The sequence below is a fragment of the Populus alba genome, chromosome 16 (assembly GCF_005239225.2).
Source record: "Populus alba chromosome 16, ASM523922v2, whole genome shotgun sequence".
NCBI lineage: Eukaryota > Viridiplantae > Streptophyta > Magnoliopsida > Malpighiales > Salicaceae > Populus > Populus alba.
The window spans coordinates 7,648,352-7,792,530 of NC_133299.1; the positions used below are offsets into that span (position 1 = coordinate 7,648,352).

General features: G+C 31.3%; 10 protein-coding genes and 1 pseudogene across 14 annotated transcripts; 6 read left to right on the forward strand and 5 right to left on the reverse strand.

The window, feature by feature from the left end:
- Window positions 1-15,183: 15,183 nt before the first annotated feature.
- LOC118062631 (uncharacterized) lies at window positions 15,184-16,654 on the forward strand. Its single transcript, XM_035076470.2, has one exon. The coding sequence runs from the start codon at window positions 15,342-15,344 to the stop codon at window positions 16,305-16,307; it is 966 nt and encodes a 321-aa protein (XP_034932361.1). The 5' UTR covers window positions 15,184-15,341; the 3' UTR covers window positions 16,308-16,654.
- Window positions 16,655-17,949: 1,295 nt separating this feature from the next.
- LOC118062964 (alpha carbonic anhydrase 1, chloroplastic) lies at window positions 17,950-20,203 on the reverse strand. Its single transcript, XM_035076865.2, has 6 exons — window positions 19,799-20,203; window positions 19,413-19,624; window positions 19,066-19,172; window positions 18,725-18,827; window positions 18,303-18,485; window positions 17,950-18,194 (listed from the first exon to the last, which is right to left on the reverse strand). The coding sequence occupies exons 1-6, from the start codon at window positions 19,902-19,904 to the stop codon at window positions 18,063-18,065; spliced, it is 843 nt and encodes a 280-aa protein (XP_034932756.1). The 5' UTR covers window positions 19,905-20,203; the 3' UTR covers window positions 17,950-18,062.
- Window positions 20,204-54,016: 33,813 nt separating this feature from the next.
- On the reverse strand, window positions 54,017-55,897 carry LOC118062640 (large ribosomal subunit protein uL23). Its single transcript, XM_035076479.2, has 3 exons — window positions 55,740-55,897; window positions 54,921-55,278; window positions 54,017-54,336 (listed from the first exon to the last, which is right to left on the reverse strand). The coding sequence occupies exons 1-3, from the start codon at window positions 55,750-55,752 to the stop codon at window positions 54,252-54,254; spliced, it is 456 nt and encodes a 151-aa protein (XP_034932370.1). The 5' UTR covers window positions 55,753-55,897; the 3' UTR covers window positions 54,017-54,251.
- Window positions 55,898-56,064: 167 nt separating this feature from the next.
- LOC118062650 (serine/threonine-protein kinase AFC1) lies at window positions 56,065-60,364 on the forward strand. 2 transcript variants are annotated; one of them, XM_035076494.2, is made up of 12 exons: window positions 56,065-56,384; window positions 56,470-56,629; window positions 56,935-56,961; window positions 57,188-57,341; window positions 57,424-57,472; window positions 57,590-57,704; window positions 57,925-58,016; window positions 58,444-58,600; window positions 58,680-58,744; window positions 59,112-59,209; window positions 59,302-59,404; window positions 59,867-60,364. In XM_035076494.2, exons 1-12 carry the CDS (start codon window positions 56,265-56,267, stop codon window positions 60,023-60,025), a joined length of 1,299 nt encoding a protein of 432 aa, XP_034932385.1. In that variant the 5' UTR covers window positions 56,065-56,264; the 3' UTR covers window positions 60,026-60,364. The 2 variants fall into 2 exon arrangements, with proteins under 2 accessions (XP_034932385.1, XP_034932378.1); XM_035076487.2 differs by having other exon boundaries at window positions 56,067-56,384; window positions 59,299-59,404.
- A 10,937-nt stretch (window positions 60,365-71,301) lies between these two features.
- Window positions 71,302-72,695, forward strand: LOC118062672 (protein SLOW GREEN 1, chloroplastic). The gene has a single exon (XM_035076511.2). The coding sequence runs from the start codon at window positions 71,454-71,456 to the stop codon at window positions 72,483-72,485; it is 1,032 nt and encodes a 343-aa protein (XP_034932402.1). The 5' UTR covers window positions 71,302-71,453; the 3' UTR covers window positions 72,486-72,695.
- Window positions 72,696-81,316: 8,621 nt separating this feature from the next.
- LOC118062682 (uncharacterized) lies at window positions 81,317-86,817 on the forward strand. Of its 4 annotated transcripts, none has more exons than XM_035076522.2 (5): window positions 81,317-81,716; window positions 82,338-82,462; window positions 82,624-84,609; window positions 85,415-85,601; window positions 86,062-86,817. In XM_035076522.2, exons 3-5 carry the CDS (start codon window positions 82,699-82,701, stop codon window positions 86,670-86,672), a joined length of 2,709 nt encoding a protein of 902 aa, XP_034932413.1. In that variant the 5' UTR covers window positions 81,317-81,716; window positions 82,338-82,462; window positions 82,624-82,698; the 3' UTR covers window positions 86,673-86,817. The 4 variants fall into 4 exon arrangements, with proteins under 4 accessions (XP_034932413.1, XP_034932420.1, XP_034932408.1 ...); XM_035076529.2 differs by having other exon boundaries at window positions 82,372-82,462; XM_035076517.2 differs by having other exon boundaries at window positions 81,317-82,462.
- Window positions 86,818-107,650: 20,833 nt separating this feature from the next.
- Window positions 107,651-110,173, reverse strand: LOC118062713 (protein SODIUM POTASSIUM ROOT DEFECTIVE 2). Its single transcript, XM_035076548.2, has 3 exons — window positions 108,793-110,173; window positions 108,589-108,664; window positions 107,651-108,130 (listed from the first exon to the last, which is right to left on the reverse strand). The coding sequence occupies exons 1-3, from the start codon at window positions 109,414-109,416 to the stop codon at window positions 107,973-107,975; spliced, it is 858 nt and encodes a 285-aa protein (XP_034932439.1). The 5' UTR covers window positions 109,417-110,173; the 3' UTR covers window positions 107,651-107,972.
- A 5,088-nt stretch (window positions 110,174-115,261) lies between these two features.
- On the reverse strand, window positions 115,262-119,703 carry LOC118062721 (UDP-glucuronic acid decarboxylase 1). Its single transcript, XM_073405454.1, has 7 exons — window positions 118,927-119,703; window positions 118,660-118,806; window positions 118,493-118,572; window positions 116,765-116,848; window positions 116,570-116,644; window positions 116,149-116,241; window positions 115,262-115,930 (listed from the first exon to the last, which is right to left on the reverse strand). Exons 1-7 carry the CDS (start codon window positions 119,546-119,548, stop codon window positions 115,724-115,726), a joined length of 1,308 nt encoding a protein of 435 aa, XP_073261555.1. The 5' UTR covers window positions 119,549-119,703; the 3' UTR covers window positions 115,262-115,723.
- A 2,498-nt stretch (window positions 119,704-122,201) lies between these two features.
- Window positions 122,202-123,286, forward strand: LOC118063014 (L10-interacting MYB domain-containing protein-like). Its single transcript, XM_035076930.1, has 2 exons — window positions 122,202-122,522; window positions 122,630-123,286. The coding sequence occupies exons 1-2, from the start codon at window positions 122,202-122,204 to the stop codon at window positions 123,284-123,286; spliced, it is 978 nt and encodes a 325-aa protein (XP_034932821.1).
- Window positions 123,287-125,019: 1,733 nt separating this feature from the next.
- On the forward strand, window positions 125,020-126,594 carry LOC118063023 (uncharacterized). Its single transcript, XM_035076937.1, has 3 exons — window positions 125,020-125,709; window positions 125,812-126,043; window positions 126,143-126,594. Exons 1-3 carry the CDS (start codon window positions 125,020-125,022, stop codon window positions 126,592-126,594), a joined length of 1,374 nt encoding a protein of 457 aa, XP_034932828.1.
- Window positions 126,595-129,452: 2,858 nt separating this feature from the next.
- Window positions 129,453-133,707, reverse strand: LOC118062729 (probable pectate lyase 4; annotated as a pseudogene).
- Window positions 133,708-144,179: the final 10,472 nt, after the last annotated feature.

Sequence of the window (144,179 nt, forward strand, 5' to 3'; positions counted from 1 at the left end):
CTAATGTCAAAAATAATTTCTAAAATATATTATTTTGATGCATTTCCAAGCGAGAAGCATTTTAAAAAGCAACTACAAGCACACTCTCAAGCACCCCTATATGGATTCCCCAACAAATACTTTGATGAATTAGTGAAACAAGTTTATGGAAGAAAAAAAAAAAGTTTGATCTTTACCGCCAGATTAAGGTTAGCACCTTAAAACAATGATAATGAAATATCTGACTGTTAGATGAGGTTTAATTTTTTTTCCAGGTGATTCTATAGCCAATCATAATAATAGTAAGTGTTTTTGTTTATCGGACCATTAGATCTCTCAGAATTAGGCCTAGAAGTTGTTGTTTGGGCCAATTTTATTATTTTTTCTAAGTTTTTTTGGATTTATTATTTTAATTCAGATTTTATTTTAATTTCTTTTTATGTTTTTTTTTTTACTTTTAGTTGTTACTTTATTTTTTTAATAAATTTAAAGGTTTTGTAAACCTCTAGAAGATACATCTATTATATAACAATTTCTCAATTCCAACTAACAAGTTCCAAAATCATTTGCATACATTATCTCTTTCCTTTACATATGAACACATTCAATTCATGCAATTATCCAAGCAATTAACTAAACCTCCCTTGAATTCTTAGTCCAAGAACATTGGAAACTCAACTTCAATTAAACACAGTAATTAGATTCATATCAAAGCATCACTAACACCACATCACCAACCAAACACACAGTCAATAAAACATTTATTTGGTTTTCCATCCTTTTCTATTTTTCCTTAATGTTATCAGCTATTAATGTTCACAAAACACCAAATTTTCTTTGTCAAGTATATATAATTTAAACTCATCTACTTTCTATTACATCCTAAAAACATCACAATATCACAATTTTTTATTCCCCTAATTTTCTCATCTAAAACACTAATTTAAAAATTAAAAATTTTACATAAACTTCAGCAATCTTCACTTAAACTTGTACAAATGAGCTTATAACATCTTATCCGAGAATAATATAAACTTTATCTCTTTATTAATAACATTAAAGTTTTTAGGTTCTCTTTTCTTAAATCTTGTATTGATTGTCTTTAAACCCCCATTCTCTTACTATCTTACCTAAAAAATTTATTTCTCTCAAGGTGCTTTAATGGTGGATGCTCTCACAAATTCTTTTTTCTTTTCTTCCTTACCTTCCTAGTGATGGCTAACAATTATAAGGAGAAGAAGAAGCTGACTTTCCTATTTTTCCAGTTTATTTACAAGATTACTATTATTGAACCTATAAGTTATTTTCTGTCCAAATGTTTCCATTTTCATATGACATTCCCAAACTCCAATTGACCTAATATTTTAATCTAAGATATATAATATTTCAAAAGGTTCCTTGAAAAATCTTGATTCAATAATTGAAACTAAGAATTATGTTTGATAGCTAAAATTAATTGATAGAATGATCTTTCACCAAATACTTAATTTTTCTTGTTTCATCCTTTCATGGATTATATTAATGGCTCCACTAAATCCTCAATATCATTTTATTATTCCAAATATATTTATTTTATTTTATCACCATTTAGTTCATTTACAGGCTTATTACTGTTACACAACAACGTTATCGATTTTCAACCAAAGTTCACACCAACACTTTTTCATGTTAATTTTTTCCTTACCTACTAACCATGCATGTAAAATCATTTTAAATTTTATTCACTTACTTTCTATTTATTTTATTTTCGAAATTTACAGGGGTTTATAATTCTGGTCACATTAATACCCGTTTAGACTCGTTAAAACATCCTCAACTTTTTCTTAAAATTTTACCCGGGGTTTCACACAAAGTATTAAAAGATTTCATTTTCAATCATGGGAATTTCCCCTTCGAATTTATTATTCTTCGGTGAAAATATTTTATTTAACCTGGGTTGACAACATCTCAATCCGAGATTCGCAGATACAATCAATGGATGGAATTCAATCAATATCGAGGCAATGACATGCCATTATTAATGGAAGACAGCTGGTTCCAAGTCTTGAAGAAGAAACAATGTCAAGGATCATGGATAGGGATGCTTATCTAATTCAAAATTCAAAGCCCTGAATTTTTAGGTTTCCTGTAGGTGATTTAAGAATCATTAAAATATACGGCAACTATGATAATTTTTATGCAGGACTTTATTTATCACAAGAGTGGTACCAATATATATATATATATATATATATATATATATATTCTCTTGGTAATTGAGTATATGCTAGGACATGTCATACGAATAATAATAAATAATAAATAATAATAATAATAATATAAAAAAAAAAATAACGTTATTTTTGCACGACAATACTCATGACTTGGCTGGTATCCCTGAGACCACGTTATAATTGAATGGATACATGGGGGCACATCACATGGTTGTTGTAGAGTCAATTGCCAGAGCATGTGAGACACTAGTTAAATCCGCAATAATCATGTAGTAAAAGAAAAGATATTCATGTATTACTTGTATTTTTCTTAACTTATATATAATATATAATCGTTTGAAAATCTATGGCTCTCACCGTGATTTGACTATTGAAAATGCCCACCCATTTATGAGTCGTGTGCCATGAATATATATATATATATATATATATATATATATATATATATATATATATATGATACAGGGAAAAAAAGAAAAAAAGAAGTCAATTGCCAGAAAGTGAAGATAAGTTGCCCTTGGTTGCAGGAGGCATCCTCCAAGAAACGTATAGATATTGTTTATTGATGGCCACTGTTAATTAATTTTTAGTTGATTTGTTTATTGGATTTTTAAATTTTTAACAATGGCAACTTTAATTTTTTTTCATATGAATTGTTTTAGTTGAATTTATTTTTCATGTTATTTATTTATTGCAAATTTATTTGAGTGGATTTTCTTCTTCTCCTTTACAAATATTTTGAGTATTATAGAGTGTTGATTTATATTAATATAATTGTTTTATAGTTTTGTAAAATGGATTTTTTAAAAAATATTTTTAAATAATTACTGACAAAATTATGTATGATATTTTTCTGAGGGAAATATTATCAACAGAATGAAGCGGGTTTTTTTTTTGTGCGTTTTATCCGTCAGTAAATCCATCAATAATAATATTTTTTTATTACTAATAGTTTACCGACATACAAAAATTATCGATAAAAAATTTATTAACAGAGCATTTTCATTGGTGATTTCATTAGTAAATTAATTACCAATTGAATGATAGTATAAATACTGACAGAAAATTCAGTCGGTAAATATAAAGATTGTGGTAGGGACATGTTTACTTATTAAATATTTTTTAATAGTAATATTTTTTATTTCATTTTGATGTGGAAAAAATAAATTATTAATTCAGTAATTATTTTAATTTTAATTTTAATGTTTTATGTTCATTCTATTTCTCTCTATATTATTAATATAGAAATTATTTCATATTTTTTCTTCTTTCTTCTTCCCATTCTATTTCTCTCTATTATTTTCTGATTTTTATTTTTATTTTATTTTTTCACATGTCAGATTTATTAATGATTCAAATTAATAAAACAAAAAAATGAAGGGTCTGGATCTAAATGTGAGAACATAATTGGAAGATATGAAAATATTAAGAGTTCAATTTTTAAAAAAAGAAAATTTGTAATCCATGCCCTACCCCTCGTTTATGGAGTGGTAGAAATCACCTCAAAAAATTGTTTAGAGACAGGTAAGAAATGTCTTCTTTAAAAAATATTTTTTGGTTCATAAAATTGACAGAACTAAACATAACTGAAAATATAAAAAGAGAGTATAAATTAGAGGTGAATAAAAAAATAAAAAATTAATTCAAACAGAGAAACTAGAAAGGAATAACCGAAAAAATCGAATTAAACCGATTAGAATTTTGAAAAAACTAACCGGTTCGATTCGGTTCGGTTCGGTTTCAGTTTTATAAGTTTAAAGCCAAAAAAATCAAACCGAACCAAACCCAAACCGAAAAAACCAACCCAAACCAAAAAAGCCAAGTCAAACTAGAAAAACCGAGTCAAACCGGTTTGAACCGGTTTCAATTGTTTTTTTTTTAAAAAAAAAAAAATTTAGTTTGATTACTTTTTTTTTTAATAAAAACTAAATCAAATAAAAAATAATCACCCTAATACAAATTGAAGTCACTTCCATACTACACTTCAATAAAATTGACTCTTAATAGTATTTGTATAAAAAACTTACTAAAATAAATGTTATGATAGATATTTATTATAATAGTATTTATTAATTGTCATTATTATATATCTTTAACAATATTTTTCTGAATTATAATGGTTATGATACATCTTATATTTATTTCAAGTTTCAATAAATTTTAATATCAATAAAAAAAATATTATGATTGAAGATAAAATTGATAATAAAAAAATTATATCATCAAACATGTATAACAAAGATAATTGTTTGAAATATCATTATAAAATATTTTTACAATATAAGTATCAAACAATCACTACTAAAATCTTATTTTGCAATACCAGTTCCTTCCAGGGAAGGTGTGTCTTATAGAACAATGCCAGTAACTTATTACGATCATCATAAATGATGTTAAAATGAATTTATGTATTTATAAAGTAGAAGGTATTAAGAAAACATGTTTTTAAAGATAATATTTATTTATTTTATCTTTAAAATATCATTGTAAACTCAATTATAAAATTATGTAATTAAAATATAAAAAAAATAAAAAAAATTATTATTATATAATTTTAAAACTCGATTTGAGATAGATCTGAAGTAAGGTCCAAGTCACTATTTAAAAAAGTTGAATCTAATTATTTTGCAAAAAATAATTAAAACAACATCATTTTATAAAAAAAAATAAAAAAAAATTATAGAAAAAAATCAATGGCTTTTGACACTGGTTTTACCTCAAGTCAATTAAGTTAAGAATCAATTAGGGTTTTTGATGGGTTAGGATGGGTCAATCCTTCCTGTATTTTTTTTTTTTTTAAAATAAAACAATCTAGGCTCTAGGTTGGGTAGATTCATTGTTGACATGTTGAGTATATCTAAATTTTATAACTAAGCTTATTATACTATTATTAATTTCAACTTTCAATATAAACTAAAGTGAAAAAATAATTGCCAATTATTTTTTAAAATATGTAAATTTGACAATAATTCTTATTAAAAATAAAAAAATATATATTTTTTTTTATTTTATTTTTTGTTCATCATTAAACAAATATGATATAAAAAACATTTATATCATTACCATATATAATTTTATTTTCATTTTATCTTCCTGCTTGTCTCCTTTTTCTGTATTGTAGCCATCTCTTTTGAAATCAAACAATAACAATATATATATATATATATGATTAGTCATGTCCATAAAATTTAAAAAAGAAAAAAGAAAAAATTGGAGAGAAGATTGGTCATTTTAATTAGTTATTTATTATTTTGTTACAAAGAAGATCTTCAAATTCGGAATTTTTTAAAGAAAGAAATATATTAATGCTAGATAAACTACTACCCCCGAAAATTATTTAATTTGCTAATGATCATCTTTTGCAAAAAGAAAACTACAAATCCTTGAAAATTATTTAATTTGTAAATGAACTATCAACGATTAAATTTCCATCACTCGTCAATGATCAGCTCTCAGTGCAAGAGAATTCTAAAGTATCATTGATAAATCGGAAATTTAAAAAGGTACGAAATCATCAACGGCAATAACATTACAATTATTATTATACATAGATTAAAAATAAATAAATTTCATGCCACCTGGACTCCAAGTCAAGCTATAAAATGATACTTGCAATAGGAACAAAACCGTCGCTTACAATTATATATAGCTGTCTCAACATTTTGATCTAAGTGCTTTAGTTTAATATATATATATATATATATATATATATATATATATATATATATATATATATATATATATGCTTGGCAAATACAAAAGAATTAAAATATATTTCATGCATTTACAAGATTTTAATGAAAGAATTAATCATTTGATTAAAAGCAATTGAAGGTTTCTTGTTAGGTTTAGGTGGTCCACAAAGAAGTACCTAGGTTCATTATGAACCTAATATTCGCCCATTAAATATTGCTTAATTGAATACAAATTAAGACCCTTTTTAAAAATTAATTTTTTTAAAATATTTTTAAATCATTTTAATGTGTTGTTTTATAAATAATTTTTTAAAAATAAAAAAAATATCATTTTAATGTATTTCTAAGCGAAAAACACTTTAAACCGCAATCACAATCATACTCTCAAACAGATCTAGAAAAAGAACAAAACCCTTTTGATAACTTAGATGAAATACTAGATTGGTGTTCTATGATACGCAACGAGCTGCATCAATGTTTTTTCAATGTAAAAAAATAATAATCAGGCAATGATAGCATTTTTAAAGTGAAAAATATTCAAAACTTGGATCATTGACTTGATTAGGTTCAATAAACTAAGTTAAATCAATAATATAATTAAAAAAACATAAGTGACAACAAATAAACTGAAAAAATAAAATGATTAATTTTTTTAAAAAATGACACTTACCAATGTTATAGATATATATTCCCCCAAAAATCTTCAAAGATCTTTGTGATCTTATTCAATAACAAAAATAAATAAATTAAATAAGAACATGATAACCTTATAAAAAGAAAAAATCAAACCCTAATTTCTAACAAATTAAATGTTGAAAGATAATTTTTTTTTTTAAAAAAAAAAGACGTAAAAAGCTGACTCAAGCCCACCTGAGCCAACCAAGCAAATATGTAACCTTTCATGAGATTAAGATAACCATATAGAAATAAAATTAAATAAACCCACAAAGCTCAATTCTAAAACCAACCCAATAGGAAGAAATTGAAAAGAAAAAAAAAACTTGCGAGAAAGAAAAAAAAGACTCAAGTCAACTTAAGTTAACTCACAAAACCTGTGCTTTAAGATATTAGATCGAGATAACTCCACAAAGAGAAAAGAGAAAAAAAAAATAACAAATTCCAATCTCCAACTAACCTAATGTTGAAAAATGATATTAAAAAAAATTAATTTTTAAAAAGAACTTAAAAAAATTAAAATCAACTTGGGCTAATCTTTCAAATATGTGATCTATGTTAGGAGGCTGGGATCATCTCAAGGAAGGCAAATCTAAAAAGAAACATGAAGTCAAATTCCCAATCAATCAAATGTTGTGGGATAAAATTGAAAAAATTAATCAATTTAAAAAGGATCCAAAATAAGTAATAAAAAAAAATGAGGATCAAATTTGATATAAAAATAAAATGAGACAAAAATATGAGGGTTGGAATATACAAGAAAATTCAATAAAAAAAATTGATCCAGATCAAAACTTATAACAATAAAAAAAAATAATAACCAAATTTGATATAAAAATGAAATGAAATAATATTGAAAAAAAAAATCAATTAAAAACAGAACGAAAATTGTTTTTGATAATAAAACAAAATAACACGACTTTTTTAAACTTTGGTAGCTCAATATATTTTCCAAGGACATGAGAGAAAAAAAAGGTAAGAAAAGAAAGAAAAGTTAGTCGAAACTTCATCGTAGCATTGCCATGGACACACATCCCACTATTAGAAAGGTCTCTCCATAGCGGTAGTAATGTATTGTGGACAACATTTTTTTGGGTGTCGAAAAAGATTGCACATACTGTTAAAGCAGGATGTATTTGATATTTTTTGTATTTACTATAATATTTGTTTTTCAAATTAGATTCCTCAAGCCTTAACTATTTTAAATCAATAAAATTGTAAGCATCAAACACATGTTATAGCTTTTCCCTATATCTAAGGAAACAAATAAAAATCAAGTCAAATCTAAACAAAATTAGTCTCTAATATTGAAAAAAAAAGGGTTCAATACTTGCTATTGTTAAAATTAAGTCTCCACTGCTTTAATTGTTTTAATTCAATTCAATTTCATTTATTTTCTTCAAATGAAGCCTTAACTAAGAGTCAATTTTCTTTTCCAATACTGTAAGTAGCCAAAATTAAGCCAAGCACAGCAAATAATAAAGTACAACCCCAAATTAGTTTGATATAAAAGGATTAGATTGAAAATAAAATAAAGTGAAAAAAGACCAACAAAAAAAAAAAAAAAACAATGTTTGAAACAATATTAGATTCCCTCACAATCCAGGTAAAAGTCCAATGCCTTTTATTTTTTAAAAAATTTAATATGTAACTTGAGGTAAGTCAGCTATCCCCAACTACATACTACTAGCATAGTTATTGAGAGTTGCCATATTATAATACAAATATTCATCACAAAAAAGATAACAGATAAAATTATGGAGAAAATTTTTTTTCCCCATAAAAATTGTTTTTATTTATTTATTTATGTAATCATTTTTCTTATTTTGATGAATTTTTTTTTTATTAACAAGGTATTTCATTGAATAAAAATTAACAAAAATAAAAAAAAATATTTGTGAAAACTACAATTATTTGAACTAAAAAGAAAAAAAAACATATTTTTAATCAATGAATTTCATGCATTTCTTTCTTATTTTGACAGAAAGCATCCCCCTTCTCCTTCTTCTCCTTTATTTTTATTTTTATTTTTATTTTTATTTTATTTTTATGTGAAGCATTGCTTTTTAAGTGAAAACTTATTATAATTGTGAAAGTAAGTTTTAATTTAAAAAAAGGTAAAAAATCATGAATCTATTATTTTCACACACTAACATGAAAAATATCTTAGAATAAAAGGTTGAAAAAAAATATAAACAATTAAAAATAAAAAATAAAATTTTATTCTTACTCAATATTAATGAAAAATTTATTTTAGAAATCCTATATATTAGGCTAATATTAATGAACATTTTACAAGGCAGTCGATAATATCATCATAAAAAGACTTAAACTTATTTTAAAAAAATAACATAATTGGACATTCGCTTAAATATTATTTTAATAAACTGATTTAAAGAGTATTTTTTTGTTAAAAATTAAAAAAATAAATTAACAAAATAAAGGGATATTTAAGAAAATAGCTCATACGCGTATGAGTATGAAAGACCACTCCGATATGTCTGGATTGTTTTTCAACAGACGAACTACTATATATATATATATATATATATATAAGACAATGAATCACTTTTTTAAGAAGATGACTTTCCGATCATCTCTGGTGGTCGCAAAAGATATATATATACAAAAACTTTTTCATTTTGTTACTTGAAAACACTAAAAAAAAAAAAGCATTATAGAAATATCAATAAACCTAATTAAAAGCCTAAAAAAAAGCCTATAATCACTAAAAAAAAAATCAAAATCCAAACGAATAAAAAAAATATATTACCTCTATTGAACCCTTTTCTTCAAAACTAACCGATTGATATCAAAATCGACCTTTTAGTAATTAGAATATAGTTGACCAACCACTTTTTATCTCCTCTTCTATTTTCTAGCAACTCTCTTACTCTTTCAAATTTCAAGGACTAAAATACAAAACAAATAAAGTTTAGGACTGAAATATAAAATCCTCAAAACACAGGGACCAAAAATGAAAACAATTATATGGTTGTTTTTTTTTTATTTAATTTATGTGTTAAATTTGATGCCTATTGTTTGAAGTTTTTGAAAATGATAAAAATAAATCATATTTTGTAAAATTGAGCATCAGTTTAATGTTGAGATATTTCTTGACATTACAATTATGATGCAACACTCAAATCAAAATAAGTTATTTGGCTTAAAATCAGGTAAACATATCATATGTCTCACTCAACAAAAAAAAGATCACTAAAATTAAAGAGAATATAAGGAAAGTGGAGTCATCACCTAGTTGTTTAACTAAGAATCTTTACACTAGTTCTAGAGATTTAAAGGGTGGACTATGCTTAAGAGAAGATAAAAAAATAATCATTTTCGCATCTTTTCTAAATAAATGCTACCTTTGGTATGTTTTGTCTTCTAAATTTATTCTACACATGCCATTAACTATCCAGATTATTTTATGAGCTTCTTCACAAGTTATTTATTGTTGGTAGTTGTTAATCAAATAACGTTAGGCCTTGAATCAAGAGTTTCACAAACTCGATGATTTTTTTTTAGTTTTCATTATTTATTTACATTTCTTTACCTTTATTATTATTATTATTATTATTATTATTATTATTATTCTTTAAAAATAGAAGTTGAAAAAAAATACTACACCTATCTAATATACTCTGAAGAGACATGTTGACTTATTATTTACCTCATTTTTTGTTTGGAAATATCACGTTCAACCTTTGTTTGTCCTTAACACTAGAAGATGAGTCAAACTAATAATTGAAATCCAAATTTAAACTTAATTAAAATGTGATGCTAACTTGATGAAAACTCAGTGACTCATTATTAAAGTTGTTTTTGTTGACCTATAGGTTATGTGTGTGTGTGTGTGTGTGTGTCTATATATATATATATATATCTTGTATTTTGATGATAACAATTAAATGAAAAATGGATTAATGGTATACTTGGATGAGATTAAATTTAAACATATTTTTATGAAGATCACATCAATAAGCATATGGAATTGAATGAATAAATCCATCAACAAGTCTAAGATGCAATGCATGTGAAGACTTAGCTATTAAAGATTCATTTTAGAACTTATTGTTAAATCTTTATATTGTACTCAATATCAAACTAAAATGAACTCACATATTTTACATTACATGCAAAAATATAATTGATATACATTTAATCGATTCAAGTTTCACAAGGTTTGAAATTGTCAATACTGGTTTTTAAGCTGAACCGGTCCACTGCTTGGGCATACCAAGTGAACGAGTCGACCGATGTTCATCCGTGATGAACAGATGAGAATTTTGCATGAATCGATCAAACAAATGATATGGTCATTTGAACTGGTCGTTCGCTTTAGCTGCTAGAGGTATTCCAACAACTTAAATGGCTAGTTTCTTTTGGAAATATATATATATATATAAATATAGCTCTTTTTTATGCAAAATTATGAATATATATGATATAGAAGCTATTCTAAAAGAAAAACCAATAAATCATCAATCCTAACATACTCTAAGTTATGCTAAATTAAATCTTTATATTTTAACACAAGAGTATAAAATCTCACACTCATTACGCTTGCACACCTTCAATCATCCCAAGTGCTATTGAGTGAGCTATAAAAATTATAATTTTTAATTGTATAATATACTCTTTAAAAGAATGAATCATGTTGTATACAAATCATAATTATAAAAACTTGAGTTTGGATAAAATTTTGGCATTGATGAGGTATTGTCACTAAGGGAAGAATCTTGAAAAGGTCTCCAAAAACTAGGAGACACATCGACCTAGTTGTTAAATCCCAAGATTTATAAAAAAACATGACACTAACTTGACAAAAACTCATCAATGTTGTTTTTGTTCTTTTAAAAAATTAAAGATTTTAATACACACATGCATACATACATAAAAAGGTTTTAATAAATGAAAATAACATTACAAGGCAATTAAAAATAAAACAAAATAAAATAAAAAATGCATGGGTAAATAGTAACCTACTTTCAAAAATGAATTTTTACACTCACTTGCATGAATAGTGTATTGTGCTTTTATTTTCATTTATAAATAGTAAAAATAATGTAAAAACCCTGCTAAAAAAAATAAAAAAATAAGGATTTGGTTTACCTTGGGGTAGGTCTAGATGAGGGAGGAGATACTGTGGCGATAGAGACTATGTTATACCGAAGGTGAAAGGTTTTTCAGGTGGTTTTTCTCGAGTTCATTTAGTTTCTTTCTTTCCTTTTCTTTTTTGCTTCATTCTCTCTCTCTCTCTCTTTCTTTTTATTCTTTACCCTCTCTAACTTCCTGGTTTAAAACAACCCCATTTCTAACCTAAAAAATACCTTTTTTTACCCCCCTCTATATTCAGGTCTTTCTCTCTTTTACTTGGGTTTTTCTTTTTTGTTTTCTCATCAACTACCTTTTGGATTAGACTAGCTTTACTTCTTTAAGCTCAAACTCTTCTCTACTTCTCTCTCTATACTTCAACATTTTCTCACTCTAACTTGACTCTTTGTTTCTTTCTTGCATTTTCTCCTTATTTATAATCAATGATAAAGCTCTCAAAACCTATATTAGTGAAATGATCATGATCATTAGTTCCTTTAAGTTAATCTAAACCCTCCACCATGGTTATACACTATGACAAAACGTGTTTGTGTTGGTTTTTTTACATCAATTTTGCAATGGTTTCAAAGGGTTAGAGTGTTATTTTTTTGGTTGAGCATATGGTACATATATAGATGAAGAGATTTGTTTTTTTTTTTTTTTTTTTGTATTTATAGGAGGCGTGATAGAGAGAAAGAAATTGCCAAATTACATCTAAAAGTCATGAAAAGCAAAAGAATTGCAAGACTATCATAAAGAAGAACTATTGTTTTGGCCATGCACCAAAAACAACTTCAATTTGGTTTCTGGCCTTTTTTTTATATGTTTTAATTGAAATGGTGTCATTTCACTTGAAAACACACCAATTTCCTTAACTTTTTTTTTTTTTTTTTATGTTTTGAAAATGAAAAACAAAATCCTTCTTCTTCTAATATTTTTTATACTTATACTTATAAAACATAGGGTTGGAAGAGAAATAAGGACTAAAAAGAACATAAAGTTAGATAGAGAGTTGTTGTAATACATGTGTATACACATGCACAAAATTGGACAAAACTTTCAAGAGGTGTATGATGGTACATCCTTTGGTATAGAGGTAGGGTTGGTGGTATTGGGATAGTCTTAGCAAGCCACTTTAGATGGTTAAATGATGGCAGTTAATGGTGACTAGAGGGAGATGACTAAGCTTTGATAGTCTTTCTTTCTCCCCCCATCTCTCTCTGTGCTAGGGTTTTTATGCTCTTAGTGTGCCATCTAGTGAGAGTAGGTGTGTATTTATAAAGATACCACTAGGTTGGTTAATGGTTGTCTTATTTGGATTTTTAAAGAGAGAAAGACTTGGGTAGTACAACCTAAACCAGACATATCTAAGTCTGATATGTAGCTCAACACATGTTTTGGTAGCTTAAGCCTTGCTCCTCTCTATCTTTCTATTTTTTTTTTCACTAGAGAAAACAAATAATTGATGACAATATGAAATTAACATATGCTAAAAGTGTCTTATCATTTCATTATAACAATGAATAGTGAAATATCTTGTCATTTCACACTTTAGTTTTTAAAAATTAAAACTTTTTTAAAACTTTTTTTTATATATTTTTTAATTTTCTTCCTCTAACATTAAGTTTACTAGGTAATGAATCTCATAATTTATTTTGATTTACTTTTATGGATTTATCTCGGTCTTATGACTCATGTCATGAGTTTTGTGAGTTAGCTGTTTTGACATGAGTAATTTTTTTTTCTTTTTTAATTTTTTTTTCTCAAATTCATCTTTCAACATTGGATTTCATAATCATAATCATAATCATAATCATAATCATAATAATTATTATTTTTTTATTTTTTATGGGATTATTATGGTTTCATGATCTAGGTCACAAGTTTTGCAAGTTAGTTTTGTTGACCCGGGTCATTTTTTTTTGTTTTTTTAATTATATTTTTTTTCTCAAATTCATATTTCAATATTTGGCTGATTAGGAATTAATTTTCATAATCATAATCATAATTATTTTTTGATTTTATTTCTATAAGGTTATCATGGTCTCATAACTCGGGTTGCGAATTTTTAGGTTAGCTAGGTTGACAACTTGAGTTTTTTTTTTTTTTTTTTTTTTCATTTTTCATTTTTTTTAAATTTCAATATACAATATTAGGTTGATTTAGAATATATTTTTTTTGTTTTATTTTTTCTTTATGGAGTTATCCTTGTCTTCTCACTTGCGTTCGATAAGTTAACCTAGTTTGACTCTAATCATTGTTTTTTTTTTTTTTTTTTTTTTTTAAATTTAACTTAAACATTATATTGATAAGAAATTGAGCTTTAATTTTTTATTTATTTTCTTTCTATGAGGTCTTATTACCTAGGTCACGTGTTAAGCCAATTAACTTGATTTTTCCCCTTAGTTTTTAGTTGTTTTTTTTTTTCAATTTTATCATTTAATATTGAGTTAATTGTGAATTAGGCTTCATAATTTATTAAGGTATTAATATTTATTTGGAAGTGTGATTGTAGTGGCTTTTCAAAATATTTTTTAGTATTGAAATACATCAAAATGATATTTTTTTAAATTATTTTTAAGATTAATATATTAAAATGATATAAAATATATAAAAAAATTTAATTTTAATAAATTGTTTTTTTATAAAATATGTTTTGCATGTTCCAAAAAGTTCCTTAATCTCATTGGTCTCTAAGGCTCCGTTTGTTTGCAGGAAAGTGAATTCCGGAAAGTGAATTCCGGAGAAAGTGAATTCCGGGAAAGTATTTTCCGATGTTTGGTAGTGTTATGGAAAATGAACTGGAAAACACTTTCCAGTGTTTGGTTATGTCATGGAAAATGAGCTGGAAAATAACTTATTAATATTTTATTTTTTCTCAAGTTTATTAAAATAATGAGGAACAAATCTTACAAATTAAAAAATTGAATGAGAATGAAATTGAAAAAAAATATATAATTTCATAAATTATCTTAAATAAAACAAATAATAATCAAAATAATAGGGATCAAATCTAAAAAATAAAAAAAAAATAAAAAATGAAGAAATTAAAATAATAATAATAAACATTTCATAAATTATTTCAAATAAAATAAGTAACAATCAAAAGAATGAGGATCAAATTCACAATAAAAAGTTAAAAATAAAATAATTAAAAATAAATATTCTATATATAGTCCAGCAAATAATGACATTTCTAATTTTTAAAAATGTTTTCCCCTCATTTTTTAGGAAAACACTTCCTTTTCTCACTGGAAAATGTTTTTCCATTTACAATTCTCCACTTTCCGGAAAACAAACACAGCTTTTTTTTTTTTTTTTTGACTAAAATACTTTTTTCGCGTTGACCGGAAAATAAAAGAGAAGTTTGGAAAGAAAATACTTTCCGGGAAATTTTGCGGCATTAAAAAGAGGGTTTTTTTTTAAATAAAATAATTATTATAAAAATCAGAGTGATTATTTTATAATAAATTTATTTCTCTGTTAAAGTCTACGGTTTTACCTTTCCGAAAACCAGCAAGCACTAGTCAACAAGTTGAAACTCTCCCTCCAAAAAAGACCTCTTCCCTTTTTTCTTATATCTCCTTCATCATCACATATTACTAATCTCCTACCTTCCAAATTCTCTCTCTCGCTCTCAAAAATCACCGGGACATAATTTTTCTTAGTTGAACGGGCGACGATGCCACAAGTGGATCTTGAAACTCTAGTCTCAGCCTGCGCCGGAGGCACCTGCGACAGCAAAATTGCCTGTGAGACTCTCGCCGCCGCCACCACCACCACCACTAACACAAACAACTACCGCTCCCTACCGCCACCACCACCACCACCAGACTCGCCTGATGTTGCCGAAGTACCACCAGATTTCCCGCCAGAATCCTTCTGGTTGTCCAAAGACGCTGAACTCGACTGGTTCAACACCAACGCTTACTATGAACGCAAAGATTCCACAAAAGGAAACTCAAACTCCGCAAACTTAAACCCGAACCTCATCCCCAATCCCAACCATAACTCCTCCAATTCACAGCGTTTCTTTTCCTTTCACTCTAAGGCATCAATGATTGGCTTACCAAAGATACAGAAATCAACCTTCGTTGTTGACACAAAGAAACGCCGCATCTGTAAACATGGAAACACACGATTGTTTCCTAAACGGTCCGGTTCGACCGGTAAGTCGGATCCGACGGGTATGATTGAACCGTCTTCACCCAAAGTATCTTGTATGGGAAGAGTAAGATCGAAGAAAGATCGCCGTAGATTGCGGAAAAAACAGTTACAGCAAAAAGAACAGCTATCTTTTCAATCAACCGGAAAGAAGGAAAGTACTAGAAAGGACAAGAAGAAAGAAGCAGGTTTCTTTGCTAGTCTTAAAGCTATTTTCAGTTGTAAGAGTAACATCAAAGATATATCACATAGGACCACCGGCAATGACACGTCGTATGGTGGATCGGTTAGCGAGAGTTACACGTTTAAGAAATCGAGTGATATCAGGGATCGGTTGCCGGCGAGTGATATAGACGCGCCGCATAGGAGGAGCTTTGGAATGGAACCGTTGGCAGCGGAGCCGGTTGTTGGTTTGGGAGGGATGACGAGGTTCGCGTCAGGGAGGAGATCGGAGTCGTGGAGCGTTGAAATTGGCGTCGCATGATCCGATTGGTCAAGTAAACAATTTGGTCCAGGGTGAAGTAAAAGGGGGGAGGAGCGCTTTTGGTTGCGGTCGTGATTGGTGGGCATCTTTTGCGCTGTGGGTTCGAATTACGGTTAGGATGACGTGGCATGGTGGATTAACCGTTTCAAGCGCGGTAACTACAGTAATTACCTTTCCACGTTTTTTTTTTTTTTGTCTTTTTTGTTTTCATGGTTTGTGAATTGTTCCTTTTTGTCTTTTTTCAAAAGTTATACAAATAGGGCTTGTAGATATATAATGAGTGTAAATTTTGTTAAATAATGTAGTTAATGAAGGCTATTATATCATTGGATAGTGATTTGTCTCAAGAGGATGCAAAGCTATTATTTTGTTCCTCCCTCCTTGCTTGGAATTTTATAATTTCTTGGGTTAAATGCATGGAAGATTATTTTTGATGTTCTATGTTAAAATTCACCACTGTTTTGCCTTGGAAATTTTGGTTATCCCTCTCACATCCATGCTAAGGAATTTGGGTAGATTGATCAGCTAGATTAAGACTTTAGAAAACATGGAATCTTGAAGATACATGTTTCAATTATAATTCAAGGGATTTGCAGTTGCTATGAAAGGTCATTCAAATTCAAGGAACCTCTATATTACTTCTGATGACTATATAAAAATATCAAAACAAAATGAAAATATTAAAAAAAGTATTAATTTAAAATAAAAAACCTATATGCTTAGTGATAATGCTCTGTGGTCTAATCACTTTGTTGGGTTTTGTTCAAATTATCATCTAATTTATTGTGGTTAGGTGGGTCATTCATTAACTTACAAGAGAGGGAATCCCCTTGGAAGGCCCATCGTCATTATTGACTTATGTGGTCTTTGTGTGATCGATGGTTTAAAATCTTGACCGAGTTTGAATTTCTCCCACCCATTTGTTTAACAACTTGACTGCTTCACCTATCAACATACATCATATTCATTTTATAGCCATAACACAGAGAAAGAAAAATCAAGAGTCAACTTTAATTTAGGGTAGTCCAACCGGTTAGGTCTTGAATTTATATTTTAATGGTCATGAATTTGAGTTATTTTATAACTATTAAATATTTATATAATCATTAACTTCAGGACTCATAAAATTAATAAAATATATGCAAGCTGAACTCGTAAAAAAACCAAGAGTTATGCCCAGAAATCTGTTCCTCAACTTGACTGCTCGATCATAATCGAGACTCATCATCATGGGTGTTTGTCTGCGGGCTGATCAAAACTCTTAACAACGATTGTTGTTAGAAGGAAGGGGGGGTTTAGAATGGTTATTTCTGGTTCTGAAGTCAAGATCAGAACACCAACTCATGATTTTAAACCAAGGGTGTAGCAATAATCAAGTCCACCACGATTGTTCTATTTCAGATGAAAATGACACCAATTGTTTCAATCTTGTTGCTCTCGAAACTTCTTCATCACTTCCATGAAGTTATCAGCTTGGATTTAGAGTGAAGTTCAAAATGCTTGTTATGAGCTTTATACATGTACTGTCCAATCTGCCATTTCAGGCCAGAAACGGTCAAATTGAAGAGGAATTGATTGCAATCAACTTATCGTGTCCCTTAAAATGTTTCAAGCAAAAAAGAATTAAGGGTGAAGTTGCATCTGCAGACAGGAAAAGATCATTTCCATGATCTACGATTGTAAATTTGTCCATAATACTACATAATTAAGTTCGTAATACAGGAAAGGAACATTTTGTTCCCTGTGGGAATAATTTTAATCGGAGAATTCATTATATAGTTCAACCTTTCTTCCATTCAGTGACTGCAAAGGCCTCGAGTTCTGCTTGTAATCAGCACCCAACGGAGCTTTCAGGGCTTCTACCTGCTCCTTGGATATTGTTCTCACCTACATATTTGCGTGTCATTATCAAAAAGTCTCCTTGGATATTGTTCTCACCTATCTATATGTTTATATATATATATATATATATATATATATATATATATATCTTACCTTGCCAAGAACGTTCCAGATCACATTTTCAGTGCATGGTGGGCTGGTGATAGAGCCGATGTATCTGTAATACTTGCGGGTATTTTTTCTTAATAGCTTATTGTCTAATGGCCCAATAGGAATTTGGGCTTCTTCATTGCCTGCACACGCGTCCTTCGCTAGATCACCCAGCTTCTTTGTAATCTGCAAACATGAATGGCTCTTATTGGTTAAAACTTTCCTCGAGAGAGGCCATACCTTCAATCTATTCATGCAGAACAGCATCAGAAGTAGGAACCCTAAGCGATTGCCTCAAGGAACAGGATCGTTTACTTCAACCTAAGACTTACAGTGAAGTGATTGCTTGTTTGCATCACGCAACACATGCCCTTTAGGAATAACTAAAATCAGTATAGATGAAAAAGCTGCGATGTAACGTCTACCTTACTGATAAACGGATCAGCATCACCAAGTTCGTAGAGCATTGACACAACAGCGATGGCGCCGGAATCTGACAGGTGGACCAGATGAAGCTCGGCAGCGTATCTGCAGATCGAACCATAACGCGGTTAAAATCATGTTTCTAGATGATTTTTAAAAACATTAACATGCATTCCGACATGAAAAGTTATTTGAAAAACAATTGTTACCGCACTACCAAACATACTCATAAATAATGTTTATCAAACAAGTTCAATTTGTTGTCCACTTCTATTTATCAAACATTTTTGCAATCTATACTGATTGCAAAAATGCGTAGTTTTTGTGAGTTGAGAGAGCATACTGGACTCCATCAATCTGATGTTCGGAGGGAGAATGCCAGTGCATTTGCTTAAATGTGTAGTTTTTACCATCTACAATCAAGGCTCCACAGTTCGCCTCATAGTGCACCTGCATATAGAAAATTCAGAATTCAGAATAATTATTACTATAAATTTATGAAAAACAAATGATATCTTGGATAAGCATGCATAAAGCTGTCCAGGAGATCTCTTGAAACTATTTTTCTCCATTAGCTCATATGAATCTAACCTACCACAACATGTATGTCAGCCCATTCAAAGAGTTGATTGCAGTATATTAATTTCTTATGATAAAATTAACAAAATTGTGTCAAGTTAAGGAATAAACCCCAATATTAAAGCCATTGTTAACAAGAATAGCATTTCCACGCTTGTAAACCCTGGTCAAGGGTGTCAAACTTTTGTTTCCGACTGCCTCGTTCTTGATGATGTTGATAGGAGACTGAAGTTTCCCAGATGAGCATGTTGAGAATTTGGGGTTCAAGCTTCCCCAGTTGGCAGGGCCATGTAAACCAGCATAACTGAATTCAAATACAGAACCTGCCAGGAAAATTTCAAGAATCAAAGTCAGCTAGTTTGTGACATAACAATAACAAAAGATCATATAACTTGTCAAAGAAACATAAATATGTGTTTCAGAAAAGAAAAGAAAAAAACTCTGTTCGTGTGCGTGTGTGGGGGAGAAAGAGTAGCGCGTGCGAAAGAGAGTCATACCATGAGCTTGCTGTCCAAAATTTGCGAAAGCAACAGCAAACAACAATGCAATAGAAATGAAAGAGGAGGAGAGTTGAGGAGCCATATTTTGCAGGCGTGCTCTCATCGCAGACTAATGAAGACCTTCTCCTCGAAGATGTTTGTTAGAGAGAGGCTGGCTCTCTTGCTTTAACTTGTTCAATTATAGGCTCAACTTGTAGCTGCACTTGTGCTAAATTTGGAGAGAGCTGGTAAATTTAGCTGTAGTTTTCTCAAAACCTCCGGGACACCTTCTTCTGTATGTCTATGTCTATTTATATACGTGGTGAGCTTGCCCTATCCTGCTTCATTTTTTGTTTGATGTTCTAAAAGAAACCTTTATCCTAAGCTAGGGGGCTAATCAAAATGCTTTAAATTAACGCAGATTATTGGATTTGCACTTTTGTCACAAAGTAGCAGCTTGGCTCTGTTATTATTACAAGTAGAAAACGCAGAAAGCTGGCTTGGGAGAAAATGGAGACCACGGCTAGCTTTTTCTGATAACTGATTCAGAGATTAATCAAACTTATTGAATGACTATATTTAGACTAATATAATCTGCATCTCTGAATTCTTGCACTGGTCACATTGTTGTTCAAGATGGATTGACACCAGCTGACTGGTTTTCTACCTTTTGTAGGTAAACTCTTTCTGTCCATTGAATAAAATTTGCAAAACTTTTTATCATTAAAATAGCCAGAAGCTTCGCAATTTAATGCATGGTATGAAGGTAGTGGCCACAATCGTAAAAGAAACATGATCCCACTGCCATTAAGTTAGGTGCAGGATGGCTGGTCTACTTTGCTTAGCACAAATTAAAGCATCTCCTAACTTCAAATTAATGGAGGGAGGAAGACTATTTTAATCAACAGTGGAAGTTCTTACGAATCCAATAACCATGGTTTCTATTTTCTAGAAATGTATCTGTGCCAGATATGTATAAGCAATACCGCTATTACCTAGGGACCACGACTCCCTAGGTAGCACATTGTTCAAGGTAAGACAATGAGAGAACTATTTACTTCACAATGCCAAGTTGTCGAGCCTGACTACCTCAAGTTTCATGTAAATTATAACCAGATAAAAAAGCAGAAAAACATAACAGTTAAGGAGAAAGGGAACAAGAAAGAAGGATGCTAAAACTAAGGCAAATGCAGATTTTGCTATTAATTAAAAGGGTTAATTACACATGATGAAGTCCAAAAAAATCCAACTAGCCTAGGAGCAGGACTTTCAGGTTGGGTAATCGGTTAATCAATTAGTTATAGCAATCTCATCCATTCTTCCTAGTTATAATTGGACATGCTTAAGAAGAATGATCGTTACTTTGAACTTGACTAACTCCCAATACCAAGTATCTTAGGTATACATGTTTGCTATTGTCTTGGACTTGACTCATTGCTAAGACCAAGTACCTTAGGTCTACATGTTTTCCATACCCAACGTTATCTTGAACTTGGTTGACTACCAAGTCCAAATGTCTTGGGTCTGACATATTTGCCAGACCAGTATTACCTCATTCCTTTGGGTGAGCCTAAGGGAGGATGGTCATTACCTTGAATTTGGCTAACTGCCAAGTCCAAGTACCTTGAGTCTGGCATGTTTTCCAGACACACGTTACCTTAGACTTGGCGGACTACCAAGTCCAAGTGCCTTGGTTTGGCATGTTTGTTAGATCTACACTGTCTTGGACTTAGCTGACTACTAAGTCAAAGTGCATTGGGCTGACATGTTTGCTAGACCCGCATTACATCATTCCTTTGGGCATGCCAAGGGAGGATGGTCTTTCCATTGGGCGAGCCCAATAAAGGATGGTCATTACCTTGGACTTAGCTAATTGTCTAGTCCAAGTATTTTGGGTCTGACATGTTTGCTAGACCTATATTATTTTGAGTTTAGCTGACTGCTAAGTCCAAGTGTCTTAGATCTGACATACTTTTTGGATCCACGTTACTTTGAACTTGGTTAAATGCCAAATCCAAGTATCTTGGATCTGACATGTTTGCCAAACCTATATTATCTTGGACTTGGTCAACTATTAAATTCAAGTACATTGGACTTGGCAGAATGCCAAGTTCAAGTGCCTTGGGTCTGACATGTTTGTTAGACCCACATTACGTCATTCCCTTAAGCTTGTCAATGAAGGATGGTCATTTCGTTGGGCCTTCCAAGGAAGGATGCACATTCCCATTGGTGTGCTAGAGGCTTGACATACTATTGAACTTAGCATGCCCGGGGCTTGGCACACTATTATTTTCAATAGTGTATAGGTCTGGTTGGCGCCAAACCTAGCGTGTTGGGGCTTGGCACACTTCTAAGCCCCCACTCCAGACACACTTATTCCCTTTGACATGCCCAAAAGAGGATGGGTTCGTTCTTTGACCATGCTTAGGGGAGAAGGGTCATAAGAGTTTTTTATTAGACTCGTTAAAAATAAGTTAATCAACACATATCCTCTTATATTTTGCATATTTTTTTCACTCTTTGCATATGTTATTTCAAAATTTACATTTTATATTCTTGATCAACCTAAACTTTTAAATTTGGATGAAAAGATCAAAATACCCTCGTATATAGCATATAAAAAATACCAATAAATGACATAAACATTTCTTTTATTGTAACCTTTAACACCTTTTCAATTCATAATCACACTCACAATCATATGACATTCAGATCCAAGTAGTCTTAGCTATAAACTTGTATGCAAAACTTGAGATTTTGCACCTATTTTTCATTATTTCATTAATGAAACCGTAGTCTAGCAAGGAAGCAAGACAAGCATGAAAATCTTTAATTGTTGAAGTGTTGTTATTTTAACAGCATATCCACAAAGTCACAAACCTAACAGACCAAAATAAAAGTCTCTAGCCAATCATGAAGGTTTTGATTCGACATATATTCATAAACATGAAAACTTTCTAGTCCTATAATGCTTAATTGCAATCATTACCCTGATAAGCATAACTAATAATTATAACGGTATAAGGTTATCATGACTGTGAGTCCATAGTAAGAGAAGAAACTATGAGGTTTTAAAAGTTGAATCTTGAGAGGAAAATTTATTGTTTTGATGTGGGTCACGATGATAGAAGAAATTCATATGGATATATGGTTTTTGCTGATGAGATCACACTTATTAATCATCCAATATTTGATGATATATTACCCTTTACATTCTTAATGGATTGGTTTTTGATTTCAGGTAAATTGTTGCCCTGATTTGGGCACGAGAAATATCTTTGACCTTCAAAGAGCTTTATAACCTTTTTATGGGGCATGACAATTACCTATGACGATTGGAATCTTTAACCCAACAGCTTGTGGCCTCAGCAAATTATTCTTACCATCACAAACAGCACACTAGTTCATATGATGGGTCTTACCTAAAGGGTTCTTATAAGACAAATGGGCACTCACATTCTCAAGGCCACAATAAAATCTTTTAAAGCCCATTCAAAGACAACCGCAAGCCTTCAACAACTTGGTACACTTAAAGACGTTATCAACCAAATGCCAATTTTGTGATCAAATAAGCCATACAACCAAGTCTTGCCCATAACTTCATCGATTAGAGGTCATAACTAATTACACAACTACATCTTGTCCATAAGATCATAAATGGTTTCTTGATTTTGTTTCTTCTCATAATATTACTGGTGATTTGAAGAATTTATCTATTCATTCTGAGTATGATGGCACTGATAAAGTTGTTATTGATGATGGGTCAGGTTTGGCAGTCTCATATATTGGTTCTTTGACTTTAAAATCACCTCAACAAAATGGTGTCTTTGAACGTTGTCATCGCCATCTAATTGAAATTGGTCTCACTCTACTTCACTATGCCAATCTTTCTCTCTCATATTGGCCACATGCTTTTCATACTACCACGTATCTAATTAATCATCATCTTACTCCTCTCCTTCAAAACAAATCACCATTTAAGAGTCTTTTTTTGGAAAGAAAGCCCAACTATATAAAATTAAAATCTTTTGGGTGTATTAGTTATCCACTATCCAAACCTTACACCATACACAAAATTCAGCCAAAGTCCATTCCGTGTGTTTTCATTGGGTATTCTTTAACCCAAAATGCTCACCGTTGTCTTGAAAAAAATAAAAAAATAAAATAGAGTCTATCTTTCCAGGCATGTACTTTTTGATGAGAAATAAACCTTAGCCTTCATAGGCTTTTCTTCCTCTTCGTCCGTGTCATCCCTTTTACGTGCTGCCCAAATCGTATCCATTCCAGTGACTTCACCTTCTACTCTACTAATGTTTTTAGAATCTACTATTGTCATGGATCCATCTGCTTCAGGTAACTCCTTTTCCTCTCATTCTCTGATTCCTTTAAATTCTTCAAATCATTTCACTATTTCATCTTTGTTGACCCATGTGTGATTGAGAAAAACTTTGAATCTGTCCATTGCCCTTCCCCTGTTTCACCATTAGGTCAAATAGATATACAATTGTCTCTTTCATCTCACCATGTGTCTCCTTTAGGTACCATAACCATACCAAAACCCCCACCTGGTCGGACACACTCCATGACTACTAGATACATAAATAACATCTTTAAATGCAAACAAATTAATTTTACACTAAACATCTTCTTCCTCAAATTCTAGAACCAACATATGTGACCTATGCCTTGTCCATGCCAAATTAGCGTGAAGCCATGTCTGATGAACTTATTGCTCTTATGATACATGACACTTGGGACTTAGTTCCACCCCTGGCAGGTTACAATCCTGTCAGTTGTAAGTAGGTTTTTCATGTTAAGCGAAAAGCCAATGGCTCAATCGATCACTTCAAAGCTCGACTTGTTGCCAAATGGTATCTTTAAAGACCTGTGATTGATTATAAAGAAACTTTTAGTCCCATTGTAAAACCTGTAACCATTCGGTCTGTGTTTACTGTTGTTGTCATGCAAGGTTATACCTTAAGGTAAATGGATGTTAACAATGCCTTTTTGCATGATCAGTTTACTAAGATGTTTATATGAGTTAACCTCTAGGGTTCAAGGATCAAATGAAACCTCATCATGTATGTAGGTTGCGTAAATCTATCTATGGGCTTAAATAAGCCCCTTGAGCATGATATTCAACACTTAAGCATGCTCTTATTCAACTTGGCTTTCATAACTCTAAGTCTGACTCCTCTTTGTTCATTTATCGAAGTGGCTCAATTATATGTTATTTGTTGGTATATGTGGATGATCTTGTGCTTATTTGAAATGATTCCCGATTTATGCAATCTATTATTCAGCAGCTTGGTGCTCAATTTTCATTAAAAGATATGGGAACTCTTAACTATGTTTTAGGAGTGGAAGTTATATCAACTCGTGTAGGTTTATTCTTGTCACAACATAAATATATCCGTGATTTGTTGTCCAAAATCAACATGGTTGGTGCTACGGATCTTTCCACCCCTTATCTATTGGTACATCCTTAAAACTTATTGATGGTATTGCCTTTGTTGATAGTATTGAATTTCATCGAGTACTTGAGAGTCTTCAATATCTCTCCCTCACTCATCTTGATATTTCATTTGCCGTCAACAAGTTATCCTAATTTATGCACAAGCCCACTAATACACATTGGACAACAGTTAAAAGACTACTTTGGTATATGAAACATATTATATTCCATGGCATCTAACTCCAAAAGGATACCACTTGGCATCTCACAATATATTCTGATGCTGACTAGGCTGAGAATGTTGATGATCACATTTCTACTTTAGCTTATATTAGTTTTCTAGGCCATAATCCCTTATCTTGGAGTTCCAAGAAATAATGGGTTGTTGCACGTTCATCTATAGAGGATGAATACAGATCATTAACTAATCAACATCTAAAACAATATGGTTAATCAGTCTTCTTAGTGTGTGTTTGGCATTACGGTTGTGGATGCGGCTGCGTTTACATAAAAACACCATTATCATGTGTTTTGTAACAGTATAAATGCACATTACTATTTATGGGACCCATGAATATCTACGGTTTAACCGCAAGATAAGTAGAAACAACTTTAAGTTGCCTTTTGTGCTAAGTTGCAAATTGTGTTTATAAACACATAAAACAGGGGTGCCGAATAAGAAGAACAAAAACATAGCACAACAGAGCACAATGGAGAGCAGCTCCCTTAGCTCACCATTAGCATCTGCCGTGATATAAAAACCATTGCTCTTTCTCTTTTCCTTCTCCTTCTCTTTCATTTTCTGCATTCTCCACTATTCTCGTAAACAGTGGAAAATAGCTCACCACCGACCTCCACCATTTCCACTGCCAGCCACTGCTCTTCCTCTTCCTCTTCTCCTTTCCCTTCATCTTTTGTATTCTCTACTGTTTATGTGAACAATGGAGAGTGAATTAATTCACTCTCCACTATTCACGTCATGTGAACATTGAAGAGCAGCTCACCACCGACCTCCGCCATTTCCACTACCAGCCATTGCTCTTCTCCTTCTCCTTCATCTTCTCCATTCTTCATTGTCCAAAGAAGAAGAACATAAGCATAGTGTAATAGAGAGTAATTCCCTCAGCTCACCACCAGCCTCTGCTGTTTCCACTGCTAACCACTACTCTTCCCCTTCCCCTTCTCCTTTGCCTTCTCATTCATCTTTTACATTCTCCACTGTTCGAAGAAGAAAAATAGAAACATAGCACAACATAGCACAGTGGAGAGCAACTCCCTCAGCTCACCACTGCTAGCCACTACTCTTGCTTTTCCTCTTTCGCTTCTCCTTCTCCTTCGTCTGTTGTTTGCTTTATTGGTCACGTGAACAGTGGAGAGCGTCTCTACTGTTCATGGCTAGATCGAGTTTGACCTAAACCTAAATACTCGGTGTCTGGTTTCGACCTAATAAAATAAAAAAAATCCAATTTTTTTTTTAATTTTATGTTTTATTTGAAAACTAGTGTTTAACATTATTCAGTGATATTACATAATTATATTAGAAGGAGATTGCATGATAACGTAGCATTTGTAGAATTTGATCACAATCCTAATTTTGTTTCTGATGATATTTTACCTGATGTTGTTGCATACTCAAGAAGCCATAAAAATTGTAGTCTTTATTGGTGGATTTTGTAAGTGATGGAATTGCAAATAGTTTAATGAAACAACTAAAAATACTTTATATAAAGTATTGTTTATTTCATGATGTAATAACAGTAGTTAAATGTACAATATTTCAATTAAAAACCATCAATATTATTATGTCTTTTTTAGTTATTTTAGAAACTCAATTTTAAAAGCATTCTTAACTAAACACATTAAACTACTTTTTGTTCAACTTTAATTTCAACCACAGTTTTAACCAAACATATATTTTCCAAACTAATCTCAACTAAAAATACTTTTTATAAAACAACTTTTTTAAAACACAACTATAACAGTTACTATAATACCAAACACACTCTGAGAATGAACTTAGATTCCCATTCAAAGCTCCACCTTCCTTGCTATGTGACAACCTTGACGCTACTCATCTCAGTTTTAATTTGGTTTTTCACTTTAGAATGAAGCATATTTAGATTGATTTTTATTTTATACACGACTTAGTTCAAAAAGGAACTATTAGTGTCAAACATGTTCACACCCATAACCAACTTGCAGATGTGCTGACAAAACCTTTATCCAGGCAGCATATTGCATTCCTCAAATCCAAGATTGGCCTTACTAATGGAAGTCTTATCTTGCAGGGGCGTATTAAGGAAGTCTGCATAAACTTTACCTAAATCAAGCAATATATTCCTACATAAGTTTAGCATTCCAACTATTACAAATCTTTTCATTTGCAGCAAGTAATATTCTTGCAATATTATAGAAAATATCCATATGTATCAATTACCTAAAATAGGCTATGCTCTTGTATACATTTCACTTAATAATAAAATGAAAGTGTGTGTGTTCTTCAATTGAAAGTGTGACTGGCTGTTTGATATTTTACCTATTTTTTTATTGCTATCTTTTATATATATATATATTATATATATATATATATATATATATATATTTTTTTAATGATTTCATCATTCAAAATTTAATTAGTTGGGAATTAAGCTTTTTTATTGAACCCAACTCCAGGATTTCATGAGTTATGAGTTTTAAAGATTAGATTGGGTGTAGGAGGTTTGCCCGAGTTTGCTTGTTTTTTATTTTTCTTTTTTAAAGCTGATGTTTTTTTTACTTATTACTTTTTGTAGAGTTTAGCTAATTATTTTTTACAGTTTGCTTTCTATAGGATTAGTCTTGGGTTCATGACTAAAATCACTAGTTTTAAAGGTTAATACGAGTTGACTTTTTTTTTTTTTCAAGTCTTTTGTTTAAATTAATATATTTCAATTTTATCATTCAATATTTAATTCATTGAAAATTGTTATTCCTACTTTTTTTTCCCTTTCCTTTCCATTAAGTTATCCAGATACTATGCCCATGGTCACAAGGTTTGCTGCTTAACCCGACTTAACTTATATTGTTTTCTCATTGCTAAGGGGTCAGTTTTAGGTTCATGACCAGATTCACCGATTTTAAAAGTTAACATGAGTTGAATTTTGTTTTTTCAGGTCTTTTTTTTAAATTGATTTATTTAAATTTCATCATTCAATATTTGATTTATTGAAAATTGATCTTGGTGCTTTTTTTATTCTATTGGGTTATCATGATACTATACTTATGGTCACGAGGTTTGCTAATTAACTTGGGATGATTCATAGTTTTTTCATTGATTTTTCAAATTAAATTTATTTTTTAATTTTTATCCTTCAATGTTGAGTTATTCGATAATTAAGTTATATGATTTTATTGAATTTTCTTTTGAACGCGATCATCCTAGTATCACTATTGGGTCAAATTAAGATTTGCATCTTGACCTGGGTAGGCTTAAATCGACTTTTTTTTTTACCTTTTTTTTAATTATGTTTTTTCTTAATTTTTATCCTTCAACATTTTATTTGATAGAGATTGTGCTTCAACTTTGTTCTTTTTATTTTTTTTCTATAAAGTTATTATGTTCTCATTTGATTAATTAGGCATTGATCTCTAAACTTTTTTTTTTCTTACATTTCTTTCTATAAGATTATCCAAATCTTATGTTCATAGTCGTGAAGTTGTGAGTTAACCTGATTTAATTAAGATTTTTTTGTTGTTTTTTTTTTTAAATTTTTTTCAGTTTCACCCTTCAACAATATATTATTTAATAATTCGAGTGAGCTCATGTTGGGCTCTTTTTATTTTTTATTTTTTTAAAAAATTTTGTCAGTTTATTTATTATTGTTGTATATTTTTAATCTCATATATATATATATATATATATATATATATATTTTTTAAAAAATTATCAATCGAACCAACAATTCAAGTCTCGCATTTTCTTTTCTTAGCATTCTTTTTTACATTGAAAAAACAATTGGCCGGCTGGTGCGAATCGCAATCCACAAATCTAGTTCCGCTACTATTTAATAAAGAGTAATTAATTTGGGAATGTAATGAAGGCATAAACTAATAGATATTGATGGAAATACTAAATGTATATATATTTGGTCATATGGTACACTTGTTTTTGAAATTTAATGTTTTTCAATTGTTTTTTTCTCTATCATTTCATATAAATATACCAACATCATCTAAAAATCTACACACATATTGAAAACTTCTTTCAAATACATTATAAAATACATCACAAATTTATAAAGCATTTCTCGAATCTAATGGAAAGAGTGCTTAAAGAGTAGAAGGATAGTGAAGAAAAGAATAAATACAATTCATTAATATTTCTTGAATTTAAAAAATGCTTCCGTCGATTTAGTGGTCCTTACAGATTTCATCACCTAATTTACAAAAACAAAGTCCACTATCATCCTACATCCACACCAGCAAACCAATAAAGGTGCAAAAATAGAGGAAGGCTCTAGGCTGAAAAGCTAAATTCAGTGCGGAGAAGTTGTGTGCGAAAATTAAAGAGAAATGTCAGTCAGCTAGCGAGCCTCACCGAGCCCCCACATCCATAACTTTATTTATTCTCCACAGACAAATAACACCTTCCTCAGGCAACCTATAATGCAGTTCTTAGTGGATGCTCCATTACCCACGAAAGGTCAACCTAAGCTCCACGTGCTAATTTGTTACTGGGTGTTCGATCACATATTGCATGCAGATTTTTTTTTTTATCGCAGAAACACTAAATCTGGTGTTGCTTGTACCTCCTTCATGGAGTGCTTATATCCCAAATTTAAACAAATTCAAGATCCATTATAGGCACTGTAGAAAGCATTTGTGTTTCCAGAACAAACACCTGATCTTTGATGTTTGAGAAATCAGGTTGACAAACAGTAAACCGCCATGAATTTTAATCTTCGGAAACCATCTAAAAGAAATTTATTTAAGCCGCTTCAAAGGTGGAATTTATTTATGATCAATGCCTCTGGATGTAGATTTTCCTCAATTAAACATCTTAATTTAGAATGAGTGGTGAATCAGAAAGAGTCATGACAAGAAACAGTGACATATTACAGCCAAGAGGTGTGGCTCACGTCCAACATGGATCTGCGTGATTGAACTCGACGAACAAAAGCAGACAGAAAGGAGACAGGATGCAAAAATGGATAGAGAAGCGTGGCTAGCTGGGAGAGGTAAATTGCACCCCAAAAGTGCCAGAATCAGATACCTTATCCCAGCATATGCAATGCACTATGAGAAGCTCTTAGTGAATACACATCGCTTGAATTTTGAAACCCTAACTACCACATAATTGGCTGGTGTAGAAGCAACCTGATGACAACTCTTTTCTTCTGAACTTCAAACCATTCAAAAGAATCTTCATAAAAGACATAGGTCAACTTGGATATTCATCAGCCCCCCTCATGAAAAGATCATATGCCACAGTCATGCTTTACAAGTTCTAGTATCAAGCTTTATGTAGACGGGATAACCTTCCAGGCCACTTTTTCTTTAACAGTAAGCATGCTTCCTCATAATCATGGCCTAGGTTTTGCCAACACAAATCTCATCTCTCCTAAAGGGCTCTGCGGGTCTATCAATCAAAATCATCAATGTAAACATTGAGGGTTGGCTAAGTTTGGCGAGTGGATCCACTCCCACCATGTCAGGCAAGGTTCAGCTCGTAGACAAAGCGCCGTAGAAACATATTTTTTTTTCATGTATCCTCTAATTCCCCCATGGATGATTCCATGGTAATTATTTTGAATTTGATTGGATTTTTTTTTCTGCTACCACTGAATGTGATATAGTTATGAAAAAAAAAAGTTATGACTTATGACCTAGAATAATGTTCAGACATCAAATATGATATTGTGCTACTCACTGTAACTAATCAATGTCCTGTTTTGAGTGGATGATTCGTGTTTTTATTGTTTTAGAAAATCATACTTTCTTAAAATATAACAAATGATAATCCTTTCTAAAATAACATAATTTTCTTAAAAAGTAATGCAATAACATTTGCTGAAAATATGATAATATATAGTTTATTGCGTATTGATCGTATAAACACACAATCTTTTGGCTATGAATGTTTTTATTTCCTTTTCTGGATCTGTTGAATTTAAATTTATTATTTTATGCTTTTATGTGATTTTTCCTTATGGTATTTTCATTTTTTATAATATTTTATTATGTTAATCATATACATCCTATCCTTACTCATTATTAAGTGCACTGCTTTCTAAAAAACACAATTTACAGCAATATATATATATATATATATATATATATATATATATATATATATATATATATATATATATATATATCCTCTAATTATCAAATCTCTTAGAAACCACAAAAGAATGAACAACAATTAAGTAAATATATGTTTAAGCCTCTAAAAGATTAAGACATATATGATATCACCTAATTCTTCCTGATCCAAAATGGTTGAACACATCATTTACTTATGATTATTTTCACCATATCTTCTTTCCCATTTTGGTGCCAATCAAGCATATATGGGTGGTCATTTTCAACATATTTTCAGCCTTTTTTTCTAGCTTAATTGAAGGATGAAAACGTGCAATTTGTCTTCAAACTCAATATTCTACTTGGAGACAAATGACACCAGATTCATCTTTATACTTGATCACCTTCCTGAAATCTTCTATCCTTTCTTAATTTTTTATTTGGAGACAAATGATGCTTATGTTTCTATAGGTCATAAGAGAATCTACACCATAAATACTTATTAATATTGACTGATTTAATTAAAAAATTTGCTAGGTTTTTTTAGTGTCAATCTTCTTTAAATCCACACTCCCATCTTCTATCTTCCATCACTCACTCAAGCCAGCAGAATTATCAAAACAGTGAAAGAGAAAACTCAAATAATAGGTTTAATTTTACCTTTGGACAAAAAGAGATATAGCAAGGCACTTGACCAAAAGAAAGACCACCTACGGGCTTTACCTTTGAATTTTTATGAGGTAATTTTAATTTTACCACTACTAGAAAATTTATCAAGTACCAACAAAAATATCGATGTAAAAAATATAATGACATTTACCAATAGAACATGACATCACTGTTTTTATCGGTGAATATAGTGGGATTTACCAGTGGAATTAAAAGATTGAAAAACAATTTGGGTAGATATTCTCTTTGTTTATTCCATCAGCAATATTGACACATCAATATTATTAACAAAATTAACGATGAAAAAAAAAAGTGGCTAATTTCGATCTAGGAACTCGTCAATAATATTTAAGTTATAATTTGCCACATGATCCCTCCTCTCCCTCCCCCCTCCCCAATTTCTTCTTTTTTATTTTTTTTTGCAGAAAATAGCACCCTTCCCCTATTATTTTATCACTAATCAAGCTCCCATCACCACAAATCCAACCACCCTAACACTCAATTTATCTGTATCCTTGTTCTATTTTTTTTTTTTTGTAAGATTCACCACATCAAATAAGAAAATCTACCTATTGTTTTTGTTGCAACCCATTTTTATGTTAACTTTTTGGTATTTTTGTATAGTATATGTAGTTTGTTTATGTATTTATTTGGTTTAAGTTTTTTTCTATAGAAATTTATTGTATAAATGTATGATTTATACAATGTTAGAGTTTTTTTAAAGTTTAAAAAATATATATTTGTTTGTCATTTGATGAATATGAGTTTGATTTTGTAACTTAAGTGTTATATAATGAAAGAAATAATAAGTTATTTAATGGGTACATTTTATATTTTATCAATTTTGTTATTAAGTTGATAATTTTGGTAAATTTGGAGGAATTTTTATTTTTTGGAGAAAACTAATAATTATTAAAGGGTAATATTTAAATAGATTGAATAGGTTTGAAGTTTACCAATGATACCTAATTAGTTGGGTATCGGTAAATTTTTTAATTCATTGGTTTTTATAGCAGGTAACCAAATATAAAACATAAACTTTTAAAAAATATATATAGTAGTGTGAGTAAGGATTGTTCCCATAAAAAGTATCTAACCTATTTTTATGCTAGTGAACAAGGATAAGGAGGGGTCCGAGTATACAGAAAATAATTATAAGAAAAAAAAAACTAGAGATCAATTGTAATTGAATGATCGAAATTAACCAAAATAATACATTGGTCCAAGTCAACATCTACCATTGAAATTTTATAACTGATCATAAATGCAAGTAAATATCAATTCACACTTTTAATTTTAACTGTTAGAGTTATTTCCTTATCTCTCCTTAATTACAGTTAATTAGAAACAAGAAATTTGATTAATCTTAACTACTAAATAACCCCAAGACAAGTGTTGAATGTTTAGTTTGATAGCAACCTTAAGAATTAGAGAGGTCAGTAAAAGTAAACAACACAAACAAAAGTAGTTATATTTAATTTAATCAACTATTCTTCCTTATATTTAATAATTTTTGACGCAGCAAGTTATTAAACCTTAGTTGCTTCATAAATTAGAGAAATCAAACCATTACGAATTTGATATCTAATCTAGCATCAAATTGCAATAAATAAAACACTAAGAGGCCTCCTTGTAATTAATTGAGACAATTATGAAATTATATCTAGAAGAAAATCCATTACTCAAAGTGTAAATTGAATAATAAAAATAAATTAGATCTCACAATCTTATTAGTTCCAAGGCTTCTATCTCGTTTAACCAATTACAAAAATTCAGCCATACAAGGCCATGATGAAAACCTGAAGTAGTTGTTAAGGAAGAGAGAATAAAGAGATGTCATAGTCTGATGGTTTTTTCTTCCCTTTTTAAAGTTCATATGTTTTTAAAGACCTACCAAATGTCATAAAAATAATCTAAATATTATCCTCCAACAGTAACCATCAAATCGGACTAATTAATAAAATTATTAAATAATAAAGTAGAGTTCCTAATATAACTAGAAAAATGTTATTTTCAGCTGGAATCCATTCACCAAATTTGGAAGCTTCTAAAAATAAATCACATCACATCAAGTCTATGTATTAGATTTGCAAACCAAAGAACATTCTAGCACATTGGCAGTACAAGTGTAGCGACTTTAAACCCAATTTCGACCTCGATGTAGTCAATATCTCGCAAAACTCACGCATGAAATTTGTATTGCTTTTTCTTAAAGCGTCATAGCATTTTAAATCATCTTAATCTAAGATCGGATGAGAGAGTTAGGCAAAGCATTTTATAAAAAATTACCCAATTAGCTTTAAAAATAAGTAAAAAATAATGAGTACATTTAGACATTAAATAAGTATAAAAAACTAAACATTAAAGGATATAAAAAAGAAAGTTTTTATTCTTATCAAATTCCCCTACACTTAACTTTTTCTCATTCTTAAGCAAAACTCAAATTTACTTTCCAAAAAAATGAAAAGAAAAACAAGGTTACAATGCCATCAACAAAGAAAAACCAAACTCTTCAAAACTTATAAAATATTATGAGAAAATATTCCTAAACAACTTACAATTATTAATAAACATTTTCACTTGAAGATGGAGTAAACTAAATACATAGACCCTCATAAAAAAAAACATTGGACTCTCATGTGTTTGAAGGGTATGTGTTTCACTCAAATTCATTCCAATTGATATGATCTACCATAAGCTTCATATCTTTTCATTCTCCACTATTGGGATCACATGCATAATACAAATCATAAGGACTTTTCAAGAGTTTTAACGGGGCTTAGAAGTAAGGTGGGAAACTTGTAATATTATAGCTCAAAATCCATCTAAACTACTGGATACAAAATAAATCAACTCAAGCTCGAATATATAAGACGTGTAGAACCAATCACTCCATTTAAAAGCTTCTTTAATTTAACTTTAAAGCATTTAAACCATGTATAACTCCTATATTAAAAAAGATCGTTAAAAAAGAACTCTTTTTTTTTTTCCTTCCACCTTTGTGTATATCACATATGAACCAACCCTTTTCTAGGACTTTTAGGTGAAGTTATGAACATGGACAATTTATAACATTAAAAGCAATTTTCTCCTCCATCATTTTTTTTTCTTCAAATACCAACAATATAACTCACAAATTGAGAATGAAAACATGTGCCATGACATAGTTATACCACAAATCTAGACCCATACTTATTTCTTGCATACCCATACATATCATAATAATGAACAATGCTCTACTAGCTTTACGACTTGGGTAAAGGTATTGTTTTTCAGGTTTAAATATTGTAACATGGGTTTACAATAAACAAAATAAAGCTTAAAGAGGTTCAACAAAGGGAAAAATTAAATGCAAGGTAAGTTATTTGACTTATATAGCTTATAACAAAGAGGGTCTTAATAATGTTCATACTTGCATATATTAATGTGATCTCAAAGAGAATTAAAACAAGTTATAGAGAAATAAATCCAAAGAAGAATATCTCACATGAAAAAAAAATAATGAGATTGATACAGATATGTCAGTTTAAAGGCTAAAAAATCTTACTAGCTTTTGGTCTACCAAATTTAGTCACTACCATCCTCAAGGAAAATAACTAGACTAATTAATTCTAAGTTGGAAAGCTACTTATTCAATCATGTTATGAATTTTCAAGTTTAAATGAATCTTACTCATATCATACACAACCAAAAATGGTTGAAAACCATAAGAACAAAAAGGCAAAATTATATATATATATATATATATTGTAACATTCAAAATATAATTAAAACACAACCTAAATGTGATATCCCATATCAAAAGCGAGATTCCAGAGCCATGTCCTCTCTCCCTCCATCGTCCTCTCTTCCTTGTGTCTATACTCAACCAATGAGGAGAGATTAAAAAGTCTTAATCCTCTACGCCAGGTAAATCTTCCCCCTCTCATCCTCTATTCCTTTTTCTTTATTGATAAATCCTCTACGTCTAATCATCTTGATCTTTGAAAATTAAAGCAAATTGTTGTTTATTTTGTTAGTTTCCTCCCTTTTTTACTTTTATATATGATTTTTTTTTAGGTTATGATCTCTTGGTTTTTCTATGCATGTAATTAAGAATTAAAATGCTAATATTTAGGTTGAAGTAAATCTCTTGTGATCTTTTTTTAGTGATATCATTTTTTTTTAATTTATTGTTACATTCCATTTTGATTCTAAGTTTTAATATTTTTTTTTACCAATTTCTTTGATTGAGTTTAATTTTTTAGGTACCCGATGATTCACTTGTGCCAACACTGTTTTAGTTGCCTCCAAAAGGATCTTGGCAATTCCAAAAATTTCTAGCCACCCCCAACCACACTAAAGGTTGATTTTTAAACCAACATAATCTTTTGGATGTTCTTACAACTTTATGATTAATTGATAATTGTGATGGATTGATAATTGTGTTCCAAAAGTGATAATTATGATGGTTTGTGTCAATTAGTGATTGGTGATGAAAATTAGATTTAGGTTTAGGTTAAAGATAGAAAATCGGTGTTTTTTAAGTTTGATAATTTAGTTATGAAATTGATTAAGTTATTGTTGTTAATATAAGAGTATGAATTGAATTTTAATGAGTTTTTATGTGACTTGAAAAGTATTTATTCTTATTTTAAAATTAATTATAGCAATTTGAGAGGGGGGTTGATGTATTAATTAGCTGTGAAATTAGTGAGGTTATTATTGTTAATAAGAAGTTGTGAAATTGATTTGAGAAATCTATATGTTTAGGTCAAATGAGAGTATATTTCAAGGTTCATATTGTTTTGATGATTTAATTGTAAGCACCTTAGACATAAGCATCCTTGCTTCTCAATGCAGGCTCATCAAATGCAGGACGACTTGTAGATGGGGGTGTCCCTTTTGAGAAGTATATTGTTAAGTGGAAGCTCGACCACTTGTAAGTTTTTTTTCCTATCCTGCACGATAAAACAATAAAGAACAATGAATAAAGTTTGAATAATTAATTTAAATGAATGAATAAAAATTCAGGTTTATAAATATTGAGGTTGCTTGCATGATAATATAGGTGATAAAATTATCGATGAAAATGTCTTTGTTTCAATGGAGTTAGGTTTTTAAAAATCCTGAATGAGAGCCAATGATTAATACTTGTTCAGAAAGTTCAAGGTTAATACATACATAAATATTTTTTAAATATTTAATTCAATTAATTTTTTAATTTTATAAACTAATTATTTAATAAAATTGACATGTAAGGAAAAAAATTATTAGAAAAGGCTAATAATGGCGTGGCTAGGAGAGTGTAAGAAAATCACAATACTATTAAATAAGATTGAATTCAAATGATGATATTTTTTAAAAAATTAAAATTTATTTTTTTATAATCTTAATTGATTTTTTCTCGATGAATCAAGTTGTATGATTTCTAGAACGAGGTCTAAAAAAAATTAAGAAGCGTTTTTATAATAATCTCTAATAATTCTAATCAGGTTAATTTCATGAAACACGGAATTAAGATCTAAGTAATTCTGATTAGGAAACGAGCTAAATATTGTATTCTTTCAGTAGGGGTAGTAAGTACATGGTAAATCTATTCCTATGTTAGAACTAAAAAGGAGTCGTTACACTTAGAGTTCTATTGGCTTCTTTCATGTATGCTTTCTAACACAGGCTTGCAGGTGTTCCCTCCATCAGGGATATCAACCTTTTGCACTCTCTGCTGTCCATGAAGCTGAGAAACCATATCATCAACTGAAACTCCTCCCTTTCTTAGCATCTCCTCCAGTTCTTGCTTACTGATCACCAACTTGATTCTCACTACACTGGTTTTTTCTTGAACATCTTTGACCTCCTGATCCTCTGGAATTGAAAATCTTACTTTCTTCTTCTTAGCCGGGGATGGAAGCTGAAGAGGCACAAGATAGTACAAGTGGCCACCATGTAGGTTGGTGTCTGGCAAAAGATGCTGGAAAGCCTGAAGTGAATCAGCTATTGCATGATCACAGAAATCTGACAGAACTTGCTGGACTTTTATGTGTCCTTGGTATTCAAGGATCTTCCCATCTGATTTCATGATCTTGATAACATTTCCTTGCGGAACCAGACAATTCCCCATGGTTTATATATCCAGATATTGACTTCTTAGTGAAAAAGAAGCTGTTAGAGGTACTGCTTTAATTTCTTCGCCTGGATGATGCTGGGGTTATGGTTGGTGTTGTATTTATAGAATATATGGTTACAAAAATGCCCTTATGATGTCCCAAATATTGCGAAAAAGACCATCCCTTTTACTTTGGACCCCACTGTGTTGATTTTTGCTGGTGTTTACACAGAAGTTGCAACATGACCTACTTATTGAGATCCTCACCACCCAACTTGAAAATCAAAGCCGACTGATGTGCATTGGTGCATTTGAGTAGATTTTGATGGGTGTTAATAGGAAATAAAGCATGATTTAGCAGTTTAAAAATACAAGATTACAGTATGAAAAGAAAATTATTAAGCATGATTAGCTTCAGCTTTCTTTTGTTGTTACGTTAGTGTTTAAACTCTACAGCACAAACTAGCTGTTGCTTGATAGCTATCTCTACCTGCTCTTACGAGTGGGCTCAGGCTTGTCTATGGGAAAATAAGCAAATACTTAACCTTGTTCCTTGCATTTGGAATGGTAGTGGGTGATCACCAGGTTCCATCTTTTTACTGTAGTGGAAGATCAGCTAGGATCTAGCAGGACCGCTCAAACTCTATACACGTTAATGGTTGACCACTGGGGCTCCATGGGTCGATCTGGTTAACTAGTTGACCGCCATCTTTGTGCAACATTCTCCTTACTTCAAACCCTAACATCAGCATAATAAGATTTGGCAGAGGGGGTCACGAGTAATTAAGGCACTGTTTCTTGTCATGGTGTGATTTGATGCAAAATTATATGCCTCTCCTGAAGCGAATACGTACATCTATATAATTAATGGGACTCGTTTAATATCTTAGCATAAAATGCAAAAGATTTAGTAAGGGGCAGGAAAGTATCCAGGGATGGGAGAGAACTGCTGTTATTGTATAATCAAGAAGTAAAAAGCAATATTTCACTAAACTGTTCCAGAAATTTACATGCAAAAGATGTGCACAACATGAATGGATTTGTTGTCAAATTGGGAGATTACAGATGTGAACTTCTCCAGATTGATTCCTCTTGGAGTCATAACTAGAATCGTGGCGTCATGATATGCTACAGGACTTGTTAAATTTTTCTTAACATGAAAAAAGATGTTCAATTGATATTGATATTTTTAAATTAAGAAGCAAGAAAGATATGAAATCCAATCATTGATTTGATTGCTTCAATAAACTTAGTTAATTTAATAAAATAATTTAAAAAACATTAATAGTAGATAAAATGAATAAAAAATAACAATAATTAACTATAAAAAATGACATATCATTAACATACACTGCCCCATCTCTAAAAAAAAAAGCTCATGAAGATGGTTCTAACACCACTAGAAAAGGCTGCATGACAACATTGAAAGATGTCGCACGAGTTATCAACGAAACTACCAGGAAAAGAAAATCAAACAAAATATCATGAAATGAGTTTCTCATACTTATATTCAATCAATTAATTTACTTTAATTCAAAAATAATTTTTTTGAAAAACAACTAAATTTAACAAAGAAATAAAAATTAAAATATCCGAGATGATCCAAGTTATTTTCAAAATTAGTGAAAAATCCTATAGAAAGCGAATAAAAATAATAATAGAGTTCAATCTCTAATTAAATAAATATTGAATGATGAAACTAAAAAAAAAACATTGAACTTGAAAAAGGGAGAAAAAAACAAGCAAACCCGAGTGAATTTTTTAAACCTAAGTTAATCTTTCAAACTCACAACGCATGAAATCCTAGACCCAAACTTTATTAAGAAGCTCAATTCTCAATCAATTTAATGTACATAAAATTAAAAAATAAAATATTAATTTTCAAAATTTGTCAAAGAAAAAAATAGCAATTAAAAAATGATGATTAAATCTGATAAAAAAAAATAAAGGATGAATTTGTTAAAAAATAATTCAATTTTAAATATTATCTCAAATCAAACAAATAGCAATCAAAAGAATATAGACAAAATTTGACAAATAAAAGCATTGAAAAGGGATGAAATTGAAAAGAATATTCTGATTTTATAATTAATTTCAAATAAAATAAATCGTAATTAATAGAGACTAAATCCAAAAAAAAAAAAAACAAATTTGAAGGGCTGCTATGAAATTTAAAAGGTGAAGCATAGAAATTGAGATGGAGAGAGAAAAGATAAAAAAAAAAAAAAAAAAAAACAATAAAAGGTTATCACTGCTAAAATAGAGATTTGTTAGTCACATGTGAGGCCTAGGGTTGGAGGGTCTATCAAGACTATTTCAACCCCACCTGAAAGCCATCATTTGGTAAACAAACAACCCCTCATAAGCTACTCAAAATAGCACAAAAGCTCATTATATATTGGTGATTGTATTGCACGCATCAATTATTTTTTAAAAAAAATAATATTTTATATTTATTAAATTTAAATATCAAATTGTTTATCATCTAATTTAATTATATAAAAAATAAAAAACAAGATGAAAACATGATTAAAAACCCTGGACGTTAGTTAAAATAATTATTGCTAAAGTGTTTTTTCTATAATTTTTAGTTTCTTTTATCGGTCCTTAATTATCGGTTTTGCCTGTCATGTACGTTATTGTGACAATGTGGAGCACGGAAGTGTGGTCCTGCACGGTTTTCTACTCTGTAAAATACATATATATAATCGATGCAATCAGTAAAGCAACAATTAAGGATTTGTTAATCTAGAAGATGGGTGTTGTCGATGGCTCTTATTTAAATAAATAAATAAATAAAGGAAAAAGGCCACGACATGAATCACGGATACAGGGCAGTAGTTTGGTGAAAAGGGTTACTTAGTGGAAGGTGATAATGTTCTCCACACGCATCCTCCATTGTGGGTGTTTCTGGGTAGTGGGTAGTTAGAAAATCAGCATTCCTTTTAATAGTATAATAGATTAATTACAAGTTGGGGGGTTTGAATGAACATATATATTGGATCAATAATTACGGATGGTAATATTTAAGTTTCGAGTGTCTATGTCTATTATTTAATTTCAATAAATATATATATATATATATATATATATATTTAATTCAAATATATATCAAGTTAGGTTTAGCTAGGTTATGTCAGATTTAATAATATATTTAGGGTTACTTATGCTCGATTAATTTCTTATCGAACTACCAAAAAAATAAAAAATAAAACTCATTCATTAGGGTCTAATAGGATCTATATTTATCGAGTTTAAATTAAATTGTTTTTTTTATCAATACTCCATATAAAGAAAAAGGAAAATCATATGATGACATGACATTTTTACCAACAAAATAACTGATGGAGTGACTGAAAAAATAATTTCTTCGATAATATTGTCAATAATATTTAATTTATGACCTGATAATCGACCTTTCTCTCCCCCTCCCCTATTTTTCCTTCTTCCTTATGCATTTTTTTCTATAACAAACAGTCACCCCTCCAATCGCAACACAATTCAACCTCCTACAACGAATTCAGTCACCTAACACTCAGTCTATCAACATTTATGTTTTGATTTAGATTTCATTGAGGATTCTCCACTTTAAATAAGCAAATCTACCATTTTTTATTTAAAATCAATTTTAAAATGTTAATTTTTTTTTGCATATTTTTATGGTATATATTTTTTTGGATGTTTACTTCTTTTATAGTTTTTTCTCATACAAATTTGTTTTATGGATTTATGATTTATACATGTTAGGGTTTGTTTTAGATTTTGCAAAATTATATTTGTTTGAAAATTGATAAAATTTATTTCAAATTTTTTACTAAGGTGTTTTGTGATGAAATAAATAATGACTTATTTAACGGGTCCATTTTATATTTTGTCAATTTTATTATTGAGTTGAATTTTTTAGTAAGTGTGTAGAAAATTGAATTTATGTAGATAATTGATAATGAATTAAGAGTACTATTAAAATAAAATGAATAAGTTTGAGCTAAATCAATATTTTTGCAAATTCTTTTAGTTAACATAGTTAATTAATACATGTTGTCATCATTATTTTATATAGGTTTGATATAAGTAATGCATGATTATTCATAGATCTATAGAGATTCACCCCAAGGGATGCGAATGATGAATTATTATAATGAGATTCAAGGTTTTATTAATTACTCACTATGTAATCCAAGAAATATTAATGGAGGGGGTATTAGATGTCCATGAAAGAGGTGTAAAAATAAAATTTTCTCGATCTAGATGTTGTAATAATGTATCTTCTACAAAAAAGGTTCATGGAGAAATATTTATATTGGTATGCACATGAAGAACCATATGTTCCTCACAATACTATGGTATAAAGGATGGTGCATAGAGTTATAGATGACAATAGTGATCTTTATAGGAATATGGTTATAGATGCGATGGGAATTAATCAGGGTCATGCTAGTCAATGTCTAATAGTAGATAAAAAAAAACCTAATATGCATACATGGCCAGGTTTTTTGATCTTTTGAAAGATTTTGAAAAACCATTATAAGATGGTTGCATAAATCACAGTAAATTATTTGTCGTTGCACAGGTGTTCAACAACAAGTCAGATCAAAGTTTGAGTAAAGCTGGTTATGATAAAATTGTCAAACAGGCAAGAAGCATTTTATTTGAAGGGAACAGACTGAAAGAAAACTTCTACACTGTGAAGTCCATGATGAAACCTCTCGATCTAGAATACCAGAAATTAACATGTGTCCAAACTTCTGCATGTTATACTACCTTGAAAATGCAAAGTTGACCGAGTGCAGAAACTGTGAGCATTCTCATTATAAACCTGAACTGACAGAGGTAAAAATCTTGTCACACATAAAAAAACTTAAATACTTCTCAATCACACCTAGACTATAAAAGTTATTCATGCCACCAAAGATTGTTGAGCACATGACATAATATCAATCACATGATACAGTAGATGGAGTGATGGTGCATCCTTTCGATGGTAAAGCCTGGAAACACTTTAACAGTGTACATCTTTAATTTTCAGTGTAGACAACAAACATGCATCTTGGGTTATGTATAGATGGATTCAATCCATTCAAGTCATTTGCTGCTCTTTATTCTTGTTAGCTAGCAATACTCATAATTTATAACTTGCCACCAGGGATGTGTATAAGATCGAAGTTCATACTTTTATCTATGATCATACCCGGTCCTAATAGTCCAAGTCAGAATATAGATGTTTGTCTTCAACCGTATTGATGAGTTGAAGTAGTTGTGGTCGTCTACGGCTTTGAATTATAATGTATCGAGGAAACAGAATTTTATGATAAAGTCAAATTAAATATAGACTATCATTGATTTTCCAGCTTATGAAATGGTTTCTAGTTAGAGCACACATGAAAAACTAACATATTCATACTGTATGGAAAATAGCAAGGTATTCACACTAACAAATGATGGTAAAACGTCTTTTTTACTGCTACTGGTGGTTATCATAAGTTCAAAAAGAACAAAAAAGACTTCTTTGTTGGAAGATTTGAAAGGGATGTTACACTACTACTTCTTTTAGGTGAAGAATTGTATGACATTGTGTCAAAGTATGGTGATATTGTGTTTGGTTTTCAATCCGGTAAGAAGAAGCTTTCTGGTTTTTGTTTGACTCATAATTGGGTAAAGTGAAGTATTTTCTAGGAGCTTCCTTATTAGAAAACCAATCTCTTCCATTATAACCTTAATGTGATCCATATAGAAAATAACATATTTAAGAATATTTTCAACACGGTTATGGACGTGAAGGGGAGGACGTCAGACAACATCAAGGTTAGAATGAATATAGCTTTGTTTTATATGGAGACGGTTTATATTAGGCTACGGGTCGTAAAGTCCAAAGCCAACTTCGCCTTATATAATAATACGCAGTTACTTGATTACCAATAGCTTAAAATTTTACGTTTTTCTTATAGACATACCTCGAATATATCAAGGTTGGTGAATTTGAAGGATTGTAGATTGTATGGAATAAAGAGCCATGACTTTCATGTGTTTATATAAACACTCATTCCATTAACTTACCAGGATTTGTTATCAAAGGGGATATAAGATGCACTCACAGAGATCAATCACTTCTTCAGATATATATGCTCCGACAAGTTGTAGACACAACACATGGAAATTGTTGAAATGAATATCGTCAAGGCAATATGCAAACTTAAGATGATATTCCCTCTATCATTTTTCAACTCGATAGAGCATCTACCCATACATTTACTGTTTGAGGTAAAAGTTGGAGGTCTAGTTCACTATAGATGGATGTATCCATTCAAGAGGTTAGGGATTACACATGCATCGTAATTAAAATTTTATTGTTTTTCTTTACATTTTTCAAAAATTCATTTAATTCCATGCAATTACATGTTCAACCTTAAGAGAAAAGTAAAAAACAAGGCGCATGTTGATACTTCGATATGTGAGGCCTATATTATTAAAGAGATCTTGATATTTATCTTGTACTATTTCGAGCCTTAATTGAGAATAAAAATCAACCGCATTCCAAGGTATGACAATGGTGGGAAGTACATTTATGTGGGAACTTGTCAATATTCTTTTGTTCTGGATGGCCCGTACTAAAAAATGATGTGAGAGGAAGATATTTGTCAAAAATAGAATTCAGACAAGCACATTTTTATGTGTTATTTAAGTGTGATGAATTGAGACCTTTTATTCAGTAAGTATACTACTTAATATATCATTATTACAAAAAAATTTATATCTTATAATATCATAAACTAATACAATGTTAAATTTCTCATAAGCAACATCGTCAATATTTACTATCCCAAAACTCACAGCTAACTAAATCCTAAATTTTTGAATTACAAGGTGAACAATTTTCTGCATAGTTCAGAACACATGTACGTACTTTTTAATTATTCTTATCTCCCAGGATACTTAATTTCATTACACATTTCTTATTAACTATTTATGGTTTTACTTCATATACTAGGTTTATCAATCGAGAGGGAATGCTAATGTTACTTTATCTTTACTAAGTCTAGGTCCTGAAAGAAAGGTGAAATGTTAAAACAAGTATTTTATCAATATACATATGTTTCATAATGAAGAGTATGGGTAGGGTATTAAGACATATAACAATAGGTTTTGTGTTAAGGAATTGACTTCTAATGAGTTTTAATTTGATTGTCGATTGATAATGGAGATGAGATCACATATGGATGGTGCATGTGCACCTCTTAATTGGCCCTACGGTCACAACGATGACCAGCCTCCTCCTCCTTTAGCGCTGCCTCTATTTTAAATTTATTATAATTGAATGTTTAAATTTAAAATAAATATAAATTATTTTAATTATTGTCTATTTTTGTTCAATAATTTTTTTAAATATATATTTTTAAAATACTACTAACGGGGTTACCAATGGAACAACTTCGTTGGTATATTCCAAAGAGAGTTGAAAAAGAATTACTGTAAATGTCACTACTACTGTTAATTCACCGATGAAATTACAGATGGTATTCTGTCAACGATATATTATATTCACCAATGGATATATCAATGGGAAAAAAAAAAAAAAATCTATGGCATTATGTATGGTTTTTTTGTCAGGGATATATTAAATTTACAAATAGAGATACCAACAAAATGAAGTAGGTAAATTTTTTTTGGCGTACTTTATTTATCAACAAATCCATTGGTATATTTCTTATCGATAGACTCACTAACATACTATAAATTATTAACAAGAGTTTTTTCGATTAATTGTTTGTGTCCGTGAGCCATTGATAATATAAAGGTCTAAACTTGAGTTTAGAATATAGGTTTGCGTAAAATTTTCATGAACTCTTTAATACTAACCTAGCTAATATAATTTCTTAAAGTAGAAAGAATGGGAAACGTGCTAACCCAAGGCCACCTCCATGGTCTCCAAAGAGTTCATTTTATCCCTTGTTGTTAATTAAAAAAACAAGATAAAAATGATGCACAACCCATTAGATGGGTGCTTTTTCTTTGAAGCTGGATTGATTAATTTCTCACTCCTTTGAGAGAGTCGTTATCATCAAGTGGAGATTTAGGTGTTGAACCAAAGACTATTGTTGCATGCTTCTTCTTTATGGATCCGAATTAGAATTCAGTCCCTTTCACATAGAAGCATAGGAAATCTTTTCTAAGCAAAGAATTCAATTATTTACACATAATTTGTCGTCTTATAAAACCCAAAGTGGAAAAGTAAACTCCAAACACACCCTCAAGATTTGATGCACAAACATTCCTTTCCCATTCTCGAAAGTAGGAAAATCTGCTTTTTCCCATCTTTGATTTCATGAAAAAACGTGTTCTATCTTTTTCTCCTCCATTCCCTTTCTTTTTTGTTGCTTTTTGTGCCTTAGGATTTGATCAAGAGGAGAGAGTTTTCGTTGTCGGCTGACATGGCACGCCCGATCATGACATTTGTCCCTCAATGGTTGCCCGGCACCGCCAAGTGGACTTTGCATACTTGGCTAAACTTGGAAGTGGGAGATAGGTACGTTGATTGCCTCGGTTGCTCCATTGAGATTATGCCACCTGTAAATAACTGTCATCTAGGTAGTCTTAATTTTTAATAATGATGTTGGTAGACTTAATTTTTAATAATGAATAGAAAAAAAAAAAAAAAAAAACCGTGACTTCACGTGTAATGATTTCTTTCCGGATCAGATGTGGGGTTCCTCAAGTACTAATCGTGAATCATGCATGTGAGTTTTTCTTTTTTTTCTTTTTCGTTTTTTATATTGTTTGTTTGAATAGATATGCTACCATATCACATCGTGTGTTTATTCAATACACTATATATCTAGAAAACTTTGAAAATAATCTCTGTTTTTTTTTTTTTTTTTTTAAATAATTCCTTTAATCTTTTCACGGGGGGAATGGAAAGTCCCGATATATATAATACTAACCAAGTTAATTTAGAAAACTAATTGTATAGAAAACTAACCATGAATCTAATAATTAGAAAATTAACTTTACATTTCTATACAAAAAATCATAAAATTTCAGTGCATAAATATCACACATACCTTACTTATTTAAGAACTTTTAAAAAACTTGACTTAAACAACTTTAGTAAGAATATCAACTAATTGTTATTTTTATTTAATCTTAGACAACTCTATAATCTTATTTGTTTGAATAGATATGCTACCATATTCAGATTCGTATGTTTATTCAATATTTGATATATTTAGAGAACTTTGAAAATAATCTTTATTTGTTTTTGTTAAAACAATATATTTTCTTTAATATTTTTCATCACGGGAATGAAAAAGTTCAAATATATATAATACTAATCAAGTTGACTTAAAAAACTAACTATTTAAAAACTAGTCATGAATCTAATAATTATAAAATTAACTATAAATTTTCATACAAAAAATCATAAATTTCAGTGCATAAATATCCTACGTGCCTTACTTGGTTAAAAACTTTAAAAAATACTCTACTTTAACAACTTTAATGAGGATATTGACTAATTAATTTTTATATTTAATCGGAGACAGCTCTAAAATCTTTTTATCCTACTTCTTATTAATGAAGAATTTGTCTTCCTCTAAATGTTTTATAAGATAATGTTGAAATGGATTATTGGCATTATTACATATTGTTTTATTATCACCAAATAATTGAATCAGTTGTTTTGATAAAAAAAACTCAAATCTCATAATAAAAGTCTTATTCAAAGTGCTTCAGAAAGTCCAAGAGTTTTATTTTTAAATTCAGCTTTTACACTTGAGCAAGTAATAACATCTTTTTTATTGCTTCTCCATATAATGATATTACCACCAACCTATTAGGTTTTTTAAAACACATAAATGTAGCAAAATCAATAATTAAATATTTTTTTTTAATCTTAAGAACCTATTAGACAATCTAAAATTGTTCAAGGTTTAAGCAAAAATTCCCTAAAAATCATATCTTATTTCCAAGGTTTGATTAACTCATCAAGGTTGGGTTATAGTAAATTATAATCTTTCAATAAAACAGTGTATATGTCTTAGAAAATACATTTTGACTTGCTATAGATAATAGGTTTTGATTGCTATTTTAGAATTTTCTTGTTGTTTCTAAGGTTTCAAGTAAGTTGTGCAATGTGTCTAAGCTATAGTTACAATGTTTAAGTTTTTTTTTTTTCTAGTTTTATGCTTGTTTCTAGGTTTGGGCATTTTAGGGCATTTGTGAGTTTTTTTTTTCTAGGTTTGAGTGTTCTTATCTTTAAAATTTGATTTCTCACAAACTAATTTTTTTTTAGCTTGATTCATGTATCTCAGCCAAAGCTTTATTATGAAATGTGTTGTAATATAGAAAATATTGTATTTTCCCTGTGTAGAGTTATCTTGCATAATACGCTACACAGTAACTACTATATACTGGTTTAATCATATAAATATAAGAGATGACTACTGCATTGCATAAGCCTTCTAATTAATCATAAACCATGTTCTAACTTGGTATCAAAGCTTGAAACATCTAAAACAGATTCAAGGCTTCCTCCCTCTTTCCTTGACTGACGCCTCCTTCTTCTGTAATATTTTGGTACAGTTTTTTATACTATATTCTTGCTTTCTCCGCTGCATCTTCCTTAAGTAGCATAAGTAGCCATCTCCAGCAACATCTCTTACAAAAAAAAAAAAAACAACAACAACAACTCCACTACATAATCTGCCGCAGTTTCTTTCCATCAGCAACTCTCATATTTCTCTAGCGTCACTTATGGATCCTTCTATTGCTGCTATAGCTATGAACAATGACAACTCTTCCTCTCCTAATTTTTCCCTAGTAGCACCTACTTCAGCCAATGTGCTTAACTTTACACACAATGCAGTTATGACTGCTACCATAATTTTTACTGCAAAAACAGCCATCATCCCTCTTTTTAACACATAGCAAGTCATCAACGTTAAGTGATTAGTACTTAAAAGTGTATTTTATCAACGTTTTATATTATTAGTTTGCACTCGAAGTATCAATAACTCCTTAACTAGAGCATGTTTTATAATAACATATCCAATAATATAAGATAACTTTAATTTATGGTAAATGTTTATCTTAAATGCAGGCCTATCATATAAATCAAGGGATTGATTAATGAGTTTAACTACTGAAATTGAGAAGACAAAGAGAGAGCTAAACTTAGAAAATAGATGCTGATTCAGTCCAAACTAGAACACTATTTAGTCATTAGGTCATAATTGGAGCTATAGAATTTGGATTTAGGTCTGCTCTATATGAATGGAAAGATAAGACATAGGCCTAAAACTTTCATAGGAGTGTAAGATTCAAAAAGGGTGTTTTCAAGTTCAAATTATAGTAACAACAGAGAAGTTTGAATTTGTCCTACAACCCAGATATTGTTCAGTATTCAACCCTTATCTTGAGTTCTAGAAGTTCAAATGCACTGATTTTTTTTTTTGTTAAAAAGATGAGACAATTTCCTAGAACTTTCATGACATAAATCTATTCAAATTCTGACGTTAGTAATGACGTTTTGTTCAGACAAGAAGATAATGATTGTCACCAAGTCAAGATGTGGCCACCCACTCAATAATTAGTCATCAAATCAATAGTTTTAAATTTTGGCCTATAAAAGGAGGCATTTGTCGTGCATTTAATCATTTTGGTTTTCAGATCAAAATCATGCTCCTTATTTCTTTCTTTATATTTTTGTAATATTTAAGTTTTATTTCATGTTATATTTTCCTTAATATCTTGTCTATGCTTTTCATTTTCTTTACTATACTTATGTTTTTATGTTGTTTATTTATGTTTCTCTTCTTCATTATATTTAGCTAAGTTTATTATATCAATGTGAAAAGGTTTCACTAATGGTGTTAGAATAGGTATAATATAAACTCAGTATGGACTTCAATAACTTATCTTGTTATCTTATTAATTCTTAATACCTTATCTGTTAAATGATTAATCTAGATTTGTGTTGTATAACTCTTGGTACAACAAATATTTGGTACTTTCATAGTCAGCTATATGGTATAACCTACACATGTACTATAAAAAGAACTTGATTTGTCGTTAACATAAGTCAACATCATGAATTCCTGACAATATTTAAAAGTATGGTGTTACTAAAATAAGATAATTAATATGATCATGTTTAAAATTTATAATGAACTATTAAGGATAAATCATCCGACTAGAATCTCTTTTGTATATGGTTTCTAGTTAATTAATAAAAAAAGTTTATATTATACTTATTTCTAATACTATTAATGGATCTTCTAACATTGATAATTATTTTATCCTTGTTTAATCTTTATATTAATCTTACATCTTAAAGTCCTCTTTACCTCATCATCATCATCGTTATTATTTATAATGTATATAGTTAACCTCCCTGTGGTTCGATCCCGGTCTTGCCGGGTTATTTATTACTTCGACACTCCTTTACTTGGGATAAGACATCAATTTTTTAATCGTGTCATTAAGCTTACCAACAAATTATATGTTTTGGCGCATACAAATGAAGCCATATATTATTAGTCAAGGTGTCTCCTCCTTTGTCGATGGTTTGACAGTATGCCTTTCTTCGCACAATGATGTTTCTACCATTGCAACTACCAACAGTTCTAGTTTTTCCCAAGCTTTTTTTACATGGAAACAATAGGATCAACTCATCCTTGGTGCCCTCCTTTCTTCTCTGTCCATAGACGTTCTCCAAGTTGAGGTTTATTGTCCAAAATATACTAGTGTATGGAGCAAATTAGAACATGCCCTTGCATATCCATCAAACTCTCGAATCATGCAATTACATGGTTGTCTTCAGCATCTTCGCCAATTTTTCTCTGCCATTTTCTTATTCATTAAATGCTTATTTTAAAACAATCAATCCTTGAAAGTTTGAATGCCTGGGTTGTGTTCTTGGTTGTCGGGTTTGATTTCAAGCCATTCTTAGTTTGTTTTTCTTATCTAATGCATCATTATGTTTCATTATGCCATGTTTCATCTCTTTGTGCTTTCAATTTGGTGTAATCTAGTTCTTAAATTAGATTTGGTTTTCTAGGTTCATCTATTGTTATTTGTGTTCTTAAATGGAATTCAAACAAAAATCTCCTTTAATCTTCTTTCTTTTGTTTTTTAGTATGGGTCGTTTTTCTTCTTTTTTTTTTGCTTTTTGGGCTTAAACCAGGAAGCCCAGCTCATGTGGCTAGGTTGAGTCCATTACAAACCTAAGGCAGTGTTTGGTTGTGCAAAATGTTACATAGGAAAAAAAATGCATTTTTGATCCTTAGGACGTGTTTGGCAAACACACCTTAATGAACTTTTGACATTTTTTTTTTATAATTTTTTTCTTGTTTTGCCAAACAAACCCCAAATGATTTCCAAAAATTATGAAAAAATTCAAGGGCCATTTTAAAATTATTAATGGGTCCCTTGTGTTTTTTTCAGCAATTTCATTTAATATTTGGGATTGTAAACTTATAATGTAAGATACTGATCAGGTATTAAATATATTTTTTTTCTTTAAATTTTTAGAAAAATAAAAAATAAAAAATAAAATCCAAAATTCCTTACTTAAAAATGCAAAAATATATTTTTCTTTGTGCGCATATGTCCAGATTCTAAAATTTCCCATGCATCTTTTATAAAAAAATAAAAAAAAAAAAAGCATTTTTATCATACTTTGAGGAAAAAAATACAAAAAATCAATTAATGGGTATCATAACAAGTTTGTAATTATCCATTAGGATTTGAAGAAAATTTCAAAAACACCATAAAAAAAAAAAAATTTAAATTAATATTTGGGGTATAAGTCTTACAATGTAATGTAGATTCCCAGTATTAAATAAAATGAATTAACAAAAATAAAATGTTAGGAATTAATTGTAAACTTCAATATTTGAAGGTATAATACTTTAAAGTAAATCCCCAAGTATTAAAGATACAAAATAGAAATAAATACACCATTAAAATTTAAGTTTTAAAATGGTTAGGTTTTAGTCTCATAAGGTAAAAATCCCCTTACTAAGGAGGGTATGTCTTGAGCTCATAGAGATATGGAACTCCTTACTGAGGATTACCTTTCTTGAACCTTAATAATGCAATTTTTCAAACGTAAGGTACACTAGGGATGATATGTCTTCTTCATGCACAATTAGTCCCCTTACCTATACTCTTATAGACTAGTATATTTTATGGTCATCATAATAGTAGGTGGTAAGTCTTCAACCCTTCATGTCATAATTTTATAATTAATTCGAACACATCCAAAACCACATCAACTCTTTCGAAGTCAATAGACCTTTTTCATCAGTCGAGAAGCTCCTCCCTCAATCCAAGAGGAAGACTTGTCATTCGACATTATACACATCACGACATATGGTAGGCATATTTCATAACAAAAATATATACTTCATAAAATAATCAACACATTGCTAGTACAATCCTTAAAATAGTTATGCCATTCTGACATTAATACTTATATATATATATATATATATATATATATATATAGAGAGAGAGAGAGAGAGAGCAATTCAAAAATAAATAAAAGAAGTAGAAAATAAATAAATCATTAACTCTTTAAGTGACATTTGTATAATATCAAAACAAGAGTAATTTTTAATGGTATAAAATTTGATTTTTTAAGGATCTTTGGTTATGTCAATAAATTAAAGAATTAAATATTAGTTTAGAGAGAAAAAAAATTTATCAGTAAATGATTTGTGAGAGAGAAATAAAAAAAAATATTTGATATGCATTTAAAAAAATGTAAAAAAATATAATAATACTTGGAGATACCGTCTAAAAAAGTGTTGGGGTAATCATTACCCCTCCTTAAATATTTAATTTACCCAAAAATAATATACTAAATTGATTTAAATTTTATAAAGTTAAATTTCACATTTCATTAATTTCCTATTGATGAAGTTGTGAAAACTTAAGAATTGGATTAAGCTTTCAATGGTTACGTGTTAGGCTAAAGTATATAGGCTAGGATGTAAGCTTTATATATAAGCTTAGTTGTTTCTACAACATCCGTTTTTGAAATACAAAATTCTCTAATACTTAAGTTAGTAAATGTATAAGAAAAAAATAATATAATTGAAAGGAAAATAGAATGAAGATCGTAGAAAGTGTGATTATTGAATGAATTGGTGTGAAGCTCTTGAATGAGCTTGAATGGCCTAAATTTATCTAACTTGGCTTGAATGTTTTACCTAGTGATCAGAGGTATTTATAGACCTTGATTAGGTTAACTTACCTCGGGGAGTGTGAAGAATGGTGTTGTAGATAAGTCATAGGATGTAAAAAATAATTGAGAGTGACCTTGTGGTGAGAGGAGAAAAATGAATACCATCAATGGAGAGGTTGATTCTAGTAATTGATTTGGAGTGCTCGTTGTATTATAGTGAAGAGGTTGGTGCTTATGCTTTGCATAAATAATTTATATATGCAAGGTGTGCATGCGATAATAGGTGGTGCATGACTTCTTAGAACTCAAAAAAATACATTGAGGTATGTATTGGGGTGGTTCTGGATAGCGATAATAAGTACTGCATCTTTGCTAATTCTCTAATACAAAATTTGCTTCCCTTTAGCGTGGGATCATTCAGTCAATATAGTAAAAATTTCTTCCAAAGATGGTTCTTTTCTTTTCCACCTGACAAGCGCACTACTTGAGACACAAAATTAGCAATCAACCATGCTTTAATGGAACAAAGATAAATGCCACATTTTTTATGATGAAGAAATGTGAGGAAAAATGGCATAGATTTCTACCATCAGTTAACATTGATCACAATCTTTGACTGTCAAACAAGACATAGCAATACGACATCAAAACATCAAACAAAGCTAATCAAATGCAATGTATCAAACTGAAATTGCTGGCCCAACTCTGCTCGAGGTTCTTAAATAACTTCTCAGTTCGAACTTGAAAATTGAAATGCTTCAAAAAAAAAGGCATACAAATGGAAATGGCAACTAATTTAGATTATTCCGATCTTGTTTGCCACATCCAAAGCATCGTAATCTGGTGTCAATCTAACATACGCCTTCTTTGTCCCATCCGGCCTGAAACAAAACAACAGAGCAAATATAGTTCAGAGATGAAAGCAGCATGTCAAATAAGAACAAGAAACCTATGCAAGGTAGATTGCCATAAAAAGTTTAACATCTGCACTGATACTTGACAACATTCAAAACATGCTTTTGGTTTCAAGGCTGTTGCAGTTTGATGCACAAAGCTTCAAGGCATCAGATAAATTTAGCCATTGCTAGAAAATGAACTGATGATAACAAACTAAACAAGATAACCTCTTTCATATAGATAATTGATTATATATCAGTGAAGATGCTAGACTAGAATAAACAAGATGTACTAATCTGTTCATTTCATCTTTTACCAAATTAGCAATGCTAGATTTGGTCTATGTTATCTACACGTCTGCAAAAAAGAAAACACAATACGATCCTGTAAATTAGACTAAGGAAGAGAAAATTAAGAGCATATAGCCTCTTATCAGGCAAGCCCAACAGTACCAGGTTGTGAAGGTAATCAGTGACATTGTAGACAGGTTAACTTGTTTTATAATAACATTGCTTCAAATAAATAGCTCACAAACAAAAGGGAATAAAGAGATTAAGGTCATTGTCACCTGATTAAGGTATTCACTTTCTTGGTTTGAATGTCATACATCTTCTTCACAGCATCCTTAATCTTCTTCTTATTGGCTCGAATGTCAACAATGAAAACTAAAGTGTTGTTGTCCTCAATCTTCTTCATCGCTGACTCAGTTGTGAGAGGATACTTTAGGATCTGATAATGATCAAGCTTGTTCCTTGGAGTTGCACTAATGCGAGGGTACTTGGGGTTCCTTTCCTTCTTCAATGTCCTGGGACGATGAAATGTGACCTTAGTTCGTATCTTCTTGGACTTCTTGAAAGCTGGTGCACCCGATTTCAAGGCCTTGGCAGCTTTCTGAGCCTGTGTCTTTGCATCAGCCTTCTTTACATCTAAGCAACAAAAAACACACACAAGATAGCAAGTATGCCATTAAAATTCCACATGCTCTTACACCAATCACTTCATTTGTTCCATAAACACAAATCTCATTTATATTACTCTTAAAGCTCCACACTTAAATGACACTAACAAACAATGTTAAGCTACAAAAATACACTAAACAACCCAAAAATATCTTCTCTAAAGTATAAATATCGAAGTCACTAGCCAATAAGCAGCCCCGGTTACTCACACTACCATGACCTTTTACTTCACTAACTTGTTATTAGAAGCCAAGCCTAGAAGAACCACCCCTTGAGTCCGAACAATCACAAAACCAGGTCCATAACCAATACAAGAAACTGTAAAGAAATCAAAACTGAAAACAGCTAAAAGATAGCCTATCCAGGTAAATAAATATTAATAATAATCATCATCATTATCAAGAAAATGAAGATAGCCATTGACATACCTTTAGGAGCCATTGCGGAGCTGGGGAATGGCCACTCACAAAACTGCTGTTAGGGTTTTAGTTCCAAGCGATGGACACAATTATACGACGAAAGCAGTGGCTAGTGCCTTGGCACGTGAGAGCATGTGAAACAGGCCCAATTAACCTTCCGGCCCAACATCTAAACGACACACGCGTCCCCTAATCATCACTGGGTGGTCCCGTGAAAGAATTAAAGGAGGAGGAAACGCTCTGAGACTGGGACCCACCTATTAACCATAGTTAGAAACTTATACGATCCGTTGGGTTAACAATACTTGTGTGAACGTAACCCTGGTTAGACTCAAGCCTTCTCAGGTTTAGCTTCCCAGATCTCTCTCTTTCTCTCTCCTCAATTCAAGATTGTACTTTTTAGGGTTTCAAAAAAAAAACCCCAAATTTTCTCTTTCAAATTTACAAGTTTTGTGTCAGTTTTTCAGAATTCAGGTCCAAATTGAGTGATGGATTCTTCGATTGCCCCTTTAAGTCCAGAGAACTGAGAGAGAAATGGAGACGCAGAGAATAACAGAGTTTCCACATAAAAACATGGATAAGCGTCCTAGGAAACGACAGCGTTTAACATGGGACATACCTCCTCCTCCTCCTCCTTTCTTAGCTCCTGCGAAGGTAGGTCTCAGATTTTCTTTCTAAGAAATCAGAATTTCTTTTTTGTTTTTTATTTTGGCTAGGAATTAATTTTTTTTTATTGCAGGTGGTTCCAGGGATGTTCTGTGGTCAGGAATTTGGGAATGGGAATGGAGTGATTCCAAATTACGGGTTGTTTTACAATCGGAATGGTTCACCTCCTTGGAGACCTGATGATAAAGATGGACATTATGTTTTTGCTATTGGAGACAATTTGACTCCGCGCTGTTAGTACTTTCCGTGCCCCCGCATTAAAATTCGAGGAGTCTGTAATGTTATTTTGAATCAAATTGCTTAATGTTTTTCTTCCTATCTGCCTGATGGTGATTTTTATATGCAAAATGGAGATTTTATATTTGCAGTTAAGAGGGTTCTGAAAAGGCCGCTTCTATAATGTGAAGTTTGGCTTAACTTGATTCCATGAACTGGAGAATTAAGCATGCGGACTCTCTTTTCTGGCTTCAAGATCCGTTGATTCTGATCATATATTTTCATTTCTGATAATCTTTTTTTTTTCCCTTCCATTTTGCAGACAGGATTCTTGGCAAGATGGGCGAAGGTGAGTACTTTTTGGGTTTTGATTTTGTTATATTATGTCCTCCTTTAATTTTGGGTACTTTATTCAGTGGAATTTGCTTTTCAGTTTCAAGATATTTAGTTTTATTGCCTGCTCATCTGAATCATGGAAAGCATGTTTGTTTGAGGCTTTTGCATCTGATTGTGTCCTATAATTGAGTAGTTATTTCTATCATTTTAACGGTAATCTTGTGATTTCTTTCATGTAGGGACTTTTGGGCAAGTCTTGGAATGTTTTGATAATGAAAAGAAAGAATTAGTGGCAATCAAAATTGTCCGATCCATACACAAGTATCGCGAAGCTGCCATGACTGAAATTGATGTATTGCAGAGGCTGGCCAGGCATGATATTGGTAGCACACGGTAAGGCTTTGCATTTTCTCCTACCCTTGTTCATTCTAGAAGTTTGAAGTGATTTTGGTATAAGTGGTTTTATTCTTTGCAGTTGTGTACAAATACGGAATTGGTTTGACTATCGTAATCATGTTTGTATTGTAAGTATTTATCAGTATTTCTGATTTGATTAATTTCCAGGAGCAATAAATGCTCATGCGTGCCTAAATATTCTGTGAGTTAAAGGACTTGCGGATGAATTTAAATGGTTTCAACAGGTATTTGAGAAGCTTGGACCAAGCTTATACGATTTTCTCCGCAAAAACAGCTATCGTTCATTTCCCATTGATCTTGTCCGGGAGCTTGGCAGACAACTTTTGGAGTCTGTTGCATGTGTGTGGACAATTCTTTACCATTTTTATTTATATTTTATATAAACTTGATGCTCATATGCTCTTAATTGGAAGCAAAATATAGGCATTTGTTTTTACTTCTTTTTGCAATTTTCATATTTTATTGAGCCCCAAAGTAAATATTGTTTGTGTTAGTATGGAGTTGGTTGATAGTAGGGATGATTTTTTTCAGTTTGTTCATTAGCTTGTTACATTTGCAGTTATGCATGATTTACATCTGATTCATACCGACTTGAAGCCTGAAAATATTCTACTGGTTTCCTCTGAGTACATCAAAGTGCCAGATTACAAGGTAATGCTTTAAAGGTTTGGTTGTATGCTTTTTTCTTTTTATTTTGCATTTTCCTCAGGACTTTAAATATGTATCTTGCCTTCTTCCTTTCTTTCTTGGATGTTTGTTTTTACACCTTTGAAGTTCTTAAGATACACAAAAATTTTGATTTGACTCTTAATCTACAGCAACATTGTTGTTAGAATATTTGGTGCCATGTCATGCATTGTTGAGGTAGGTTTACTCTTACGTAACATTATATGCTAAAAATATAGCATATTCACAGTTTGAGGTTTTGTTTAGATTCGTGTGAATCACCAGGAGATACATGATAATGGGGCTTTCGCTTGTTTCCAAATCCCTGCTAACCCATGGTTGAATTTTGTGTTTTACTCTTTTCCCCTCAAAGTTGATAGCCTCATGATTTTTCCCACTTCATGTGATTTAGTTTCTTTCGCGATCCACAAAAGATGGTTCCTACTTCAAGAATCTTCCCAAGTCAAGTGCTATTAAGCTCATTGATTTTGGAAGTACCACATTTGAACATCAGGATCACAGCTATGTGGTGTCAACACGGCATTATCGTGCACCAGAGGTTATTTTAGGTAATTGCTGTGAAACTATTGTTGCTCTAATGTTTTGATGCTTGTCGCCTAATGGCATTCCACGGCATATCTTCTGCAGGTCTTGGATGGAACTATCCCTGCGATATATGGAGTGTGGGTTGCATACTTGTTGAATTATGTTCTGTAAGTAACTTCAGCCTTTTATTTTCTTTCCTTGACTACATTTTCTTGTGTGTGAGATCACTAGTCGTTGATACCGCTGAATAATGTTATTGGCCAGAAAGGATTTCAAGTGAAAGGTTAAGCAAGACAGGCTGCTTTGGGTTGGAAACTGCCTTAGAAAATAGAAGTTTTATTTTATGTATTGTTAATATTCTTTGTTTGATGAAGTTCTAGTAGCCATTATTATCTGCCAGGTACATTAATAATGGTCTAAGGTGATTTGTGTCGTTAGATCTGATGGGTTTCCATAAAAAGTGTAAACTAAATTTCATATTGCATACTTGAAGGATGCTAATTTATGTTTGTTGTTTGGTTTCTCTATGAATAGGGTGAGGCTCTTTTTCAAACTCATGAGAACTTGGAGCATCTTGCCATGATGGAGAGGGTTTTAGGGCCGTTGCCACAACATATGGTGGTCAGGGCTGAGTAAGAGAATTCACAGTTATTGCTCTATTTGATTGTTTCCGTCTCTCCATGTGGATGAATCACTTACTTTGTGCCTGAACTTGTTGCAGTAGACGTGCTGAGAAATATTTCAGGAGAGGCATGAGATTGGATTGGCCTGAGGGTGCAACCTCAAGAGAAAGCATGAAAGCAGTAATGAAGTTGCCTCGTTTGCCTGTAATTTTTCAGAATCCAACTCTATTAAGTTCACTTGTAGAAATAACCTGCAGGCAGCCTATACTTGCACTGCAAAAGTACCAGAATTAACTGAGGCGAATGGAATCCACAAAGAGAAGTCTTGTTAAAGGCATAATTGAAGAAGAACTGGTTGCCTTTTGTAAATTCTTGAGAGTATCTTCCATACTTGTCTCTCAATTCCAGAATGGCTAACAAAAGGATCTTTCAAATAGCTTTTCTTACCTTGCTTCATTTTCTCTTGAAAGAAACAAATCAATTACATTCATTCATTTTAAAAAGAGTAACCTCTTGATCAGTTTTTCTGTTTTTCTTGTGTAGAAATATTGGTTATGGTTTTGTTTTCTGACCCTTTTATAAAATGCACTTAGATAATATGCTGCTTTTTGATTCCTCACTTAATGCAATTGCAAATTTATGTACTGTTTAAAATTTCTTTGGCAGAACCTAATAATGCAGCACGTGGATCATTCTGCTGGTGAATTAATTGATCTCTTGCAAGGTCTCCTAAGATATGATCCAGCAGAGCGGCTCAAAGCCAGGGAAGCTTTAAGGCACCCATTCTTCTCAAGAGATCTTAGAAGATATGGCTATCCCTTGTAGTCTGGATTCATCACTGTGATGAGCTTTGAACAACAGTATAGACAAAGAGAACATGCACGGTTGGTGTTGGCTGATGTCAGGTTGATTCATCACTGTTATTTGATTTCAGGTTGATTGTACCATTGTTCGGTATAGTATAAGTGTATTTCCTTCCCTCCAGTGCCCATTTGCCTTTTATTTTTTGGGTTCCTGATCCAAATTGTTCGGTATAGATTATGTTTTGTGAAGATGAAGGAAAAAATCAATATTTGTTGTTGCATGTCTCCGATTATTTGCCCCCTCAGCTGACTGAATTTTCATTTAAATTTTAATTTTACTTATCATATTGATTTTCAGCCACTAGCATGTCCAGGAATTCCTTTTCACTCGCTCCGTTTTCATTTTTGTTTGTCTGATGAATCTCTACATATCCTTTATAGAAATGCAGAGCATAGGAGATTACTGTGAAGGCAATGCGAGTAGGCTTTGCACCAGCACCCAAACGGCTGGACCATTGTCGGTCACATGATCGTGGGTGTCATACATGGCTCGGGCAACTGGGTTATGAACTTGACACAGAAATTCTAATGTGAAATTTGGTTTCTGTGATTTTAATACAAGAATTCGTTTTCGTTGTTATGATCCACTGCACCACGCAATATGCTGACAGTTTTGGTTTTCATGACACTGTCACCTCGAGCTTATAAGCACTCCTACGTCGTCGTGATGTAGCTGTGAGCTCAGGGGAAAAAAAAAAAAAAAAGGTCATTATCATTTATGACCTGTAATGTAATTGCATAAGAGCTAGCAGAGCATCCTATATACTAGGACATTTGTACGTGTCATGTGACCTGTAGGTTAGATTATTTTTTAAAAAAACTTAATTATTGAATTATAATTATCTACACAAATTATAATATAGTGAACTAGTTATATATAAATGTTTCAGGTATATATGTGTGTGTGTTTTTAAAGAAAATAAAGTTAATCAAAATGATTTTCAAAGTGGTCACCTACCTTACCTTCCTATCACGGGATTTCAAGCAAGTGAAGAATTGACACCCACGATTCCAATCTAAATCACATAAAAATAGATGGGACAGCTCAAAAGGAGAGAATAAATTAATGAAAATTAACATCAAGTAACAACGAACGAAATCAGCAGAATCTTTTTACTTTTGATAAAACACTGTAGAATCATGATAAACATATATCTATTATCTCGAGAAATCATTTAAAACCAAAATTAATCTAAATTTAAAAATCAATCCGAATTTAAATTTATTTTTTTTATAAATTTTAAAGGTTAAAAAAAACATTGAATATGAACTCTCTTATTAAATGAAATCATTTAACATAAATATTGTCTGTTTTAATGAATTAGATCAATATCAATAACACTTTTCTCTTTATACAACTGGAATACAGTGACCTTTCTCTCTTCTCTCTCAATCAAGGACTGGAAAATAATAAAAATAAACTTTTATAGCAAAATTGAATTAAAAAAATATTAAAGTACTGAAATTGTATAATTTGTGTGATTTTTAAAGCTCAAGAACCAAAATGTATTTTTTCCGAAACTTATGACACATCATCCATGTTTGGTATTATTTTTTTAATTTTGATATCTTTCTTTTAATCCTACCTTTTCATAAGAAATCAAAATTAATTAGTCTTTAATTAGGATTAAATTATCAAAAACAAATTACAAAATCAGATTAAAAAAATATAAAATTTCACAGAACTCATGATAAGAAAAAATAAATAATAAAAAAGCCTTGCATAGTAAAAAACCAGGCATTTTAGAGTAATACTTAATATTATCTGTGTTGCGTTTAGAGGTAATGATAATATAGTGGGTTGTAGTGCTCTAATTGTTCTAATGCTCTGACGAAAAGTTTACTCCAATGGTGAAAATTAGAGACTCCGTGAAGTGACCTACAACCTCTCCAGTTTGGTTGTTGAAACGGTGGGGTATGGAAGGTAAAAGTCAGAGACTAGGAAAAGTGACCCACAATCTCTGCCGGAGAAAATGTGGGCAAAGAACGTTCCGCCCTCTTTTCAGCTATGATGTGCATTCATGGCTTCTATTTGAATCATAAAAACGAGACCTGAATTGAGGGCTTTTTGTTTCTGCGGCTTCAATTTTTTATTTTTTAATTTGAAAATCATTATTTTAATATATTTTTAAATAAAAAAATATTTTAAAAAATAACTCCCCCTCCTATTTCAAGTTAAACAGGAGTTAACTGGATCAATTTAATCTTTGAATATTATTTTTTAAAAATTATCCAGAACAGATGTTCTTATCGGAACTTTATAGCAGAGATGGTTATTAAAGGTGGATTTTCAAAGAGGTGACCTACCTGCCTTACCTTCCTCTCACGGGATTTCAGGCAAATGAATAATTGACACCCACGATTCCAAACTAAAATACATAAAAATATGAAGAAAAAAAATTAAATAAAACCATCTAGGTGGTGGCCCAGTGGTAAGAGTTTGGGACCAAGAGGTTTGCTCTCTCTGTGGTCTCAGGTTTGAGCTCTAGGTTGCTCATATGATGGTCACTGGAGACTTACATGGTCGTTAACTTCAGGGCCCGTGGGATTAATCGAGGTGCGCGCAAGCTGGCCCGGACACCCACGTTAAACTAAAAAAAAAACATAAAAATAAAATAGAAAGACAGCTCAAAAGGAGAGAATAAATAAATTTAGGTATGCTCAAGGAATTATTATTTTTTGGCTGCATGGTACGTTTATAAAATTATTAGTAAATATATTAATGATAGATTCACTAATAGACAGAAATTATTGACTATTGTTTTTCTAATAAATAGGTTTTGTCGATAAAATAATTATAAATAGAATTTTTCGTTAATAAAATTGTTAAATATAATAGTGTAAGTTATGGTCTAAAAAAATGGAAATATACCTCGAAACTGAAACACTAGGAGAGATTGAGAGTAATCTCTCTCCCCCTTATTTTCAAAAACATAATAGTAAAACTCACTCACACATACATGTACAAAGAAAAGTAAATCAAGATTTAGGTACTGTTTATTTATTAGAAAATATTTTTATTTTTGGAAAGTGGTTTTTTTAAAAAAATAAATTACTGGAAAGTGAATTATTTTCTGATATTTGGTAGTGTTATAAAAAATAAATTAAAAAATAATTTTCAGTATTTGGTTATGTTATGGAAAATACATTAGAAAAAAATAACTTATTAATATTTTTTTTTCAAGTTTATTAAAATAATGAGGAGCAAATCTTACAATTAAAAGGTTGAATAAGAATAAAAATTGAAAAAACATTTAATTTCAATAAATTATATCAAATAAAATAAATAATAATCAAAATAATAGAGATCAAATCTAACAAATAAACTATTGAAAGATGATGAAATTAAAATAATTATAATTATAATTTTATAAATTATTTCAAATAAAATAAGTAACAATAAAAAGAATTAGGACCGAATTTAATAGATAAAAAAATTAAATTAAAAAAATAATAAGAAAAAAGCAAAATAACAATCATCAAAATGAGGAGCAAAGTTAATATAAAAATCAAATCAAATTAAATTTTAAGGGATGAAATTAAAAAAAAAAAAAAAAAAAAAACTCCAACAAAATATATATTAATCAAAAGTTTGATAACTAAATTTGATATTATCAGCTAATAATATGATATTTCTAAATTTTTCATAACTTCTGAAAAGTGTTTTCCATTCAAAAAAAAATATTTTCCTGAAAATCAAACTAAATTTTTCTTTGATTGGAAAGTGTTTTTTATTGACCAACTTTTTTAATGGTAAACAAACACAAGAAATTTTAAAAATAGTTTCTATATTCTTAGCCTTTGAGTGATCAGCACAAAGGAAAATTAATATAAGTAACAACGAACGAAATCAGCACAATCTTTTTACTTTATAACATTAAAAAAATGAGCATTAAAGTATATATATATATATAAATATATATATATATATATATATATCTTGCGTTACTTTTGAGTTATTTTGGAAAAAAATCGTAAAAATAGGCATTATTTCTTTTTGATAGACTTTAATAGCGTTTTCCATTTTATTATTTTAATTTTTATTGCATTTATTTTAATCATACATATTTATTTGTTTATGATTACAAACCATATATTGGAAATCAGAAGAAAAAAATCTATAAATGTTTTCAATAAAATATATGCAAAACACTTGCTAAGAAAATTAGTTCTTATAAATTGGGTAAAATATACTAAACCATCCTTAACTATTGGTTAACACATAAATAGTTCTTAAATAAACTATTTAATGACAGTAGTTCCTAAACGAAATTGAATCAAGTCCTTGCGTTAAGAAAAACTAAAACTAAGCTTCCATCCAATCTTTAAAAAAAAAAAAAAAAAAAAAACCGTATTTTTCTACCTGTGAAGTGTGAACTCCAACTAACCAAAATCTCAAAAAAATAAAAAAATTGGGACCAACACTTCTTACTGCCAAATGATAATAAATATTCCACAAACACAACTAGAAAATAGTAAAATACCAATGAAATATTTTGTTGATGTAAACACACTAATTCTATAAATACAAAAGTCATAAATGGATTTATTGATGGAAATGTGTTGTCAAAAAATATCTTGTCTCTAATGTCATATCTACTAGTGATTTTTATCAATAGATATAGCGATAACTTATAATTGTTGGTCTTTAAAAAGAGGTTGGCCAATATTTGTCATCAAATTCGTTAGTGAATATTACTGATGGATTTCCAACAAATTAATCTGTCGGCAACATATTTGTCTCATCGACGAGTTCTTTTACAGAATCACTAATGGCATATTCTATTGGTGATTTCGTTAGTGTGTATATTGAAATAATTAACAACTCTGTATAATTTTCCAAGAAAAACAATGATCATTTACCAACAAAATTTTCATCGGCGTGCACCAAAACAATTAATAATTTTCTTTAGTTACAAGGTTGATCATACCAATGGAAACTTGATTGGTCTTTAAACATATTGTTTATTTTAAAAAAATGCTATTAAACAATTTCACAATGTCATTAAACAATATCAAACAACTAATTTAAATTGAAGAACAAATTTAATATAATGTAAAAATCAATTAAATTATCTATACAAATCAATTACAAGTTGTAGGTGGAGGGGGAGGGGAGGGGGAGGAGAATCTTGTTAAGGTCTGTAGGGTGAGTATAATGATCGGAAAGTATGCCTTTATCTTCTATAACTGGTTTTTTTTTTTTTTTGCTCTTCATACGTTGCCTCCAGTTTAGCCCTCGAAGCATTAGCTCATTGTTCAACTAACCTTCAACGACTAGTGATGGTTGACTCGAGCCGGATTATGGGTTGCCTACAGTCAAGACACTATAACTCGATTTCATATCTTGAGTTGTAGTTATATATATATATCGTAAACCTAATTCCTATTAGATCCATCGGTTGCTCCAGCCTCCCACCATAAATTCAGATCATATTCCTAGTAAATTGAAGGGTCCTCTCCATATTTGGCATGCTTGGCAACATTATATTTTTTCTATATCAAAGAAAAACAAGTTAAAGATATGGATGGAAAAACATTAGTCCAAACAATGTACAAAAGGTTTTAAAGTCTACTTACAATAAACACCTCGACCCAACTATCAACAAATTGTTGCACCCCTTTCCATCTATCCTTCATCTGTATATGTGTTTCCATATAAAACTCTATTGAAGTAAGCTCGTGTCCAAGTTGTGTAGACTGTAAAATAAATTAGTACTTAAACCTTATCACAAATAATAACTACCATTTGAAGAAAAAAAATTTAAAAATAAATAGGCTCTTATCATGCATTTTGCATGGTTAATGAAAAGAAGTGACCTTTTAGTATGCTTGATAATGGAACTGCGGGCATCATTGTTTTTGTTCAAGGACCCATTTTGTGACAGTCTTTTAAAAGTGTCCAATGTAAATAACTTTAAATATCTCCCATTTACTGTTTGTGATGTGGGGAGGTTTACAATTCTTCCAAACATCACCTGACTCAACATGTCTTATAGCATATGTGTGGGTGTTATGCCAAAACTCTCACAACTTGGTTAAAAACTCATTGAACAAATTTTTTTTTTATGAAAAACGATTACTATCATATAAAAAGCATATTCATCCCACCAAATTTTTCCTTGAAATCATTTTCATAAACTAATTAGTTTTTAAATTTTAAAAATATCCTTTATCCTCTAAATGTATTGATTAAATACTAACCTTGAACTTCCCCTACCAAGCCTCAACTATAGACCTCCATTCTAGATGATCTTGAAACTGACTCGATTGAAAAAGAGGTTTTTTCATCGCTTTCATCATTGATGTTATTGTTCTAACAGCTTCCACATTTGTAAACTTGAAAATGAAATAATTAACTACAAGCTATATAAACACATAAATATTAATTTAATGTTATATTTGAACAAAATTAGATTTTCTTACATGTTTAAATCTGGCATCCATTCTGCAATTAACTTGCCAGAATATGGATCCCTGGTAGATAAGACCCCAGATCTGCTACCGACAGTCAATAAGCCAACATCGTTAAATGGTACATCATGTGTCTCTTCATGATCGACACTTAAATAAAACGAAGGGTCAAGAACATTATTGTTTGATTATGCAGTACTACTCTGTTTTGACCTTATACTTTTTATCGGCATCTAAATAATATAATTAAATAACTTAGAATATTTAATTAAAAACTCAATCAATGGTTTGTGTTTTTTTAATGCATTTATCCATTTATAACAAGATTCCAGCAGCACCTTCTTTATACGAGACCTAACCCAACACATGTATACACACCAAATGAACCATGATATCTCCATTCTAAATAAAGATATACTAATGATAGCAAAATGTAATGATTCTTAGTAGCTTTGTCTTTTCATTTGCATCAGCAAAATATGGCTAAACCAATATTTTTGAAGCTCTTAACTTCAAGCTTAGTAATGAACTAATTGCATAGGAAACCACTGAACCTTCAGTACAATTAGAACTTCTCTCCCAACTAGAGGGGAAGATTCAAGGCTCGAATAGCAAAAATGTAGTTTTAACTCAACCATTGAATGAAAGATAAAAGAAATTAAAGCATAGCAGAGATATTTTTCCAAATATTTTCCACACATTCACATTATGAAAAAAAAGATTACCATATATAAGCAATACATACATCGCAGAATTAATACTATCGTAAAACAAGATTCTCAAATAGCACATGCTTATATTGAGATGATACATAAATTATAGTGATGAGAAAGTAATTGATCATATATTTTCTCAACACATTAAAATACTTATATGCTAATAAAAGATCGTCCTCAAAAACTCAAATAAAACACAAATACTCATGGTCAATAACTTAGAAAATAACATAGTGCTTTTCAATCTAAACAGATACTAAAGTCTAAACATTAATTTACATGATTTCCCTTCATATTAGCTAAATAACTCTCAACAAAACATAAAACACCACCTTTGCTGCATTCACCTACGAGAATTCATAAAACGACAATAAATGTATTTTGATGCATTTTGATATGTTTCTTATCTAACCACCTCTTTTAATGCATTTTGTTATGTTCCTAATCTAACCTAATTTAACAGCAACACCTGCGAGAATTCATAGAACTTATGTCATTCTTCAACAATAATATATTCATAACTTAAAAATCAACAACTCATTTAAAACCATATTCTTCAACAATAAACACTTGATAGATGTAAAAAAACACAATGCCTTATTGAATGACAATAAATGTATTAACTATACAATAATATTTTATATCTAAAATGAGTTCAAATCCCATGTTTAATTTGAATCCCCATCATCTTTATGTACATCATCATCTTCGTCGTTGAACTGAAATTGTTTGATCTTTTCATCTTTATCAATATTAGTATGTCCATTAGTACTCAATATATATTATTTAACTTTTCAATATCAATATAAATGTAAGTATTCCAGTGACATGAAAATGGGAATTCTCTTCTAACTCAGTAGATGGAGAAACTCAACATGGATCAACTGACTCATCTATTTGAAATACATCTTCTACCCTACTTTCTTCATCTTTACCATAGTTTACAACTTGGACATGACTCCTAGGTTTGGGTTTTATAGTGGATAACTAATCAACTCTTGTACAATCATTTTTAAATAAAAGAGTATGTGTAATATATTTTTTGACATTGTTTGGTAAATACAAAAATATCATGAATGTTATTAAGTTTACCTTTTTTTTTTTATTAATTCTAATTAAACCAAGTGATAATCTACTCTAATTACTCTATCGGTATCATAATATCGTTTGAATTAAAAAAAAAAAAACTATATTTTACACCCTATGATATTACAATTCAATCACCTCTTCTAACTTGTCATAATAATCAACTTCAAAGAAAGTTGATATCTTAACACAAACCCCACTATTATAGGAATTTCAACCCTCAACATAATCTTTAATATAGAAGACATAGCCACTAACAAAATACATGTTATAACACTGGATCTTTCATTCTAAACCCAAAGAAAGTAATTTTAAAATTTCAGTATTGCCTCTCATGTTGTACACGTAGTTAAAGATAACAACCATTAATAGTAAAATAAATAAATGTATTCTTATTACAATTATAAAATAATTAAAAACGTACTTGTTTTTTAAACCTCATTATGAATTGTTCATCTTATATTTGAAAAATTTAAGCTTTAGTAAGATTTGGATTTTGAAATAATAATAATTGATAATGTTGTCTATATGAAAGTTACTATGAATTTAGCCTAAATGAGAATACAAAAGAAAATAACTCAAGACTATAAAATTAATTTACTATACAAAAGGCCTCAATTCACTATAGTTAAATAACACATAATTATGTATTATATATATATATATATATATATATATATATATATATATATATATATTCGATGTTTGTCAAATATCTTCTTGAAGCTGTATTCTTCAACAATGATCATCTAGGATTAGAGAATATTGAAATCTCTTCAATAATATAAGCCGCACATATAAATGATCAACATGTGTCTTGTTTTTAATTTTTTTTTTCTTGAGGTTAAACAAGTACTACATAAAGGTAAACATAAACATATATTCATTGAAACAAAAAGTTTAAGAAACCACATTATACATTTATGTTGAATGTTATTCCTAGTCTCTCAAAAAGATACATCCATTTGTATTGCATAGGCTTTTTAACTTTTGTTTCATATGTTAAGTGTGTAGGCAAATGTTCCATTGGATCGAAGAAAGATGGAGAAAAGATTATCTCAAGGTATATTTGGTATCAACGATGCTTTTTTCAAGTTATTTCATGTGTTGTGAATGCAACTTGTTTAAGCAAAAATCTCTAAAAAAATAATTAATCTCAATGGGTGCATCCTTTATCTCTTGGTGTTTGCATAAACACATGAAAATCATGATTCTTTATTCCATACAATTTTCATTACTTTAAATTCATCTATCTAGCTATGTTCGAAGTATATCCGTCAAAAAATCACAAACTCTTAAGTCATTCGTAAATAAGAAATTGTGATTTTTTATCTAAGACATATGTTGCTTCAAGCTTTACGATACATACCCCATCATTAAACAACTTTATATCCTGATGATCATAAAATAAAGCTATATCTATCTAGTTCTTATGTTATATTTTATTTTTTCTTTGACATCCATGATTGTGTTAAAAATATTTTCAAACATATTCTTCTCGATAAACATGACATTCAAATTATAGCGAAGAACATTAATCTTTCAATAAGGAACCTCTCAAAAAAACACTTTGATTAAACCAATTATAGGTCACACTAAAACTAAGAAACTTCTACTTACCGAATTGAAAATCAAATCCAATATCCTTATACTATGATACTACATCATATAATTCTTCACTCGAAAGTATCGATGGTGCAACATTCCTTTCAACTTTACCTTTTAAAAAAATTCCTTTCTATTTTTTCTATATCAATGACAACTTGGCAAGAACCTCCAGTGATAATTAAAAAAAAAAAAAAAAGCTCTACCATCCTTCATTAAGGTGATGGCCTTATTGTTTTCCATACAATGTGGATAAACTAATTTTCTATGTTTACTCCATCCTGAACCATCTCATATATAGAAAAATCATGTATAGTTCACATCAAAGCTATCTTTATTTGAAAATTTTATTTCCATGATACATCATACATCATACATCAAAGCTCTAGATAACTATAACGGTTTCAACTTATCAATCAATAGTTGAAGACAAGCATCTATATTTCTACCTGGACTATAAGGATCAAGTATTACTATAGATAAAATATAAACTCTAGCCTCATACACGTCTCCAATAGAAATTGTTAAACTTTTAATATGATCAGCCAACAAGAATAGGATGCAGCAAATGACCTAATAGATGAAACCTATTTGTACATAAATCAAGACACACATTGTAATTTCATTGAAAACTAAGGATGCACTCTATTAAACTGCTTGAGAAATTCACAATCAGAATGATGCACCATTACTTCATCCTCCGCATCATGAGAATGATGTCATGTTATGTGCTCGAATGTTTTCGAAGACATAAATAACATTTGCAACATATAAATGAATGAAAAGTATTTTAATTTTGTCCTTAACAAACTTACTATGGATCAAGGTATTTTTTTGGTAAAAATAAGTAAAAATTCAAATTTCAATATATTTTTACCTAAAAAATATAAAGAAAATCTAAAAAGCTCAATAATCCCATTAACAACTTCAAAATACCCTTTAATATGCTTAAAACCTCAAATGATCTCTAAATTGTTTTTGAGCCTAGATCTACCTTTTCAGCATGATTAAATACACAAAATCACCTTCATGGAACCATTCTTATAAACACAAACCCATAGATATCAAAATTGTTATTTTTTATTGATGGAATTTGGTTGTTCAAAATCTTTTTCTCTCATTTATCCCCTAATTACTCTCTCTCTCCTCTTCAAACTTTCAAGGACTCCACGTGAAGAAAATAAACTTTTATGATTGAATTGTAAACTTTGCAAACTATGGAAACCAAAATATAAATAAAGACAAAGTGCATAGTGAATGAATGAATAATAAATTAGAAGTGTGTGCACGTTGAATTTAGAACAGTTAAAAATAATATTATAATTTAATATAATAATAATATAATGATGAGTCCTTGGAGCGAATCGGTCCTCAACGTGACCCCTATAATCAAATTGGCCCATAAATCATCAAAATCTAAAAACGGCAGCGTTAATGTCCGTTCGTTCTTCCTGTACAAAAATTGGCACATACATCTCCTTTTTCTCCGCTCCAAGCCCAGGGTTTTGCACTGTTTCCCCCTCCTTTTATCACCAGGGTTTTAGGTTTTAGCCTTCTCGTTCGGATAAAATGGAGTCAGTTGCTAGACTGCACTGCCGTCACCAACCCTTTAATCTCTCACTCAATCCCCACCGTCCATCATTTCCAAAACCCATCATTTCCCTCTCCTTCAAAACCCCACCTCCCTCATCATCGTCACCCTTCAAACTCTCCTCTGCCTCCATCAGAGCCTCCTCCTCCTCCTCCTCCTCCTCCTCCCGCATCATTCCACTCAATAAAAACCTTGGCACCATCATCAAAACCACTTCAATCACTCTCACCGCGGCAGCCGCTTTATTCTTCACTCGCCTCCATATCAAACCAGCAATCGCCTCCCCGCTTACCGCGTCATCCACAGTAGACCCCACAAAGGAATCTTCGAAAGAAAATGTTTCGTATGAAGAACAGGAGAGAGCTCTTCAAGATTATCTGTCTCAAAACCCCAATGATATTGAAGCTCTACGGTCTCTCATGGAGGTGAGGATCAAATCAAAGAAACTTCTTGAAGCAATTGAAGTTGTTGATCGATTAATCGAGCTGGAGCCAAATGAAGATGAATGGCCATTGTTGAAATCACAAATTTACACTTACAGTGGAGATTTTGAGTCTGCTAAAGATGGGTTTGAAGCGATTTTACAAAAAGATCCACTTCGCGTGGAGGCTTATCATGGCCTTGTAATGGCGAATTCGGAATCCGGTGGTTCCTTGGAAGTTGTGTTGAAAAGAATAGAGAGTGCAATGGATAAATGTAAAAAAGAAAAGAAGAATTCGGATTTGCGGGATTTTAAGTTGTTGGTTGCGCAAGTTAGAGTAATGGAGGAGAAGTATCTTGATGCATTGAAGGTTTATGAGGAGTTGGTGAAAGAGGAACCGAGGGATTTTAGGCCGTATTTGTGTCAAGGGATCATTTATACTCTGTTGAGGAAGAAAGATGAAGCGGAGAAAAAGTTTGAGCAGTTTAAAAAGCTTGTTCCGAAGAATCATCCTTATAGGGAGTATTTGGTTGATAATATGTTTGCTACTAAGTTCTTTTCGGACAAGGTAGAGAGGGAGAGGAGTTGAGGGGTGTGGCTATATGCGATGAGGATGAGGATAATGACAAGGTTGTAACTTATTTCTTATTGCTTTTAGTTTGATTTTGGTTTGGATTTTGTTAAATGAATTGGATAGTGGTTAGTTAAGATTTTAATTGCCATGCTGATAGGAGGAAGTGTCCATGAATGACTATCAGTCTCAAAATGTTTCTAATTTAAAAATGAAGATGATAATGCATATGCTAGTTATTTGGGGAAGAAGCTTTTTATTTATTTGTTATGGTATTGCATATATTTATGTCTTTGGTAAAGTAGCATCTACTTAGAGCTCAAATGTTTATGACGTGGACATGAAAGTCTAGCTAATATGCAAATTTTTTAGGGAATGCATTATAGTGAATTTGTGGCTTTGTAGAAATGACCATTGTGCAGTTGAAAATTTATCTTCTAACTTGTTGAGTCTTTACTATTTTGTACGAGCATCAAGGTATTATTGATTGCTGATGTATGTTCTGTCAAGATTATACCATTGCAAAATCATTTAGTTGTTTGCTACTTGGCTGAGGAGGATGAAATACTTTCATGTTGTGTGTATTTGGAGGATAAAATACTTTCATGCTGTGTGTATTTTGAACTTCATTAGCTGCATTAGCAAGAAAAAGGTACCCATTTTCCCTTGTATTGGGTGAGCCAATTAGGCTTTTTTTTTTTTATGCTAGTTCTTATTTTATCTGAACCTGAGTGTTGCCAACATTCAGAACAATGGCCATGTTAATCATCAGAAACCAGCTTCTCATTTCCCTTTGCTTGCTTTTCTGCATGCTCGTGAAGTGCTGAATTACTCCATGTGACCTGTTAATTCCTAATTATTCCTCAGCCAAATTCAACAAAAAATAGATAAATAAATAAAACCTTCATTATCATGACATGACATTCTCTTCTCAACTTGCCAAGTAGAAGCAAGTGCAGTTCTTCATAATAAATGTTCCAGGATAAAACTACACTGGCCTTGTTGCTTCTCTTTTTCTCCCCTGCAGTAAATTTTAGTCCTGCTATTGCAATAAATTTCTTTTAGGTGAGAACACAGAGTGAATTCCAAAACCTTGTAGTGGTTGTTAGATCCACCTAACAATTCTTATGTGCTAATTCAAAAACTGTTAGCCTTTGTGGTACTTGGAAATGGGCATCAAAAGTGCCTTTTTGAAGATGTGGTGAATATCCTGGATTAGAGGCTATATTTTGCTTGCAGGCTATTTATTGTCTTTTAAATTATTGTTCACTCAGATATGTGGTGTTTTAGTTTTTCTCCATGGTGCTTTATGTGTACTGTGTATTATCAACTTGTTAAATAGGACTGAAAAAGCCATTTCTTAAGTACAAAGTTGGCTGTAGGAGGAACTTTTAAATGGCTTTGTGCCATGAGCTTCTTCTTTGATTGCTGAACATACATGTCAGGCTTGTACTAAGGTGTTGAAGGGATCTACCGTCTCTGTAAATGCCCTGTAAAGAAAAATAATGAGGCTGAGTGAATTTGAACTCTGTAACATATAGGGTAGGCAAATGCTGGAGTTTGCATTACGGTGTCTTTACTATTCTTGGCAAACTTGGGGTGATCAAGCTTTGCCAGGGCGGTTTGTACTTGTGCTTTCCACTTAGCTTATCTGTTAGTAACTACATGTATTTTCTCACTGAAATTTCAGATTGTTCAGGTATCATTTAGTGAAAGAATCTTTTATTTGGTTAAAGTCAAAGCTAAAATGTCATGTTAATCCAATGATTATAGAGAATATATGACCATAAAGAATTCAAGTTTTAGAGCCTGCAATTCATTTCAGTTCCATGTGCCACTGGCCTTTGGGATGGTTGAATTGGTAGTCCGCAAGCTTGTGTTGTTAACAACTAGTTAATTCATATAAAATGATTCATGAGTATCTCAATTTTCCTGTAGCAGTGCATTCTCATGGTAGATGCTATTTATTAGGTACATAATTTTTTCTACAAAACAGATTCACTTCTTAATGCCCTTTCCTTTGCATGGATGCTGTAGAATTTTAAAAGAAGTTTTGATTTCCTCAAGTGATTTTATTTCCTGGTCTGTATAGGGAATATTTGATTGATAACTTGCTTGCAACTAAGTTCTTTCTGGAGAGAGTAGAGAGCAAGAAAATTGAGCCCAGTAGTTTAGAATAATTGCTGAACGAATTGAGGTATGGGTAACATCAAGGTAGAAATTTCTGTGTTTATTTATTTATATTTTTTGTGTGTGTTTGTAGTTTGGTTTAGCTAAATACCTTGATAGTCAGAGGGAGTTACAGTGGATGACTGCCTGTCCCTGAATTCTGGTAGTTACTAGTGGAATGGTACTGGATATGCTAGTTAAATAGGTGAAGAGACATTGCATTTTTGTTAGGGACAATGTAATGACAATGAAACTTTCTATAGGTATGAAGTTTCACTTCTCCAAAAACTTGATGTGTGTGGGGGGTGGCTTGCTCCCACAAATTATAGGCCACCCGTGCTTATATTTATGGCTTTGGTGCTGTAGCATCTAATTAGAGTTTGAATGGAAATTGAAGTCTTTCATTATACCTTGTATGCAAATGTATGTGGAAATGCTTGATTTTGAATTTATCTTTTTAGAAATCATCAGTATTCAGATTCAGAATTTGTGGTATTTATCAGTGATGTTGCATGTCCTGGTGAGAACAATGAGTACAAAGCATTTGGTTCTTTTATACTTGGTTGATACTTGAGATGGTCAGAAAATACTCCATTTGTGTGCATTTTGAACTTCATCAGGCTGAAACAACAAGATGAAGTACATTTTTATTGGCTGATGCAGTTGGGCATCCTCATTGATGCTAGATTGTCTTCTCTGAACCTGGCTTTTCAGTCACTCAGTCCAATAGCTACGTTATTCATTACAAACACTTTCTTCCTCCATTATGCTTGATCTTCTACATGCCCTTGAAGGGCTATGTTACTCCATCAACCAATTATTCCTAATCATCCCTCAGCCAAATTCAACAGAGAAATTCTTCAGAATCATGACCCGGCATTCTCTTCTCAACTTGCTATAGTAGGACAAATTGCAATGCAATCCCTGTAATAAAGGGTCAAGCATTCAACCATGTTGGCCTTGTTATTTCTAGCTTTTCATGCTTCCCAAAAATCGTAGTGGTCCTATTGTCAACTAAAGATTGAACTCCACTTTTATAATGACTCAGAGTGAATTCTAATTCCTATACTTTCTGCATTATATCTGGATGAGAATTTGGGTGAGCTAGTTTTCGTGTTTCTGGGCATTGTGTGCTTCTAAGTGCTTTTTAGGAGATGCCTTGTATATTAATGCATTCGAGTAATTCAGCTATTTATTATCTTTGACTCTTCTGTGCATGGAAGCATTATGTTTTTGCTTGCCTGGTAAATGTTTCTGAAGGCAATTAAATTGTTCAGTAACACTCTAAGGGCCATTTCTACAGAATGAAGTTAGCAGTAGGATGAACTTTTTAGTTGTCATTATGGCAATGTTTGTCGCCTTGGATTGTCGAAGTTGCAGCAATATAGGGTTTTTTAGAGCATCTTTGCAAGTGCTTGCAAAGAGTCTTGGAGGCGGTCATGGTCTGCCTACAGGCTGAGAACACCTGGATCCCCTATGATCAATCTGAACACGGGTTGTTTTGCCATTCTTTGACTTTGTGGAAAGCTCAAAACTGGAGTTCACAATACAGTGCCTCTTGTGTTCTTGGGCAAAGCTTTATAAGCAGGCTTTTCGTGGCAGATCTTCCCTCTAGACACTATTAAATGTCATTTCTCATTGTATTTGCTAGTTGCTGCATGCATTATCTAGTCCACATATTGTGAACTCTTAATTGTGACCAATGATTATGAAGTCATCGACATAAACTAACATATATTTGAGATGGTTAGCACTTTGAAGGACAAATAGAGATGTTTCACCTAGAGTTAATAAGAAAAGTGCTTAGTTCATCATACCATGTGCAAGACGCTTGCTTGAGATCATAGATTGCTTTTCAAAGTCTGCAAACATGAGATGGATTATCTTGATCATGAAGCATGGTGGTTGTACCGCGTAAACAGTGTCTGTGAGATGAACTTGGAGGAAGGCATCATTGACGGCAAGTTGTCTGAAGGACCAGCCGCGTGAGACAACAAGACCAAGAACGCTTCAAAATGTTATGGGTCTTACAACAGGATCGAAAATGTCATCATATTCCATCTCTAAGTTGTTGTTGAAAGCTTTTTGCAACCAAGCGAGCTTGAATCTGTCAATTGAATCATTAGGGTTACGTTTAATATGAAAAATCTGTTTGCATGCAATAACATTATGAGTGATATTATCATGTGATACAAGTTTTCAAGTTTTATTATGGTGGACTGACGGGCTTCCCAGTCTTGATTATTATAAGGGACGATGCTATGACATCGAGCTCCTTGTTGGAGAAGAAAATCAATATCCTTTTTAAATTCTTAATTTTAACTGTGGGTTTTTTTTTAATAAAAATGTTGTTTGTCCCAAAAATCTAAAATGTTGAGAAATTATTATTCTTTTTTGGAACCACATTGACAATAGAAAAATAATAATTATAGATAGGCACTAGATTCCGCTGCTGCCATTAAGCCATTATATATGTTTTTATTGTAAGACTAATTTGATATAATATATTTCTTTTAATTCTAACCACTTGAAGGTAGAAGCTTATTTAATTAAAAAGGTAACGACACAAAATCCTGTTGACATTGTAAAGAAGTTTCTCACCTTCACGAACAAAAACAAAAGATTTTGTGGCTAAACTTTGAGGTGGAATAATTGTTTTTTAAAATGATTTTTATTTGAAAAATATATTAAAATAATATTTTTTTATTTTTAATATTCAAAACAATTAAAAATATATTGAAAAACATTAATTTTAAAAAATATATCATTTAGAACAAAGTTTCAAACAAACCCTTAGATTGCCAAATCCCCTCTCCTTTTCCTGGGTTCAAATCAATTGTCATTATCTTTTCTTTGCTGTTGGGATTTCTCAATTTTACAAAAAGTCCAAATGCCAAATCCAAGAAATGCAACTTGTTCACTTGAAAACGTAACCTAAAACGTTTTTTAATTTCTTTGTAAACATTAATTAATGACAATAACCTCAATCACCTAATACAAAAATAAATTTTTAAAACCATCTAGTAAGTGATTTAATGGTAAAAATTTGGGATAAAAAGATTTTTTTTTTCTATGGTCTCATGTTCGAGCTATAGAGTTGCTAATATAATGGTCACTGAAGGTTTACATAATCATTAACTTCAAGGCCCATAAAATTAGTTGAAGTACACGCAAACTGGTTTGGATATCCATATTTAAAAACCAATAATAATAATTTTTTTAAAAAAATTAAAAACATTAATGCCAGCACACATAACATGATAATCCTTCTACTAAAAGAAAGTGTGTCCATTAGGGATAAGTTGACAATTTTGGTTCTTGATCAAACTTCTTCACCTAATAAACCTCTGGCAATAAATTATGTACCAATCTGATAGCGATTGCTATCTATATATATATATATACAGAAATTTAGTTACGTTCCATTCACTTACCTTTCATACTCTGGAAGATAAACGTAATGAAGTATTTCTTTTACTTTTATGCTGACAAAAACTATTACTGAATATATTTTCTTGTTTGCGGAAATAATTTCAAGGCATAGATAATAATGAAAATTAAACTCTAAGTTATTGTTTGAAGGAAGACGCCAAATATACTGAGTTAAACTTATTGTTATTTTTATTAAACTTGATTTTCATTTTCATGTTTCTGATCTCATTTTTTTTAATTTTTTATTTTAAAATTATGTTTGTAAGAGTATAGAAATCAATTTAGAAAAATTATAGGTTCCGCACGCTTGACAATTGATTCATTTTCTTTGAAAAAGAAAATCATCAAATTGATTTTTTTATTGATGATTTTAATATACACATATAAAAAAAATGAAGAATATTTAAAATTGTATCAAATAAATCTTTAAAAAATATTAGAATCGTAGTACCAAGTAACACCAAGTCTATGAATTTTGTTTTTCATATTGAGTAAGGTTTACTCTATGGTGCCTAAAGTATGTGAATTAGACTCATCATGTAAATGTATGAAAATTATATACATTCCTGGTTAATCATAAGATTTCTTAAAAAACTAGCTATTTATGCCGCGCACTCTTGTGAGTAGTAAATTTTTTTTTCTAAAAAAAAACCCTTGATATATAGGTTATTTTCTAAAACATTTCAAAGTATAAATAAAAAAAAAAACTCATGCAAACATCTAATTAAACAAACCGATAATTATTTATATAAATAAAGAATATTATTAACAATAACCAAAAGAGAAACTATAAAATTTAAGAGAATGGAAGTAAATCAAGATATTTGATCTTGTAAAATGAGATATTTATATGTATGTCTATTGAATTTACTTATTAAAATCAATAATAAAAGATAACAGAAATATAAACTAATATGGAACTGAAAAACATTATACAATGCAAAACATATAATAAATATTATTTAAGAATAAATATTATTTCATAAAATAAATCTCACTTGTCTAAAAAAAGAATTATTCAAAAATTAAATACAAAAAATTATTTTAAATAGAAGAATTATTCAAAAAAGATCTGCAAAACCCATGGTCTAGGCTATGAAATCAGGATAAACCGATAGAGAAGAAATGAAAAATTACTACAAAACTATTTTAAAAATAAACTAATGTTGAATGTTAAAATTATAAAAAAAAAAATTAAGGAAAAAAGAATCCCCAAACCATATGAACTTGTCAAACTTATTACCCATGTTAATGGAATGGAAGCATCACAAATAAAAAAGCCTTGAAGTCTATTCCTCATCAAATCAAAGGCTGAAAGATGAAATAGAAGAGGAAAAACCACACAGTTTGTAATTAAAAGAACAAGGAAGAAAATTGAAATAAAAAATAAATTAAAAGGTATCAAAATATTTTAAATTAGAGTGTTAGTTTAAAAACAATTAAACTTTAACAAAAGGAAAAATAAATCAAAAGATGGGGCTAAATTAAAAACCCTAAAAAACATAAATTTTAATTGAAAAATGAAATTGAAAATCAACAAAATTTTAGCAAAAGAAGCAAGGGAAAAAAAATCAGAATCAAAAAAAATAAGGATTAAATTGAAAAAAATAATAATAATATATGACAAATGGTAATTCAAAGATTAAATTGAAAATAACTAAACTTTTATACTAGGACCTCAAACGACAATAAACAATAAAAAAAGACTAAAATTGATAAATCTAAAGAGAAGAGAACAATGGTGCATTTTTTTTTTGGAAGAGTGAGAAAAGAAAGAAAAAGAAAAAATAGTGTGCATACAACGACATGATGGAAGAGTAGGTTTGGCCACCAGATACGTTTACATGCGCCACCCAAACACTGTGGATAACATTTACTCGTTGGCGAGTGCACATGACGTGCAAACACTTTTTGCAAATAAAATAATTATTTTCTAACATGAGAATGCCATAATGCCTTTCATGAACATGAGAATCATATAATAATAATAATAATAATAATAATAATAATAATGAAAGTATATGAATGCTTTGATTTTTGTCTTTTCTAAAGATATAAAGGCATTTTTATTGTATTTCAAAGTGTAAAATACCAAAAAAGCCCTCAATCAACTGCTATTTTTTTTTTTTACCTTCAAGGATAAATAAGTATTTTAACTATTTCAATGTTTTTTAAAAGACTAAAAAATCCCTAAGCAACAACTCAAGAAATTGTTAAATTTAAAGACAAAACAATATTTTTATTGTGAAAAAAATGAAAAATACTAATATGCCCCTAAACAACCTTTTAATTACTAATGGATCAATTGTAAAGACTAAAACACCCTTAGTATCATTACACTTTTTTTTCCCAACTTAGTGGTAAAAAAAATAATTTTACTGTAGCAATCAACAGTAAACTATGTCAATTGTTTACAATGAAAAACCCATACGGTTTAGAGTTTTTGTTAATAATAGTAGTACTTATTTTTGTTAAATATTGAAAGTTTTAGATGGAATTTGAGAGTGTGATAATAGTTACTTTTAAAAATGTTTTTCACTTGAAAATATATTAAAATAATATTTTTTTTTAAAAATTTATTTTTACATTAGCATATCAAAACAATTCAAAATATGAAAAAACTAATTTTAAATAAAATAAAATTTTAATTTTTAAAAATCACTGATACAAATATATTCTCAATGAGCCTCCAAATGATTTTTCATTTCTAGGATGGACAATATATTTGACCTTTTAAAAAAAAAAAATACCCCACACACCAATGTCAAATCTACAATTATTCATTGCATGTTCACAACAAATAGAAAGATGTGGACGATAACCATATTTCCATCTGAAATTCGCATTTTCTCTATTTACGGCTATAGAAAATTCCAATTCCTACCATATCAAAACAAAAAAATGAACGTGGCAGCCATGTCTCAATACACGTGTAACCAAAATCACAGTCCGCATGGTACTGTACACCTCCCATCAACAACCACCACCCGTACAGAGATTGTTTAATAATTATTATTTTTTAGAATATTTTTTATTTAAAAATATATTAAATTATTTTTTTATTTTTTAAATTTAATTTTAATATTAATATATCAAAATAATTTTAAAAAGAATTAATTTAAAATAAAAAAAAATAATAATTATTAAGTAAGTAAACAGCGAGAGTGTTCGGTACTACTTACCCGCCCTCCCTGCAACACCGTGTCAGTCTCTCTGTTTTTTGAATGTTAAAAAACAATAATAAAAAAAAAAATCACACCCCCCTCTCTCTCTCTCCGACACTTGTAACGGACCACACTCTCCATCTTTATTTGTTGGTTTTTTTTCTTTTCTTTCTTTCTAGGAGGAATTTTTTTTTTTCAAGATCTGGTAACTGAATCTATTTTCGGAGTTAAAAGAGCTGATTTTGTTTTTTTTTTAATTCTCTTCTTTTAGTTTCAATTATAAGATTTTCTTGGATCCTTCCTCTCTGTTTCTCGCTTGCTTCTTTGCCGTATTTCCGATCTAAGATTTCTTCTGCTGATACATTGCACTACATGCTTAAATAATCTTTTTTGTAATGAGTGATAACCATGGAAATATTTCAGCTCAGAAGGTCCAATCTCTTGCCTATTTCTCATCTTCATACTCATAATCTTAGCAGAAAAGGTAAACTATTTTAATTACACATTTTCAGCTTAGAAATGTGGTGGAAGTTTATTCTTTCATTTCCCCCCCTGCATTTTTCTCAAGCATCCTAGCAGAGTCTGTTTCTTCTGCATTGTTGTTGCTCAGTAACAGAAGTAACGCGAAAGGAAAGTAGTCTCTTGTTTGTTTCTCTTCAGATTTTCTCAGGCAGTTGAGCTAAATAATAACTGAAATTCCGAAAAAAAATTAAAAATTATAGTGTTAATCTTTTTGTGTGTGCATTGTAGAGGTTGATGAGGAGCTAGATTGAGCTTTTGGCTTTCTTTCTTTGCTTTAGTTAAAGTAGGTTTTTGATTGAGTTACTTTATGACCTTTTTAATTATCTTTTCTCTGTAGTGGCATGCCCATGATTTTGCTTGCTTCTTCTTTTACTAATTCTCTGGCTATAAAAACATATGCTTGCATTTCTTTAAACTGTACTCATTAACCATATTCGATTTTTTTTTTTTTTTTTTTTTTTTTAAGCTTCGCATGCTCGAAATGACTGTTAATTGATGATTTCTGGATTGGATTATTTAATTTTTGCAAAAAATATTTTGAAGATTTTAAATTTGCTACCCCCTTCCCTTTTACTTGTGACAGCAATCCTTATGGTGTACAAGAAATTCATTTCCAGGAAACGGGCTGGTTCGGGAACCGAGAAGCTTCCCATATTTGGCCTCTGATTCTAGCTCTCAGAGCGGTGATTCCCATATTTTAAAGAACTGGTGTGTTGATTTATCTGCTTCTATTTTTTGCAAAACTTATTAAAAGCAATCCTGCTCAGCTGTATGAATTGTGAATTTCTTCTATGCAAGCCTTTTTCTTGTGTGTATTTTATTGATTACTTGTTTTCATTGTTGTGATTTGAATCGCTTGGCTATTGTAGTTCGCCTGTGAGTTGGGGTGAAGATCTCCAAAAAAGGCAGTTCGAACACAAACAAAGAAGTTACTAGCAGAAGAGATGTCAAGAGAATCTGAATCCAGAAGGTCTCCGAGTGTTATTGCCAGATTGATGGGCCTTGATGGGCTACCACAGCAGCAATCTTCTCATAGGCATCCAAAGAAATCCTCGGAGAACTACACCCAAAGAATGGTATTGACAGAGATAGCTCAAAGAAACAGAGGCTCATATGGTCGGCGGTCATCCAGAAAAAGCTCCAAGGATGAGCAAGAATTTAAAGATGTATTTGAAGTTTTAGACACTTCAAAGATGGATAGTAGTAGTTATTCATCATGTGGAAATGGACACTCAGAGCTTACAGCAGCTGAGATGGCATTCATTCAGCAGAAATTCACGGATGTTAAATGGCTTTCTACCGATGAAAAACTTCAGAATTCAAAGGAATTTCATGATGCTATTGAGGATCTGGACTCCAACAAGGATCTTTTGCTGAAATATCTTCAGCAGCCAGATTCTTTGTTCACAAAGCATCTGCATGATTTACAAGGTATCCCTCCACAATCCCATTGTGGTTGGACTCACATACCAGCTAAGAAGTCATCATATCCTGCACACTGTGGGAGCATTGGCCTCGGCTGTAATATACAGAGAGAAAACCCATTGAAGAATAGAAGAAAACCTCATGTTGATCCTTCTAGCTACTCTTATAGTAAGCTTGAAGCTCAAAATCCAGTCAAGTTGTCAAAAGTTCAACTGGATCAGAAAGATGAATCCGCCATGCTCCCTACAAGGATTGTTGTTCTGAAATCAAATATTGGAAAAACGCAGAATTCTAAGAAAAATACCTCATTATCTCAATCTTCTCATGCATCACCTTCAGATTGTAGGAAACACACTGAAACTCCTAGTATCAAGAACAAGGAGGTGGTTTCATGGGGAAAGAAAAGTTTTCCTGATGATGCAGGGCCCTCAAGGTATAAGTCTAGAGAATCTAGGGAAATTGCAAGGGAAATCACCAGGAAAATGAGAAAAAATTTCATAAACAGCTTCACGAATTTTTCAACTTCTGGTTTTAGAGGCTATGTCGGGGATGAGAGTTCAACTGAAAATGAGTCTGCAAATGAATCAGAGGAGACAGCAGTGAATTCCAGAAATTCCATTGATTGGAGTAACCGAAGCATACCTTTATCATCATGCTCTAATGAATCATCGGTGAGCAGAGAGGCCAGGAAGAGACTCTCAGAGAGGTGGAAACTGACTCATAAGTCTGTGAACATGGGAATTGTTAGTCAGAGCAGCACACTAGGTGAAATGCTTGCTACCCCCAACTTGGGAACAAGGCTAGGAAATTCAGATGCCATGATCTGTAAAAAAGTATTCAGTGCTGACGTTGACTGCAATCATGGAACAGTTAGGTGGGATGAACCTTTGGGTATTAGCAGCAGGGAAGGCTGGAAGGATGTTGGTACTGGGAATATTTTGAGATCAAGGTCTGTGCTTGCTTCATCTACTATTATCAGTAGTCCTAGAATAGACAAGCGCCGTGAAAATGTTTCCCATGACAGTTATATGATCCCTAGACAAGTGATCTGGCAGGAAAGAAACAGAACAATAAAAGGAAATTTCAATAAGAGAGAATGTTCTTCTAGAAATTCCAAATCACGTTCTAAGAAATCTCACATGTCTAGCTGCTCGTATAGATATCACAGTGAGCCTTCCTTGGATATTAATTTTGGCCAGGATCAAGTGCAGAGTGACATTGCAGAATATGATTCACTGGAACAAATTTGTACATTTTCTGAGACACCAGCGTCTCTTGTCATAGATACAGGTTTAGTTTTTGAAAATATGGTGGATGTGGTAATTGAGAACAAAGCCATGCAATCTAAGCCTATGGACCAAGAATCATCGACTTATATGTTGGTAAAAGGCAATTCCTCTGCTAGTGATCTAGAAGTTTCAAGCTCAAAGGTATGGTTTTTATCTTTTGTGGATGACCCATGTGCATGCTGACATATTATGAGCACCATAGATAGAAACTTTGAGCTGCAGGGTGTTCTTCCTTTTAAATCTCAATGTCAAGGAATGGAGAAATTTCTTGTTTATCTTCTCCCCTTTCCTAATAATCATCTACTGTGTTTCAGAAAAAGTGTCAGTCAGATGCATACAGTTTTTGATTCACAACGTCTGATTTAAACTCTATGCTTTTCCCTAAGATTGGAGTTTCAATTCATGGAATACATATGTGCAACAGCATTAGTTTTAAAAGTAGATTCTTAAATATACGAGCAACTATATGTTTCTTTTCTTTTAATAAATGATTATTGCAAGATTGCAGTATTTATTTATTTGTTTAAGAAAATAAGTACAATTTTTTTTTGTTGCTATCTGTTTTCTTAAGCAATACCAACAATTTGCTCTGGCCAATTCCCAATCTATTGAACATGCCTGGCTTTCTTTTTTGTCATTTTTCAGTAAATTTTGTAGAGACACAAACACCCATGCATATATATTTGTTTCCTACTTCCTATATACATGTTTAATATTTGCCTCTTCCGTGAAATGCTTGAAGAACAATTTCTTAGAAGTGGTTGTCTTTAGTTCAATAATCCAAAAAAATGTGGTGCTGAATTAAATTAAATACTCTAGTGTCTCTCTCTCTCTCTCTCTCTCTCTATATATATATATATATATATATATATATATATATATATCATGAAATGGATACTTCAATATATAGTGAACGGTTTAATCTCAGCACTTCTTGAAGTTTTAGGAACCATCAAATGGGCCATCTAAGAAAGGTTCAATTCCCATGCAGCACTCTGTAGCCGAAGTAGAAACTCCAGCAAGCTCGAAGGAGGCTGATCAGCCCAGTCCTGTCTCAGTTCTTGAAACTCCTTTTCCAGATGACCTGTCATCTGGTTCTGAGTGCTTTGAGGGTCTCAACGCCGACCTGAATGGTAATCTGAAAAACTGTTTAGTTTATTAATTCTTCAGTGTTTGAACTCCACTTGGGATTTGAGTCATTGCATTTTATTGTTTAGTTTGCGTTTTCATTGGAATTTGTATCTGTTTTGTGAGCATAACTGTTTTTTTAGTTTATTTTTTCAGTGGAAGAATGATAACGAGGCCTTGGGAATGAAATTATTCTGTAACACTGAGTAAAAATGTTTTAAAATCTTAAATAATGATACTTTGGTTGATTCAAGTTACATAATATGCAGAGAGCAGTCATTCTCTGTCTTCATTGATTTGTGGTTTGGCTACTTTGGATTGACCAGATATCATTCTCATATCCGAGACAAAAAATGATTTTTAAGAGAAAACGGATCTGCTGCTGCAACAAATCTCCCAATGATGGGATTTTACATTGAATTCTTAGTATTGCTACCTTATTTTAACGTTTTTCCCTGCCTGTAGGACTTCGGATGCAGCTTCAACTTCTTAGGTTGGAGTCGGAAGCATACGAAGAAGGACCCATGCTCATCTCTAGTGATGAAGATGTCGAGAAGGGATCTGTTGGATTTACAGAAGCAGCACAAGTAGCTGAGGAGAGCAGTGAATTTTCCTACATAGCAGATGTATTGGTGGACTCCGGTATTAATGATGTCGACCCTGATACATTCCTGAGAACATTGCACTCCCCGGAATGCCCAGTCAAACCATTGATCTTTGAAGAAGTCGAGAAGAAGTACTGTAATCATGCAAGTTGGCCAAGGTCTGAACGGAGGCTGCTGTTCGACCGTCTAAATCTTGCTCTTCTGGTGATTTACAAGCAATATGCAAATTCACGCCCTTGGGTGAGGTCTGCAACTATGATTGGTCCCAAGTGGATAAAAAATGGACTCAAGGATAGGCTGTGCAAATTGGTTGCTAGCCATGATAGGAGAGCTAACGAGGACATTGCAGCAGAAAAAATACTGGAAAGGGAATCGCGGTGGTTGGATTTGAGGGAGGACGTTGATATTATAGGTAGGGAAATTGAGAGGCTACTGACAGAAGAGTTGATAAGAGAGCTAGTAGCAGAGTAGGGATGGATTTTGCACACGATCAGTTTCCTTGAGATAATTTAAGAGGTAAGATATATATATACTACATAAATGTAGGAATGAAATTGATGAATTTCTCATTTCATAGAAAACAAAATCCATAATAAAAAATAGTTTAATTTTATTTAATTTTTTTATTTGGGGCTTATCGCAGCTCAAGGATCAGGCATGCGAGGTAAAACAACCTAATGTATCCAGTGCTCACCCTTCTAGATAGACATTACTGCTGTTTTGCTTATCTGGAATTTTAGACTGACCGTTACTGAACTCCCTAATTTTGAGTAGTTGCAATCTAAAATCTCCATTTACAAACGCTATATCGCACACAGATCCAGAATCGTCTCCCAAAAAAATAGAGAGTAAGTCGCCGTTATAATTGCAGGTTTGGGGATTGATGATTGTTTATGCGGTTATAATTTGTAAATAGCACTATTTTTATTTTTAAAGTGCTATTTTCCATCACTATATAATATAAGTAGATGTAATTAAGTCAATATACTTCCAGGATTAGTACAAAGGTCTCAAGAATCTTAGATAAATACTCTTCGAATAGGTCACAAGTTAAACATATCAACTTAGATCAATCATTTAATGATATAGTTTTAAGACTATTTTTTCAACCTGCGCAACGCTACGGACTAATATATTAATTTTTCAACCTTGAAAAATTGTAAAGACTTTAGGAGGTAAAAAACTTGATGCATGCTGGCTGAAATATATTTTGAAATACTTAAATGGTGATGTGTTGGATGATATTTTTTTTTTAATTTTTTTAAGAAGTTAACATATTAGATTGACTCGGGTTAACTATGGTTAAGCTGCAAAACTCATAACACAGTTAATTTAATAACATGAAAGAAGCAAAAAATAAATTTAGTTAATTTAATAATATAGAAAAGACAACCCTAATTTAATAGCATGAACAATAAAGCAAACCCGAGTGACTTTTCTAAATTTGAGTTAGTATTCTAAATTTATAATTTGTGAAATTTTAGACTCGGACTCAATCAAGAAAGTTAATTCTCAACTAATTTAATATTGAAGAATAAAATTAAAAACAAAAATCAATCTAAAACACTTGTCAAAGCATAAAATCAACAATTAAAAAAATGAGGATTAAACCTAGTAGAAAAAAAAAATGGATGATGAAATCGCAAAAAGAAATCAATTTTATAAACCACTTCAAATAAAAAAAAATAAAAAAAAATAGAGACCAAATTTGAGAGATGAAAAAAATAATAATTAAATAATGATGTAATTAAAAATAATTTTCAAATTGGATATTTTTTTCAAATAAAAAATTATAATTAAGAGAATATGTACTAAATATGATGGGAAAAGAAATTGAAAGGTTGATGTGATTTTTTTAAAGGAGCAGAAAAGAATGCAAAAAAGCAAACCTGCACCAAATTAGACCAAATCACAATACACGTGTCACCAAAAAAAGGATTTCAAGACGAATTAAATGACGCGGTAAAAACATGACAACAACCAACAAAGTCATTTACATGTGCTGCCTGAAAGCAACGAAACGACCTTACATGTTTCAATGAACCTGCCTCAATTGGATGTTTTGCAACCCTGGTTCGAAAAGAAAACCTTGCAACCTTCCACTCTTCATACTTTTATCCTTAATTTTTTTTTTCCACTTTAATTCTTAACTCTTTTAGTATTACAATCTAATTCTTAAATCCAATTTTCATTATATCATGAATTCCTTATCACATGTATTAGAAAAGTATGTGACCCTAAAATATTTGTAGATTTTTTATTTTCTTGAATTCTTGTATATTAAAAAGAAAATTTACACAAAAGAATTTTTAGGGGCTCAAAATTGAGCCATGACACCTAGGTTAAAAGAAGAGAGAGAAAGTTGCAAAAAAGAAAGAGAAAAGAGTGGCAGGTTATCGGTTGTCAATGTTTTGGTGATAAAAAAAACTATGATTTTTTTGTCAATAAAAGAAGTTTGATGATGGTATTTTTAGCCTTCATCTAGCTAAAAAAATAGTTCGAGGCTTAGAAAATTTTAAGATTTTCAAATATTATTTTTTTATCGAGTTTTTGTTATTATAAAGCTATAAATTGATTTATTAAGGTTTATATAGTGTTTCTTATGTGTTTTCAATTGAAAAAAAAATAGTTAAATATAGGTTTATTAGGTTTAAAAGTCAAAACCCGACTTTTTGACGAGTTTCTAGTAACCTAAAGTGGTCAGAAATTTGGCAGTTAGAAGACAAGTCATTTGCTTTATTTTTGTTTTTCAAAATAAGAAGGATTAAACAACGTGTTGTTCACTCCTTAAAAAAACCAAAACAAAAACTTGGTGTGTTGGTTTGGTTCATGGGCCTAAACATGTCTGCTTGTTTTTGCTTGGGCCAGGCGATAGATCTACCTTACTTCGGATGTGCTTAAACAATTTCTGGATATATCATAATTTGATAAAAACTAACTTTTTTTTTTCTAAAAGAGAATTATAAAATAAATTTTTTAATTATTTTTTGCAAATAACAGATATACATTCAAACTATTGAGGTATTATCAATTTTGCATTCAAACTATTTTTTTGATTTAATTTTATTCTGAAATTATTGTGATTCTCAATTATAATTTTGAAAAAATCGCTTAACAAAACCATTCGAATATATTTTTATATAAATCGTTTGATCTGTTTTTTACAACCCTCACGCATATCTTATAAACGATTTACAACTTAAATAATAAGTATGATCTATTTTGCAATAAAAGAACACATTGGAAGACATTTGAATATATATATTTTTCAATTAATCACGAGAACCAAATAATTATTATAAATCAAGAACTTTTTTAACATGGTACCCGTACATAACAAGATGCTGCATTGTTGCTCAACAGTATACCATATCTGAGCCCTGATGAAACACCCCAGATTTAAGCAGGAATCCTGTTAAGGGCCGAGGATTCTTGGTGGCTCAAAAGATCAACACCACTCTTGGGAGATGGAGGTGGCGGGCTACGGCGACGGGAAGTGGGCATGAATTTGAAGGCGGAGGATTCTTGATGGCGCAAAAGATCAATATTACTCTTGGGAGGTGGCGGCGGACTCGGCAGCGTCCTGGTATTTGTGGAAGAGAAGGCGAAGGCCATCATGGCCAGCAAAACCATGAAGGCTACGACCAATGGCTTCATGGCACCTTCCATTGTCATAATTCTCAATTTTATCGTCTCTTTTAGACCTTGATTGCGCTCTTGAACAAGAACCACCTTCTTAACTAAAAAAGGAAACTGGTTCGGTGGTCAATATTTAACGTAGAAATTGACGGGGAGCTGAAACTGGATCTGGAATGGTTTTGAATATTTGGGAATTCTTTTACTTTTCTCTCTCACTTTTCCTTTCGTATGGGCTAACTAAATATAGAAGGTATGAAAACCAAGCCAAGCGGGGATTCATGGGTTTTCTTACACACTCATGAAGCAAAATCTGAATAATGTATTTATTATTTTATCCAATTTTATTTATATTTAGGGAAAAAAAGGAATCAAATCAGTCAGCTAATTTCCTTCAAAATTTATTATACAATGAAATAATCTCAACAAAATTCTTCTTTCTCAATACCCTTTCCGATAAATTTTATAATATTCATGAAATAATTAGTGACGTTTTATTAATTATCCTCTTAATTAATTTTTTAAAATAATTATATAGAATAAAATTCATAACTTACTAAAAAATAATAAAGAATATTTCAGTTCAAGATTTTTCTTTTCTATTTATAACTATTTTTTTTTTAATATGTGACCTGAAAAGTAATTAATAGAATTACATCTTAAGCACTCTCTCATTTATTCCTATCGTAACAAATACTTTCTTTTCAAAAAAAAATTATAACAATTTTATCCTGAAATTTTCAAAAATTCTCAAATAAAGATTTTCATCAATTTTAAGATTTTTTTTTTTCTATTTTCTCATCCAAATTTTATTTTTCTTTTTTTTTTATAAAAATATATCATTTTTTAGGGAATTTAACTATTTTCTTTAAGTAATTCTAAATGTTTGCCTTAAGAAAAAGACAAATTACACTAAATAGCCTATAATTTGAGCATAGCAATACTTTAAACTCTACTTTTTAAAAATATTTTAACCTCACTACCGGTTTTTCAAATTTTACAATACTCTGTTACCTAAATTGAATTCCACGTGTTTAATTTGAAGTAAAACTTTTACATCCTCATATCCAATCAAATTAGAATGCTTCAATCTTACAATCAAATTTCCTTACAACATATTTCTTAAGTTTTAAAAACATTAATTAAACTTTAGATTTTTATTTCAAGGGAAATATCCGGTGTTTTTGCTAAATTCATCAATGAATAATACAAAATAAAAATAAATATGCCCATTACTTAAAACATTTGGGAAGGTCCGTAAACTTCAGTGTAAATTAGAATGATTATTTTCAGTTTGATTTAATTTTAATTAAAAATAATAACTAAAATGAATATTTATTTTTTTAAAAAAACTCAAAATCGATTCAAACCGATCGGTTTCAGTTCAGTTTGTTTTTTAAGGACAAAACCGGTTCAAATGAGTTTGGCTCGGTTTTTCCAGTTTGGCTCGATTTGTTTTTGGTTTTTTTGGTTTTGGTTTGATTTGGTTTTTTTATTTATTTATTTTAGGCTTATAAAACCGAAACCGAACCAAACTGGTTGTTTTTTCACAATTTTAATCGGTTTTTTTTTTTCATGGTTCAATTTTTTCGGTTATTTTTTTCTAGTTTTCTCAGTTTAATTGATTTCTCAGTTTTTTTTCTCACCCCTATAGCAAACCAATTAAAGGAAATATTCAGGTGTGTTTTCTAAAGTCATCAATAAATAATATAAAGTTTTTATAACTAGTTTTTAAACCCCCACATTTTTTTTCAAATTTTTTTTAAAATAATACAAAAATATTGAATGAATCGTATTTTTATTGAATATCTTCAATTTTTTAAAGGATTTGTTATTTTTCGAATTTGTTTGTGATTTTTAGCATTCTTGCATATTATTATATTGAGGTAGGAAACAAGCAAAAACATGGTTAAAAATAAGAGGATAAAAAATGAGGGAGAATAAAAGAAATAAGAAAGAAAATCAAAAGAAAAGAATATTTAATTGAAAATAGGAAAAACAAAAAGACAAGAAAAAGTGAGATAAATAGATAGTGAGAACGAAATACCCAACCCCTTTTCCATATCCTACTAATTACCACAATCATATTTTAAATTTATCCTAGGATATCTAAAAATTTCCTAGCTAAACATTTCAAGATCAGGGTTGCTCTAATTTTGCATATTATTACATATAAACGTCTAGGATATTTACTATAGTACTGTTTTTTTATCCTTATTTTTTGTCCTTTTGTGCCAAAATCAAGGTATAATTTATTAAAAAATTTAAGTTCAAGGAAGATTAAAACATAGGATAGAATTTGACATAAGATTAAAACAAAGTGTAAAACATAGAGAAATTTCAATACTAGTCTAAATTTTGATTCCAAATCCATTTTTATCCTCCTACTTTATCTTCTCAATCTTAAAAGTCCCTCTAATTTATAAAATAATCAATTTTTATCCAAAAATTTATTTTTCTTATTTATTATTCTCTTGATTTGAAAGAGAAGAGAGAAAATCATTTGTTCTCATGATTTTGATATCAAAACAATTGATTTTGATGTCAACGAGTTTGATTTTGTGTTCTTGAAATGTTTTTTGGTTTATTTAGTTTTATAAGTTACTCTTTTTTTTTTTAAAAAAATATTATTTAGGTGTTTCTAGGCTAAAAATAGGTTGAAATGGGTTTTGATCCAAAAAATCTTACCCATGATCTAAATATTAGCAGACGACGCATCATCTATCTTATTTCTTTCTTTTTTTTTTAAAAGGTGACCACCCTTTATAAAAAGAAAAAACAAATAAAAGGGCTTAGGCTTGACTACAAGTCTTGGTTTTTTTTAAGGCTTAAGTGTACTAGGCTACCTAGGCCAGGTCCACGTGCCTCATCTCATTTTTATTTTTTTCATTCTTCAATTTTTTCTTTCATTCCAATTAGATTCTTTAACTTTTGAGAAAAAAAAAAATTTTCTTTATTTTTGTTATCATATATGTAGCTAAAAGATCAATTAAAAAAATAAAATTAAAAACTCAATGAATTTTATGACCTTGGTCACGGATTTGTCAGATTATGTTGTGAAACATGGGTGAATCCAATATATTGTTAGTCTCTTTTTTCATTTAATTTTTTCTTCTAGTTTTTTTTTTAATTTTATTTCAAAAAAAAATTTTCTTTATTTTTGTTATCATATATTTAGAGGGAGAAAAATTAAAACAAAACGTATTTAACACAATGAAATTCATGACTCAGGTCGCAAGTTAACGAATTAACCCATGAAATAAAGTTCGATCCAATATATTATTGTCTATTTTTTTTTATTTAATATTTTGAATTAGTCTTCGTTATATGTTTCATTTTTATTTTTATAGGATTAATTTATTCTAATTTGTTTTTTAAAGGGTTATCACGGTCACAAGTTTGATAAATTAATCACAATTGATCTTTATTGATTCAATAAGTCATTAAGTAAAACTGTTTTTTTAATCAAAATTCTTTGGTTTTTTCTAATCATCTAGTTTTTTTTTCGTCTTAAAAAAATAGGCGTATTTGCAGCATTACAAGAGGCAATAACCTAGTAAATTCTCAATTTTCTCTCGACCCTAAAAAAGGTGGGGAGGGGGAACAATTTTCGTTCATTATGATGTTGTAATCTTTAGCTCATTCTTTTTCTCTCCCTTTTGTTTTTGTTTTTCTTCTCCTATTTTCTCTTATATTTCCTTTCCTACTCTCTAAACATCATATATTAGCACCAAACCTGAGGTACCATTAAACTAGCACCTCTAAACTAAATATTAACGCATCAATAACTTTAACATTATTCATCTCCTCTTTCTACTTTTGGCCAACCATAATAACCACCCAACCAATAACAATAACAATCATTTTAGCTCGTTGTCCCTCTCTCTTCTCCATCTTCTCATTTCTTTTTCTTTTTTCGATCAACCAAAACCAATCAACCACTCCAGCACCTCGCCTCCTTTTAATCTCTTATCCCACTTAAAATGAATAACAAAAATGTTGGGCATCATCTTTTCTATAGCCAATAATTAAAGCTAGTGAACAAACAACATCAACAAAAGGAAGATGTGAAAGACAAACCTTATCCCACCTTGATCTCATCCATTAAGTGATGGTGAGGTACACTACTAATAGTAGAAGGAAGAGGATGAGGTGATGCAACCAATTTGCAAACACCATCAACACATGACCCCATATGTTAGCATTTGCGATGATATGTGGGGTCTCACATGTCGGTGACTTAACATCCAAATTCTAGCATGTTCTAGAAGGTATATTCATCCTTCTCGTGCTTTATATATATATATATATATATATATATGGTATATTAAAATGTATTTTTTCATATTTGTTTACAACATCCCGAGTTTAGAGATTTGTTGAAAACTTTAAGGTTAAATAAGATGGTATCGATGTTTCATGGTGAAATTAAGATGACAACATATGTTCTAATTTAAATTTAACCGAGTTATAGTTGTTTGGTCCTTCTTGTTTTTTTTTTTTTTGTATGATTGTTACATTCTTAGTTGCCATATAAGACTTTACATATTGATTTGTATGTTTGAAATGCATTTTTTAGTACGTCCAGGAAAACCATTAGTATGCTCATATCTTTTGAAATGACGTTTAGTTTTGTTTATGTTTCTAATCATGTTTTCTAATTTTTAACCTATCAATTTTTTTTCAAAACATTTTGAGTTGGTGTTTGCTTTTAAAGTTTTTTTAAAAACGTTTTGTTGATTTTCGTGGATACAAGTTTGCTTGGAATGTGTTTAATCATGCTTAACTTTAAAAATATCATTTTTGAATCTTTGATGTCAATTCATGTAATTCTGAGTTTAATAGTTCTAAATCCATTATAATATAAAAAACATGACTTTTTTTTTTATTCATCATGTTCATCGATTCTCAATAATACCATTATATTCTTGTTTCAATTTTTAAATTATATATTTTTTTTAATTTATTCTTCTATGTGTTTATAAGGGTTAAATCCTATTTATAAAAACTCAAGTTGGTTTTTATACCAAAAACAACTTTTCATTGCCTACTTGCATTTCTATTTGTTATGAATTCAATTTTTTCTAGTTAGAATTTCATGACTTTTATTTGTATTTTCACTATGCATATATCTTTATTTTCTCACACTATCCACATGTATATTTTATATGAAAATTTATTTGGCATGCATCCTTTCATGGCATATATTTTTGGTCACCATAGGAAGGCGATGAAGTGTTGTATGGTCTCAAATAAGCACCTCGTGCTTGGTTTGAGAAATTTTTTGTTGTGATCTTTATCTCTTGGATTTGTTTCTAGTAGTCATGATTCTGATCTTTTTATTAAGAGCACTGATGTAGGTTGTATTATTTTTTTCCTTATATGTTGATGACATGATTATTACTGGTGATGACATTGATGGTATCTTAGTTTTGAAGATAGAGCTGGCTAGACAGTTTGAAATGAAGGATTTGGGTTCTCTTCAATATTTCATGGGTATTGAGGTAACTTAGTCACCTAGAGGTTACCTTTTTTCTCAATCAAAATATGTTGAAAATATTATTGAGCGGACTATAATTACTAATAACAAGACTATAGACACTCTCATTGAAGTTAACACAATGTATTCTTCTTCTAATGATTTGTCTTTGACATATCCTACTTTATATCATGCTATTGTTGGGAGCTAGGTATATCTCACCGTTACTCGTCCAGATATTGCATATGATGTTCATGTTGTTAGTCATTTTATTGCTTCTCTTAATACTATTTACTAAGCAGCTGTTCTTTGTATTTTATGATATCTTCTAGGTACAGTCTTTTAAAGTCTCTTACTTTCATCCACCTCTTCCTTGAAGCTGTGTGCATACTCTGATACTGATCATGACAGTGATCCCACAAATCACAAATTGGTTAATGGTTTCTATATCTTTTTAAGTGATTCTCATATCTCTTGGAAGAGCAATAAACAATCTATTTTTTCTTAATCCTCAACCTAAGCAAAATACCGTGCTATGACATCTACTACCAAAAAGATTATTTGGTTACGTTGGTTACTTGTGGATACGAGAGTTTCACTTTCTCATCCTACTTTTATGTATTGTGACAACTGGAGTTCTATTCAGATTGTTCACTACTCAATTTTTCATGAATAAACTAAGCATATTGAGATTGATTGTCATCTTACTAGTTATCATCTCAAGCATGACACCATTACTTTGCCTTTTGTTTCTTCTTCTTTGCAAATTTTTTTACCAAGTCGCATTTCATTTCTCGTTTTTGTTTTCTAGTTGGCAAACTTTCGATGCTTGGAGTTACCGCATTGTGAGTTTGAGGAGAAATGTTAAAATAATATATTTATCTTATTTTATTTATTAAAGATATAATAGTATTTTTAGCTTAACCTATATATAAGTTCTTTGTATTTAAATTAAAGAAAGAACTTTAAGACAAATCAATTGAGAAGAATTATAGCTTTCTTTCTTTTCATGTTCGTATTTATTTTTGTGTTAATTGAATTATTTTAACAGGAAGCAGCTCGTCAATTATCCCATAAATTTTCCCATAAAATTTGCATGCGTGATTTATTTGATATAAGAATATTAATCTTCACAGGAGATCATCCATGTATAGCTGCTGCCTCGCCCAAATTATAAATTCCAACACAGGTTAAACGCAGTGTCTCTTTCGCGTGGACTCCGAGACCAGCATCAATATCACTAATATTTTTAAAACATGTATTTAATTTGTTGAAGGTTTTTGCATGGAAGATTTACAGCTGTAGATAACGAGATAAATACAAAAATCGTTGGGAAACTCATTTCGTTTAAAGGATAAAAAAAAATCCCCTAATCAGATAATTATTATATTAGCAGTTTCTTCAAATTTCAACTAAGATGTACCAGAAAATATTTGAAATAGGATCCTATTCGCAATAGAATTGTATTTCAAAACGCAACCTTTTTTCTTCCGTTGTTCAACTTGTCTTCTCTTGTAATTTCTATAAATTATCCTCAACAGTTTCTTGTCTTCCCTCAAGTTTTACTTGGCAAATTCTTGCATCTCTTGTGTCTAGGACCTTTTGCTGTATATTTTGCGTGATAGATGGAGAATAATTTCTCACTTCTAAGAGAACAAAAAATCAAAGCAGATGATGAGGCGTTGCTTGAGCTCTCGCTCTCTACTGGATCTAGGTCACAGCCATTATCGCAATCATCATCACAACTAATGTTAGGTCAACCACCAACGCTTCCATCGCAGTTGTTTCCACCAGTGAAACCGCCTCCACCACCGCCACACATTCTCCATATGCAGCCCCGAGCTAACCCATCTCATCAAGAAGCTGTCATTGGGCAGCTGGATTCTCACATCCGCAGGTCTCCCTCTAGGATTTTAAGTGAAGGAAAAAGTGACACCATACCGGCACCGTATCCATGGGCTACTACTAGACGTGCCACAGTACACGGCCTTGAATATCTGCTGGCCAACGGACTAACCATTATTTCCGGTCAAATGCAGTGCAAAAAATGTGATAGACAGTATGAAATTGAATATGATTTGCAGCCAAAATTCATGGAAGTTGCATCTTTTATTTCTGCAAACAAGGACACCATGCATGATCGAGCGCCATCAGTTTGGCTGAACCCAACCCTTCCTGATTGCAGTTTCTGTAATAAAAGAAACTGCTTGAAGCCAATTATGTCCAAGAAGAGGTCCATTAATTGGTTGTTCTTGCTGCTGGGGCAAATGCTTGGGTGCTGCCAACTAAAGGCGTTGAAATATTATTGCAAACACACCATGAATCATAGAACAGGTGCTAAAGATCGAGTTCTTTATCTTACTTACATAGATCTTTGTAACCAATTAGATAGATCTCAGGGATCGTTTGATATTAAGTTTACTACGTAGGGAATTACCGTTGGATCTTCTCCACAACCACTGGAGAAGCCTTTTTGTTTAGTTTTAATAATATGTTCTTTGTTTTAAATTCCTTTTCTTCCTTGTTAGTTTTTACTTTAGATTTGCGTCTTAGCTTTATTTAATTAATTATTGCTGCAACATAGCTATAGCTACTTAGATGTCAAGCACTTTTCTTTCTATCTTCACAGTTCGATGAAGCGAAAGCGACTTTTTGTTTGTTTACGAGTTGCATTAATTAGCACCTTAATTACTTGAAAGTGTTTTCATCAATCGAAAATTGTAGGTCATTGAAGGAAGGGAAGCGATAAGCATATTTGTAACGATAATGATTATTTTTTAAAATAATTTTTATTTTAAAATATATTAAAATTAATTTTTTTATTTTTTAACATTATTATATCAAAATAATATAAAAGTATTAAAAATATATTAATTTTTTAAAAAAATCAAAAATATTTTCTAACCACAGTATACTATCAATCCTATTTAGTAGTATAATAGTATAACGAGGTGAACAAGTTTTTCCTTAAACATTGTTTTTTATATATTGTATATCACATTATGAATATTATCATCCTCATGTGGCCACATCAGCAACCATCACACCATTAGTATCATCCTCCACTGCAAAAAAAACAACCATTATTTATCATTATACAAAAATTACCCATCAATTTCATTGTTTCTTCTTTATCGTCAAATCCTTTATTATTATCATCATTATTATTAAATCCACCTCTTTCACCAACCATTATCTCTATAACCTCACAAATATATAATGAAAATATTTTTTTATCATTAATTCATTACAAACACTTTTCACTATGAACCAGTGTATTGCTTAATACCGACTGAATATTTTGTCAATGCTTAAACATTGATTATATTAAAAAAAAAAATTATTTACAGAATCACGAATAGTAATTGGTCATATATCATCGATAATTTATATTATGTCAGTTATTTTATCAGTAATATAATCACTAATAAATTTACAGAAAAAAAAAACACACCAAACAAAAAAATTTTATCAGCATCATTCCTTTGGTAATTTTATCAGGGATTATGACATATTACCTACAAAATAAATTGTTGGTAACTTCATCAGTAATCAAATGCATATGACCAATGAAATTAAACCATAAGAGATTTACATCTAAAAATGGCAAGTCTTGTGATTTTTTTGAGCTATATAGAACTTTTCAATAGACTTATTCCGCCACTAAATCCATATGTAATTATTAGCGGCAAAGTCATGTAATTGTTCCTAGCTCTCTAGAACTTTTCAAGGGACTTAGGTTGTCAATCATTCTGTTTGTGATTCAAATATCATCGATAATTTTATCAGTATTGTATTTAATATTTTTTAAAAATAAAATAAATAAAACAAGGAAAAAATTAAAAAAGAATAAAACTAAAATTTTATTATTAATTTAAAAACAATATTGAATACAATTTATCTAGTGTAGTGGGAAAAAGTTGAAGGAGAGAAGGTAGAGGCGAACCTTTGTCAAAATTAGATGGGCAACGAGGTGGCCCACATATACGAGTAAGGGTTAACAACAACTGCTTGAGAACATTTACTTTATCCCTTAAGTCATCGTCTCGGATTTAAGTTGGGTCATCTCAGCACTAAGTCAAGTCGATTGAGTGTCACCTTATACTCGTATAATCGTCTGGACAATTGAATGTTGTTGCCTTGAACCCGATTATGAGGAACCAATGATCGCTACGCTACAGTCAATCTGTATATCCTTGGCCATAATGTTTAAGATACTGTAAATCCAATTTTTATTGAGTTTATCGAACGATCCAACCTCCAATTATAAATCAAGATCGAGTTCCAGATGGGTGGAAAGATCATTGTTATTGAGTTTATCGAACGATCCAGCCTCCAACTATAAATCAAGATCGAGTTCCAGATGGGTGGAAAGATCATTCCCATATCTCTTATAGAATTGGGTGTTATATGTTTCCTGGAAAAAAAAAAGTCAACAAATTTAAAAAAATAATAATAACTTAAGAAAAAAAGTGTTGAAATCTAACTTACCATGAACTTTTGAGCTCGGCTATCGACAAGCTATTGCATATTTTTTCAACGGTCCTCATTTTCCATGTGAATTTCAACAAAAAGCTTAATCGGTCTTAGATTGCATCCAAAATCATAGCTTGTAAAAGGAAGCTACTATTATTTAAACAATTTCATATAATACAATATTTTAATATATATATATATATATATATATATATATATATATATATATATATATATATGTATGTGTGTGTGTGTGTGTGTGTGTGTGTGTGTGTGTGTGTGTGTGTGTGTGTGAGATAAAACAAAGTCTTATCATCTATTTTGTAGATGAAATGAATGAAATGGATTCACTGGTGTGCATGATAAGTGAATCATGAATCTCTTTGTTCCGATTCTCCATATCAAACTATAATCATCGCTAGAAATGCTTAGACATCACATATTGAAATAAGCATCCCAAATAGCCTTTGAGGCGTGTAAATGTCTAAAATCCCTCCACATGGCCATGTCTTCCTACTCTGGATGACCTTTTTTGGTATATTTGATTTTTTTGCGCCTCATTCCATAAATCATGCAACTTGGTAGCGCTTACTCACTAATGACATTATCTTCATCATCTAAACAAATTAAAGCATGTAAAAGGTAATAAAATTATCATTATATCCTATTTAAAAAACAAATTAGCGCCACCTGCCTTATATACGAGACTATATAAAATTTTATTACTTGCAAATACATATCAATAAATAAAGCCACTAACCAATTGATTTTTATTTATGACTAATATTTTAAAAAGAAAACCATAAACTTTATTTTCGCTCTCAATTTTCTCGTTTTATGCTCTATATGTATCACAATGAACTAAGTGACTCTTATTTTGAAGCTAACCATATTTTTTTTCAAACCATGTTATCTAACCTAAAACTAATCAATATTCACCCATTTTTACTTTTTCAAACACATTCATACACAAACCTTAATTGCCTAAATTTAGAAATAACTCAAAACAAATATAATGTCATGGAATGATAACTCTCAAATTATCAATTACTAATTGGCATGAAATTGAAGAACAAACTTAAAGAAACAACACTAATAGTTTATATAATAGTTGAACACTTGTTCAAATAAAAGATCTAGATTTAGAAATGAAGCCATCATTTATTATGACTTGTTATAAAAAAAAAAAACTTAGATTCATTTCCTAGACCTAAAAAGTCTTAATTTGTTTTTAAGTTGTAATAGATTAAAAAAAAAAAAAAAAGGAAAGAAAAAATATACTCCAATGCTATTAATTGTAATTCATAGGCCAAACATTTGTTAGGCCTAAACTTTGGTTATCCTAAAGACAAGCAAGAGTCTTAAAACAGTTATGGACTTATGATTGACTATAAAGTTATCATTTTTAACCTAAGAAATTTTTCTTAAACCAGTAAACTAAACATGGTAAAAAGTAACAATCTATAACAATAAAAGGAACACATTGAAACAAAAATAACCACAAAAACAACCCAACAAAAGTATAGCCATTGTATTAATTTGAACTAAACTATGATGGGGATATACTTTAATTCTTCAATCGATGGTATCATACTAATAACATTTGAACAAAAAGACTATGATATTGCATTTCAATCACCTCTTCTAACTTCTCGTAATAATAAACTTTAAACTTATTAGAAGTTGATCCCTTAACACAAAATTCATTATTATAGGTCTTTCTACCCCAAGACATATCCATTGATAAAATATCTTTTATAACACTTGACCTTAAAAAACAATAAAAATTTAATTATAATGTATGTGTAATCCTTAACCTTTTAAATAGATATATCCATCTATACTGACAGGGCCTCTAATTTTTATCTCAAATAGTAAATGTATAAGTACATACTCCATCAAGTCGAAGAAGGATGGAGAGAATATCATCTCAAGTTTGTAGATTGTCTAGATGATATTTGTTTCAAGCTTCTTTATATGTTGGTTATGTAATTTGTTAGAATATATCTCTAAAAAAATGTCTAATTTCTATGAGTACATTTCATATCCCTTTTATCGATAAATCCTAAAAAGAAAGTGGAATGAGTGTTTTTAGATAAACATGTAACAGTCACATAAATCTTTATTCCATACAATATGTCATCCTCTAAATTCACTAATCTAGACATGTTCAAAGCATATCCATTAGAAAAGCACAGACTCTTAAGCTATTGGTATACAAGTAACTATGCATTCTAGTCTAAGACAAAATTGGCTTGGAGTTTTATGACTCGTGATTCATCATGAATCAACTCCATATTTTTATAGTGACAAAACAGAGATATATTCATTCTAACCTTCAAGTTGCTCTTTATCTTCCTTTTCATGTCTATCACTATATTAAAAATATTTTAAAACATGTTCGTTTCGATATGTCTAACATCTAGATTATGACGGAGAAGATTAGTCTTTTAATAAAAAAGCTCCTAAAAAATATTATGATTTGCCCAATTATAGGTCACATCAAAACCAAGAAACTTCTGCTTATAGAATTGAAACTAACATAATGCCCCTATACTACGGGATCCCATTATACAATTCTTCACCCAATGGTACCGACGGTACAAGATTTCTTTCAAATCTACCTATAAAAAAGTCCTTTCAAATCATTTTTTACTTGTGATCAGTTGTCAAGAATCTCCGATAACAATAAAAAAAATGATTTACCACTATTTGTTAAAGTAAAGGCATTATTGTTTTCTATACAATATAGAAATGTTAATTTTTCATGTGCTCAAACCAGAAACCTTCTCATACATAGTAAAATCATTGATAATCCACATCAAAGTTGCCTTCATTTGAAAATCTTGTTTCCTCGAGACATCATACGTAAAAAATCCTAGATAACCACAATTGATTCAACTCATTAATCAATTGTCGAAAAGAAACATCTATATTCCTATTCAGAGGACCATGTATGACCATATATAAAAATATGAAATTAATACTGCTACAAGAAATGGGGGAGAGGGAGATGATGAGTCGTCTATCAGGTTATAACTTAAGTATTACTTACTGGTATTAGAGACATACATATTTCATTGGTAATTCTATTTGTAATAATGACATGTTATTTTTTTATTATTATTATTATTATTATTTTCAACTTTAATTCCCTCGGTATTCATCAATAGAAAATTTTTGTCAGTGAATACCGACAGGAAATAACAATATCATGATCTGTCGATAAATATCACTATAATTTACTAATGGTATTGTTTTCAATAGTATTTCCATTTATACTTTGATAATTTTCTGGTATTGTTTGTCAAATCATTATCAGCTACTGAAATCATCACTATTTATTTATAAAAACGCAATCACTACTAATTAATATTATTATACATCATTATAGCTATTACATTCATGTCAATACTGCTACATTATCATTATTGCTATCATAGATCATTGCCATGTAATTGCTACAATATCATCATTTCGGCACTGCAAATAAATTATGTGACATTATTATTTTTTATATTTTAACTAACAATATCATATCATATTTTTAAAATTAAATTAACTTCATATAAGAATTATTTTTTTCTTCATATGTGTTTATTAATAAATTTTGTTTTACAATACTACAAATAATAAATATTTATTTTTTCTAAAAAGAAAAACAAAAAAATATGAAACGAACTCGAAGTGAAGCGCTTGTGTTTATGTAACTTAATTAAGAAAAGAAGTTAACTTTCATCAACATTACGACAACTCCAATTTATCTTGAATAACTTCTAATAAAACTCTTAGGTCATTTTTTTTCATGTCACATGAAGTGACATTTGATGGCAGTTTATAAATTCTTCCATTTATAGTTTTTTTATATAAAAAAGTAAATAGGTAAAGTATTTTTAAACTTATTTATCATTAACCAATAAGTATAAAATTTTATTAGATTATGTTTGATTTAGGTTATAAGAGACATAAATATGTTTAATTGAAAAGATTAAGATAAAAATATAAAATAAATATATTCTGAAAACAATTTTATAGTGGATCTCTATTTTAAAAAGAACATGAAAGATATATCTATCTAGTGTTGTAATATATTATTATTTTATGTCTAAAATATCTATTTAAAAAAATAATTAAAGATTTTTCCTTTTTTAACAAAATATTTTATTTGGATTAATCATGTCTCCCCACTAATATATAAACTTTATCTGGATTATTGCTAAATTTACCATAAGACATGAAAATCTATCTCATGGTTTTTCTTCACTTCTCTCCTTCGTTTTTGTTTGTCTTTCACCATCTCACCACAATATCCTTCACATCCGATTATCAACAAATATCTATCAACTCTTCTCTTCGCCTCTCTTCTTCTCCATCATTCATTTCGGCCATGTTTATCTTTGAGAAACATCATTTATAGTTGTGCTTGTATACTTTTGTCTTGCAACTCTTGGAATCTCAACTAGGTTTCAAGTATTTCTTCTTGAGATCGTAGTTTAGTATTAAAACTCTTTTCTTTTGTTTCTATAAAAGAAAAAACCTATATGGGTTTTGTCCTCTCTTTTTTGCCTTTGCTTTGTTTAGCAGAATCAAAGTGATGGGTTACATGTTAAATTTGCAAATGAGGTTTGTTCGACATAAGGTTAGTTTCTAGTTTTTTTGGACATGGAGATTGTTTTTTATTATTAGTTTAGTGTGGTTGCGATTGTTTTTTAAAATGTTTTTTACTCGGAAATGTATCAAAATAATATTTTTTTTATTTTTTAAAAATTATTTTTTACATTAGTGTATCAAAATATTAAAAATACTAAAAAAAATATTAATTTGAAGCAAAGAAAAAAATCAAAAATTTTCAAATCTTTTTAAAATTGATTTTTAAATGTACAAAAACAAACAGATATTTATATATTGTGAAAAGTTCATGTTGTTATGCCTTCAATGGATATTAATTCCAATTAGTTTAAGGTGATTTATGTTGTTTTTCAAAATATTGAGTTCGGATTCGTTGATTTGTTAGTTTCCAAGCTACCAAATGAGTGACCCTTGTTTTCTGAGTTATTACTACATAAATGTGTTTTTTTTTTTTTAAAAAAAAATATTGCCACCCTTATTTATGTTGTTGTGAAGGCTGGAAGGGAGCAGAGATGATTGAGCATGATAACTAGTCATCTTAGGTCTCGTTTTATGAAAAGTGGTTTTTATAAATTATTTTCTATTTTTTTTTGTATTTATTTATTATTGGAAAAATTAGTTAATATAAAAAAATTTTTCAGTTACAAAAAAAAAATTTAGTTTGATTTCCATAAAAATATTTCTTTATTTTAGATGAAAAAATACTTTTTAATTAGGCAGATGTTTGTGGATTCATGAGGTTAATTTGAGCATCTTCAACAAAGACCTGGCCCACAGCCTGAAGGTAAGGGTGGATACTATTCACGTATTATGTTTTTTATTTACTCGAATTTCTTGAACTAATTCACGTAAAAAGTTTTGAAAATCTTCGGAGAATAGAGATTCGAGTAATTCTCCGAAATAAATTCCAAAAAATTGGGTAAGGGGAAACCCTAAATTAGCTGAAATTCTTTATATATATTTCTTTTTAATTCATTAATACTCAAATCCCATTATTGTCTAAACCCGGATTGTCAGAAAGTTCATCGGGCCAAAAAGATATTCCAATTATTTTGGAAAATTCGAGAATTTTTGAATTTTTTAAAATATAATTTTGCGTCGGAGAACATGGAAAAAAAAAACCCCAAACTGGTAATTTTTCGTCTGAATTACCCCAGCGCACACCCCTGCCATTGTCAATTGTCAAGGGACAACAGAAATTTGATATCTTTGGGCTCTACTCTCAGCAACCCCATAGATTCAGCCTTATTTACTATGAACCACTGAGAGTCTAGAGGTTGGTGGGCCCATGAATGAAGCCCATCAATTATGGCACGCAAATCACGTGTGGACACGATGCTCCAAGGGAGGGAGGGACTAGGAGTAGGGTCCAGGAGTGTAGGATTTTCAAAGAAAAGGAGAGGGGCTGCAAGTGGTGGAGCCTTGGAAGAGTCATCGGAGACCGAAGAGTTTATGGCTGGTTTTGCCGGAAAAAGGTCCATCATGTCACTGGCCCGCTGCTAGCAGAAGCTTAAGTGATTAGCTCATTGAGAGAGAGAATGAGGTTTTTTTCTAAGATTTATTACAGCTTTTTGGTGGATCATTAATGGTGACATGGAAGTTACTCCATTAGAGGCGTGCAGCGTCAAAAGTAGGCAGTGTGGCCTCAACAAGTGGTTTTTCTTAGTGTAGCACCAGAGCAACGACAAATGTCCTTTTAGTTTGGCAGCACTCATAAATATCACAGAGTCACTTAATCCTCAGTTTTGTTCTCAAAGCAAATTCCACAATATAGCTCAATCATTGTTGGATTCATGAATTCATTTGTGTGAATGAAGATCTCTAGTTGCATATATATATATATATATATATATGGTTGGTGTGTGCGCAAGTGGGCACCGCCCTTTGCTGGCGCATGCACCACCGTAAGAATTTTTAACACCGCCGTAAAAAATTCGGAGTTGTTCAATGCACCTTGCCACTCTCGTCAGCTGGTTGGACGCGTGCCACCAGATAAGCGACGATTTAGCATCAGGAAAATGTTTTTTCTTTTTCTTTTTCTTTTTTATTTTTTCTTCCCTCTCCTTTATAAACCAAAACAACAAAGAAATCTGGTTATTTAGTTATTGAATTAAAACAGGTTATTATTATTTTGATTGTAATGTACTGAGTCTTGAAATTTTTGTAGATTTATTTTTAATTTTATTCATTGACCCTTTATTTTTATATTAAGTTTAATTTTTATTTTTATTTTTTCTTATTATTTTCTTAATTAAAATTATTTTTAATTTCATTTCGTATGATTTTATTTTATTTTATTTTTGTGTTAAATTGAATCCCTTTTCTTTTCAAATCTTTTTTTTTTCTTTTTGTCTGTTGAATTTGATTTTTTAATTTTATCTCTAATTATTTTGTTTGGTTGGGAATTTAAAATTATTATTTTTTTCAAGCTTGCCTTGTATGCTATTAATCGCCTCGTAATTGTATCACAAGTTTTGAAGATTAGATAGGTTGGCTTCATTCTTTTTAAGATTCTTTTTAAATTTTAATTTTTTTTTTAATTTCATCGTTTAATATTGAGTTCGTTGAAAATTGATATTTATTATTTTGTTTTAACTTTTCTTTATATTAAGTTATCATCAAGTCATCTTCAAAGTTATGAATTCAGTAGATTCAAGAGGTTGACTCTGACTTTTTTATTATCTGCTTTTCAATTTCAACCCTTGATATTAGGTTAGTTTGAGAATTGAATTTTATAATTTTATTTAATTTTCTATTCATAAGATTATTTTGATCTCAAACTAGATTATAGATTTGATGTGATGGCTCGAATAGACTTACCTTAATTTATATTTTTGCTTTTTAAAATTGTTCTCTTTTCGATTTCCTCATTTACACGAGTTAATTTTTACTTTATTAATAAATAAGATAATCAAGTAGTAAATATATATATTTATAATAATGGCAATCATTCATCTTTTACATTAAATTATTGTTGCTTTTTTTCATAGTTGGTGTTTTCTAATCATATTATTAAATTAATTATGTTTATTGAACTGATTTGAATTAATAACTAAAATTTTAGATATTTTTATTTTTTAAACAACATTTACATCATCTTAATATTTGTTTTATATTGAAACAAAAATAAATCGGCCATGGCGTGGCGCGCGCGTCACCTATATAGTGTGTGTATTCTGAGACAACTTTCAGTGAATATCATGGCGTTAAGCGTAACGTCCTTGCAATAGAAACAAAAACATGGGAAACTGGATTTAAAAATGGGCCACTGCTTAATGAGCGTAGCTAAAAAGTCTTTTAATTTATTCCAATATTATCTAATTTAAAAACTCCACCCCTTCTTGCGACCACACAGGACCAGATAAGGTCCCAGATTGTTAGTCGAGAAGTGAACCAGATGACCACTCCTAATCTGATCCTTGCTAACTTCTAAGAGACAAAGATTCGGGTCCAGCCACTCATGCTAAGCCTGCATTTACACTAAATTAAGCACCTAATCACACTTAATTAGCTTAGAATAATCGCCAAATATTAAGTATATTATTTCTTGTTCACTGCTCTGTGTAATTTGAGGCAGCAGGAGGAGTCGTAGACGTCCAGAATTGAGCACTTTTGATCTTTGACACGCTCGCCAGGACGCGTAATGGGGTCACATCCCCTACAACAGTCACCTTCTTCGCTGCAAAGTCTATGTTGAAAGATGTCACACCTGCGGGTACACAGACCAATGCTTTAGATCAATTAATTTGAGTAACTTAGGACAAAAGATTCACTATTAGCATCATTATTGGCCGACGTTGGCATTCCAACAACCATAATTAATCTTGGAATCCAGCTAAAAGCATGAAAGTTGAATTGACTGAATGAAAGACACAATCCTTGGCTGGTTTTTGATTCATCAGTAGATGACCTCATATAGAATTTGTTTGAAACAGATTACTTTTGATAAGTTATGTCAAATTAATGACGCCTCTCTCTCTCTCTCTCTCTCTCTCTCTCTCTCCATTTCTTTAATTAGCTTTGCCAAATACGTAAATGAAAACGAAGGTGTCTTTGGAAGAAGACAGGATAATAGGATATATATAGACCTGTAACACTTCCTGGGTAATGATAACGTTTCAAAGAGAGAGCGAGAGATAGACTTAAAGTCGTGTCATATGTTCATACCTTCCATTCTGGACAGATGTTTCCTCACTTTTCCCTCGCAACCTTTGCAGTGTAATGATACTCTCAAAACCACTACCTGAAATCAGAATATAAGTAGTTACACCGACGAATTTGACTGTAAATCCTTGGAACCATGAATATGAAGAATTGCACTGCTTACTGATCTTAGTAACTAAAACATCTCAACCGAAGTTAAGTGCAAACCTGATTCGGACTTGAAGATGAAGATGGTCTCGAAGCGGTAGATTCCTCTTTACTTAAAGCTTGAGTACTCATGTTGGGTTCAACAGGAACTAGCTGTGCTGAAACTGGATCATAGTCTGGTATCCCATCAACGAAAGCTGCGTCACCCAAAAGATTTCTAGACGAGCCAGGAGGGGCAATAATAGAACCCCCAGGCTTAGCCCAGCTCTTTCTAACAATATATTTTGAAACGTTAAGAGAAGCAGCACTCTTCTTATCACCATCATCAATATCAGCTGGCTTAAAAGAGATTTTCTTGTTCTTTTGATCATTTGGTTTGGGTTTTGGTTTTGTAGAGTTCGACTTCTTGTTGCTGTTTTGATCACTGGCTTTATTCTTTGAAGTGCTTTTTTGGCTCTTGTGAAGTAGCTGATAAGGGACGGGGTTGATGGGTGGTGGTTGAGAAGTACAAGGAACTAAAGGGCGAGTTCTTGGGATTCTTTTTTGCTCTCTGATGACGGGGTTGCAGCGATCAATGGTTGGGCCACCGGGCTGAATGGTGGAGGAGGAAGAAGAAGGCCGATCCATGCTCATGCATATGGCTGTTGAAGCTTGAGATGCACAAAACATATCTATTTTCTTCATCTTCGGAAGTTGAAAAGAGTGTGGCCTAGCTAGCTAGCTAGAAATTTAGAGAATCTGCATTTCAGAGAGAGCGATAGAAAGAGTGAGAGAGTGAGAAGAACTTCTTAAAGAAGGTTGTTCGTTATGCCTTCAATTATGCTTGAACAACTTGAACAACTTGGATAGAGAGGGAGAGTACTGAATGAAGAATATCACAATTTCACTACGGGATTTATTATCTAATAAAGAAGTACGGATCAAGTGGAGAAGTTTCTACACTTGCAACTCTCGATCTTAACCAGTTGCCACAGCACGAAGTGTCTAATGATTGGTATGTGATGAGTTTTTGTTTTTTTTTCTGGTTGATGAAGATGAGATCTCTTAATCAAGCAGGAAATGCTTACAGAAAGTTGAAAGTTCAACACATAACATCTTGAGAGGATAAAACTGATTCATGCAGCAGATACAGATCACAGCCACTACAAGTAAGTTTGGAATTGGTCCATGACAGACATGCTTGTGCCTCCAGTAGTTTTGACATTGACATGAAGGGCCCACGGGACAGCCATACGAGCTAGAGTCCAAGCCTAACGGCATTATAGGACTGCATTAATTTGCTAGATAATTAACCCCATTGTAGTTGTAAACTGTAAAGGGCAGGAAGAAAAGAAAGATTTGCACATGGGCCGCTGCTGCTGCTGCTGCTGCTGCATTTCCTTTACTTGGAGGACAACCGGAAAACAGTGATCTTTAATGGATGAAAATGAGATGCAACCACCTCTTTTCCCAGATTTTAATGGGTGAAAATGATATGAACTGGGCGATTTTCTCTTTTTAGCAAAACATATCAAGTTCGACAATGTTAGTACAATTTCCTCTCACAAAATCATCCTTCTTGGTTACTGTGTTAGACCAAGTATTAGAGCAGAGTAATTTTAACAAGATTTGAAAGTTAATAAGAGGATTTACAAGGCCAGATGATTTCCAATCCATTATTCTTTAATTTCAGAAGAATATTGTCTGTAAAATCATATGGAGCCCACTGAAATCTCTAAGCATAGATTAGCAGAGATCTCAGAGGAAATTTCCATAAAATGCATTGTCTTGAATATAGCATTATGGCTTAAACAAGACAACTTCAGTAGTGTAAATTAATGTATGGTCTGTTAGCCTGTTGGGCATGGCCTCCAGTTTTAATGGTTAATTAATAAATAGTTGGTCAAGAAGTTGTCTGAGAATTCAATATTCGAGAAGGAACAGCACAGGGGTCGAATGGGACAGGCCAACGGCAGACAGCAACAGCAAATGACTTGGGCTGGCCTATAATTATATCGAAGGAATATTTTCTTGAAAATAAAAATAAAAAGGGGGAGGTTGTATCTGCAAGAACTTGATGTTAATGGTCCATGGACAATTTTAGGTCATTGTTTGAGCACGAGACCTTGGGATTATAGGTTTCGTGCCTCCCAAGGACGTGTTAGTGTTTAACCTTGGGATCGCATATATTTACCCCCCCCCCACTACAAGCAAGCCTACATGATGATTAAGTCCAGCACAATTTCTATTATCAAAGGCCCAAGTTGATAGAATTTCGAAGCCTCCTTGGTCCAAAAAGCAAAATAAATCCAAAGAAGATATGCTAGCACAAAAACAGCTGAAATTTGTATATGAGCTGGTGTTTCACATGTTAGTTCTAGACAATTATTAAACTTGGTATAGAACATGACTCGGAACAAGACTTGGTTCATGGATTTATAATGGTTGGCGAATCACCTTGGATGTATCTTAAAAGATTGAAATGTCTTTTTCATTAAAAAAAAAAAAAAACCTTAAAGTTATCATGGTTGAACTTCACTCGAGTTTAGTGGGGTTAAATAAATCATGGATTGATTTACTAATCACCTCAAGTATGACCGCGTCAACTGAATTAGACTAGATCAGCTTTTGAAAATATTTATAAAACTTGACCTAAAGTAGGCTCTTCATTCACTGGTCAATAATACTCGCACGGTCTCCTCAATAATAATGCAACGCAAACATGTTTAATAAAAGAGAAGCACATGATGATTATTATTTAGGATGGGAGTTATGTCTCTCCAATTCAAATAGATGAAAGCATGGAGCATATCAGTGACTTTAAGGATGATAGGTGTGTTTTTATGGCTGATTATGATGGCTTGAATATGAAAGAAGAGATGAATCCTTACAGTGAGCTTGGTGGTATCTTCAACAGATGAATCCTACCAAATAATACTTTAAAAGATAGAAGATCAACATGTAAATCATATATACCTTTAAAAAAGGCACTGTATAGGGTTGTCTCAACTGAGAAGTGGAGGGTTACTATAAATTTGAACTCTATTTAATTGGAAGTTAATAATCCTTGTCGCATTTATACAGCACCATAACGATCATCTTGCTAGATTGAGATATTCGGATAAGGGTGGAAAGAACAAGAAATTCTTGTCTTTTATCAAGTAAAAAGGTTTAGAGTCACCACCTAATATTTTGTTCACTAAAAACCATAACTAGTTTTTAGAGTTTAGATAAAAAAGACTAGTTGTGTATAGAAAGGATAATATTACTCCTAGTACACCTTATCTAAAGTAAGTTGTATTATTTATTTATTTATCTATTTCCTAAGGTATTGTTGTGTTTTTCTAATCGTTGATTTTTTTTATTGATCAAAGTAGGTCCATCTTAGTAGAGTGGACCATGACTTTATAGGTCGAGCCTATCCATTTTAAAACGTGATGTCTAAAAGCCTCACTAGGCAGTCATGTTAGTCCAAGATTACACTAGAGAGCGGGAGATCCGAGATTAATCCTTGGAGATTGCATGAGGTCTGAGATTCCTACTATATAGTCATGTTAGTTCAAGACTACATTGAAGAGCTGTAAATAGAAAATATATGTCTAAGATATAATATTTTTATTTGAGAAATAAACTTATATTTTTATCGAGGATAGTGCATCATAAGATGATCCGAGTGTCTAGTACAAGGTAGACTTTCTCCTTTCATATCCTAAAGGTGGTAAGCGTTTGTCTTAACTATTCTAATAACTTTGAATGAGTCATCACATTTTAATTTAAGGGTGTAGTAAACTTTTAGGATACACCAAGCATATATAGGCTAGTTTCTCCTAATTCTTCCTCAAGCTTTCATTTCCATTATGAGAATAATTCTGATTGGAATGTCCTTTATATTGGTTGTCCTTATAAAAATGAAAAAGTTCATGTCGTAACACACTTGCCTTCTCCACTCATATATAATTTTCCAATATTTGTTTCACATTTAGCAAGCTTGTGTTTGGCAAGACGTAAAGCTTTCTCCATAAATGTGGTCTTTTACCCTACTTACCTAGGCATTTAAAGTTATTAACTCAAGCAACTCTTCCAACATGAATATCTCCTTATTAAATCTCTTTATGTATGCCCACGTGGAATCGCCCTCTAGCTAGGTAACATTAAATAACTTCGTTGATCTTCTCTTAATAGTTATATTGGTGTTGAAACATGCCACTAGTTTGGTGTAGAGGTCATTAAAGCCTCTAATGGAGAATGGCTAAATTATTATACTAAGTGTGCATAGACCCTTTGAAGGTTGCGGGAAGGATCTTACATATCACATTATTATTTTGGATGACCAGTTCCAAGCTATTATGCATGATTTGCACATGCTCCTTTAAATTGGCAAGACCATCATAGTTGACCAAGCTTATTTTTATAGAAATGTAGTCTCGAGGGATTTGAGTGTTCAATACTTATTTGGACTAGGAAGAACCCCTCACTTGATGGCTGTAGAAATTCTCCAAGATATGTTGAAATACAAGTTGTCTCTTGATCCTTTATATGTTAGGCTTTAAAGAGCTCGAGGAGCTTTGGTATGAAATAACAAAATCGATAAATGGTGTCCATCCTATGGTTGTTAGGGGGAACACATCTAGAGTTCCTGCTCTACCCGAGGGTATTATGATGGCTTGAGCAACTTTTGGAGGGACTTAATAAGCATTAAGGTAAAATGCTCTCCTAGAGGTCATTCTGTCCAAACTCACCATGGTAATGTTATTGTATACAGGTGCTGGAAGAGGCCAGTAGAAATGGAGTTAGAGTGTTGTGTTGCTAAAGGTGCCAAGACCTTATTGAGTGGCAAGGCTTACTTGTTTCCCTTAGGTTTCCAACACGGTCTAGGTGAGGAGTTGGACATGATTAATAAGTTATTGGATGTCTGGCTAAGTATAAATGTTCACTTTAACAAGTAAATCCGTCATGTGTCCCGACCTGGGTGTGTCTTGGTTATCTGCTATTAAATGGTTTGGAAATGTCAAAAACAAGTTTTAGAAAGAAACTTGTGACTTTTTTTATCAGTTTTCCACAAATGACGCTAATTGATGATGTTTCAAAATCCAAAGTGCATGAGAATAAAGCTTATGTGGTTAGATAATAGGTTAATCGCTTAATTTTTGCAATATGATCTATTCTCATTTGCCAAGATGGGTGGTTGCTTAGTGTGGGAAGCCACGTACCTGCAAAAGACCCCTTTTGGTAGATATAAGGACTCTCAGATATTTAAGTAAGTATTTTTATAGAGAGAGAAAGTGCAACAATATTTTAGAGAGAGACTCTGAAAATATGTACGCAAATATGTAAATAATAGATATATTGTCTTTTTTTTACCTTGGTGATTCATGAGGTATTTATAGCTCATAAATCTTGTTTTTTTGCTCAAGTATAGAAATTGAAAAGCAACTTTATCCTTATAAATTAATATTGTTAGTTAAGAATTGTATTTCACTCAAATGTATTAATGAGATGGAGAGATGTTAATCATAAGAAATTGTTGTACACCTAATGGTGTAAAGGGCGTAGGATTCATAATAAAATGTATTTGGTAGGTAAAAAATCTTGAGGAACCTACGTGGGGTCCCTAAAAATTCAAGCTCAAAGTGTTGGGCTTGGGTCATGCAGTTGGGCTTGATTAGCGCTTAAAATAAGCCCAAACACATTGTGTAGGCCAGTAGGTTCTAGGCTTCAGCGACATGTTTGATGATTGGGCCCATACACATTTACTAGGCATACGTTCTCTCTCTTTTTTCTTTCCTTCAAGGATTTTTGGACTCATTAAATTTGGTTTAGGTCAACAAAAAATATTTTAAAAACTACTTATAAATCATGATATATCACATGGAATATTAATATATTTGAAATTATTTATAAGTTAATAAGAAATTAATCTCAGTTAAACTTGAAAAAAAAATCCAATAATAAAATTTTAAATCATATTGATAAAAAATTGTTTTCTCTTTCAAATATATATATATATATATATATATATATTAGAAAAAATAGAGACTCTTCTTCACTTTAAAGCCTTTAAATATAAAGGTTTTTGTTGATTTATTAAAAAATAAAAAGAAAGTATTTTTAAAAATTATTTTCCTTTTATATCATTTTATGTGGTTATTCAATTTTCTTCATGTAGAAAGAAAGTCAGTTTGTTTATTGAAAATCATCTAGACTTAATATTGAAATGCATTAGTTAAATTCATCTCATTTTGTTATATTATGTAATTTGTACAGTATGATTTAATTTATTTAATTCATGAATATTTTTTCATTGACATGCTAGTTTAATCTCTTATGTTGCTTTATAAGCATGTCTAATTTATTCTTCGTAGTTCACGAATTTGCTGTTTGATCTATTTTTTTAGTCTTCTTATATATAAATTGTTAACACATTCAAAATTAGAACAAAAGCTCCTCGTAGCTTAAATAAAACACCTTTCAGTCAATTTAAAGACTATCACCTTATTAAATAATTAATTCAAGATCTAATTAATTTATTTATATTAATAAATGCTTTGACTTCGATTAAATAAATTCAACTTTATTTAACTTTGGAAAAATAAATTAAACTTTCTTTGATATAAATTTTACAAAAATAGAGGGCTTGTGTAGCAATTTTCAGGGCCTACACCATATCTAGACTGGCCCAGAAAGAGAGCAGCAGTTTCACATGACAGAGAAGGCCCAATTATGACACGATATGTATTCCTTCATCGCTATGTTTTCCACACCAAAACTTCAGAATTTTTTTTTAATACAAGCTAAGACACGGTATTTAAAACATTGCAAGGGAAAAACTACACTAATATTTTGATTTTGTGCTAACAAGTACCAGGAACGACGAACACGTATATCTTCCAGCTGAAGTGGCACCTTGCTATAAATTCCATGCAAACATGGATTACGGAAGAGAGCCAATAAATGAATCAAGATATAGACAAGGTCTTGACACTATACATCGTAGTTCTGTCGATCATTTTATTTAAAGCCCTTTTCCTTCATCTCCATTCAAAATGCGATTCCGGAAATCATTCACCATGAGAGGCAATCCTTCTCTCAAAGAAATTCTTGGCTCCCAATTCAGCAGCTCCTTCGCTTTACTTATATCAGGTTTCCTCTTATGTGGATCATCAGCAGTGTTGGGTTTGAATTCTATTGTTGCACTCGAATCAATGGTCTCCTTGACAACCTTCATAATACGGCGGAAAAATTAAGTGCCAACATCAACTAGGAGTTTCCATCTTTCACTATCTCTATCTCCCCATGCACACACACTTGGGAGCAAGCAATTCTAAACTAATAGCCTTGTTTTGAATCTCACCAAGATAAGGTGATTGGAGGCACTCGGAAAAGGAATCCGTGTCTCTTTAAAAATAAGAAAACTAAAAAATTTGTTGGAAGACAAACCTCTGCAAGCTCGAGCATAGTGAACTCTCCTGGGTTGCCAAGGTTGAAAGGTCCCACATGCTCGCCTTCCATTAGAGCCACCAGCCCATCAACCTGTCAATGGAAAAGACTTTTAGCATTCTTTATCATGTTAACTTTAAAAACCTAAACAGGCATCCCAAAACATATTTAATGTTCAAGATATTCTCTGCATTTGCAATTATTCTCTATTTGGTTCTTTAAAAAAAATAGAATTCATCAACTCTAGCACCTTCTTTTCCAAAACCTTATGCAACCACTTCCCTGATTACTGGCCATGAATAGCAACTACAAATGTGTTTTGAGTAGTTTGCATTGAAATAAAGGATCTCAAAGGCCATACAGCTTTCATGAAATTTTAAATGCTGGCAGTAAAATGGAAATGTGGATAATAGCAACATACCAGGTCAGAAACATATTGGAAGCTCCTAGTTTGTTTCCCATCCCCATATACAGTCATTGGCTGTTTGCGAATGACCTGCAAACATTGTTCAACTAGTTAAAAAAAAATTATAGAAAGCAGAATTTTATTTAGATATCCCAAAATTCAAATGGCAGTCTATTGCCAACATCACTGCCTGAAAAAGGAGAATAATACCTGAGCAACGAAATTACTGACAACACGTCCATCATCCAAACACATGCGAGGCCCATATGTATTAAATATGCGAGCAATACGCACCTGCAAATGGAAAGAGCCATCATTAGCCCATTTCCCGCCAGTTAACTAAGCACATATATGCAAGAGCAGCCATTGCAGGATAGAAAAATAGGCAGCACAGACAACACAAAACAGCTGATATCATATCAACACAGATGACATAAGGCTTAAAGTGTTGCATTCTCAGCATCAAATAATTGGAGAAATTCACCAGTTATGAGAAAAAAAAGGGTACAAGCTTCTTTTGAACCCAAGCTGCTGCAACAGAGTAGACAATGAATGCTACATATCGCTGCAACTATTCATCATTTTCTATAAACTAAATTCATTTATTTCAATAGTAGCTATTTTCACCAAAGACCTGGGCCAATCTAACCCACCCTTTATTGCCCACACAAAGGCTATGGGTAGTTCATCAAGTTTACTAGTCTTCGAGTTAAACAACATATTTCTATAAGCAAATTTCATTTATTTCAATCAGTAATGATATTAACTTAAAACCTGGCTTATATCACCCATCCCTTTTCTACATGTGGCAAAGCCCAGGAGCAGCTGATGAAGCCAACTAATCTTTGAAGAAGTGAAGATAAATGTCAAGCTTTGAGGACTTTGCATAAATAGGAATGGGTGAAACTTGGACCAATAGTTTAACAGTGCCAGAAGGGTGGTGTTGTCAGTTTCCAGTTTCATGCAACCATTTAAACATTGTAGGATGTGGACATCAGGCACACCACGTCAAATTAAATTGATAACATTTTGAACAGCCAAATTCAAGTGGATTCTGCCCTGCCCTGCCCAATCCCTTCAACCTACCCAAACAAATCAACAATTATAAAGGAAGTAACACAGATGGACTGGTAGAGTGCTGAAACTGTCAGAAGAAAGGATAGCATTATGCTTGAGAACTCCATGAAAAATTAATTACTTCTATTCATTCACATTGTATTCCAATATTTGTCCAAAGACAAGTGACCAATCTAAGCAGTGTTGAGTGCATTTTTGAAGTGACTATAGCAGATACTTTTGTAAAGACATTAGATTCATGTTGAACCTTTGCAGTTATTTCCAGAAGAACAATGAATAAAATCATGCCTGAAAACCATGTGCTTTTCAACATTAAAATAGCAGACCATTATATTGCTTTCTACACAAGTACATTACGTGATTTCTTTCAAATGAAAACACTTCCATCAAACATAATGCGCCAAATCGAATTATTTAGGCCCTCAAAGAGGTCAAAGACATGCAACAAATCAAGGAATTGGCTTGTTGATTGCAGGCCATTCTCAAATACTGTACGCTCAAAAGGAGAGACTAATCAATAATAAACTCTATTTTACCAGATATACAAGGTAGGCTCCAACTCAGTTCACACTTAATTGTCTACAGAATTGATTGTCTAGAATACACATGCATCAACTTATTGGATGCTTAACATTTTATGACTGCCATTTCAACAACAACCAGTAATTTTTGACAGTGCATGATCCTGTAGAACTGCATTCATCATCTGAAAGGAGTAGATCTATTGAGAAGCACCGAGTAAAACCACTGATATACAAACAACATCATGCAAATTTTATACACCCAAAGATCCTAATAACAAAATAAGCGTGTCGTTATAGCTTGCACATTGCAGTCTAGTAATATATCAAAAACAATTACCTCGACATCTGCACCTCGGTGATAATCCATGGTTAGTGTTTCTGCCGTCCGTTTTCCTTCATCATAGCAACTCCTCTCACCTAAAGAATTCAAAGCACACCCTATCAATAACAACAGTACATTGTTGCATTAATGAAACAAACAGATGTTTCTAACTAGCATCTGACCTATTGGATTCACATTTCCCCAATATGTCTCCTTCTGCGGATGCTCAAGGGGATCTCCATAAACCTCACTCGTACTGGTTAGCAAAAACCTCGCCCCTACCCTCTTCGCCAAACCCAACATATTGAGCGTGCCCATCACATTAGTCTTGTAAGCAAACAATTCACAGTCAAGGATCCAAGAATTCCAAAAAAAATACACACGAATCACACACACATAATTAACATTAATGACAATTAAGCAAGCGTAACAACTTCATATAAAGGATATAATAGTCTTGACTGGGTTATATTTATAATGAACTGGCGAAGCAGGACAAGCCAAGTGATAGATCTGATCAACTTCTAACAAAATAGGCTCAACGACATCATGTCTAATTAATTCAAACCTCGGATTCCCGAACAAATGAACCAAATTCTCTTTCCTTCCAGTAAAAAAATTATCAATCACAATAACCTCATCACCCCGCGAAATCAATTTATCCACCAAATGACTCCCAACAAATCCAGCCCCGCCAGTAACCACGATACGCAAACTCTTCCGGCCGATCCCAGCTGGGACGCGGCCTGGAAACGTTCTCTTAGAGAAAAATCCGGAGGACCCAGAGGAGGAATCTTGGTTGCGATGGTAAATTGAAGAGGGGAGAGAAGAATGGGTGGTTGGATCAGATGGGTTAAGGCGGGAGAGAGTAGGCTGAAAAATGAAGAAAGTAGAACCAATTAAAATGCCAACAAGAATGAAAAGAAGGCGCTGTTCTTTGAAGAGATAATTAATGGATCTAGGGAGAGATCTGGGGTGTTTTAGCATTTTAGGAGAGTAAGATTGGGAAGTTGGGATTTCTTCGTCTCTCCTTTGATTTACGCTTGTTTGTTTGTGTAATTGTTTCATCATCGTGGGAATTGGGATTTCTTTTTTTCAAAGTTTTGGAGACGGAAGAAGAAGAAGAGAGGACTAGTTGTGTTGGGTTTAAGCATCAGTGGTTTCTTCTATTCTTGGGGAAGCCAAAGAGGAGGACCGCCATGTTTTTTATCATGCTGGATGAATAGCGTGTTTGGTAGTGTGGTAGCGGTTGCTTTTTAAATAGCTTTTCATGTCGAAATACATGCTAATGATTTTTTTTATTTTTTAAAAATTATTTTTGACATCAGCACATCAAAACGATCCAAAAAGTACAAACCAAACTCAATTTTAGCAAAAAAAAAAAATTCAAATTTAGGCAAAACGCAGGTACAACCTTACTGCCAAACGGTGAAATGTTTGTTTTTCTGTCCATAAAAAGTTTTAACTTTTTTATTTTAAATTAATTTTTGTAATATTTTTATATAGTCTTGGTTTTCAATGTAAAAAATAAATTTAAAAATATTATTTTAATATATTTATAAATAAAAATTATTTTTAAAAACCACAATACTAAACTAACATAAGAAGAAATTCTTGCCTGCCTTGTTTTTTCTTTAATTGTATTATTTGTTTTTGTCTGTTTTTACCCGGGGAAAGAAGTAAATTGCAAGGTATAATTATTGAATTTTATTTATTTCTTTATAATATCTGGCTAGGTCAAAGAAGACTTGAAGTTTATGATTGCAGAGATTACCAATAACTTAGAGTTCAAGGCTGGAGATTTTCCTCAAATTCAAAGAACCGTGGGAGCGTCCACGTTTCCAGCGGTAAAAATATGCAAGCTGTTTGGTTAACAGCTACCACCGTTTTAAAACTCAATGAGGCCCACAGAAATTGAGTTTCAAACGCAGGGTAAGCAAAAACAACTTTGGGCTGCTTTTTACCGTTGCTGCTGTTCAGAAAACGCAGCAAACACTGTACCAAAAAATTAATTTCACACCAAAAAATTAATTTCACCCTATCTGTCCTCAACTACACACCATCGTCTCCCCTCTTCTGCAATATTCGCCTCCCTTAGCTCCCGATCCACAGCTGCCCTCTTCTCAAAAAATTTCTCCTCCTCGCGATTAAACACACCCACACACTCTTTTCATTCTCAAGACCAAAGGTAAAAGAGAGAGAGAGAGAGAGAGAGAGAGAGAGAGAGTTGGGCTTCTTCCCCATCATCTCTGTTGGCGGCGAGGGAGAGAGATAGTTTACTGCTGTTTTAAACAAGGTTAGACATCACTTTAATCCTGCTTTTGTTTGATTGATTGTGATGCTTCGTCCATTCTCTAACAAAGACACGAATTGGTTGTTAGCCGAGTGTAGATCAAGCCCATCTGCCACCGATCTGCTGTCATGATGAACTCATCTCGCGTTTGAAGAAGACATGCACTGACCCAGGTAATTTTATTCCCACTTGACCTAAAAAAATGTTTAGATCATGTTGTATCAGCTTAACGTAACTGTTTTCTCTACAAAAAATTTTCTCTTCCTGTGCCTTTTATTTGCAGAACCAACAGCATCATCTAAATATTATCTTCCTGGAAAGCTCAAGCAGAAACATCTTACGAAGCTCATTCTCGGTTGCACACGAAATTACCAGGTTAGTTGCTCTGTTTCGGTTCAACAATTACTGTATTTGTCTCATTGTCTTTTTGCATGTGATTGTGGTTCTGCGTGATGTTCAAATTTCACATGTGAATATTTCCTTACACTTTTATGCATACATAGGCACAAATACATTTACTATCCTGTTGAAGACTTTTGGTTTTGATGTGGGTTTTTTTTTTAATGTAGCTAGCCGGTCATTATCTTCATTGTCTCTGCTAAAATTCAATTACCATTACTTGAATGACTATTTGTGTTCAACATTATTTTCACTGGGCATGACCTAAACAGTTTCTAGATTATGATATCTTATTGTAAACCACAACTAGTTCAATTATACTTCCTCTGCATCCAGCATTAACAATTTGGAGGTATGCTTTATGGTTACAATTCATTTCCACTATCTCCACGAATACATTAATGTCAGGAGTCTGAATGTTTTTTTTTATATTATTATTAATATGGCAAGTACATGTAGAATTTATAAGTAATCATCTTCAACTTTGATACAATTATTGTAGTTCTATACTGAATAATGCTCTTACTATAAAGTCAGAATCCAAAATACAATAGGAAGGAAAGTTTTTGTTTATTGCTCCACACAAACCTGTCTCTCATGTCCCTTCTACTTTTGGTCTCTTAAAGTCATAGCTACTTCTGATTTATTTTTATCCTCAATTATGGTGGAAATGCCTTTTTTACTTGAATTTATTTACACTTTGTATTGATGGTGTCTTAATGGTGAACTGGTGGCGAAAAATAGTATAATTTGTTAGTAAGAGGCTGCAACTTTCAGGATGAAGGGAACCCTGTTTTTGTTCCCATTTCTTTTAGTTTAATCAAAATGATCTATTTTCTTTTAAGAGCTCATACATATCATACGAGCCGTGGTAATTTTGTCATAAACATTTTATTTAGATTTCATACATGAGTCTCTTGTCCAAAATCTGTCAGTTTGGATGAAAAGGTTTGACATAATTAGGGATGTAGGACTCAATTGTAGACTCACCTCACCCTCTTATATGTACACAAATTAGGCAAAAACGAGAACATGGACGATTCTCAATCACAAGATAAGGCTTGTTGGACTAGAGAGATGTTGCATGCTTTTTGTGACATATGTATTCATGCAATTGAGCAAGGTATGCGACCCAACACACATTTCGACAAAGCTGGGTGGAAGTTTGTTATGAATAGCTTTAAGGATCAAACTGGTCATGCATTAACGAAAGTACAATTAAAGAATAAGTGGGACGGAATTAAAAAAGATTGGAGAATATGGAAAAGGTTGATTTCCGAAACAGGAGTAGGATGGAGTGCTGAACTTGGAACAATTGCGGCTCCTGATGAATGGTGGAAAGCTAAAAACCAGGTCTGTTTTTTTTTTTTTCTGTATTTTTACAGTTGTTCTTTACTGTTTGGTTGCATGCTTTGACATAATTTTTTATGCATTTTTTCCTTCATTGTCCCTTGTTGTAGGAGATACACGGGGCAATAAAGTTTAGGCATGCTGGGATCGATCCAACTTTGTGTTGTAAATATGATATCATGTTTACAAACACTGTTGCTACCGGTCAGTATGCTTGGGCTCCATCGCAGGGTTTGAATTGTGATGAAGATGGTGTCGGTCAAATGCACACTAACGCAATGAATGATGACCCTCATCTTCATGAAGGTAGTGGAGATTCTGAGGAGGGTAGTCTTCCCAATTTTGTTGCCGATGTGGAGAATATGGTGGCTGGTGTGACTTTTGCCAGTAGCACAAGCAATCCCACCGGTAGTAGTGGGAAAATAAAAGGTGTCCAACAAAGTTCTACACAAAATGAGAAAAAAAAAAGGAGTGCTGGAAGGGGATCGCAATTGTTTTCTCGATTAGATAAGTTAGTGGATAGTGTTTCTACCAATAGTGAATGCACGTCAAGTGTTTTGGATAAAAAAGGTTGTAGCATAGAAGAGGTGATGAAGGAGTTTCACTCCATTGAGGAAGTGGTGTTCGGCAATGAGTTGTATTGTTTTGCAACTGAGTTTTTTATGGTTAGAAGTAGGAGGGAAATGTGGGCAGCAATTGGTGACATGGACCGCAAATTTCAGTGGCTGAAATTAATGTTCGATCGAAGGGCAAACTACCGACCTTGAAGTAAGTTTACATTCTATACATGGAAAACTTACATTAATGTATGTTATTGTGTGTTGTTTGTTGCAGCAATGAAATTCTGTTTTGTGTCCAAAAATTTTCAATGTTTATGTGTTTTTTCGCAGGTAAAAGTGCAAAAAAATTTGAGGTTCATGAGGTGTTGCTACGGCTGTAGAATTGCAAAATCAGTTATGCAAACAGTTATGCCTTTGCTGTTTTTCCCAGGTTTCGTAACTTGTAACGTATCATATGTTGAACACTTTTTTATGTATTTGTAGTTGTCGGCTGTTTGTTATGTTTGAGAAATTGTTAACAGCTATTGTTGTTCCTTTTACAAGCTGTTATTGTAGGTTTAGTCTTGACTTCTATAGTCTAATTTGAATGCTGGATAAATCTGTGTTCAGTTGGCTTTTTTTAGCCTTGAATTTTATATTGTAACGTAATGGATTGCATTGTCTTTTCTGAGTTGAATGGCTGCTGATTGGTTGAATGTATGTTGAGTTGAAAGGCAGCTAATAAGGTGCAGTATAGTTCCTTACATGAATGTTTGAAAGTGGGTTGAATGGGAGTTTGTAGGTTGAATGGTTGGTAATGGTAAAAATGGTTGCTGCTGGGTTTGGTAGCAGTAAATATATGTTGGTGTGTGTGTTTCTATTTAAGATGCATTAGAAGTCCTTTGCATTTTCATTGGCTGGACACAAAATTTGCAAGCATTCGAACGTGTATTGAGGGCTGTTTCAGGAGGTTTTGTGGCTGTTTTTAGACTGCAACTTCAAGAGCATTGACTTTAGAAGGTTGGTTGTTAATTTTATGGATGCTTTTTAGTTAATAATGCTTTATATTTTTGTTTTGTTAGCAGAAGGTTGGTGGTAAACAATTGTATGGCTGCTGCTATTGTCAATTAAACAAGTGCATGTTTAGTTTTTTGTCAACTTAAGACAACAGCCCCTTCTCTTTATGGCTGCTGTTATTGTCCATTATAAGTGCATGTTTGGTTTTTTTTGTCAACTTAAGACAGCAACCCCTTCTCTTTATGGCTGTTGTTATATTTAGGAATCTTGATAGAGTGATGCATCATAAAAGCCTTGAAATGATTCATTAGAGATGCTCGATCAGATAAAGGCATGGAACAAGTAAGACTGCAAAGCTAGGCCGACACACCTAGCCTTCGTTAATAATGTTTTATGTTTATGGGTGGGCTCTAATCTTGTATTAAAATATAAAATACACAATGTGTTGTTTATTCATTTAGTTTTTTGGTCACCAGAGAGATAGACAGAATGTGAGGCTATGGTTTTTGGACCTAAAAAACTAATTTGCAAACTATTTTCACGAGACAAACCAAATAAACATCTTAAGAAGTTTAATAAATCAGTTTCTAACCCTAAAATACCCTTAAATTTGTCCAAAAAAATAAATTAATTTGATTTTTTCCCTTAACCTCAATCATATTTTTCTAGATGAGATGAAAGCTAAAAAAACATCATAGTAGCACTCCTATCATTAAAAAGAAATCATCAATATCACAATCGATTTATCAGTTGTTAAAAAAGAAAATAGGGTTGGTCTGACCGCTTAAAGCTGCTAGATCTGTACCGCTTAATCGAACATAGATGTTTTATGTTAAGACCGTCATGAACGATAAAAAAATTCAAAATAATTTAGTCAATTAACATGTATTTTGTACCGGTACGATGCAGGTTAAAAATTGATTGAATTTTTTTTTTTTATAGATATGGATGCGAACTGGTTTAATGCACTTTTTGATGACCATTATGAAAATGTTATGAATAATGTTGGTCGGTATGTGTCCGATGGGTTTGCTGGTACAAGTTCTGTAAGTGGATTTGGAGGAAGTTTCAGTGATGGTTATGGAAACTACAATAGTGAGGTTCAGGATGACGACATAAATCAACAGGATGACGATGACAGTGGAGATTTATTTTGGCGTAGAGAGTGTGATCGCAAAAAATTAGTCATCTGCACTGCAAGAGCAATGGCTTTATATCACGAAACGTATATTTATAAAGAGTCATGTATGAATTCATATAACACTGGCATGCGATGGTTGCTTGAAATTATAAATGGTCATTGGATACGTTGTGTGAACATGTTTCGGATGGATTCTGACACATTGAAAAGTTTGGCTTTGAAGTTGGAAACGATGTATGGGTTGAAACCGTCTAGACGGATGAGTGTTATTGAGAAATTAGGCATGTTTGTCTACACTTTAGCTCTAGGAGCGTCGAATAAGGAAGTGCAGGAGCGTTTTCAGCATTCAGGTGAAACTGTTTCAAGAAATTTCAATGAGGTGCTTCGTTCTGTGTGCTTGCTTGCAACGCATATAATAAGACCAGTAGATCCAGAATTCACAACAACTCCATTGGAAATTGCAATGAATCCGAGATACATGTCGTATTTCAAGGTAAGCAATATTGTGTACAAGTAGTTAAATATTTCAAAAGGTTATAATCAAATATTTACATGCAATTAAATTGATTCGGCAATACACTTTATGTTTTTGTAGAATTGCATTGGAGCGATTGATGGAACACATGTACGTGCATGTGTTTCACAAGAAAATCAAATACCATTCATTGGTAGAAAAGGTATACCGACGCAAAATGTAATGGCAGCATGTAGCTTTGACATGCAATTTACATTTGTTTGGGCTGGGTGGGAAGGTAGTGCTCATGATACAAGAATATTTTATGAGGCGATTGGAAATACAAACATACAATTTCCGAGGCCACCAGAAGGTAGATTTTCTTTCAAAAAATATATTTGTTAAGCTGTTTTAATTTTTTTTTTTTATGAATTTTTTTTGTAAGTGGGAAAAAATTCTGACATCCATGTAGGGAAGTATTATCTTGTTGATTCGGGATATCCGAATGAGTACGATTACTTGGGTCCATATAGAGGGGAAAGATATCATCTTCCAGAATTTCGTCGACGAGGACAACCCCAAAGTTGGGAGGAACTATTTAACCGAGTCCATTCATCATTACGATGTGTGATCAAACGTACATTTGGAGTTTGGAAGAAAAGATGGCGAATCTTGCAAACCATGCCTGAGTTTCCTTACAAATCACATGTTAAAATTGTTGTCGCATCAATGGCGCTGCACAACTATATTCGACGGAAGTCGAGCCAAGATGTTGCATTCAACAACTTTGATAACCACCCTGATTTCGTTCCTCAAGATACTTTTCCCGATGTCGTTCCACAATCACAAGCGAGTTCACACCAGAGGGCGTCGAGTATGGATGATATTCGTGATGGCATTGCAAATAGTTTGATGGGGCAGTAATATGTAATTGTAATAACAAAGCAAACTTTTATTATTTAGCCGGTATTTATGTGCAAACAATGTTTTATTTCCTCTTAACAAAAAAATTTATTTTATTTATGTCCTTTTTAGTCATTTTAGTTCCAAAAGCAACCGCAACCACAATTTAACCAAACATCTTTTTAACCACAATAAAGTCAAACCACAACTTTAACCAAACACTCAAATTATATACACAAACCACAAAAAAAGTGCTTTTTTCAAAAATCACTTTTTTCCAACCGTAACCATAACAATTCCAGCAAAAACAAACACTCTCAAAATAGAGTGAGGTGTGTGGTTACATAAGCAAATTCCTTCGAGTGATAGCAATGTGTGATGATATATATATATAATCAATTATTTGAACGAAAATCTTTAACTATTGCATATGTCGTTAACTGCTTTTTCTTTCTCGAAAACAACGTAATTCTTTGAAATTCTTGATATTATTTTTTAAAATATTTTTTATTTTTAATATTAACATATTAAAATAATATAAAATCATAAAAAAATTATAAAAATTTAAAATTTTTTAAAAACAAATTTTGAATATAAAACATAAAACTCTTAATAAGTTAGATTATCTCGTGTAGGAACTCTAAGCATTAGAGGAAAAAAATTTAAAAGAAATTAAAAACTATATATTTTCATAATTTCTATTTCTCTAATTTTAGCTTTTTTGCTTTTAAGAATCTTAAAAATAAAATAAAAAACAGAAAGGATATCTAACCCAGAAATAATTAATTAAAAAAACATGCATGAATGATACAATTAAGATTACACTAAAAGGTTTATTTTTAAGTTCTAATTTGACCAATTACAAGATAAAAAAACAAAAAAACTTAAAATATATTAATGAACTTATTCAAAATGTTTGAATAAAGGTGAATTTAAAAAAGGTTACATTTTTAACAAGTGATAATAAAATCTTAATCCATTTAATTTATGTATGAAGGGTTTGATCCTTTTATTTCATGAATTAATTAATTTCAGCGGCTTAAAAACTTATTTTTTTATAATATGCAGTTTTACTTTAATAAGCATAATTTTTTTATTGGATTGTTAAAATAGATTGAAATTTTTACTAGAAATTTTCAAAGACATTATTCTATATTGGGTTAAAATTCAGACATTCAGATATTAGAAAGGCCTTAATAAAAAGTTTAAAAGTTACTATACAAGAATTGTATTAGTTTTTTAATTGATTTATTTTTCTAGCATTAGTTAGTGTATTATTTTTTTTATTATAAATAGAATTATTAAGTATATATTTAAATTTATTTTTTTTTACAAACTTTGATGCAGAGAGGACCTTCAAATGAGAGTGACTAATACCCTGTGTAATATTGAGTTTCAATTTACTCTTCGGATGAAAAATGAGTTGAAAAGTATAATTTTCATGTTTTTTAACTTGTATTTTATTTAAAAATAGGTTGAAACTCAAAGTATTATCCCCAGCTCCTGTGAAAAGACATTTTGCTAGCCTTTTTTAAATATTTGTACGATAACCCATAAATGCTCAATCTCGTATTGTATATACTCTATTTATTTTGTTATAATGAAGAAAATAATACATATAAAGCTTTTATTAAAACAAAAAAGGAGCACTGGTTTTTTCATTTTTTTTGATAAAATTTAAAATGTGAAATATTTGTTTTTTTTTTTTTTTTTAATCAAAGTTAGTCAAGCTCAGCCAATTGGTCAAGTCGGCAAGGTCGCTACACGTGCGATCGTGCCCCTACATTGTATCCCTGCATCAATTAAATATAGTTTTATGAATATTTCTTGTATTTATTTTTATGTTTTAAAAATATTTTAAAAAATAATTTTTTATTTATTTGTTTTAAATTAATATTTTTTAATATTTTTTAGATTATTTTAATACATTAATATCAAAAAAAAAAATTTAAAAAATTAAAAAAACATTTATTTTAATACATTTTTAAATAAAAAAACACTTTAAAAAATTACTATAAAAACATTCCTAAACAGTCGATCTTTGCCGGTTAGGCAATTTGCATGTTCCAAAGTGGAAACACTTCGGAAGTCAAATTGCAATGAAGAATAAACAATCGCGAGGAGAAAAAAATCATTCTTTTATTTTCAAATTTTATTATAAAGGCCGGACAACATAAATGTTAATTAAAAAAATCCTTTATAATTCGATATATTTATAAATATTTTTTTAAAAAAATTCACTCTTTTTTAATTTTTTTTCTTTACTTTAAATTAATAATTTTTTAATATCTTTAAATAACTATGATGTTTTAACATCAAAAAATTATTTTTTAAAAATAAAAAATATTATTTCAATATATATTTATAAAAAAATAATTTAATAAATAACTATTATTATATTCCCATCACCGTCCAAGAACCTGTCTGGTTACTCAGTGCACCTGCAATTTGCACGGCATAGACAAACAAAACCCTAGCAAGTTGCATCCAAAACAGATTTAATTCAGCTATTTGGCAGCGTTGACATTTCAACTCATGCTATCTACCTGCTATATTTCTTTCCCCAGATAGAATCTAACTAGTTCACACTTCACAAGAGTCACTGAATGATCCCTGCACCAAGTTTTTAACAAAATCAAGGGCTCCTGCACCAAGTTTCAGCAAAATCAAGTGCTAAACTGTACCAAGAGATGGTTTTAAATTTGAAATATTAATGCACAATCAATCCCAAGAACAAAGAGATGGAGTATGGTCGTCTATTGAAATTAATCCTCATCAGTTGATCACCGACAACCATGACGGCCAAAAGGTGACAAACAAGAAGCATAAGAACCCTAACAAGTTCAAAAAGGGAGAGAAAAACATTGGCCGCAATGACATGATAAATAATAATAAGACATTATTATATGTTTCATTCTTCTTATTATTGCTCAGAAACACATTGATTGAAATTTGCACATTTACCATATAGCAACACAAGCAAAAGGTATTGAAGCAGAAAATACATTAAGTCGCTACCATAGTAGTTTGGTGTATTAGATATTCTCCGACGTGATATCACTGTGCAGCTAGTGGCTGATCGGCTGGCCGTGGAACACACTGCCATCCAGTACAATGCTGGAGAACCTGTTTAAGGCTATCTGTAGGAGGTTCCACTGTCCATGAGGGGTAATATTCACTGGGATGAAACATACAGCATTCACCATCCTCAGTCATTAACCCTGCTTGAGTCCCAGTAACAAATAAGTCTCCTTCAGACCTTATGCTGCCACTCCTTGCTTTCTCCTTGTCAGCTGCCTAAACATCATCACAATAGCCAATGATTTAACCTCGGAATCAAAATGATAATTTAACAAAATTCAAGATAACACTAAATCTCTCATAACAAATGTAGGCCATAAAAAGCACATATATTTCTCACTAATTGAAAATCAAACTCAGAGTCGTTGAATTGCAAGGTGTTTACATGCTTTGAGGATTAAAAGTTAACCAGAGGAGCTTCACTGGTGTATGAAAAATGACTTCTAAAAAAATCATAATGGCATTCCCGAATCGTAGAATAATTTACAACACCCATAAGCATTTTGTTTTTTCTCTCCCATCCAAATCATTGATAAATTAGTTCTGTTAGTTATTCCAATGATAATTCTATTTCTTTCTTTCCACTGAGGTCGCCTTCTGTAGAGTTTCAGCTCTCCATCTGTCTCTCTCAGTTTTTATCACTGTTTATTTGTATAAAAGTTTTTTACAGCCACAAAGGAAGTTCACCATTTGGGTCCACTTCCTGGGTTAAGGGTTAGGGATATTGCTTGATTTTAGCACCTAGAATGACTAATAGAGAAAAGAGGAATGCATAAACTGTTGAGTGATAGTAGATGCCTTACTCTACAGCATCAATACAAAGTGGACAGCCAAGCTCTTGTTTGACGATGAAGGAAGAATGGGAATTTATATGCCTCAATAGATTTAAGATTACAAAGCCTAAAAACTACAAACTAACCACTATGAAAACATGGCTGCCTAGCATGTCTACCTTCCAACTAGCAAAGCATTTGATTGCTAAAATCAAGAGCCAAAAGCATATTTCAGTGTAAGGGAGGCAAATTTGAAGTTTGAATTTCATCACTGCAAAATTCAATATACTATACATTTAAGTTACTGGATTTGCTCAGCATACGGTTATTGGTTTAATAATGTGTAGTTTACCAGTAGGACAAACTGCCATTTAAGAGTGAAATATTAGCCAAACAAATTCAAACACAAGTGTGAATTATTTGTTAGCAAGTCAAGGTGGATTCAGTGGAAAAGCCAGGTGAAAACAGAGGCAGGGTGGTCAGCAGTCTGCCTAGCACACATTATGAATAAAATGAGCTGGAGTACAAAATTCAATTGCAAATATGAACAGGAACCAGGTTCAATCATATTGAAAGCAGGATCATCCAACCCAGCCCTTCAAGCCCACAGGAAAACCATTATGCAATAAAATATTAAGGTGCAAGTCTGAGAAAAGCACAAGAAAGAAGGACATGAATTTTGCAACAAGAAATACAATATGTACTCACCTTCTCAGAAAGATATTTAAATGCAATCTTCTTCTGCCCTGCTTCATATATGTTGCTTTGGGAGTAGATCTGACATCAAAAGATAAGAAGCAATATATATAAGCAAATAAAACCAGAATATGGTTACACACAAAGAATCACAAATAGCAGTAGAGGTATCACCTGTGACTCTACACTGGCACAAACAGCATAAATGGCCTCCAGTTTTCTGGTGTAGTTATTGTATAAATGTACTTTTCCAAATCTAACACGAGGATGGCGCTGTCTTGTTCCATATCAAAAAAGCATGATGGATGGTTACTCCGAATACATCTGTCACCAATTATGAACAGTGAGTAGGATTGCTCCAATTAGCATTCGTTTTTGTCATGTTGCGCAAAGTAACACCTGTAGATAATAGTTAAACCCATCAAATAAAATAGTGCACAAAAACAAATAGTGCTCTTCCCATCGACGCCAGGGATTCATCTCACCTAGAAATAGTAATATCTGTGCTTTCTCGTGTGATATCTATCAACCCATCATCATAATCACGAAGGCTACAACGATCTATCCATATGTGCTTTGACTTGGGCTTTATCTGAATGCCATCAACATCAGGTCCTCTACCACCTTCTGCAAAAGCTCTAGATTGCATATAAAATAACATGTTCACATTCCCCTTCAGCCTCAAACCCTTGCCTGTAAGTTTTATTCTTTGGCCCCGGCCCATCAAATGGTTTTAAAAGACGAGACATTCAAGCGTAAGAATCTCAAGTTGAATAGTGCCATGATAACTTCAAAGACAATCAAAGTGGCTCCTTTTTACGAACCATCCCATCCCTAAGTGAGTGCCAGGCCCATCATCTTGCAATCAATAATTGAGCTTATGATGTGCAGCCAAAAATGAGTCTCGAACGGGCAGTTCTACACATCAACGCCAAAGAAATGAGCAGAGGAAGGCCATGATTTGCAACCAAAATCAATGTATTAGTTTTAGAAATTGAAGTGTCGGCATGCAATATTATAAACCAGTGTCAGGTTTGTCAGCAACACACGAAAACAGCAGTTTCACAACCATACATCACAGTTTCACGCACAAATCATGATGCCGTCATCAAAATTCAATCATAACATAGGTTTTTCTAAAAACTCGACAAATGTTGAAAAGTAATAAATCTAACATAAAAAATTTTAAATTTCTAACCATTCATACTTCGCAATACATTTCCCATTATAAAAGAACCTACAAATCTCTATAATTTACCAGTGGACAAAACACTTGCAAGCAATCTAGTAAATTGTGTTTTAGGCAACTACAACTACTAGACTTGTGTTTTGATTAACACAACCTAATGCATACAATTTTATCCTCTGTATCTGAATCAGCCCACCTCAAGTAATCAAAACAGGCATTTCTTTAACAGAAGAACCTTTAAAAACAATCTCACAATTCACATGGTGCCAATGTTGGAGAAATGTTATCCTCTATTTTCCAAAATGCATTCCAAAGTGACTAAGCCCATTATCTACAATTAAATGAACAACAACAATAAACTTATGGCGAGTATCAAATATTTGTCAAAATGCTGTTGCACCATCCAACAACAAATTTAAATGAATAAAAAAGGCCATTGATTAGCTCTACAAATAACTAAACATTGTTTTTTGGAAATTGATGGCAAGGCATGCCAACAAAATCACTGAAGCAGTATCGGCAACTAGAAAACAGCAGGAACAGAAAATGGATACAAAACGTTTCAAAAAGCTTTGTTTTTTCCCGATTTCATGACCACAACCACAGTTGACACCAAAACCTTAGGTGTCCATTGTCAAAACTCAAAATTTAGCCGATGAGACAGGGTTTCGCTAAATACTAAAAGATGTCCAAAATGTTGTACTCAGAAATCATAATCCGGTGAAACTCCAATAATTGCTGCAAAGCAAATAAATAACGCTTCAAAAGTCTCGCGAAGTAAAGCGGCTATCCTACACATATATTAAACCACCTGCTCTAACTAACCATAAAAACATTTCCCCATTCAAAACTATTCACATTGTTTAATGCATACTTTCACACACATAATTCAAACCCATAGCCACAAGAAAAGAAAAGAAAAGAAAATCAAGCAAAAATCCCAATTAAAAAAAATTATGAAAGCACAAATCAATTTACCTGCTAAGGTAGTGACGTAATAAATGGGGCCATGGAGGCCACCAGTGGCAGAGCGACCGAAGCCCTCAGCTTGAGCAGCAAGAGCACGTAAGGAAGAGTCGACATGAGGGTAAGGCAAAGCGGTAGCCATCTTAGGTGTGCGGGTTGATGAGGTGGGAATTTGGGGTTGATAAATAAAGGGTGGGACAGGCTGCGATGCCGAAGGAGCTGCAGCAGTTTTATCGGGGAAAGGGACATTTCCGTTGTCACGGAACTTGCGGCGATGTCCATGAACAAGGGAGTTTCCCATTTGTTTGTTTTAAATGATAGACAGGCAGGATTGTTTGAATCATTAATCCTTTCAGCTGAAGCAAACCGACAGAGAGATGGAGAGACATAGTTATTCTTAGTGCTGTTGTTTATCAATTCCAGACAAAAATCTTACGAGTCGAAGTGGAACGTTTTGCTGTCGGTGGGCCAGAAGTACAGGGAGAGGCCTTTTCAATCATATTAATTAAACTCGATCCGAAACGTGTCCCATATCATGTTTTAGGCTACGTTTGTTTGCAGGAAAGTAGTTTCTTTTTAGAAAGTGAATTCCGGGGAAAGTAAATTCCTGAAAAGTGAATTCCGGAAAAGTATTTTCCGATGTTTGGTAGTGTTATGGAAAATGAACTGGAAAATTACTTTCCAGTGTTTGGTGTGTTATTGGAAAATGAACTGGAAAATAAAATTTATTAATGAAATTAAATTTTTTTTCAAGTTTATCTAATATATATAAATATTTAATATAAAATATTTAATCACTTACAATTGTCATAACCCAATTTTTGACCTTTTTATTTTTATTATTTAAAAAAAAAGATGATGAAAAATAAAAATAAAATAAATGAAGGATTAATTAAAATTTGGGTTAAGGGCAAACATGATTGGAAATTTAAAGAATTTAATTAAACTCTTGACTAGTTTAATTAATTAAATCAAGGGTTTTAACTGGAGAATTGATTTAATTAAAATTTAGATTATTTTAATTAATGAAATCAAGAGTTTAATTGAAGAATTAATGAGTTTGATGAATTAATTAATGAATTAATTAAACTTTGATTTAATCAAAAAACCAAAGCAAATTATAATTCACTTGACACAGTGGCAAGTGAATTATATCACTTGCTACAGTGCAAGCGAATTATAATTCACTTGCTACAGTAGCAAGTGAATTATATCCCTGACAACTGTGGCAAGTGAATTATATCGCTTGCCACTGTAGCAAGTGAAGGCGCAAGCCGAAAGGAAAGTGTTTTCCTTTTCTAACAGAAGGAAAACACTTTCCTTCGAGCACGTTATTAATTCTAGGTGGATGGAATTCAGTTTCCTTTTATTATTTTCCTTTATCGCCGCCAAACATAGGAAAAGCAGGAAAGTGAATTCCAGGAATTCACTTTCCTGCAATCAAACACGGCCATTTGATCCAATATTGAGATTTATTACCTGGTTCGGAGTAACTCAGTAAAATTCAGGATAAAATAAGAATTAAAAGCATGTTATTTTAAACAAAAATAATATACTTGAGTGAACTCGGTAACTCATGAATTCCCCTGATAATTTTAATATATTTTTTTTTTCGAAGTCAAATGTCAAATCAAATCAGAAAACTATGTTTTCAACTTTTGCTATAAAATAAATCAAGGTGGCCACTTGCGCTCCTAAAAATTAACAATCCATAACTCTAAAAACAGAAAAACTAAATTATTGTACATGCTCAAACAGTAACTTTTGTTTTTCATTTTTATCCATTTAAGTTTCTAAGGTTTTTTTTTTAATTTTATCTCTGAACAATTTTTTTTTTTTTCATTTTAGACTAAAAATATATTTTTGATTGGCTTATTATGGGGTATTTAGGATGATGATAACATAGGCCCAATATTTTGTGTGTATGCTCAATTTTTCAAAGAAAAAAAGGCTTTATTATTGCTTGAAAAAAAATTGAATACAAGGACCTAATTCAATAATAGGGGAAAAAAGCAGGTTTTTTTGTCCATAAATATAAGAGAGGGAGAAATCAAACATGAAACACAAGAGGATGAGAAAAAAAAATTGAGAGGGGCATAAACGAAATAAAAAAACCCTTTTAGAAGATTCTGAAGACTTGAGGAAGGATTTCATTGGACCTCAAAGGATGCTGCATTCGTCACTTGAATACAGTAAGCTTCCTCATGCTTTAGTGTGTGCACACCATGTACCATTAAATTTATTTTGGGCCAATTTTGGGCCTTAATTCTTTGATAACTCTTCAATTTAATTTCAAATTTCATTCCACATAAAAGTCTCTTTATTTTTTAATTTGATCCTTAATTTTTCTATAACTCTTGAATTGAATCTCAAATTTCATCTCACTCAAGCCTAGAGAAGGCTCGACTAGGGAGAAAAAAGGGAAAGAAAAAGAGAGAGATAAATGACCCAACATGGTAAATTTGATTGATGAACTTAGGTTGATAAGGGTCAATCTATTATGTCGATTTATTTTCATTAAACTTCATGGACTTTATATATATATCCTTTCATTGTTATACATTTGAGCTTAAGAAATTATTTTAACTGGTTGTGGGGTGCTCGGGGTGCGATAACACACCCAACGTGTCTCCCACCATTTTGGCTAGAAAAAAAAGTTTGATTTTCCCCTCTTAATTTTTTTTTCTTTTAGATTCAAGTTTAAATTCATTGCAATTATTTTCTTTTTTATTATCTTTGGTTTTTTTTTTCTTGTGATTTCTATTTTTAGTGTTGTATGATTAAATGAGAGATCTGTTATATATATATAAAGAAAAACTAAGCAAGTGCATGACTCTTGTCATAGTTTTATGGGTTAGTTAAGCCAACCCGTTTTGACCTAATATGTGTTTATCTTAATGTTTTTTAAAAAATTATTAAGCTACATTACATTGAGATTTTTCATCCTCTTCTTTTTAAAATAAAATAGTGTCTTAAAAAATATATTTTTTTATTTTTATTCTAATAAAAAGTATTTTTATCAAATGTTAAAATATAAAAAAACATTTTAAAGAAAAACAAACTAGAAAGATGAAAAATAAATTAGTTTATAGAATATGCAAAAAAATAAAAAAAAAATCTGAAAAGACTTTGTCGTGCAAAGTTTAAATAAGGAGATTTTTGTTTTATTTTTTACCTCGGTGGAAAATACATACAAACAATAATCACTTAAAGCTGTTTTTTTTTTCTTTTCTATAATTAACTATATATATTTTGCAGACATGGAAAAATTGCAAGAAACTTTAGTGGCATATATGGTAAAATTATCAAAGGTTTCCTAGCAATCTTCATCCTATATCTCGGGATTTTTTTTTACAGAGTAGTTGAAAGATTGGCTCACAGGTGGCCATTAATTGTGAAATAAATCAGGCAATATGATGTAAAGTGTAAACACCCTAGAAAGCTCTAGACTTCTCTTTTAGTCCTAAAGGATGGCATCTCTTATGTAGCCTTCACTTTATCAGAGTTTATTTCTATACCTTCATTTCTCACCACTAACCTGAGTAATTTCGTAGACTTCACCCTAAATGTGCATTTACAGGGTTCAGATTCAACTTATATCTCCTCAACCTTTCAAACAATTTCTTTAAGGTTTGGATATGGTCATCCTTTTATCTAGACTTAGCAATCATACCATCCACATAAACCTCGATCTTCTTATGCATCTTATCATGAAAATAGTCAATATAACACGTTGGTACATCGCTCTAACATTCTTTTATCTGAATGGTATAACTTTATAACAAAAAGTTCCCCACAGGGTGATAAATATAGTCTTCTCCTTATCTTTTTCAACCATTTTTATCTAATTATACCTCAAAAAATATATATGAAGGAGTAAGTAGAGTTCTTTGCAGCATTATCTACTAAGACATCTATATGAAGCATAAGAAAATCATATTTTAGGCTTACCTTATTTAAATCCCTAAAGTCCACACATACCATGATCTTGTTTTTTTTTTTTCCAAGATTACTACGACGTTGAAGACCTATTGAGGGTATTTAACCACTTATGTGAACCCAAAATCCCAATGCTTCTTCACCTCTTTCTTAATCTTGATCAATATATCAGGCCTTATCCTTTTTAGTTTCTATTTGACCAGCTCACAATAAAACTCAAAAGCAACCTTTGTACCATAATCTTGGTGTCTAGACCAGGCATGTCAGCATATGACCAAGCAAAAATATATATAAAAAAAACATAATAGTACAACCAAACCATTTCTTTCATCAGTTGTGATTAACATCTTAATTTTTAATTCTCTCTTATCTTACTTAATGTCTATATTTATTAGTTAAAGATATTCTACAATGGGCTTCCAGGAATGCTTAAACTATTCAACTAGCCTCGTCAACTCTTTCACATCTTCTCTTTCTCACTATCTCTCTCCCGATATAATTATATACTCATCAAGTTTTAGACAATTATTCTCAGTGTAATGTGTTTATGTATTTATTGAATGTCTACTTTCAGATTTCCTTAAAGCCAAAAGTATTTTGGTGTGAATAGATAATAAGCAAGACAAAGACACATTTGAAGGAAATAAGCATAATCTCATTAAAAATTTAAAAGAAACAGGCTCAACAACAAAAAAAACCTTATGCTAATATCTTAAGTTATAACTATCAGTAAGGTAAAAATAAAGCTTTCAAACTCAATAAAATATGTAAATGAGCACATAATTTTGGATCTCTTAATTGTTTAACTATTCCCCTCCAGCTAGCTTTCTCACAAATTTTTCTCAAGCAACTTCTAAAGGTGTTGATGATTAATTGGGGTAGCATTTTGTGAGTGTCTTCCCTAATCTTAAAGTCTCCATCACAATCTTCTTATTCATTTTTATTTAGATAATTGATAGCAATATTATTAAGTTTCTTCCTCAGACTTTCTAGCTCATCTTTCAAACATGAGATGGTCATCAAAAGGTTACATGTATGGGAGGAATTTCCATTATTTCTTCATTCGGCTCACACCCTCAATTTTGACCATCATTTTCTCTCTCTCAATATCGGATGCCCTTTTATAAACTTTCCTCCTAGGCTTAAACCCTAAGCCAAATTGTTGGTTAGCACACTTTATTTTTATCATATTAACTCTCTCAGACATCCATATGGTTAGGTCATAATGGAATGGTAACTCATGCTTCAAAAGGTATTTTACAACTATCTTTGCAACTTTTAAAATCCAAGGTTTTCTTAACATTGTATTTTTAAGCACCTATTTAGCATTCACTACCTCAAAATCATGTAGATTTACATTGGTGTTGTCTTTAGTTTCAATGTAAGGAACTGTCACATTCTTTATCATTGATAATGTCTCTTCAACCTTTATAATGACTAGACCTCCATTGATAATGAATTTTACTCTTTAGAGCAAATAAGATGCTACAACTCTAACAACTTAAATCCATGGCCTTTCAAACTACATGTTATAGGATGGATGAATATCCATCACTTTGAAAGTTACTTGAAATGGTTATAGGTTGATGACTAGTGTAATCTTAATGTTCCCAATAACCTGTTTAGGCAATTCATCATAAGTTCTAGCAATCATGGTACTTAGTTTTATAAGAGAAACATTTATTGGTGTCTTATCCAATACATGTGTTGGTAGAACATTCAAAGCGAAACCATTATATATAAAACCTTAAAAATTATACATTCTTTGAACCTTGCAGTGACGTGTAATGGCTTATTATAATCTTTAAGATTTCTTCTCCTCTATTCTCTTCTATTCTCTTCCTTCAAAGCATTGACCCCTTTATTTCCAGATGCATGGTTTGAAAGTGGATTGGAGTTCATATTGGGAGTTTCCTTAAAAATGATCCACTCGCCTTAATAAGTTGAAGGACTTTCCTTTTAAATGCATCACAAATTTTAATGAAATATCATGTGATACTAGTATGGTATCTATAAGTTTTGTCTAACTTGTACCACTTTAGAAATGGTGGTTTCAATGAAGTCAATAGAATAGAACAATTTGGCCAATGTTTAAAAGTCTTTGGTACATTTCTTTGAGTTGTATGGCTAGAGGTGATAAATATTGTTCTTAGTCTTTTTAGAAGGTTTTTTTATAGACGGTTGTTATTTCAGTTGCTGGTTATTTTAATGATTGGGTTGGTTTAGGGGAAAAAAGTATAGAGAAATTTATGTTGGTTATAGGTGGGGGTAGGTGTTTGATAATTGTATGTGTTTTGATACCCTTCCTTTTGTATCCTCCTCCTTCAACATCATTTATTTTGGTATTCTTTTTTCTCCTAATGAAACTTTTTTTATCTGATAGGTCAGTAATTCTACCAGCTTTTATAGTTTGTTCTATTCTCTTAACTATAATTATAATATCAGTGAAGTGTTGAATCATGGTTCCCATAAGGTGCTTGAAATAAAAGGCTTTAAATGTGTTAGAGAACAAATTAATCATCTCTTTTTTCTAATAATGGTAAGTTCACTTGATCGGCCTTCTCATGCCATATCTGAGCATATTCGTGGATAGATTCCTTACATCCATTCTTCAAAACCAGAAAGGTAGATCTATTTAAGGTGATATCTATGTTGAGATTATATTATTTCATAAAAGCCTCTACAAAGTCATTCCACCTTCTAATCTTAGTGTTATCTAGCCTCACGTACCAAGCTGGTGTAGTGTCACTCAAACTGCCCTAAAAGAAATGGATCAACAACTTTTCATCACTTACCATTTTCTCTATCTTATTGTAACATGCCTTCAATTTGGTTGTTAGGCATTGGTTATCAGTGTATTTTATAAATTTTGGCACTTTAAATTCTTTTAACGCCATCATATTAAGGATTAAACTCATTATAGCGGCTCTTATAGGGTTGTATAGATCAACCCCTTTAATTACTTTTATCCTTTCCTCCAATGCAGTGAGTTTATCATAATTATCCTCTTTCCTTACTTTTTCCTCTATGAGTTTTCTCAACAGTCAGGTCCACAATAAATGGTACTCTCACAGAAGGTACCGGTTGGGTAAAGAGAAAGTAGGTCGCAAATTAGGGTATGGTATACCAATACTTTATATAGAGCTGCGGATTGTGTAGCAACTTTGGGTTGAGCAGAGGGTCCTTCCCTATATTTGGACCTCAAGGCTTGTTCGAGTAAGCTAGTGATCCTTACAATATCACCCTTCATGCTTTTTATCTCCCTTTAGTACTAAGCTTCCAACCGGGCTCTTTCTTTGTTTTCCATCAATCTTTTTAAAATGTTGGTATTGTAGGTTAGGTGTTGCAGGAGACTTATATTTTGACATAATTTTGTTTTGTTTAATTCTTACCATGCAAGCAAAAGGCATACAATGTATTCATGAATATAATATGTTGGAATTATTATTTAAATGGATTGTTTGTTCATTTTAATGTCATAAAGATAAACCAAGTCAAGATTTTTTTTATGAAGTTCTCATTAAGGACTACAAACCCACAAGAACTTTTATCAATATGGGAAAAATTAAGAAAGCTTACCATTTATAAGGAAAACAATTCATAAATATTTTATTGCTTAATAATAATTTAATTTATTACATCATTTTCCACCATTAAACTACATCATTCCATGTTTTCAAACCTGGATATTCAGCTGCTATATTGATGCGGTCTCCAAGCTATTCAAAAAATATCAAAAACTCATCTCTTGTTATTTCGTGATCTTCTATCAAGTTCTAAATATTCTCCTTTATCCTAATTGCATAGAACCTTAATATTAATATTTGGTTTGTCTAATAGAAAGCTAACCTTAATTTGACTTAATAGACCCAACTTAATAAATAGGCCTTAACACATGAAAACCAAAAAATAACTAAAATAATAAAATAAAACCTAACACAAATAACCCTTAAATGCTACTGGACCTATAATAAATAAAAAAATAAAAAATAATCCAACTAATTAAAACAAACCCAAAATAAAAATTTATAATTTGCTAATAAAATTAAAGTCCAACTTCAAACAAATGATTCTCTCATGAATTAAAAGGTCTAGAATATGGCTCTCACTGCTAAAAAAACGGGTTAGTAGCATCGGCAATTAGCAACGAAATATTTTAGATGCAAATTTAACAACGGATTAGCAACGAATTACATATATACTAATTTTTTATTATTAGCAACGGATTTAGCAATAGAAAATCAGTTGCTAAAAAATAAATTAATATATTAAAATTTAGCAACGGATTATCCGTTGCTAATACAATGACACAGTTTACAATGACTGTGCTGATAAAGAGAAGAACAAAATTTGACTTCTATATATATATATATATATATATATAAACAAAAAATCACCCCACACGGTATATAATTGGTACAGGTATATAAACAAAAAAAAACACCCAGGAGGAGACAATTAATTACTCGAACTCAAAATAAAAAATTTTTCATTCTCCACATAAAAAACCCTAACTCAATCGATTTGTCCCTTTCTTCCTTTTGAAAAAACCCACCCCTTCTCTGTCACTTTCTCTTGAATTATGTCTAGAACATGTAATTCCAAAACATTCCTTTTCAATTACCCCACTTTTGCTTTCTTTAACTTCTCTTGTGGTGTGCTCTCAAGAACCCACTTGCAAAGATTGATGGTGTGCTCCCATTTGCAATCTTTAACTTCTTTTGAGGTGTGCTCTCAAGAACCCATTTGGCAAATATCAGTGGTATGCTCCCACTTGCAAAGAACTGTGTTGTGGTGTGCTTCCATTTGCAAAGAATCGTGTTGCTCCCAAGAATCCATTATTCCACTTGTAAACGGTATAACAAATTAAAACAGGTATAATTAGAAACCCAGATTTGAGAGATTTTATTTGTAATTTAGAGAGAATGTATTTTATTTTTATTAACTAATTTTATTGATGAGAATAATGATTTTTGTTTGATTTTTTTGCAAATTATTTGTTAAATATAGCTTTTATCACATCCTAATCTTTTTAATTATTAATGTAATGTATTTTATTTTAAATTTATTAACTGGGTGAGGTATAAAAAAATATACTGAGAGGGGGGGGGTTGAGATTATTGTTGAACAAATCATGCAACACAGAGCATGAAAAATGTTGTGGAAAGTAGCCTAACTACTGTTGTAAAACTATTGTTTTCTTTGCGGTAACTAGTAAAAATGTTGCAAAACAGAGCGTGCAAAAAGATGTAATCCTAACTAGTGGTATAAATTACTAGTTACAAAAACCGGAAAAGACTAGGGAGGGAGCTTTCTTTTTAGTAGCCTTCTTAATCATTTGTGCAATTTCAACAATTTTTAGTTATGGCACTGCTTGTGTGCGTCATCATGCTTCTATTTAGGTGTCCATTTGTTAAGCTTCATCTTCATTCTTTTGCAGGAGCCCACAAAAACTTTTAAGTTTCACCGTCCCTTCATTTGAAGTCCTTACTCAATTTGGTGTTGCTACAGTCTCTACTGAAAATATTAGGGAAGTGGAAGCGTCATATAGCTTAAAAGTATTTTAAACATTGTCTTGACATATTGGGTCATGATGCAAAAATGCTTAAACACATACATGCTGATGCAATATTTACTCTTACTTGGATCACAATGCTTAAATAATGTTGTTACATATAAAATATAACATAAGATTCATTACAACAATTTGGCATGTTTTATTATTTCTTCATACAGTAATGTTGATCAATAAAATCTAGTATATTTCACTGTTAGTATATAGTCATAGTCACACCATAAATAAAACCTTATTTTCTAGAAGCAAGCAATCACACACACAACTTCTTGTATAAGTCTATGTAAAAAATCTATATGGGAGCAGTGCATGAGATGAGAAGTTACCAACTAGGTATATATGAATCTCCAAAATCATACACAAACATAAATTAATAGTTTTAAGTAAAAATTTATATAATTTAAATAATTTAAAATTTTAATACAAACATTCATAATATCCATAGATTTTCATCAACCAACAATTAATAAATTTAAAATAAATAATATATCGGTGTTTCATCTCAAACAAAAAAAATATCTCAATTGATAATTTTATTAACAATGCTTACACTGGATTTTTCTCCAATTTAGGAATATTTTAGTTAATGTTAAATTAAATCACATATTATGATCTCTCAATTAGAGAACGTAAAAAACAATTAGCAATAAAAGATGTATTGTAAGAGTTTTTCATTTTTAAATTATTAGCTAGTTATTAATGAAGTTATTTTTGATAATTTGTTATATAAAGTTTTAAATATAGATTAAGAAATATATTAAATAATATTCTTTTTTTTTATTATGTTAAATAGATTAATATGGACGATCGATCATGGATGTATCGCCGTCGTAGGGATGGTCATATTTGTCCGGAATTTATTGTGGGTGTACGAAGATTTATCAAATTTTACATTTTCGATTGATGAAAATGTATCTGGAGGTAAAATTAGATGTCTTTGTGTTAGGTGCAAAAATTAGAAGTTTTTAATGGAAGAAGATGTTTATAAGCACTCGTTTTCAAGAGGATTTTTACTTGATTATGAAAATTGGATTGTACGTGGAGAGCCTTATGTTTCAGAACCAATAATTGCTGGACCTTCATCAGTTGGGTGCAGTCATGTTGTGAATGATGTTTTTGAAGAAAATTCATATAGGAATATGGTTCTACATGCAATGGGGGTTGGTGATACATACTCTAATGATAAGGTTTCTAGTCCTATGGTAGCAAAAGAACTTCTGAATCTAGAGGCAGATAAATTTTATAAATTACTTAAAGCTGCAGAGGAGTCTTTATGGGATGGGTGTACTAAGTAATCTAAATTATCTACTTGTGTACAATTGCTTAATATGAAGTCAACTATAAATTTGACTCAGACTGCCTTCAACAAATTTACTGAATTTACAAA

What these genes read in the sequence shown, in the direction of transcription:
- LOC118062682 (XM_035076517.2), top strand. Translation starts at nt 82,699, where the DNA reads ATGTCAAGAGAATCTGAATCCAGAAGGTCTCCGAGTGTTATTGCCAGA. An exon ending in TAGAAGTTTCAAGCTCAAAG is followed by an intron (nt 84,610 to 85,414) that starts GTATGGTTTTTA and finishes TTGAAGTTTTAG; the next exon opens with GAACCATCAAATGGGCCATC. An exon ending in TCTCAACGCCGACCTGAATG is followed by an intron (nt 85,602 to 86,061) that starts GTAATCTGAAAA and finishes CCCTGCCTGTAG; the next exon opens with GACTTCGGATGCAGCTTCAA.
- LOC118062650 (XM_035076487.2), top strand. Translation starts at nt 56,265, where the DNA reads ATGGAGACGCAGAGAATAACAGAGTTTCCACATAAAAACATGGATAAG. An exon ending in CTTTCTTAGCTCCTGCGAAG is followed by an intron (nt 56,385 to 56,469) that starts GTAGGTCTCAGA and finishes TTTTTATTGCAG; the next exon opens with GTGGTTCCAGGGATGTTCTG. An exon ending in ACTTTTGGAGTCTGTTGCAT is followed by an intron (nt 57,705 to 57,924) that starts GTGTGTGGACAA and finishes TTACATTTGCAG; the next exon opens with TTATGCATGATTTACATCTG.
- LOC118062964 (XM_035076865.2), bottom strand. Translation starts at nt 19,904, where the DNA reads ATGAGAGCACGCCTGCAAAATATGGCTCCTCAACTCTCCTCCTCTTTC. An exon ending in CATCAGATTGATGGAGTCCA is followed by an intron (nt 18,828 to 19,065) that starts GTATGCTCTCTC and finishes TTCGATCTGCAG; the next exon opens with ATACGCTGCCGAGCTTCATC. An exon ending in CTGATCCGTTTATCAGTAAG is followed by an intron (nt 18,486 to 18,724) that starts GTAGACGTTACA and finishes TCATGTTTGCAG; the next exon opens with ATTACAAAGAAGCTGGGTGA.
- LOC118062672 (XM_035076511.2), top strand. Translation starts at nt 71,454, where the DNA reads ATGGAGTCAGTTGCTAGACTGCACTGCCGTCACCAACCCTTTAATCTC.
- LOC118063023 (XM_035076937.1), top strand. Translation starts at nt 125,020, where the DNA reads ATGGATGCGAACTGGTTTAATGCACTTTTTGATGACCATTATGAAAAT. An exon ending in GATACATGTCGTATTTCAAG is followed by an intron (nt 125,710 to 125,811) that starts GTAAGCAATATT and finishes ATGTTTTTGTAG; the next exon opens with AATTGCATTGGAGCGATTGA. An exon ending in ATTTCCGAGGCCACCAGAAG is followed by an intron (nt 126,044 to 126,142) that starts GTAGATTTTCTT and finishes ACATCCATGTAG; the next exon opens with GGAAGTATTATCTTGTTGAT.
- LOC118062713 (XM_035076548.2), bottom strand. Translation starts at nt 109,416, where the DNA reads ATGAAGAAAATAGATATGTTTTGTGCATCTCAAGCTTCAACAGCCATA. An exon ending in CATCTTCAAGTCCGAATCAG is followed by an intron (nt 108,665 to 108,792) that starts GTTTGCACTTAA and finishes TTCTGATTTCAG; the next exon opens with GTAGTGGTTTTGAGAGTATC. An exon ending in ACATCTGTCCAGAATGGAAG is followed by an intron (nt 108,131 to 108,588) that starts GTATGAACATAT and finishes GTGTACCCGCAG; the next exon opens with GTGTGACATCTTTCAACATA.
- LOC118062631 (XM_035076470.2), top strand. Translation starts at nt 15,342, where the DNA reads ATGCCACAAGTGGATCTTGAAACTCTAGTCTCAGCCTGCGCCGGAGGC.
- LOC118062640 (XM_035076479.2), bottom strand. An exon ending in AAAGTGAATACCTTAATCAG is followed by an intron (nt 54,337 to 54,920) that starts GTGACAATGACC and finishes GTTTTGTTTCAG; the next exon opens with GCCGGATGGGACAAAGAAGG.
- LOC118063014 (XM_035076930.1), top strand. Translation starts at nt 122,202, where the DNA reads ATGGACGATTCTCAATCACAAGATAAGGCTTGTTGGACTAGAGAGATG. An exon ending in GGTGGAAAGCTAAAAACCAG is followed by an intron (nt 122,523 to 122,629) that starts GTCTGTTTTTTT and finishes CCCTTGTTGTAG; the next exon opens with GAGATACACGGGGCAATAAA.
- LOC118062721 (XM_073405454.1), bottom strand. Translation starts at nt 119,548, where the DNA reads ATGATGAAACAATTACACAAACAAACAAGCGTAAATCAAAGGAGAGAC. An exon ending in TAACCCAGTCAAGACTATTA is followed by an intron (nt 118,807 to 118,926) that starts TATCCTTTATAT and finishes TGTTTGCTTACA; the next exon opens with AGACTAATGTGATGGGCACG. An exon ending in GGGAAATGTGAATCCAATAG is followed by an intron (nt 118,573 to 118,659) that starts GTCAGATGCTAG and finishes TGAATTCTTTAG; the next exon opens with GTGAGAGGAGTTGCTATGAT.